Source organism: Schistocerca americana, chromosome 3 (genome assembly GCF_021461395.2).
Source record: "Schistocerca americana isolate TAMUIC-IGC-003095 chromosome 3, iqSchAmer2.1, whole genome shotgun sequence".
Lineage (NCBI taxonomy): Eukaryota > Metazoa > Arthropoda > Insecta > Orthoptera > Acrididae > Schistocerca > Schistocerca americana.
The window spans coordinates 949878502-950022680 of record NC_060121.1 but is presented as its reverse complement, the minus strand read 5'-3'; the positions used below and the strand labels follow the sequence as shown (position 1 = coordinate 950022680).

Here is a 144179-nt window from a genome sequence, read left to right as displayed (position 1 = left end):
ACTACCGTGCAGCGATCTTTTTGAAAGTAAATTAGAGACATATTCAATTGGATTCAATAATTTCTGAAGCAGCTCGTCTCAGGAATGGTTTCACATGGGTGCTGCGATCTCTTTTTAGAGTCTGTGTTCAAGTGTGGTGATGATATACCTCAGAATAAATGTATAATTACATCGCAAATTGTTTAAATATTCTTGCATCATCTGCAAATCTCTCTCTCTCTCTCTCTCTCTTTCTCTCTTTGTGCAGTGGTACATTTAGTTCCTGTGATGTCTTCAAGATATGTATGTGACAATATTCCTCACACTGTTTATTTAACACCAGATTTAATAACTCCTGAAGCAGTTCATGTTCAACAACAAGGGACGTCCATGCACAGGAGATGAGTAGGAGGAAGGCTGCAGGTATTTCCAGTGTTACAGGAAGTGCTTAGCATGTGGCCACCCTGCAGCTGCCGCATGCCAGTGCTTTGGGCCCGACACATGGCTTCTTCTAGTGGCCGGCATGAACGCCAGCATTTCCAAGTCCCTCCAGCGCACTCCGACTGCGGGCAGCCAGTGCAGGTGGCGAGACGCAAGAAAGTTTTCCAGATTCGTTTAAGCAATTGGTGATAGTATAACTACATGGTTTATTGCACGATTGGAATGAAAAAGCGCCACAGTTGTTTCATGTTGTCCAAATTGTGCAAAACACCAGCATCAGTTCGAGGTGTATTGCGAATTCTGAAATAGACAGTATTCTTAAACAAATTGTTTAAACAATGCCTTGCGCCTGCTATATTAGCCTACCATCGTGAGATCCTCCCAGTCCAGCAGCTAGACACAGACTGATCGAATTTCCCGCCATTTTCCCCTGGGCCGCCATTTTGTATTACATTACAGGAGGGGAGAAGGAGGGCCTACAGCGCCCTCTGAATGGGGTGTTGTGTGCTAGGCCAGTTGGACTCCTGACCTCAAGGTGAACACATTGGATGGAGCTACCGTCTATGACAACTCAAATTGTTCAAAGAAAACAATGTACCACAATGCATACAAAATAAAGAGTTATGTCTGTCCTATCCAGCAGCCCAGCACAGACTGATTCCTATTCCCACCAATTTACAGATGGGAGAAGAGAGGAGAGGGGCAGAGAGGGCAGGGGAAGGAGGAGGGAGGGGGTGGAGTTAAGATACTTGAGGCAGCCCAATTGACCGATTATCCTGACAAAATCTGAATTTCTCGCTATGACGTCAGCATGACGTTGCCACGTCTATGGCCGCCATTTGGATCCAGCATCTTGAATAAATTTTGCAACAGTCCAGCATGGGGTGCACAGGCTTTATTCCACTACTAATGGTTAGGTGCTAGGTACCAAATCAAAAGGACCTCGCCGTAATATAAATAATTATAGGAATGAAATTAAGTGTGTGAATGTGATAGTGCGAATGTGTGCTCATGAAAAGGCTACAATATGTCAGACTTTATAGAAGTTAAATTGAGATATCATACTACCAAACCACAAGGGGTCAGACCAGATACTATAAGTTGCCGATAAGAGTGCCAAGCGTGTCTGTACATCTACAAATGATCACAAACTACCCAAACATTGTCTTACAGCTATTCACTGTCACAATCTTTGTAGTGACATAGTTATACACGTAATACACAAAAATGATATCCTGTAATGAAAAAGGTATAATTTACAAACATTGAAGGACAGTCATTGCAGGTATTTTCAAACAGTTGATGTCGATGACTTGTATAACACAGAATTGTATTGTCAGAATTTACCAGTAGGCAGAAAACACTAAATAAGTAAGTTAACACAAAACTAGTAAATATTCATGGAGAATGTACTCAACGGTTTTCATATAGATAAACGAAGGACTGTAGCAACAGAGTAAAATGAATGCTTATTCTGGTTATCACTGTTAGCATTCAACCGCGATTCCTATACATATATTTTAACAACGCGTTTCAAGAGACAATGCTCTCATCATCAGTTTGTAAAGTCTATGTCATGAAATTAAACGGACTAAAAAGACAAAATACCATCACAAATAGTTGGGAAGTCCATAGAGTAAAACAGAATTAAAAGTATATTGGACTGCGGGTCCTCATCTTACACTGAAGTTGTTGACACAAGTCGATGGCCGTCCCATAGCTACCAAGTATGCTGTCGCACTGCGCCAGCTCGGGAGCTGTTGTGGACTGACGTGCCTCGGTGTTGTGGCGTGGTTACAGCCGTGTGCTTGACAGTAACGCCATGCTATTGGGCGCCTTATTTCCTTATTGCATTGGTCTGCCATCGTTAGCCTCTCGCAACTCTGTCAGTGACATTCTACCAGTTTAAAGTCGCATACCTACCCTAAAATAATTCTAAAAACCCGCTAAAAAAATCTCATTTCTTTAAAATTATCTTGTGTATTTAGAATATTGCTTTGTTTCTTTTCATGGATAGCTATCTCGAATTCCTCTAGTAAATCAAGTTTCTTCCCTTTCTTTTCTACATGCAATATTTCTACGTTATCTTCTTTGCTATTAAGAGGATGACCTGTTTCATATATATGGTTCGCAACAGCTGATTTGCCATAACTTCCTAACCTGAACGCATCTTTATGTTCTTTATACCGGATCGCGAATGATCTTCCTGTCTGCCCTATATATTTTGCATCACAAGTTCTGCACTGAATCTTATAAACTCCCGATCTTTCAAACTTATTTCTCTTCTTGGCAATATCGTGCTTAAGGCTATACCTCACTAGGTTATTAGTCTGAAAAGCTATTTTAACATTGTATGGCTTAAAAATATTTGCTATCTTTTGTGAGACTGTTCCGTAGTATGGCATCGTGATAATTTTCTCTTTCTCTCCATCAGGTTTTTTCCTTTTGCGCTTATTACTTTTCTGTAACAGGTTTTTAACCATATCTATTCTGTAACCGTTATTCATCGCTATTCTCTTAACGGTATTAATTTCAGTCTCCCTATCTTTTTCGCTCATAGGTATATTGATTGCCCTATGCACGAGACCACGGAAAGCAGCTTCTTTATAAGCCTGCGGATGGCATGAATCATTCGGGATCACGGCATCAGTCGTAGTTTGTTTTCTATAAACGGAGAACGCATGTTTGTTGCCCTGCTTTTTTATATTCAATTCCAGGAACTGTAAACAATTGCCAGTTTCATACTCCACGGTACATTCTATTTTATTATGTTCGTCGTTGAACTTTTTTACTATTTCCTCAATGTCCTCACGGGAACCATCGACAAGTAACAGAGTGTCGTCAACATAACGTTTGTAATAAACAATTTTATCCATAATGTTATCGTCAGAATTTAGAACTTTATCTTCAAGGTCGTTGATAAAAATGTCCGCCATAGTTCCTGAAATACTGGACCCCATGGCTAACCCATCGTACTGAATATAAAATTTGTTATTAAACGTAAAATAATTAAAACTTGTAATGAGCTGTAGGAGTTCAATAAATTCAATTGTCTCTTGCGTTGAAATTTCACCGTATTTAAGGAAATTTCTCTTAGTGATTTCTATAGTTTCGTTAACCGGAACACTGGAGCATAAGTTCTTAACATCCAACGAAACCAAACGGGAAGTGTCAGTGACTGGCGTATCTTTAATTTCACCTATCATGGTCATACTACCACGCACCGAATAGTTATTTTTATACACGTAAGTCTTTTTCAGAATTTGGTTCAACAATTTCGTTATTTTGTATGCTGGACTATTTCGACCGTTAACAATCGGACGAACCGGATGCAGATCTTTATGTATCTTCACCGGTGATCTTAATTTGGGAGCCGTTGGATTCATGGTAACACATCTTCTTTTTTCGGCTTCTGTCAACAGAAAGTGTGTGCGTTTAAGAACATTTTTTAGTTTAATTTGGAAATTGGCTGTTGTGTCTTTCGGAATTTCCGTAATGCCATTTTCGACAAAAAACGCTAAGGTCTTCGAAACGTACTCCTCCTCTTTTAATATTACGACCGTATTTCCCTTGTCCGCTTTCGTGGCAATAGCTTTCACTTCGTTAAGTTTTTTATTCATAGAATCGACAGTTAGTCGGTCTGCTCTAGTCTTATGATTAACACTATTTCGCTTATTTAGTTCATTTTTCACTATTTTATGTAGCTTATGACCGACATGCCCTGTTTCATTATTATTTAATTTGGCAATTTCTGTTGTCATTTTAGTGAGGGAAATTACTTCTTTCGCGATCTTCTTGTTAAATGACGGCTCAATATTAAACTTTAATGCCTTATTTAACATTTCTACTTCTGTATTATCAAATACAATATCCGTTTTGTTAACCACCCGTGGATAAAAGTCTAGAGACGAAAGGGTTTGTTGTTGATCTTTTCCATCTCCGCGCGTGTTATTACTTAATTTACGAAGTTTTTTATCTTGTTTTTCTTTTTTCTTTATAAACTCCTTCTGTAGTATTTTGTGAAGTCTACATGTAACCTCTTCCCATACGTTCATCGGTAATATTTCCTTGACCTTAGTCTCTGCTTGAACTATTTGTTTTTTAATTAAGTCTTTATTTTTATACAGATATTTCATTTCTGCGCGTATCCAAAACTTTTTTGCTTTTTCAACAGCTAGTCGTCCCGTCCATGACTTACGATCACAAAGTTTCAACTTCACGTAATTCGGGATAACATGATTCTTCACACATTCTTTGTTAAAGTATATGTTTGCGGCAGTTTTTAATAACTTACGTCTTAAATTTTTGTATTTATACACTAATCTCAATGTCTCGCCTGACACTAACGATTTAATATGATCCATTATGCAGTCGAGGTAGCAGTTGTCGTTATACTGGTTATCACTGTTAGCATTCAACCACGATTCTTCTTGGATACGCGCAGAAATTAAATCGTATTACACACAGAAAATAATTGTTTGTTTATTTTTGGTTGCTGTAGTTTTAATAGTATCCATCTTAATTTTTAACTTATACTTTAAATCTGCATCCAAATAATCTAGTTCTTTTCAGACTAGTAATTCGATAAGTAAAAAGAGGGTACATTCTGTCTGCTTATAGGCTGAATTATTTACATGTAAATAATGTGGAAATTGTTAACATAAACTCCAACAAGAACAACACAAATATTATAAACTCCATCTGAACAGGCCTCGGAAGGCCCAAGGGTACTGACCGACTGCCGGATCATCCTCAGCACATAGGCATCACTGAATGCGGATATGGAGGGTCATATGGTCAACACACTGCTCTCCCAGACATTGTTAGTTTTCATAACTGGAGCCGCTACTCCTCGATGAAGTAGCTTCTCAATTGGCTCACAAAGGAGGAGTGCAACCCGCTTGCCAACACGCCTGGCGCACCTGGACAGTCACCCGTCCAACTGCTAACCAAGCCCGACAGCGCTTAACTGACAGGCACCGGTGCTACCACCTTGGCGAGGCCATTGGCAATACAAGTATTAAACAGAAGTATTATATTAAAACTAGAGAAACAGTTTCTTCAATCAAGTACATCGATCTGCACAGTACCACCAAATATAGATAGCGCCAAATTAAATCTGATTTTCAAATGTCTTAAAAGAAGAACAAATATATAAAACAAATTTAAATCATTTTCTCTTGAAGAAATTAATCCTTCAAGTGGATGTTAAAGTCTCATGAAAACTGTAAATGGAAGTAAGGAAAGAAACACATTGCAGATGCGCAAGCAAGACTTAAAAATTACTTTAAACAAAAGTCTGGATATGACAAGGAAATACAAGATATCAGCCACATGTTGGAGTACTCACAGAAACTGATGAATTTGGAGACGTTTTCTAGACCAAAGCCATTGCTGCTTCACAAAGCACTGAACATGTCAAACTTACGAGTGCTTGACTGATGACCCAGAAACGAAGACAGACAGACCATTAGCACAAAGAAAAATAACATACAGTCTCAAAAACAGATAGACTACCAGCAAAGAAGCACAAAAGCACAACTATGGAATCTCAAGTTATATAACTGCAGCTAAACACCACACAGGCCAACAGCCAAGATAACTTGAGGAGAAAAAAGATCAGTATATCCAAAGACTAGTACTGCAGTGATGATCTTTACACTATTTTCTTAGGTTAATACTGTTATATAGCTTAGAGAAATAAAATTTTGTCAGTGGTAAAACAATAACCCATGGACATCGATTCCTTTATTTTGATAACTCATTGTTAACGGCCATTACACCATCAATAAAATTAGTTAATAAACTATACACATTTATGTCTGTATTAGAGTGAGTTTAACTTTGTTTGCGTTTCATTGCCATATATACAATGATCTACATTAACTTCAGCCAGGTTTACCCTTGTGACTGAAGTGACACCACAGCTTGCGGCATTCTTTAGTGGCACTGTGAGCTACTGTTCACACAGGACGACAGAAATTCTTCACAGTTACACAATTTTCAGTTTGACGTCAGTGGAGATGATTCGACGAAATGTTGTTTAATAGTGCGGATTGCGGTATTCGAATAGAACCAAGAGTTTAATACAAAGAGAAGAATTTTAGATATTGGCTTTGAAAATGGATTTCGTGTGGGAATAAAATGGGGGCTACAAATACATCTGTAAAAGAATTAACATTGAAAGATGAAAGCCTGTTCGTAAACCGTTTCCGATTGATAAGAATTTCGAGTACTTATTGAATCACGTATCGCGCTCCATTCAAAGATCTGATACACATAATCAGATGATGCAGTTCCAGTTCGTGTGAAACTGGAAGTAACTCTTACATATCTGGGATGTTATCTCTAAAGTATACCTTCCATGTCCCTAAGAACAGAATTTTAGTATTCTCGTGTGAAATGCTGGATGCTATTTGCAGAAGGAACGCTCAAACGATGGTCCATTTATGAACCACTTTCGAATAACAGAAGCAAATTTCGAGAACTTGTTGAGCTACAAGTTGAACTCTCTAAAAAATCCAATACTCAGATTAAAGTTACATTACTGACTGGAACGACAAGTGACACTTTGATATTTTATATCTGGAGATAAACTGTCATCGCCCCAATATTTATACCACATCCCCAAAGTACTATTTCAATGTTCTTTTGTGATGTGTTAGATGTTATTTAAGATAGGCAGAAGTCTTATTTGAAACCTAATATTTCCATACTTACACCTGGTATTAGTTAAATAAGACAGAACAAATTTATTCTATACTGAGTTTGGAAGTTATACTTTGTGCAAGTGCTTTAAAAGACATTGTAATATAGTTGGTCATTGGATATTCATCTCCCTTCTTAAAAGGTACAGTCAAGTTAAAATTGTATTGCGAAAATAAACCTTGTTACTGCCTTTCTTAAATTAACTCAACATGTGTTTAAATGCATTTATGTTGGCAGCACTGCAATTTGAATATACAGTTTCACGATTTGTCGAATTAAGTGAGCTGCTGTGAAACTGCAAATCATCTTTCACTAATTACTTAAAAATAACTGTGTTGCGCCACTGCTCCAGTTGGTGTGGCCGAGTTAATGAGAGATGCAAGAAGCGTCAGGGAAGCAGAATAGAGGGAGGCCATGAAGGTGTTCTTTTGTATGAGTGGCCAGAGCTGATGCAGCAAAACTCTTCGCCCAGGCCATTCTGTAAGTAAAACTACCACATATCTCGGTCTCACTGGTGCAGGCGAGGCTAGCACCGCTAACACAGCAGAAGTACTAAGCCAGACTGGAGTAACGTTGACTGGGGTTATCGCATGGCCTAGCCCAGCATCAGATTCGTCCCTGTCCTACGTGACAAGAGTGACAGCCTGTCAAACCGTCAGTGGGTCAGGCCCCCATCAATACTACCCATTTTGCTCAATCGGTATCAGTCACCATGCGTAGCCAGCTACAATAGGAAATCTATGCCAGTCATCATCTTGAAATGGGTCATGTAGCTGCCACTGCTAGACGCTAACTTCACTAAGCTGTTGGTCTGCCTGATGGACCTTAGCCTGGATGCCATTGGGAGTCGAACTGGTGCCTTTAGGCTGCAGGACCACCTACTGGCTGACTTCCACCAACTGCAGGTCTCTTACTTTGGGAACTGTTGTTCACAACTGAGCCTGCCAAGCTGCCTTGTGCGTGCATACTCTACTGCTGCTGATTCGCCAGATGTGGTCACATTCTTCCATAGCTACCTGTTATCACTGCAGTCTGTGCAGTTTAACTCTACACGATCTCTGGCGCATCCTGCACTGATTAGTACACCCTCAAACCAGCATGAGCGCCTTCCTTAGACCGTCACAGCTGTATGTCACCTAGGGTGGAACCCTGACTAAGTGTTTGCTCACTGCAGTACTGCTGATGGCTGGTCATAGGCCCACTATGACCTGCTTATGCCGTAAGCTGATTACACCAGCTAAGGCTATGTGCTGAATTCAGTACTCTTCACTGACACCAGGGCCGTCATCCGAACTGTCCACTGTCTGAGAGAACATAATGCTTTATACTGATGAATTAACTACAACATCATTATCGTTTTCATTTATCAGAAGATATCCACCTGGCTCCGGCCCACCGCCTCACTGCAACGCTGCCCACGTAGAGCTGAACACCATCCTGCCCTCCAGAAGAATGATTCTTCCACCTACCTTGAAGATCAAGTCACTATAGACTTCTACATTTGGTGTCAGAGATGTTTCGGCCAGGGAAGCAGCTGGAGTGTGGACCACACTGGCAGCCAGGATGTGCAACGTCAAGAACACGGTAGGGTGAGTGCAGAGACTTTTTTTTGTTTTCTTGATCTGCAAGCGTAATGGCGTGTCAGTCTTCTACCACATTTTCTTTTCGTGTGCAGTTTGCCACAAGCAAGCTCGGACAATGTCCTGGGGATGTGTAAAAACGTATGTTAGTTTACACCTGGTTTTTATGGTGAAACAGTCGTGTTGTGAGCAAGGGGTATGGATTATTGTTTTTGGTGAATAAAGTAATAACATGAGCAGCCACTCAGGTGGAGAATTGGTGTTTGTTTCTTGTGTATTGGGCAGAGCTTCCACAGTGTGAGTTAGGGCCGCAGGGGGTTACCCTTGGGGAAATATTGTAAGCTTTGGCTGTTGAGTTAGCTCCGTTGAGGGCAAATAATGCGGACACGCTTAAGCAGTTGAAGGCTATTAGAGGGGAAAAGGCTTAGTCCAGTTTACCTGCTCCCGCAATAGTTTCAATTACCTATGGCCTATTTAATTCTGTCGAGAGCTTTGTAGAAAAAAACGAAAGATAGTGGAGCGAAGATGGCTAGAAATGCGGACAAGTCTGTTGATCAGTGGGCATAATATTGTGAGCGTGAGGGAATGGAGAAATTAAATAACAGCAGTACTTACGTGAAGCAAACAGCGAGGAGAAAGGAGTTAATTGCTGCAAAAGATAATAAGACTGATGAAATTAAGGAAAATAATGTGGGATTAGCAGCTCCAGTATCGTGTGCGAATTCAGTATGTGAATTAGCTGTAGTCACAGACGAATTAATGGGTGCTGTACTGAGGTGAACGAGTGTGTGAATAGCAACGTGGATGATATCAATTTAGATGCAGTAGTGCCTACGCCAGCGTAAGCTAACTGGTGTTTTACACAGGCTGTGGAGCCTGCGTCAGGTGTATTCCCGAATGGATATGTACAGGGAAGTAAGTGTGCCAGTTACTTTTGTGTCATGCAGAGAGTAGCTGGTATTTTTGTTTCGGATGATGCGATGGAGGCACTGGAAACGTTTGATGATGCCAATAATATTATGTTGCAAATGTTAGGAATAAATGGTAAAGACGCATTTATTTCTAAAGGGTTCGATTGGCACTAGTGTAGGCAGCACTCCCTCAGAAGGTGGGAGGGGGTAAGAGAAACTGTCTGCAGAAATTGATCTTTGGTAAAGCACGGTGGAAGCGGGGCGAACGATATTCCAGCTATGGGGAACTGTTGCCAACGATGTATTGTCACAAAGTTCGTCTGCCATGAAAGACAAACCAATTAAACTGTGGTTTATGTGTCAGTATAGTTTTCGCGATAAATTTACTGGGAAAACGTAAGGAAAACTTTTGTTTCAAAGACGAAGTACCAAGGGATGTACCTAAACAACGGGTGAAGAATCCATTAGATAAACGAGAGGATGATAAATCAGTTGAGTATAACTATTTAAAAGACGATGTGTTATGGGATTTTGTTAAGAAGAATGGGTTTTTCAGCGTTATTTTATTAGTTGGTTTCATAATACCTCTATACATAGGGTGTCCATAAAGTTACTGCTTCAAAACGCTAAAGAAAGAGAACCACTGCTAAGAAAGACGTCAGATTTGAACAGTACATTACTGTGGCAAGGGAAAGGGGGGGGGGGGGGATTTGTCCATGAGATGGTGCTGTAAGCGGCACACGGCTGTCCATAACTTTGCGTCCGACAAGCCCAATGTGACTATCTCTATGGAAGCTTGTGCACTGCTGGTAAGGCTCTTTTACAAGAACGGTGACTGTGCGTCAGGAGCCCTGAAGAAGTTCTACACACTGAAGAGTATGAAAAAAGGCATTGATCTGATGTCTGCTAAGGGTCTGGAGAAAATGATTACAAAATTTGAAAAGACAGGTTCTTCTGAAATGCATTGTGGCAGAGGAGGAAAACAGTTGATCCGACGTCAGATACAGATGCAACCACAGCATTGCAGGAGGGGTCGACCGGTGTTGTCCAAACAGGCAGTACACGATGAACTGCCCAAACGTTGGACATGCAAGCGAGCACGACGCATAGAATCTTACGAAATATCCTCCATTGCTATCCGTATAAAATCACCCACGTTCAAGAGTTTCTTCCTGCTGTCCTGCCATCAAGACAAACGTTCGCTCTGGAATTTATTGCTCGCGTGGAAGTGGACAGTAGGTGTCCATCGAACATTCTGTGGACAGGCGAAGCCCCTTTGCATCACCAAGGACATGTCACTAAGCAGAATAGCAGAAAATGGGCAACGGAACATTCGCACACACATCAGGCAGTAGTATTTCATTCTGCAAAGGTGACTGGGTGATGTGTGTTGACAGCATGATATATCGTAGGGCCGAATTATTTCGAGGAGATGACTCCTGCGTGTCCCGTTACCTGTTCGATCACTGGTAAACGCGATGAGAGTCTTTTCGCGCAGAGTCATTCCAACCCTTCAACATCGTGGATGTGTGGATAGGATCACTGTTATGGAGGGTGGTACTCCTCCGCACATTGCATAGCCAGTGAAGAGCCTGTTGCAGAGACATTACAGAAAAGCTAGATTAACCAGCCGTTACTCCTTACAACCTTGCCGTCCAAATCACCTGATCTTCATCCGTGTGACTTCTGGCTGGGAAGTTACCTGGAAGGTGTGGTGATAGTTCTCCAATTACGAATGTAGCTGAATTGAAGGCATGCATTGCTCAACGTGTTTTGGACGCGGCACCCGAGACACTTAGATCTGATGTGAAACTTGCTGTTTCTCGATTTCAACGTGTACCAGAAAACGGTGGACAACATAATGAACACACCTTGTGCCAGTCTCATGAAAATTAGAAACCGATGCAGTTTTTGGTCTCAGGAAAATTAAAAACCGATGTCATTTTGCTTTTTAAGCGGTATTTTGCGTCAGGACAACTAAAAAACGATTTTCCCTGTCCTATGTGGTAAGATCTTTTCGTGTTGGATGGGCTTACCTAACAGTGCCACAACGTCTGACTGCCGAACTTGTGCAGTCATGCACACTGAACGGTACGGATGGTGTAACGTGCAACTCAAACTATAATCGTCGTATTTCGATTCGTCTGTCATTTGTAGCTGAGATATATGTACATAAATAGACTTAGAGCTCGGTAAAATTTCCGTTTTTTCTTTTTTTTTTTTTTTTGTTCCATGACTTTTGTCCTGCTCAATATGATGCTGTTCAAATTAGACATCATTCTGAGCAGTGGTTCTCTTTCTGCAGAGTTTTGGTTCTGCAACTTCAATTGTAGACACCTTGTAGTATTGTCTATGGGTGAAAAGCAATGTAAGTTCAATGAGCTGAACTGCTCACCCTCCTGAGGTCCCTGTGCACCAGTTATCAGTCGATGGGTTCAACCTTAGAAGTAAGAATATGTTGAGTATCAGCCAGTGAACATTGTCATTTAAGCTGAACTAGTATGGGAGAAACCTGAATATAAGGTACATTAAATGTGAGGTGTTGTCAAGACCTTTTTGAGAAATACCGATGTTCTGAAATCAGTGGACTGGTTTATCTGGAGAGGGTAGGCGTGTTGTGCCTCGAGTCTGGTTGACTTGTCGGAGCTGTGTTAATGACGGAGGTCATCACGAATTGGTGTAAGAAGTGTCAGGGAAGCAGGACAGAGGGAGGCCGTCGAGACATTATTTGCCAAGAACAACCAGAACTGACACGGCAACAGTCACCCCGTAGGCCATACTGTATGCAGAGTTGCCACACATCTAGGTTTCATCACCAACGGCAGGGCCGAGCACGCCTAACAGTAGAAGTATGAAGTCAGGCTAGAGTTATGCGAACTGGGGTTATGTATGGTCTGGCCTGGTAATGGGCACATCTGCATCTACAGGGTTACTCTGCAATTCACACTTAAGTGCCTGCCAGAGGGTTCATCGAACCATTTTCATACTACTTCTCTACCATTCCACTATCGAAGGGCGCGTGGGAAAAAGGAACACCTACATCTTTCCATTCGAGATCTGATTTCTCTTATTTTATGATGATGATCATTTTTCCCTCCGTAGGTGGGCGTCAACAAAATATTTTCCCATTCGGAAGAGAAAGTTGGTGATTGAAATTTCGTAAATAGATCTCACCGCAACGAAAACCGCGTTTGTTTCAGTGACTGCCACCCCAAGTAGCGTATCATATCAGTGATACACTCACCCCTACTGCGCGATAACGTGAAATGAGCTGCCCTTCTTTGCACTTTTTCGATGCCCTCCGCCAATCCTACCTCGTAAGGATCCCATACCGCGCAGCAATTTTCCAGCAGAGGACGGACAAGTGTAATGTAGGCTGTCTCTTTAGCGGGTTTATCGCATCTTCTAAGTACCCATGTGGATCACCGCGCACTTTTCTTTCTTTAGTGCCAATTTCCACTTTTCGCACCATACAGAAATTCTGTCTAGATAATTTTGTAATTAGAATTGATCGTCTCATGATTTTACTAGACGGTAAATTACAGAAAACAATCTAAGGGGGCTGTTCAGATTATCACCTAGATCATTTATGTAAATCAGGAACAGCAAAGGGCCTATGACAATACCTCGCGGAAGGCCAGATATCACTTCTGTTCTACTCGATTTACTGTCTATCACTACGAACTCTCTGAGAGGAAATCACGAATCCAATTACACAACTGAGGCGATACTCCACAAGCACGCAATTTGATTAACAGTCGCTTGTGAGGAACGGTATCAAAAGCCTTCTGGAAATCTAGGAATATGGAATCGATCTGAGATCCCTTGTCGACAGCACTCATTACTTCATGGGAATAAAGAGTGTTGCACAAGAACGGTATTTTATGAATCCGTGTTGGTTGTGTCTCAATAAGTCGTTTTCTTCAAGGTGATTCATAATGTTCGAGTACAGTATATGCTCCAAAATCCTACTGCAAATTGAGGTCAGTGATATGGGTCTGTAATTAAATGGGTTACTCCTATTTCCTTTCTTGAATATTGGTGTGACCTGTGCTACTTTCCAGTCTTTAGGAACGGAGCTTTCGTCAAGTTGTATATGACTGCTAAGAAAGGCGCTATTGTGTCTGCATACTCTGGAAGGAACCTGATTGGTATACCAACTTGACCTTTAGACTTGCCTTTCTTAAGTGATTTGAGTTGTTGGCAACACCTAAGATATCTACTTTTATGTCACTCATGCTAACAGCTGTTCTGGTTTCGAAATTTGGAATATTTACTTCGTCTTCTTTCGTGAAGGAATTACGGAAACTGTATTTAGTAACTCCGCTTTAGTGGCACCATCATCGGTAACATTTCCATCGCTATCGCGCAGTGACGGTATTGACTGTTTTTTGCCAATGATGTACTTCACATATGATCACAATCTCTTTGGGTTTTCTACCATATTTTCAGACAATATTTCATTGTGGAAACTATTAAAAGCATCTCGCATTGACATCGGCACTGAATTTCGAGCTTCCGCGAAACATACCCAGTCTTGGGGATTTTGAGTTCTTCTGAATTTGGCATACTACATGGCAAGGAGTCCTAGCTGTCAAAACATCGGCCTGGCCACTTTACCCAAGCAATATCAGACACTGCCTGCAGCCATCTACAAGAGGAATTCTACGCCAGTCATCGCCCTGAAATGCATCATCTAGTTGCCATTGCTAGATTCTGCCTGCACTAAGCTGTGAGTCTGCCTGCTGCACCTGTCCACATGCTGCTTGGAGTCTAACTGGTGTCTTGCACTGGAAGGCCACTTGTTGGTTGACTTCCATTAACTGCACGTCTTGTACTTGGGGACCATGGTTCACATCTGAGCCAAGGCACCAACCTCGTGTGGGTCACTACTGCTGCTGGATTGCACCACGTGGGCACACTACTGCTGCCAGCCACTGTTGCTGCGGCCTCTGCTGGGGTCCACTGTTCAAAGCGACACATTCTGGATTGTCCTGCACTGATCTGCACGCCAGCAAAAACTGGTGTGGGTTCCTGCCTCGTAAGCTGTCACAGCTGTAAGCCACATGAGCTGGTGCCCTGACTCAGCATACGGCTGATGGCGGGACGCAGCCCCGCTATGGCCTACTTACGTTGTGACATCGCCACACCAACGAGGACATCGTGCTGATTCAGCATGCTCAGTGCACACTTGGACCAAAGTTCACACTGTCCCATGTCTCCAACAACGTAATGCTGTATATATTCGCCTGGTTCCTATCCACTGACTCACTGCGACCACACACAGAATGGGTAGCTGAACGCCGTCTTCACTTCCAGAAGAAAGGCTCTGCCACTCAGCGTAGAGATCAAGTCACCCCAGATCTCTACACTTACTTACCCACAAACAAAGCTATTCTGTATTATAGAAATACTATGGTTTAACCACGTAAATTAACCATTATTTGCTCATAAAAGCAAGAACAAAACTTGTGAATACCACCTACGTTGGATGTAGAAAGTTAATATTATTTTCCTGTTATGAGGGGTGGTCAAATGAAACCTGAACACTCACCACAATGGAACCATGGAATGGTTCGATTCAAAAGTAATCACCACATGTGTTAAGACATTTATTCCACTGGGTGACGAAACAGTTAATTCTTGTTTCATAGAACGCTGTCGTCTGCTGACGGATCCATAATCTAGTCCACTCTTGCACTTCCTCGTCCAACTGAAACAGACGTCCAAGCATGTCTATCTTCAAGTCACTGAAGATGTGCAAATCACGCGGTGAAAAATCCATCCTGTACAGAGGATGTTGCAACCAAATCACCAAATCGTAGCCTTCGTCTGATTGAATGTGGGAGCGGGTGTTATCGTACAACAAGATGATTCTATCCAACAAATTTCCGGGCTCCCGAGGGCAAACGGTAAGGTTAACACTGGAAACATCTAACATCTCCCCCTGCCAAAGAAATCCAAACCTGTTCACACAAGCTCTGATAAGGTCATGATAACCTCCTCTTTTGATTGCAGGGGCCCTCTGCTCGTCGATTTCGTCGAGAGTGGAACCACAATCAACGCGCAGGGCTATGAACACGCTTTGTACAAACTGCTACGTCCCATAAAGTCAAGACACCCATAAATGCTGTCGGATGAAATCACGCTGTTGCACGATAACGCCCGCCTCCACATTGCAAATCGAGTAAAGGCTACACTTCAATGATTTCGTTTGGAAACACTGCAACATCCTCCCTACAAACTGGATCTCTCACCATCCAATTTTGACATCTTTGGCGACCTGAAGAAAGGCGTGTGTGGACGTCGGTTCCAGTCGGGCAAGGGGGCACAAGAATGGGTGCGGTTGTGCATCCGTCAGCGGCCGTCTCTTTTCCCAGTTGGATAAATGTTTTAACACATGTGGTGATTACTTTTGAATGGAACCATTCCAAGGCCCCATTGAGGCGGGTGTTCGGTTTTCACTTGACTGCCCTGTATAAAATAAACACTATGTTATCACGGTTCAGACCAAATAGAATTTAGAATAAAAACACGTGTGTGCTCAGAGTTGCTTGGTACTAAGCCTACAGAGTGAAAACATACTCCATATCATTTTGTTGTCATGATAGCTGCATACGTATTGTAACAGGCAAAATAATATCTTTTTTGTATTTGGCTAACTACGGTAATACATTTTTATCCAACTTTCACAAAGCGTTTCATTTACATTTTGAAGAATATGCAGGATATTTTTCTAAACACCCGTAAAAGAAAGCGACAAGCTTTCTATATGTATAATTTATTTTATGTACACCCATACATTTACTGAAAGCAATCTTTTTGGGTACCAGATGGTCATGCAAACGCATCACTCTTATAAGATTTTAACACTGTGTTGTGTTCGTATATAGACATTGTTTTGTTTTGGGGCGCAAAAACAACAGGGGTCATACGTGCCCCAATCAAAACTATAGAACATGATGACAGAGAGGATTTAGAAAACGACTACACTGAAACGTCCCCTTTGAAAAATTGTGAATGACAGTGCTGGTAAACTTCTACGTTATTTGATACTGAGACAGCTGAACGTACTCCGACAGTTCTCTTTTTACTTATTCTGATCATCACTAAACTGACACACAATATTTTTGTAGCGCAACGCAATCTGACTTTCAATAATCCCTACAAAAGAATGGCCCTGACTAACAATAACCTAATCCTTTCATGAATCGGTTACCTCACAAAAATCTACGTTACTCGAACTACTGCAATACAGCGAGCGCCAATACTGGCAGCTAAATAAAATATTCTAACTACTGAAAGCACTGACTACAGATAGGCGTAGTTAGCAAATGAAAGATTTTGATACAGAACAAAAAATGTATTTATCTTAATAATGTTCAAAAGTCATCCTGTATATATCTATCAATTCATGACATCCATCTTTACAAATTTCCTTTTTCTGGCGGATACACGCCCAGAACGTCCGCTTATAGTAACCTCTCAAAACTCTGGCATCTCTCTCTCTCTCTCTCTCTCTCTCTCTCTCTCTCTCTCTCCACATCCACCATTGCTGGCAGCTCACCTCCAACTGCGCAACGCTATGCGCTGTTCACAACACTACAATAGCAAATTTTCCAACAATGCCATCAAGCCACAGCCTGCACACAGCACAGTCAGTGATTTTCATACAGAGCGTTACGTGGTGTTACCAACATAAAAACCTAAACAGCCTGCTTGAACACGTCAGTCCCAATCGTCAAGCCGGCCGCGGTGGTCTAGCGGTTCTAGGCGCGCAGTCCGGAACCGCGCGACTGCTACGGCCGCAGGTTCGAATCCTGCCTCGGGCATGGATGTGTGTGATGTCCTTAGGTTAGTTAGGTTTAAGTAGTTCTAGGTTCTAGGGGACTGATGACCACAGATGTTAAGTCCCATAGTGCTCAGAACCATTTGAACCAACCCAATCGTCGTAAGAGAAGACAGCTAAAAACAGGGACGTGGAGGAAGGTCTATAAAATACACCATAGAGAAACAGAGATCCAAACCTAAAATTTAAATGGCCTTCGACATATTGCTACGACGAATAAAAAGTAAAACGCTGTTGACACCTCGCGCGTCGTTCGCTAAAACGGCCGATAACTCAAACGGCAAGTCCAAGCGGGGACGTAAACGGTTAAAAAATAGGCTTTCCGTCAGGAAATGGCGGACACTTAAAACTTGGGTGCAATGTGCACAAAGTAGTGGGGCAGCGCCACTTAACAAATGGCGACGGTTAAAAAGGCAGTTCCCAATACGCAACCTAGTTAAAATGACCTCTTCCCGGCAGGAGGGCCGAGAGGAAGTCGTCCAAGACGCTGAGAGAGGCTTAATAATCTGGAGCTCATTCCCATGAAGGGAGGACAAATGGGGATGCCAAAGTGACACCGATTGCTTCTTATTTTAGCTTTTGTGATACATAAACCACAACCTCAGATGTTTTCTTGCATACCATTCACAATATCAAGCACTCCTTAGTCTGTTAGACGTCTGAATTTTTGGAATTCGTTTCTGTGTTTCCACAAACAAGGTATCTCCTTGAACAATTCGAGAAACTGTACGTTTCTTGTTAACGACCGCTTTTTAGAAGTTTTTTGGCCCTACGAAGCACACATGAGAAAATTACAAACACGAAAACCAAAATACAGCGATGAGCTTCGAAATTCAGCCAAAAGGTGGGAGTCGAATGACGCTATTCGGTGCCGGGGTAAGGAAAGTGGCATCACAAAGTACAACCGAGGTGAGCTTTGTATGACATGACAAAAGTTGCTTCAGTTGAGTGACGCCACTGAAAACAGTGTTCACACATGCAGCTACGGTGCCACCGCAGCAAGGCACTAGGTGTGGTGTCAGTTAAATTTCTTAGTTTTGTGGCTTCCCCTGCCATTTGTAATTTTTATATGCCGATACGCGTTACACAGCGGAGCTCGAACTGCAGCGCCTGTGGGATACGACCCCGTTTTGTTACTGCTTGTCAGGAAATTAAGTCTGTTGAAAAACCTTAGGTAGATTGTTTTTAGGATGTCAAAGGAAATCTGTTGTAAATTATTAAAATGCCCAAATGTTATTTTACTGCTGGCCGGAGTGGCCGTGCGGTTCTAGGAGCTGCAGTCTGGAACCGCGAGACCGCTACGGTCGCAAGTTCGAATCCTGCCTCGGACATGGATGTGTGGGATGTTCTTAGGTTAGTGAGGTTTAAGTTAAGTTCTAGGGGACTGATGACCTCAGAAGTTGAGTCCCATAGTGCTCAGAACCATTTTTTTGTTATTTTACTGTTGTCAGACCGCGCGAGGTGGCGCAATGGTTAGCACTCTTGACTCGTATTCGGGAGGACGACGGTTCAAACCTGCGTCCCGTCATACGGTCTGAGGTTTTCCGTGATTTCCCTAAATCGCTTCAGGCAAATACTGGGATGGTTCCTCTGATAGGGCACTGCCGATTTTCTTCCCCACTCTTCCCCAATCCGATGGTACGGTCCCTTCCCCAAATCAACCACCCAACCAACCAACCATTGTCAGTTAACTATTGGCTACTTGTCTAATGACAGTCTTGATTCCTCTGGCATTTTAAGTCTAGCTTGGTGGTTAGTCCCCTTTGACCAGCTTTCCTATCTGTATTGTTTATGCAGTTTTTCTGTACTAGCCTCGTAATTATTCTCATGTAGCATTAAAACTGAGCTGTCACAGCAGCTATCGATTTCTGAGAGATCTGTGCTAGCAGCAAGTAGGAGCCTCTCTGACCCAGAGAAAACTTGAGCAACGCCCGCTAGAGGTAACTGCAGCTGGAGAGACAGATAATGCAAGTGTCCGTAGTGTAGAAAGGAAGTAGCTGCCGAAGTGAGAGGAAGTAAGCAACTCGGTCCAGGGTAGAATCAAATTAGCAGAGCGTGTGCACGGCTTTCAAGCACGTTGTCCAGGTTCCCCCTCGCTGAAGCGACGTCTTTGGACCAAAGAGGGCAAGTGGCTATGGTTGCAGCGAGCTGCCTTCCGTTATACCTGTTATCAAGTGTGGACAGAAGCGAGGAATGCAGATTACAGCCGGCCGTGGTGGTCTAGCGGTTCTAGGCGCTCAGTCCGGAACCGCGGGACTGCTACGGTTGCAGGTTCGAATCCTGCCTCGGGCATGGATGTGTGTGATGTCCTTAGGTTAGTTAGGTTTAAGTAGTTCTAAGTTCTAGGGGACTGATGACCACAGATGTTAAGTCCCATAGTGCTCAGAGCCATTTGAACCATTTTGAACCAATGCAGATTACACACAGGTCGATGGGGTAGCTAGTAGACGGTGGTGAATTTCATTAGCGAGAATCTGATTTCTAACAAATAGGCGGGTATCTGGAGTCTCAAATTGGTTAGGATGTTATGCTAGAGCAATGATGAACGTGATAGACTGCGCTGTAGCACGTAATGGGACTGCCTACAGCATCAAGCTTAAGAGTGTTTTGTTGGAGTAAGGCACTGAACGATAATGAGAGTGATAGAGGACATTGCAATGAATTATTCAATCTGATTCAGCCACTGTGTTTGGCGTTACTGTAAGTCTGAAGTGCTGCCTAAGAGACAGTTGTGCATATAGTTTGTTTCGAACTGCTTCTCTCTAGCAATTCCAGCTGAGCTTAATTGATCCCACTTGGCTGTCACGCGTAACAGGTTCTGCCCTGTTGGATGTATAAGGGGCGTTCAAAAAGAAACGAGCCGGAGGCATAATTACAGAAACCAGTACCTGTTGAGACCCTTGTCCCACTGTGACACAAGGCGGTGAATGGCTGTCTCATAAAATTCCTGGGGCTGCGATGTTAAACAGTTCCGCACCTAGAGCTAGACGTCGCCGTCCACACGAGTGCAGGGAAGGTTACGCTGACGTTCTTCTTTGACCAAGATGGCCCCCTTCTGACTTACCTACTGCAGCACGGGACAACAGTGAAGGCCCAGCGTTACTGGCAACCCTTTCCCACCCTTCGCCAAACGATCAAATGAAAACGACCAGGCAATCTCACCTGAGCATTCTGCTCCACGACAATGCAAAGCCTCATACGGCCAAAACAGTCGCGGCACTCCTGCAGAAGCCGGCCGCGGTGGTCTAGCGGTTCAGGCGCTCAGTCCGGAACCGCGCGACTGCTACGGTCGGAGGTTCGAATCCTGCCTCGGCCATGGATGTGTGTGATGTCCTTAGGTTAGTTAGGTTTAAGTAGTTCTAAGTTCTAGGGGACTGATGACCACAGATGTTGAGTCCCATAGTGCTCAGAGCCATTTGAACCATTTTTGAACTCCTGCAGAAATTCAAAAGGGAAGTTCTCGGCCACCCTCCATACCGTCCGGATCTCTCTCCGTGTGATTACGCCATTTTTGGTCCCCTTAAAAACGCCCTGACGGGCAAACAATTCACCTCGGACGACGACGTCCAGCTGTACGTACAGAACTGGTTAACATCGCAGCCCCGGGAATTTTATGAGACAGCCACTCACCGCCTTGTGTCACAGTGGGACAAGGGTCTCAACAGCCAGGGTCAGTACTAACACACAGCTACTGGTTTCTGTAATTATGCCTCCGGATCGTTTCTTTTTGAACGCCCCTTATAGTGCACTGCTGAGAACCTGTCCTGTGCTACATGAAGATTAAAGGGTTTCTTATGAGTTTGTTGGACGAAGTAAATTATTATTAAACTGTTACGTGACACATTAACGTTAAGACATTATTATGTACTTATAGCTGTCACATGCAACACGTTCATTCCTGTTGGAAGTGCTAATTTACTGTAAGACTGTTGAGTGACGCATTTAGAACCAAACCTTAAAATAATTGATTTTAGTTATTTCTGAATTATGATGACTTACGTAAATAATAGTTGTACAGAACTAGCCACGTGTAGTAACTCTGTAAATGCTGTTATTTTATGTTAATATTGCCTCTCATGTCTGTTGGGTTGAGTTAATAAAAAACTGGTGCAGTTAGTTGTTATTAATTGAACAGATTAAGATATCAGTTCAGATAGAAATTGATTGTGGTACTGCCTGATCTATTTTAGACTATATGTAGAGTTGTTTAATGTGTTTAACATTATCAAGTACGTCTTTTAAGGCTTTTCAGATGCTCAGAAGAGTGGAGCGTAATTTTTAAAGTATCTGTTGTGAATAAATTTTGTAATATACAGTTATTGTTCATGTCGGAACACCCAGGACGCACTGCACACTCACCCTACCACTCATTTCATTTCAGCAATGTGGTTAGCACACCGCGTGTGCGCTTGTGTCAGTGTAGGCTTGCCCTCACAGGTGCTACCCACACGCTTGTGTCCGCACAAATTAGGATTATGCAGTACTTGGATTGTGTGTCGTGGCGCCCCTAGTTACGCGATATGATCCACTGGATTATAAGTTGCAAAACTACCTATGGAATCCGGGGGGAAAAGTGGCTGCACAACAGAATGTGGAGTGGGCCATCTGCCGAATGACATGTGTGCTAACCAATTCTGTCCCCCTGCTCCCACTCATCGCCCTCACGCCATTGCTCCAGAGTAATTTTTTGTAAATAAATAATAATAATAATAATAATAAAAGGACACAGATTCCAGCATGCACTTTCGACACCTTTAACACGTTGACTTTCGCTAGGTCACTGTCAGCCATAGCAGAGCCTGACGCCTGACGCCGTGTGCCCATCAGGGTCCACACACTCCACTCCTTAGTACAGTAAGTCAGTACAGAAAGGACTTGGATGGCGTGTAAAGTCGTTAAAAACAAGGTACAGTACCTGATGTCCTGTACACTGGAGTCAGCTTGTTCAAGCAACGCAGTACTGCACTAGATGCTGTTCCAAATAGAGTGTGGCTGCTGGCACCAGGTACATGGCGTCATGTGTTAACTTCTGCTGTGGCCAGCAGCGATCTCATAGCAGACAACGTGTTAAAGCACAAGTGGTGCGTCCCTCTTCTTGTATCTGGGGGTGGGAGAGGATTTTTATAATAAACAATAAAAGTTGCCAAGCATGTTTCAATGTAATTGTTTAAATAATTAATGAAATGCATCCATATTTAAACACACGTGAGCTAGTTCACCATCTTGGATTGGGGATTGGAGGGGGACAGGAGGAGACAGGGAGGGTGAGGAGAGAAGGATGGGGAAATGTGGGTAGCACAAATGGTAGCAAATGCCAGGACAAATCGCCATCTCGAATTGCACAGACAACTTGGGTGACGGAGGGGATAGGTGGAGGGGTGAGTACAAAGGGGCGGGGCAAGGCCTGACCATGGACCTCATGATACTGACGTTGATGTAAGTCTAATGTCTGCACTAGAACTCTCTTTTCCCCATAGCTTCTATGATTGTTTTTCCTGGCTTGACTTTCATTAATAGCTAGCTGTTAGTGACCATGCATTGCAGTGTTTCATTGGTGTTAAATGGAAAAGAAAGAAAAAAGAGAAAATGCACGTTTGTAATATGTGTTGAAATTGGATATATGGCCTAATCTTCTTCCCCCCCGTCTCTGGCCATCTTCTCCTCCCCTTCTCTTTTTTTCCTCAGCTCCACCTTCCCTCTTTCTGTCCAGCAACTCCTTCCTCTATCCATCTTATCCTCTCCTCTCTCACACATTTCATCCTGCCCCCCCTTTCCCCCTTCTCTGTCCATTACCTCATTTCCCCTTTCCTTGTCCAAGTTCTCCTCCCCCTCCCTCTCCTTTTCCTCCTATACCTCTGTCTCCTCTCTTCGTCCATCATGTTGTCACCCCCTTTCTATGTCCATTTTCTCCTCTTCCTCTCTATGTCCCTTTTCACACACACACACACACACACACACACACACACACACACACACACACACAATATATATATATATTAAAAATTGGTATGTAAAAACCCGAATAATCGAATGCAGTATTGTGTCACAATTTTAAAGGAATTGGTGAAGAACTTTTGGAGATATACGATTTTGAACAAACGAACATTTACATTTTTATTCATATAGATAGATTTACTAGTTGCCATTTGAATACACAATCTTTGAAGCTTACTAATATTTTACAGTGTATAAAAGGTAATTAACAGCTGTCGTGGACATAAGACATAAAATAATGGGAGGACATAGAGCTTCTAATCGAATTTCATTTGATGCTGTCAAGAAACAATAACACGTTATTCCCAACAATAGCAAATTTGACATATATTTTTATAACATTAAATAATAATGATTAATGTTTAACTCTTATGGCGTTCCTAGCTCTCTCTAAGACCTCAAACTAGAACAGACACGTTGTGTTTATTAACTTATGTAAAATAATTTTACGTCAACCAATCTTCCAACAAGGGAAGCCATTAGCAAACTCATTTAAAATAAAATCAGACAATTATGTATTTAACGTTCCACAAATAAATAAATAACTATAAATAATACCTCTGCTCTTAAAAGAGGCCAGGCATTGTCTTGAATGCTCTACGTTATTGACAAAGTAATCAATTCAAAGTTAGTCTTTAGCAGAATGTGGGCTGTAATGGATCAGCCTGACTAACACTACACACATCTTTTTATCACAACCCAAGCCTCTAACCAAATCTCCAGTCTGCCAGGACCCTGCTTGCAACTGAATCAAACCTTATAGGAGTACTTGTCCAACAACATATGCAAGTATATGAATATGAGGGAGAACTGACCGACTAAAGATTTGAATCAGAGCCCAAGACAAGCCAGCATGACTTTATTGGTTTGAGTTTCCTGAAAAAGGGTATAGGTTCCATATCTGGAGCGAATGTTGTCCACCAGGTCAGTGTAAAAAAAGTGGCAAAATTTGCATCTTTCAGCAAACTTTGGCCTCGCTGAACGGGAAACTACATAAGGATGCAAGTTGTGGTGGCTTGTCAACCCTCGTACAAGCAGTCATAGATTTAGTCATCCAATGGTACTATGTTGGACGCACTGGTAGGTTGTTTCGCGGTACACAAGAAACCCTGAGTCCACTGAGGGGCAGTCCAGTGACTGCTAACGCCACTTCTTCCAGCTCTTCTCTGCTGGAGCCAGGTAATATGTGAAACCTTCTCAGCACCGAAGCCAACACAGTCTTTATCTCCAGCTGGGCGAAGCGCGCACCCACACACATGCGGGATCCGGCGCCAAACGGCACGTAGCTGTACGGCAGCCTGGAGTGGGCAGAACCACCCTCCAGGAAGCGGCCCGGGTCGAACTTGTCTGGGTCTGGGAAGAGGTGTGGCTGTCGCTGGAGCAGGCACAGCGCCAGCAGCACGCAGCTGCCGCGAGAGGCCGTGTAGCGACCGCCCGCCAGCTGGATGTCTTCGCTTGCGTAGTGTGGAAGTGTTGGCACAACCGAGAACAGCCTCAGCGTCTCCTGCAACAAGATCAGTTCAGTGCTACCGTCTGCTCGGCGTAATTCAGTTTGTTGTTTTTCATTGTCCGTATGCACAACTACTCATCATAGAAAAAAAAAGTTAGAATCTAATCAGACAAAGCAACAAGATGACTTAAGAAGTCTATACAATAGGACGGTGCTTTTTCAGGCCATGACAAATTTACCAAATGGAGTAACGATTATAAATTATCAATGTGTCTGCAATTCATGAATTTGGAGAAAATATTTGAACCAGAATTAGATTTTCACTCTGCAGCGGGGTGTGCGCTGATATGAAACTTCCTGGCAGATTAAAACTGTGTGCCGGACCGAGACTCGAACTCGGGACCTTTGCCTTTCGCGGGAAAGTGTCTCCGCAATATCCTTTCTTTCAGGAGTGCTAGTTCTGCAAGGTTCGCAGGAGAGCTTCTGCAAAGTTTGGAAGGTAGGAGACGAGGTACTGGCAGAAGTAAAGCTGTGAGGACGGGGCGTGAGTCGTGCTTGGGTAGCTCAGTCGGTAGAGCACTTGCCCGCGAAAGGCAAAGGTTCCGAGTTCGAGTCTCTGTCCGGCACACAGTTTTAATCTGCCACGAAGTTTCATATTTGAACCAGTTTCAACCAAACAGACCGCCTTTGAGGAACAGGGCACTGATCCAACCTACGTTAGTAAGCTGAAGAATATGTATGTCAGTGCTACAGCTTCACTAGCTTTCAACAGGTCGATGAGAAATTTATAATTGAAGGCGGAGGCCCCACGGGGAGATTCCATATCATTAAAACTATCTGCAGCAGTGACACAGGTTTTCACATCATTAAATTGCATAAAAAAGGAATGAGTGCCGTTGAGTGATATTTTAATCACTTATTTTATTGACATTGTAGTGTTTGCCTCTAGTACAGATAAATAAATAAAACGAATGGCAGACTTTCACAGATTAAGTTTAAAAGTTATCCTGCAAAATAAATTACAGCAAGATTAAAATGTACGGTGACTACAAGGAAAAGAAAATTACACAAGGTAACAATGGAGTCATAGCAACAGTTGGGGTTTTGTGTTTAAAGCAGTTGGAGACCATGACTGGATGTTCAGTAAAAGAAATAAATGGAAGAGTATAAACTACTTGGAGTGCTTTTGGTAAACTGTATATAATTTTTAAAACTAACCTTTGATATGTTTGGAAATAAGAGTTTGCGATCAATGTGCAACATCAGTTTTGACTTCCGACAATGGGATAGATTAGATTAGATTAGATTAATACTAGTTCCATGGATCATGAATACGATATTTCGTAATGATGTGGAACGAGTCAAATTTTCCAATACATGACATAATTAAGTTAATTTAACAACATGCTTAAGTTAATATAACAACTTGTTTAATTTTTTGCGTTTTTTTAATTTTTAAAAAAATATTTTTTGTTTTTTTTTATTTTTTTTTCTTAATTTATATCTAAAAATTCCCCTAGAGATCTTCAGTTCAAGAACCATCAAATAAACGAGGATTTTTCCATCTAGAGATGAATGCTGGGAATTTCTAACAGAAGCAGCAAAGCAAAAAAATGGGTTAGCAAACAGACTTTAGTAAAAGATGTAATTACGACTGTAGCGAAAATGAAAGATGTGGCTGACAAGTGTAGTCGGGAGAATCAATGGTACCCTGGACCATGGAAGATGTTTACTGGGTCCCAAGAAATAAGGTACGACTGAGATGATGATCTAATGGAAGATGGTTACATGACACTAGAAATATGCAGAAGTAAATGGGTGTGTGTACTGTAAAGTACTGGAAAGAGCAGATGAGGCCTTTATGAAACAGTGGATGTCTAATAGCGGATTCACTCTAATAGCGGATTGTATATTTATATATATTGTTATATTGTCAATATTTTGTAAAGTGGTAATAACATTTCATATAGTATCTTTTCTGTGTTTCAAAATCACTTAACGTCGAGTCCAATCACAGGATTTAACCTTCATGGCACACTTTCCTATAATTCATAACACATTGGACAGGAAATTTATTTACATTGGCCTTGAATATTGATGAACAGTTTTTATTGTTTCGGGGCGACAAACTGATCTGGCATAAACTTATTCCAGAAACACGAAAATCGATGCGGTTTCTTCAACCCACTGTGCAATGATCACTTTTCGTGCACAGGGACGTTAACATGTTGATACACAACAAGTCTAGCTCTGAATTACTGAAAGATGACGTCAAACCCCTTTTATTTTGACTTCTAGTAAAACTAAGATACAAGCACAGACTGTGAAAAAATAGTCCTCATACGATGATATAGCTTCGAGTTTCACTCTCATTAAAATACAGTGCCGTAAATAACAGCAGCCTTTGGTGAGGTCTTCACGTATCTCATCATTCACAGTTCTTCATAACTGCATGAAACAGCCTCCCACTGCTCGTCAGTTCCACGACGGTGCAGTCTGCAATAAACTAAATAATGTTGGTTATCATTTCAGTGACAATTTGAATTAAGGAAATGAACAATATATTCATTATGTAATGTGCAAATTGTAAGGAAAAGTAATTTTCATGTGGTGTACTACATGAAGCATCGTACTATTTGTTAAGTTTTGACGTCATTAAACTGAACTACCTGTAAACATGTAATAAAATATTACGATGGACCTGCCAAAACTTTTGAATGAGAGTGGCAAGAAAATCTGTAATGCTCTTGTATAAGATTTTGCGAACGGAGACTATGAGTTTTATGAGTTACAAAAAAATTAGCTCTTCTAGAAGAATGTTAGGTGAAACTGCTGCAAATATTTGTTGAAACGAAAAAGGTATGGTATATCTTGAACAATGACGGCAATCTTGCGTACATTTTGCCATCAGGCATCAGTTCCTTTACTCTGATTCCTCTCTACACGGTTAAGGTAAATATGGGTTTGACAGAGAGATAGTGTTGATATCTATTAAATGTGAGTTGTGTGATGTTGCTAAATGTGGGTACACGTTTTACGGGTAACAGCAACGTGTTCACCCAACATAACGTACTGTCGTCTCCCTTATATCTGAACACATGAGCTGTGAAAGATGTCTTCTGCAATAGCTGAATTTCATCTCGAAAGCCAGTGTCTCCATCAGTTAATTCCTTGCACCGACAAGAATGATTACTGAGTCTAGAGCTTTCCTAACGTTTACAGTTCACGATAAAACCACTAAAAACGATCTGAGGACAACATGTAACTACCTGGAAATTTACGCCAGAATGCATGAACCTATGACCAACTACAGTCTCGTTCCATTCTACCTCACTCAGTTTTCTCAGCTACCTCTTTCTGGAAAACAGTATCTACAGTAATGGAGCATTGTACCCTACTCATAGCTTTGTATACATAACTTGAAACAACACAGAGTGTATTCAAAGGGGTGTCAATAAATTTCTGGCCACATAGTATGTAAGAATTAATGAAGTGGCAATTGACTGTAATTTTATTGAAAATGGTGTATAATATTGCATGTTTTCCTGCTGAAGAGGTAGAGAGTTTTATGACAGAGAAATCATTAAGGAAGTTCCACAAGGTCCAGTCTTAGTTGCAACTGGTATATTACGAGAATATGTGTTTTTTCAAGCCAGAAATATGGTAAAGATGTTTTCAAAAGAATGCAAAATCATTTTTTCACGTTGAGTATCTCCCTTAATTTGACAAAAAATAGACTGCTGTACATCCCGTTCTGCATGTAAATGGGCATAGCACCAAAAATAAATTTAATGAATGGTCAAGAGTTGTTCAGTAACGTACAAGCTTCTAAATATTCCGGCTTACATACAGCGGGAATCACCTAACACTTGCACCGCAAATATTTCAGATATGGAAGGCGTTATCAATACGCGATTTGCACGGAACTGAATTGTAGGCAAGGGCACATATTTGCAGCCAATACACAGATTTTGAGACATTTACGAAAGTGCAGTTACTTACAAAAGTTACACATTTTTAAATAGTATCACGCTTATTGACAGTAATATCCTGAAAGTAGCTTAAATGAGAATGTCAGCGGTGTTCGTTGTAGGAAGCTGTGCAAGTAGTTTACTAGTTTTTTGTATTGTATGAACACTGTAAACGCCGGCAGCTGTCTGTTCCTTCCGACCTATTAGATGCTAGGCGACGACGTTATGTTTGTTTAAATTGTGTTGTGTGTACACAGCGACAGTTCTGTCACTGTGTGATAGTGGACGCAGTAGGATGTACTTGGAAGATGGTATTTCCCAATGCGGAAAAAGAGGATATACTCATGGTTTAAGTGAATGTAGGAAGAATGCCGTTCGTTCGTGTAGTGTATACGCTGGAAGATATCCCAATGGACGTTAATGATCGCGACAATTATTTGTGAACCTCTTCAAACAATTACGCGCAGGCAGTAGTGCAACGCCTAAAATATGTAACAGAATGAAATGTGTGACTGGATAGGAGGGTGAAATTAATGTTGTGACTGCTAGATAAGCAAAGTAGTTCCCGTGCAACCCCACGACATGAGTCAGGCGCTCTCCATCGTCGTAAGGTGCACCTCTGCCATATTTCTCTACAGCAAGTGGTGCATGGAAATGCTTTTGCGAATCGTGTGAACTTTTGTACATGGGTATTAAGACATGATATTCCAGGTGTGTCTTATCTTGTTTACAGATGAAGAAACATTTACTTATCGTATACAAGTAAATCTCTGAAACGTACACTACTGGTCTGTTGACAATAATACCTGTCGGTTTCGTCAGGTGGTACGTTAGCGTCCATGAAGGTTAAAGGTGTGGTGTGAAATAGTGCACCACTTCGTCACAGGCTCGTTGTTCGTAGATGGAACACTGAATTCGCGGAAGTATCTCTATCTCCTAGCGGACCATCTTCCAGACATGTTACAAGACGTTCTCTTTCAGTCTCGGAGGAACCTGTAGCATTCATATGATGATTGTCCGACTCATAGTGTACGAATTACGACTTCGTGTTTTGAGGGATCGTTTCCAAATCTATAGATTGGACGAAACGGACCTATACCTTGACCAGCCTGTTCCCAGATTTGATGCCTTTGGATTTTGTTTCTATGGGGGTAGCTGAAAGACACTGTGCAGAAGGACATACCAACCACACTAGATGACATGAAACGGCGTATTACTGCTATCTGCGCCGCAGTTTTCACTGCAATGCTAGAACGTGCTCAGCAATCATTCCATGGCAAACTGCAAGCTCGTATTGCCGCTGGTGGTCATTTCAAGCACAGGCATCGGTTCTTTATTTGTCCGACCCTGCAGAGGCACTGTATTCACCTTTGCTTGTCTTTTGTTTGTCCCAGGCAATGTCCCATTTAACAACAAGACACCTCTTGAGACGTATTAACATCCGTATAGTGCTGCATATACGCATCCACGTCTAATTCACATTCGTTTATGCTGCCACACAGAACAAGCAACGATCGGTTTTTAGAATGGTCAGACTACTGTATCTCGTAAACTTCTTGCACTAGGCTCCTACAACAAACAACACCAAGATTTTAATTTACTCTTCTTTCGTTGTGGTACTGTCAATAGGCATTGTTCCACTGAAATATTTGCACCTATTGTAAATAAACTCACATTCGAAACGGGTAATACTCCGTGTACTGGCTGTAAATACGCGCCCTCTCCTACAGTTCAGTTGCGTGAAAACGGCATATCAATAGCGCCTTGCGCATTTGCGGTGTAAGTGCTAAGTGATTCACTCTGCATACGAGCACATGACAATTTTGAACTGAGTGAAATATTTTGTAGAAATCTTATTAACTGCTTAACATCTGTAGCTTGGACACTCCACGCCAATGAAAATCTCATTAAGATAACATTCTATCTATTTTTATTTGGCATCGTTTGGAATAAAACTCTGCTGAAATTTACTCCACGAAAACAAGCCATAAAATATCTACGGGGTCATGTATTAGCTTTTCGGAAAACGATCTTAGACTAGTAGCGAGCTATCTTAGTAGTTCGACGCCTTACCTCTCAGGGCGCATGATTCATCCTTTCCATCAACGAGAACTGACGGTAGCAAAAACTTGTAATTAGGGATTTTATGACGAATTGAGTGATACTGAAATCATTCTTAACACTTTCTCAGTGCAAGTAACGTCATCAGCTCAGCTGAAGCTGTATATAAATGTTTAAACAGTAAATATGAATAATAAGAGATTCTGTTCTTGGCGTCCAGTGTGGTTGGTGGATCCCCAGTCTCTGCTCTCTTGCTAGCCCGGCCGTTCTCACGCTGTGACCATCTGGTCGGTCGTTTGATAAGTTTGCTTTGTGATCCTGTCTACTTGCAACAAAATGTTCCTATACTGTGTAATAAAACCTGCCAACAAAGAATGTAATAAACGTGTGCAGGGATGTGGCAAAAACGCAACAATATTTCTACGCCCTATTTTGTTTCCCTTCACGGAACGCCATCCTATGCTTACATCACAGCGAGCTAATGCCTGATCGCGCACGGCCGGAATTACCACTACTCGTCTTTGTGCTTGACAAATCCTATCTTGGCCACCAAGTTCACCGGATCTCTCCCCAATTGAGAACGTTTGGAGCATTGTGGGCAGGATACTGCAACTAGATCGAGGTTTTGACGATATGACGCGCCAGTTGGACAGAAATTGGCACGATATCCCTCAGGGGGACGTACAGCAACTCTCTCAATCAATGCCAAGCAAAATAACTGCTTGTACAAGGGTCAGAGGTGGACCAACTCGTTATTGACTAGCTGAGTTTGTGAAGCTTTTTCTCTTGAATAAATCATCAGATTTTCTGAAATTATACCTCACGCCACCGGACTTTTTCTTCAGAATCTTTTTCTTCAGGATCTTCAAGGTTCTAGTTCACCAATCCGGACGGCGAACACTAGAAACGAAGAGGAATTAATGGATCGCATTCAACATGGCGCCAATCACATCAGGGCAATGCCACGAATCTCTGAAAGAGTTCGGCAAAACACCGTTCGACGCTGCCAAGCTTGTGTCGCGCCAGACGGTCGCCAGCTCGAGCACCTGCTTTAAGTAAACAATGCCCTAGCTAAAAAAAAGACCCTTTCAGGGCCCAACCAATTTGTTACAGGTTTTCTGTACGCGAACTAACAGCTGTTGACGGTTTGTTCCCGGTACGTCTTATCATGAAATTACAATGGATGTTTCGGGACCCAGGCGGAAACGCCCACAGGCCGCCAGGGTGGAAGGCTGGCGCGCTACCACCGAGCGTGCGGGCTGGCTCGCATAAACCCGATCTCCGGCAGGCAATGCATTCGCGGCCATGCGTTGTCCACAGCATCCGGCAACAGGGCAATCCCGCGGCCAATCAGAGAGTGTGGCGCTAAGATTCCGTAGTTTAGAAACTGCGCGCTGTCGACCTACAAAACATTACTAATTCTGATTCCTACTGGGATCAGCTATCCAGGTCAACCGAGCGGTTCTAGGCGCTACAGTCTGGAACCGCACGACCGCTACGGTCGCAGGTTCGAATCCTGCATCAGGCATGGATGTGTGTAATGTCCTTAGGTTAGTGCCGGCCGAAGTGGCCGTGCAGTTAAAGGCGCTGCAGTCTGGAACCGCAAGGCCGCTACGGTCGCAGGTTCGAATCCTGCCTCGGGCATGGATGTTTGTGATGTCCTTAGGTTAGTTAGGTTTAACTAGTTCTAAGTTCTAGGGGACTAATGACCTCAGCAGTTGAGTCCCATAGTGCTCAGAGCCATTTTGAACCTTAGGTTAGTTAGGTTTAAGTAGTACTAAGTTCTAGGCGACTGATGACCTCAGCTGTTAAGTCCCATAGTGCTCAGAACCATTTGAACCATATTATCCAGGTTAAAATTTTTCTTTACCCTGTATGTAGGCAGAGGTAGTAATAGTATGACTTGATGGTATCTGTTATGGTTCTCAAAAAAGTTTACCACCGACGCAGAGCACTAGTTTTTTGGGTAAAGACCAAAATTTTCCACTTCAAGTAAATCATTGGATAGCTGAAGTCTCCGGAGAGACCTCATACAATCTGAGATGCACATAGCGAATTGGGAGGGGAACCAGAAGAGGACACATATACGCATCACTAGCTACTACTTTTACATTTTACGAAGCATAGTAGGGTTTGCAACAATTTCATTATCCTTATTTACTAAGAAGTATGGAGTAGCCTTGCACTGCACGAATAAGAACAGCAACTTCAAAGTGCTCCCAGAACGTGAGGACACAAGATGGGCTTTAAGTCACTGTTTTATGACGTTCTGAGTAGTAAAATGTCTACCGTATTCATACTGTCTACAGTGAAAGTCATCAGTCATCCTAAATCCATTTATGCAAGAACACTTGAATGTGGGACGAGCACTACTGGGAACTTTCCTGATAATTTAAAATATGTGTCAGGCAATGTATGATCAAAAAGTCTGAGACTGTGTTTATAATTTTAAGTAGGGAAGGGGGGGTGGGGGAGGGTCAACAATATAGACACAGCTATTACCAATGAAAACAGTAAATTGGACGGTCAACAATAAAGACACAGCTGTTACAAATGAAAACAGTAAATTGGACGTTTGAAATGCAAAGAAGGATTTCTTCGACTCCACTCAGGATAATGTATGATTGCGATACTTTACGTTTAACCAACTTTCGAAAAAACTATAACAAAAATTATCTTAGAAAGCCTCTATAAATTACATCCTTAACTTGTGCAATGTAAAATTATCCTAACATAAAATTATGTCAATTTAGTTACACACCACAGCCTATCACAAGAGTCAATATTACTCAACATTTAACTGAAGGCCATATAAAAAAAATATCAGTTACAACAGGACTTCCCTGCAGTCTCTCAATCGGACCATGTCTTAAAACTGCCCGTACAAGTTAAACTAGCTCTATTAGTCTAGAGTCTAGTGTGCCTACCTTGACGATGCTGTCGATGACAGTCAGCTGTGTGAGATCCTCCAAGGTGCAGGGCCGCAAATAGTCGTCTCCATTCCCAAAGACGGCGTCGAGCTCTTTTTGAGCGACGTCCTGCCACTCGGGGTGAAGTCCCAGTAGCGACAGTGCGAAGCCCAGCGTGGAGGCAGTCGTCTCTGTGCCCGCCATGGCGAACGTACATACCTGTCCAGCAAAGGAACGGTGTCAGAGTGCGTCGCCTCCTAACCGACACTAGGACCCTTAGCGATCCAGCACTGGATACACTGGCAAGGAAGGGGAGTTGGGGGGGGGGGGGGCAGATCGTCCTTGTCCTTCTCCTGAAGCAACGTGAGGAAAGAAATCTCCAGGATGACCAGATTAAATTTTGGACGCAGCGTCTCTCTAAAACGAGTCCACTACTGTTTAGCGCAAGGTCACTTCAGATGGGTTTCAAGCGTCTAGGGCTGTAATTGTACAGATCGTAGACGATGCTTAACTGAGTACTTTAGAATAAAGGATTAATAGATTCAAATGCATATTTGGTTTTTATTAACATTAGAACTTGGGCCTTACAGCACCAAGAAGGCCCACAGCAACTCTTCAAAATGGCAAACATAATCTCAACACACACACTACAATTACACGAAAAATTTTGCCACACTGAGATTTCCTTGTTGTTTATCACACAATTTGTCTTTTCTCTGTGGCTTTTCCCATGTATACTTTCAATGAATATAATGAACACATCTCCTAATCCCTTCCTGTATAAACCTCTTTCTCCCTCAATCCATCGATCGCAGTCCCGCATCTCCATCTGCCTTTCTCCTCCTCCCCCTCTCTGTTCCTTTCTTTCAACCTCTCCCTCCCCTCCCTTTGAACATATCTCTCTCCCCTCTCTTTTTCCATCTTCACCTCACCCACCCTTTTTCCACCTGCCCATTACCCCTCTATTTTCCACCTGCCTAATGCATCTCCCCTTCTTCCCTTCTCTCAGTCCATTTCCTCCTCCCCTCATTCTGTCCAACCCCTCTTCTTTCTATCTCAACTTGCCCTCAGTAATGCTCATTGGCAGGTGTAGCCCCTGGAATACAGTTCAATAAACCAGGGCAGTACTATTTCCACAACATGCCTGCCATACAGGGCAGGTTACACATCAGGGGGCTGAAAATCATTTGCTTGCCCCTGACATGGAGGCAACCATGCAAAGCAGATCCATGAAGCAGGCCAATACTACAACACAGTGTACCTGTCAGGGAAGACAGTCTATAACCCAGGAGTTGGAAAAACAAAATTTTGCCTGTATCTCTCCTGCACAGGAGCTAGGTAGTTATAAATCCCACAGTCCTGATACTTGTGAGACCCATTGTTTCTGAGCCAAATTTGGTTGACGTCGATCCAGGGTTTTGGAGGAGATCCCACACATACATACATTTGGCTTTAGGCTTTATATATAACAATAGAGAGGGACACTTAGGACCCTATTCAGTTTCTTCTAGGATTACATGCACCAACGATTTTGTGGAGCACTACAATCAAAAAATCTCTAAGATGTCCGATGATATGCTGGTTACTGTAAAAAAAGACTTCTTTCAATCCAACAGAAACAGCATCCATTGTTCAGGTTTTTAGACACTAATATCGAAGTCAGATGGTGCTTCATCATGTCGTACCCAGAACCTCTGTCATTACAAGAGATGCAATCTCCAACAACTGTGGCAGAACATTTTCAGTGAACCTCAGATAACGTGCCCCATTCAGACTGTGTGGAAACAAATAAAATCCTATCAGTTGAAATTGTACAATTTCAGGTCATTAGTAGGTAGAGCATCTTTGGCGGTGGTTAGAGAGGAGTGTAGCATATTGGCTTTTCATCACACCATACATGGTTGTTGCGGCATTTGGAAACACCGTCACGCCACATCTATGGGCACTATAAAGATGGACATTTCAGTAATTCAGTGTGCACTGGATTATCCATTGAAAGAATTGAAGAAATCAGTGTTCAAAGTCATTTGGCACCATTAATTGGACAGTGTTCACTATAGGGGTGTAATTGCTGCTCTAGCGATGTACTCTCCACATTCTGTTCTTTTAAGTGTGCATTTCGTGGGCAAGATGATATACAGTTATTGATGAAATTTTTCCCTTTCAAAAAGGTCCAGATGGCTCTGAGCACACGGGACTTAACTTCTGAGATCATCAGACCCCTAGAACTTAGAACTACTTAAACCTAACTAACCTAAGGACATCACACATGTCCATGCCCGAGGCAGGATTCGAACCTGCGACCGTATCGATCTCGCGGTTCCAGACTGTAGCGCCTAGAACCGCTCGGCCACACCGGCCGGCTTTTCCCTTTCGAACAAATCTTTGTCAAAAACGTTGATATGATTACAAGATTGAAGACGCAGTTAATCATATCTTTCTGTCCATGACGATAAATTTGTTCCAATTAAAAAGACACCTGACGAGAAACTTTTCTCTGAACAATCGTTTGATTTTCCGGCCCCTAAATTTTGCTACACCATCTCTGCAAGTTCCTGTAACAAGTTACGTTCTGTCTTCGATACCCAGGGTTTAACTGTAGACAGCGCCGTGCAAAGCATCGCAGGCTATTGTGTGTGTTTGTCAAGATAGCGCCACCAATGCCGAAACAACAGCCAGTTGTTTCTTATGAATCTTTAGTTTACAAACACGTGCCTCACACGCATTGCATATACATGTCCTCGTATCATTCGTTTCCGGACACTGATTCTTCTCCAAATACTCAGTTTAGGATCCTCTACGATCTGTACAGTTTTTGGTCCTAAAGATATGGGATCATCTCTCTATGGTTAAAATTCTGATTCTGCTCATCACTGATAGCAATGTTTTTCACACTCAGGAAGTCGAGGAAAGGAAGGAAGCTACTATCGTTACTGGGAGAGAATGAAGGTAGGATACTGACCATATCTTTCCTGAAGAACTCATCTCTTATTTCGTTTGAAATTATGTACCAACACATTGGACTGTACCATATAAACTGTAGTGGCCAGAAGCGATTTGAACCTCACTACTTCTAAATATGAGCCCCAACTCATTTCACCCAAACTAGGACCTATGAGACCTCAAAGATATTCTAACATCGAGAGCGCTCTACGGATGTACCTGTCACTTAATATTACTTACGGTGGAAAATAAGTATTTTGAGAATTGAGGTTTAACAAAAACATGCTTCGAACCTCCCGTGTTAGAAGACAAGCTCAACGTTTTTGCATCGCTTAGTACTGAAAGTAATGTATTAAGACAACTGAGTCATGAAAATGGTGTAAGTAGTTTCGTTAGTATCAAATGTAGGTGCAAGTCAATTACCGAATAAGATTAAACTTACAATTTAAAGTTGACTACTTGGGAAAGTATTGCTTTTGTATTAATATGGGTAAAATTTGCATGGCTGATGCATTCTTTTTGTTTCCTCGTATTTGACTAAAAAGTCTCTGTGCTTCTACACTCCCTGATAAAAAAAAAAGATGCACCCAGAAGACATGGTAGGAGGCCATGTAAATGATCTAGAGTTTCACTTCTCTATGACAGGTAGAACGGCCACTAGTGCGCACATGTGTTGTTCGTGTTTAGTGTTGTTACCAGTTTTGGTAGGGTATGCAAGGGACGTGTAGAGAGTCAGATGATGAGTGATAGGCCTGAAGAACACTATGGTGCCGCGCAGATTAGAGGATGTCAGAAAAGTGAAGAAAGAGCTTGAGTTTCAAGTGGTACAGGACGAACACAGGAAGGGAGTAGACATAATCAATATTGTATTTGTAAACTGCCGTAGCCGTGTTGGAAAAGAACCAGAGCTGCAAGCGCTAATAGAAAGCACTGAATCCGAAACCGTTATAGGTATGGTATGCTGGCTAAAGCGGGAAATAAATGCAGCCGAAATTTTTACAAAGGACCTAACCCTGTTTAGAAGCGATAGATTACATACAGTTGGCGGTGGAGTGTTTATTGCTGTCAGAAGTAGCTTACCTTGTAGTGAAATTGAAGTTGGTAGTTCCTGTGAGTTAGTGGGGGGTAAAATATTCCGGAGGTAAAATAGTCCCCCATTCGGATCTCCAGGCGGGGACTACTCAAGAGGACCTCGTTATCAGAAGAAAGAAAACTGGCATACTATGGATCGGAGCGTGGAATGTCAGATCCCTTAATCGGGCAGGTAGGTTAGAAAATTTAAAAAGGGAAATGGACAGTTTCAAGTTATGTACAGTGGGAATTAGTGAAGTTCGGTGGCAGGAGGAACAAGACTTTTGGTCAGGTGAATACAGGGTTATAAATTCAAAATCAAATAGGGGTAATGCAGGAGTAGGTTTAATAATGAATAAAAAAATAGGAGTACAGGTAAGCTACTACAAACAGCATAGTGAACGCATTATTGTGGCCAAGATAGACACGAAGCCCACGCCTACTACAATAGTGCAAGTTTATATGCCAACTAGCTCTGCAGATGATCAAGAAATTGATGAAATGTACGATGAGATAAAAGAAATTATTCAGGTAGTGAAGGGAGACGAAAATTTGATAGTCATGGGTGACTGGAATTCAAGAGTAGGAAAGGGGAGAGAAGGAAACATAGTAGGTGAATATGGATTGGGCTAAGAAATGAAAGAGGAAGACGCCTGGTAGAGTTTTGCACAGAGTATAACTTAATCATAACTAACACTTGGTTCAAGAATCATGAAAGGAGGTTGCATACATGGAAGAATCCTGGAGATACTAGAAGGTATCAGATAGATTATATAATGGTAAGACAGAGATTTAGGAACCAGGTTCTAAACTGCAAGACATTTCTAGGGGCAGATGTGGACTCTGACCACAATCTATTGGTTATGAACTGTAGATTAAAACTGAAGAAACTCCAAAAAGGTGGGAATTTAAGGAGATGGGACCTGGATAAACTGAAAGAACCAGAGGTTGTACAGGGTTTCAGGGAGAGCATAAGGGAACAATTGACAGGAATGGGGGAAAGAAATACACTAGAAGAAGAATGGGTAGCTTTGAGGGATGAAATAATGAAGGCAGCAGAGGATCAAATAGGTAAAAAGACGAGGGCTGGTAGAAACCCTTGGGTAACAGAAGAAATATTGAATTTAATTGATGAAAGGAGAAAATATAAAAATGCAGTAAATGAAGCAGGCAAAAAGGAATACAAACGTCTCAAAAATGAGATCGACAGGAAGTGCAAAATGACTAAGCAGGGATGGCTAGAGGACAAATGTAAGGCTGTAGAGGCTTATCTCACTAGGGATAAGATAGATACTGCCTACAGGAAAATTAAAGAGACCTTTCGAGAAAGGAGAACCACTTGCATGATTATCAAGAGCTTTGATGGAAATCCAGTTCAAGCAAAGAAGGGAAAGCAGAAAGGTGGAAGGAGTATATAGAGGGTCTATACAAGAGCGATGTACTTGAAGACAATATTATGGAAATGAAAGAGGATGTAGATGAAGATGAAATGGGAGATATGATGCTGTGTGAAGAGTTCGACAGAGCACTGAAAGACCTGAGTCGAAACAAGGCCCCCGGAGTAGACAACATTCCATTAGAACTACTGACAGCCTTGGGAGAGCAAGTCCTGACAAACTCTACCATCTGGCGAGCAAAATGTATGAGACAGGCGAAATACTCTCAGACGTCAAGAAGAATATAATAATTCCAATCCCAAAGAAAGCAGGTGTTGACAGATGTGAAAATTGCCGAACTATCAGTTTAATAAGTCACAGCTGCAAAATACTAACGCGAATTCTTTACAGACGAATGGAAAAACTGATAGAAGCCGACCTCGGGGAAGATCAGTTTGGATTCCGTAGAAATGTTGGAACACGTGAGGCAATATTGACCCTACGACTTATCTTAGAAGAAAGATTAAGGAAAGGCAAACCTACGTTTCTAGCATTTGTAGACTTAGAGAAAGCTTTTGACAATGTTGATTGGAATACTCTCTTTCAAATTCTGTAGGTGGCAGGGGTAAAATACAGGGAGCGAAAGGCTATTTACAATTTGTATAGAAAGCAGATGGCAGTTATAAGTGTCGAGGGGTGTGAAAAGGTAGCAGTGGTTGGAAAGGGAGTGAGACAGGGCTGTAGCCTATCCCCGATGTTATTCAATCTGTATACTGAGCAAGCAGTAAAGGAAACAAAAGAAAAATTCTGAGTAGGTATTAAAATCCATGGAGAAGAAATAAAAACTTTGAGATTCGCCGATGACATTGTAATTCTGTCAGAGACGGCAAAGGACTTGGAAGAGCAGTTGAACGGAATGGACAGTGTCTTGAAAGGAGGATATAAGATGCACATCAACATAAGCAAAACGAGGATAATGGAATGTAGTCGAATTAAATCGTGTGATGCTGAGGGAATTAGATTAGGAAATGAGACACTTAAAGTAGTAAAGGAGTTTTGCTATTTGGGGATCAAAATAACGGATGATGGTCGAAGTAGAGAGGATACAAAATGTAGACTGGCAATGGCAAGGAAAGCGCTTCTGAAGAAGAAAAATTTGTTAACGTCGAGTATAGAGTTAAAAGTCACGAAGACGTTTCTGAAGGTATTTGTATGGAGTGTGGCCATGTATGGAAGTGAAACGTGGACGATAAATAGTTTAGACAAGAAGAGAATAGAAGCTGTCGAAATGTGGTGCTACAGAAGAATGCTGAAGAGTAGATGGGTAGACCACGTAACTAATGAGGACGTATTGAATAGAATTGGAGAGAAGAGGAGCTTGTGGCACAACTTGACTAGAAGAAGGGATCGGTTGGTAGGACATGTTCTGAGACATCGAGGGATCACCAATTTAGTATTGGAGGGCAGCGTGGAGGGTAAAAGTCGTAGAGGGAGACCAAGAGATGAATACACTAAACAGATTCAGAAGGATGTAGGCTGTAGTACGTATTGGGAGATGAAGAAGCTTGCACAGGCTAGAGTAGCATGGAGTGCTGCTTCAAACCAGTCTCAGGACTGAAGACCACAACAACAACCCCACTCACCCATTGTAGTTGGTGATGGCTTCAATCTACCCTCGATATGTTGGCAAAAATACATGTTTGAAGTGGTAGCTACAAAACGGCGTCCGAAATAGTGCAGAATGTGTTGTCAGAAAATTATTTCGAACAGTTAGTTCAGGAGCCATTCGAAGTGTAAATGAATGCGAAAAAGTACTTGACCTCTTAGCAACAAATAATCCTGACCAAATAGGGAGCATTATGACAGATACTGTGTTTAGTGACCACAAGGTGGTTGTAGCTAGAGTGGATACCGTAAAATCCGAACTCATCAAAATAAACGCAGATTCCATCAATTTAAAAAAAAATCAGATAAAAATCGGTTTGGCATCTTCCTAAGAGACAGTCTCCATTACTTCCAATCCGACTAACCGAGCAGGATAGCGCAGTGGTCAGCACACTGAACTCCCATTCGCAAGGACGACGGTTCATAACTCCATCCTGATTTAGGTTTTCTGTGATTTCCCAAAATCGTTTAAGGCAAATGCCGGAATGGCCAGGGCACGGCCTCTTTCCTTCTCCATCCTTCCCTAATCCGAGCCTGTGCTCCTTCTCTAATGACTTCGTGGTCGACGGAACGTTAAACACTAATCTCGTCCTGCTCCTCCAGTCTGACTACGTAAGCGTTGACCACATGGGTTTAAATCCAGAGAAAAAGTGTCAACGCCAGTTGAGAGATTTATAGCTTAATCAATTCATCATCTCAGATTAAAGAACTGAAATCATTAAAATATTCAACACGATTTATATACATCGCCTTGACAAAGAATTTATTTGACAAGCTAAAATTTTAGTCATGCCCATCAAAGATCTCTATTTCCATTTTAAAAGTCGCCGTGTGTAAGTACGAGGCGTGTTTTTTAAGTAAGTGTCGTTTTGAAATTAAAAAAAGACGTGATAAGATATCTCAATAATTTTATTTTTACATGAAAGCCTGTACCTTACTCTACTTTTCTACATAATTTCCGTCAATATTGAGGCACTTGTCACAACGTTGTACCAGTTTTTGAATACCCTCCCCATAGAAGTCTGCCGCCTGACTTGTTAACCACTGCATCACCACTGTTTTGACTTCGTCATCGTCTTGAAGACCCTGACTGCCCAGGTGTTACTTCCAGTGCAGAAACAGATGGTAGTCACTGGGCGCAAGATCGGGGCTGTACGGAGGATGATCTAGAGTTTCCCATCGAAAATATGTGACGGGATCTTTGGCCTGATTCGCCCCATGCGGACGGGCATTGTCTTGCAGCAAAACGACGCCCTTGCTCAACTTCCATGGACTGTTGCTTTGATTCTGGCGTGATGTAGGCCACCCATCCCCCGTAACAATTTGGTTTAAGAAATCATCACCGTCGTTGTGGTACCGCTGAAGGAAAGTCAATGCACTGTCTAAACGTTTAGTTTTGTGCACATCCGTCAACATTTTCGGTACCCAACGTGCGCACAATTTTCGGTAATTCAAGTGCTCGGTCAAAATGGCATACAAAACACTACGAGAAACATTAGGAAAGTCATGCCGCAAGAAGGAAATCGTAAAGCGTCTGTTTTCTCTCACCATATTGTCCACTTCCTGTACCAAACTTTCATTAACGACCGAAGGACGCCCACTCCGTTGTTCATCATGCACATTTGTGCGGCCGTCTTTAAATGCTCTCACCCACTTCCTTACCATTCCATCACTCATAATATTTTCTCCGTAAACTGCTCAGATCTCACGATGAATATCGATTGCTTTAAGGCCTCTAGCACTAAGAAATCTTATAACAGCCCGTACTTCACAGTCGGCGGGACTCACGATTATCGGAGGCCCCTTAAACACTCAGTACACAACATAAACAAGGAAGAATCAGACTGTAATGGCGTCAGTGCGTATATTAAGGTGTAGGCTTTCATGTAAAAATAAAATTATTGAGATATCTTAGCAAGTCTTTTTTTTAATTTCAAAACGGTACTTACTTAAAAAACACGCCTCGTACAAGTACACCGAACTGTTAGGCAAAAACAAGGCACCACCCACCCAGGCTACGACGGAACGGAATGGAACCTCGCAGGTTGAAAGGGTATGAGATGCTGTTTTGCCAATTAAAAAATGGTGGACTTCACAGAGACCTTGACATTATGAACCCCCTCATCAAAACGACGTCCACGCATTCAACCGAAGGGGGTCATAAAACCGTTGTATTATCTTCTGGCGTAATCTGGTACGCAACTGTTCTAAGTAGTTATTCATATCTTCGTTACTGAAACTGGGATAGAGCAGACGTCTGAGCTGATCCAGCAAAAACTGTCCGAGTGACTTCCTGACCACGGGAGTCTCTCAACATCACATAGAGAACAGGCCAAAACAACCGTCTAGATCGCAATGATATTTTACTAATGACCGGTTTCGACTTCATGCAGAATCCATCTTCAGAAAATGAACACCTTCTGGCTTTTGCTGGCGGCTACTCGCATGATAACGTGGCAACACGATCGCAAACTGACGTATTGCCGCGTGAGAACCCGAGGAGCCGCCAGAAACAGCCAGGTGGTGCTCGTTTTCGGCAGGCGACTTTTACATTAAGTCTAAATCGGTCATTAGTAAAATATTATAGCGATCTAGACTGTTGTTTTAACCCAGTTGTATTACCAGATCACTGTTACTCCTCTGGCCCATGTTGTTCAAATTTACAGGGAGTTCACTGAGATATTTGCCTGTATGGACAAGCATTACCCTGTTGCATGAGAGGTAAGCACGAGGACGCATGATGTCCAGTAGTGCTCAGAGCCATTTGAACCATTTTTGAAGACATTGAAGAAATGGGACTTCTCCTCAGGTCACTACCAAACAAGCCGATACTCATCCGAGGTAGTAGAGAAACGCGATTCATAGCTGAACATGCTATTCCTCAGCAGTCCTTGCTTGCGTGTACAGCATCAGTCCAAATGCAGCCGTTTGTGTTGTGTTTTTAGCGGCAGCCCACGCGTGGGACAGTAAATCACAAGTCCGTCTGCTGCTACTCTCCGACCAACGGTGTGGGATGATACGGAATGTTACGGGGAATTGTCCTCAAAAGGCAGGTGATGATATAAAGGGCTTATGATCTGCCTGATACACAATACGGCGATCTTAATTTGTAGCGGTCAGACGTGTTCAACCGGAACATTGACGATGAGTGTGTCTGCCCTCTTGTTCCCATGCAGACCAAAACATGAGGCCACCGTTACATCCGGATGCCCGCTCGTCTGCATATTGTCCCAATCGATGAGCCGGCCATATGGTCGCCAACGGCGAGGCGCCTATCAGACTCCGTACCTTGCTGATAATCCTGTGTCACACAAACTACACTACTGGCCATTAAAATTGCTACACCAAGAGGAAATGCAGATGATAAACGGGTATTCATTGGACAAATATATTATACTAGAACTGACATGTGATTACATTTTCACGCAATTTGGGTGCATAGATCCCGAGAAATCAGTATCCAGAACAACCACCTCTGGCCGTAATATCGGCCTTGATACGCTTGGGCATTGAGTCAAACAGAGCTTGGATGGCGTGTACAGGTACAGCTGCCCATGCAGCTTCAACACGATACCACAGTTCATCAAGAGTGACTGGCGTATTGTGACGAGCCAGTTGCCCGGCTACCATTGACCAGACGTTTTCAGTTGGTGAGATTTCGAGAATGAGCTGGCCAGGGCAGCAGTCGAACATTTTCTGTATCCAGAAAGGTCCGTACAGGACCTGCAACATGCGGTCGTGCATTATCCTGCTGAAATGTAGGGTTTTGCAGGGATCGAATGAAGGGTAGAGCCACGGGTCGTAACACATCTGAAATGTAACGTCCACTGTTCAAAGTGCTGTCAATGCGAACAAGAGGTGACCGAGACGTGTAAACAATAGCACCCCATACCATCACGCCGGGAGATTCGCCAGTATGGCGATGACTAATACACACCTCCAATGTGCGTTCATCGCGATGTCGCCCAACATGGATGTGACCATCATGATGCTGTAAACAGAACCTGGATTCATCCGATAAAGTGACGTTTTGCCATTCGTGCACTCAGGCTCGTCGTTGAGTACACCATCGCAGGCGCTCCTGTCTGTGATGCAGCGTCAAGGGTAACCGCAGCCATGGTCTCCAAGCTGATAGTCCATAATGCTGCAAACGTCGTCGAACTGTTGGTGCAAATGGTTGTTGTCTTGCAAACGTTCATATCTGTTGACTCAGGGATCGAAACATGGCTGCACAATCCGTTACAGCCATGCGGATAAGATGCCTGTCATCTCGACTGCTAGTGATACGAGGCCGTTGGGATCCAACACGCCGTTCCGTATTACCCTCCTGAACCCACCGATTCCATAATCTGCAGACAGTCATTGGATCTCGACCAACGCGAGCAGCAATGTCGCGATACGATAAACCGCAATCGCGATAGGCTACAATCCGACCTTTATCAAAGTCGGACACGTGATGGTACGCATTTCTCCTCCTTACACGAGGCATCACAACCACTTTTAACCAGGCAACGCCGGTGAACTGCTGTTTGTGTATGAGAAATCGGTTGGAAACTTTCCTCATGTCAGCACGTTGTAGGTGTCGCCACCGGCGCCAACCTTGTGTGAATGCTCTGAAAAGCTAATCATTTGCATATCACAGCATGTTCTTCCTGTCATCTTCGTGGTGTAGCAGTTTTAATGGCCAGTAGTGTATATCTGCACGATTGCTCAGCAATTCACAATCAAGTGCCTGGCAGAGATTTCATTGAACCACCTTTAAGCTACTTCTCTACTGTTCCACTCTCTAACAGCGCGCGGGAAAAACAAACTGTTAAATCTTTCCTTGCGAGCTCTGATTTCTCTTACTTTATTATGATGATCATTTCTCCCTACGTAGGTGGGCGCTAACAAAATATTTTCTCACTCTGAGTGGAAAGTTGGTGACTGAAATTTCGTGAGAAAGGTCCTGCCGCAACAAAAAAGGCCTTTGTTTTAGTGACTGCCGTCCCGGTTCGTGTATGATATCCGTGGCACTCTCTGTTTCTCAATAATACAAAACGAGCAGCCCTTCTTTGAACCTTACCGATGTCGTCTGTGAATACTATCCGATGCTGATCCCACTCCGCACAACAGAACTCCGGAAGAGGGCGGAGAAGCATAGTGTAAGCAGTCCCTTTAGCACACTTTTACCTTTTCTAAGTGTTCTGCCGATGATTCGCAGTCTTTGTTTTGTTTTCACCACAACATCTATGTGATCGTTCCAATTTAAGTTATTCGTAATTGTAATCCCTAATTATTTAGGTGAGTTTCCAGCCTTTAGATTTATGTGATTTATTGCGTAACTGAAGTGTAACGGTTTCTTTGTAGTTGTCATGAGGATGACTTCACACTTTCATAATTTAGAGCCAATTTGCACTTTTTGTACAATACTGATATCTTGTTTGAATCATTTTGCAATTAGTTTTGATCATCTGATGACTTAACATGACGGTAAATGACAGCATCGTCTGCAAACAATCTAAGAGGGCTGCTCAGATTGTCTCCTACATCGTTTACGTTGATCAGGAACTTCGTGGGAATAAAGAAAGACCCAGCTGTGTTTCACAAGAACGATATTTTCTGAATCCGTGTTGGGTATCTGTCAATAGATCATTTTCTTCGGATGTGATTCATAATGTTAGAGCTCGGCATATGCTCCAAAGTCCTACTGTTAATCGACGTTAGTGATATCAGACTGTAATTCAACGAATTACTCCTACTTTATTTCTTGGTTATTGCTGTGACTTGTGCGACTCTCAGCTCTTTGGGTACGGATCTCCCTAGGAGCGAGCGGTTGTATATGACTGCTAAGTATGGAGATATTGTGTCAGCACACTCTGGAAGGAAGCTGACTGCTATACAATCTGGCCGGAAGCCTTGCTTTTCTTAAGTGTTTTAAGCTGCTTCGCTGCACAGCGGATATCTACTTTTAAGCTATTCATGTTGACATTTGTCCTACATTCGAATTCTAGAATATTTACTTCGTCTTGTTTTGTGAAGGAATTTCCACACAGTAAGCTTAGGGACTGGTGACCTTAGCAGTTAAGTCCCATAAGATTTCACACATTTCCACACAGGTCCAGCCTAGGGGGCCAATAGCTCCTAAATACGATTCTGCTGGTGCATTTATTTCTTAAGATACCGTTTGTCCAGCGACCACTTCGTAAAGATCGCGGTCCCTCTCCTACCTGTTTGCTGCACTTGCTCGTATCTGCTCACTCTGCTGAGAGGGGTGGTTCAGCGCAGAGGCAAGCCCTACATTACCTAGCTAGTACCGGCTGGTTATAATTAATGTGCAGCTAACCACAGAGGTACAGTGTGCGCTGCAATTATCGTATGGCAGCGAAGCTCGGTAGATATTCTAATGCGTTAATGCGGTACCGATTTAAGCTGAAAAAATAATTGGTCCAACTTCGGCCACCAGATGCAAATCGGGTACTGTGAATGCAAGAAACACGTACAGAAATGTTTCCGTATGTAATGGATTAGGAAGGGGATGTGGGCAGAAAAGATCAAACAAGTGAGAAACGCATAATATTGATTTTTTATTATGTGCCGCTTACACAATTCGTTCGCTATGAGCACTGGAGATGTCGACGAGATGCTGTACAGCACCAGATTTGTACCTGGTGGCTAAAACTGGAACTAATTTTTATCCAGCGTAAATTGATTCCAAATTAACGCATTAGCATATCTACAACGTTTCGCTGCCATACTACGACGGGCGTTTGGAAAGTCCGCGCAAAGTCCGAGAGATGGCACCACCGGCACGTATTGAGATCACCTGTAGTTAGTAGCATCTTTGGAAAGAACGCACACCAAGTTTGAGCCACATTGGTCTATTTCTTTGTGTCTGGCATTCGTGTGAATCAAGGAAGTCGAATGATTGTCAAATTATGGACGAAAAAGAATTTCTTGTGGTGATGAAATATTACTTTATAAAAGGCAAAACGCCTCAGGAGACTAAAGAGAAGTTTGATAAACATTACGGTAACTCTGCACTTTCGATTAGAACAGTTTATAAGTGGTTTCAAAATTTTCGTAGTGGCCACATGGGCACAAGTGATGCTGAACGTTCTGGAGGTTACGGCTCCAGAAATCATTGATAAAATCCATGATATGGTGATGGATGACAGAAGAGTTAAGGTCGTGAGATTGCTAGTGCTGTGGGTACCTCAAATGAACGGGTACATAATATTTTGCATAAACATTTGTACATGAGAAAGCTATCCACAAGATGGTTTCCGCGATTGCTCACGCTTGACCAAAAACGGAATCGTGTGAAGTGTTGCAAGGATTGTTTGCAGCTGTTCAGGAAGAATCTGCAGGACTTTAACCGTCGTTTCGTCACTGTGGATGAAACATGGGTACATTTGTGGTGTGCGTACTGTAAGACCTTCGGTACACACACCGTCAGATTATTTGACTTGTCGCTCTAACGAAGTAGGCGAGTGTCAGCAATATGTCTCTTGGTCTTATCGTGGCGTGTTTATCTTCTGCCATTAGGTCAGACGATAGAAATGCCACTTGCACACTTAGAGTAGCAGATTGACGGTGACCAATTTTAAACAGAACTCTATTAATTTCCACACACATTTATTAAAATAATAAAAAGCATAGACATTACGTAACTTTATTCTGGATGCTGTTTACAATTGACAATCTGAAGTTCCTTTGGTCTTGGTAAGTTACTCTTATTCTCACATATCTCTGATACTTGACAAAGTGTCTATTCATTTATCTTCATGACTATGTACAGAAATATGGTAATCTTATTAGGCGCAGACTGAAACTTGACTATAGACTGGTACAGACTGATGCAGACTGGCTTACCAGAGGTCTTTACACTCGTTATAATACCTCGCGTGTTCAGGTATCACTGCGCGAGTGTGATCCGCGAGTAGAAAAGGTTTTACGTTAGCAGCAATCTCATTGGCTGCGTTACATATTAACATGCGGATCGGCGGAAGCAGAATTTGGTCCGTCTCTAAGGCAGAGCCATAGTGCGGATACGGGCGAGCGCTGCGCCTGCGCTGTTGTGCTCAGCGGGGCGCGCTCTAGTGGGAAAGTTGTGTACACGCTGACTACGCGGAACTACGTACACAACAACATTACTATACTCCTGAGACCAAACAACAATCTAAACATTGGGTTATCAAGGGAGAATCTGGACCAAAAAAGGCGAACACCATTCCTTCAGCTGGAAAGGTTATGGCGACTGTCTTTTGGGATTCCCAAGGAATAATCCTCATCGACTATCTGAAAAAGGGTAAAACTATTACAGGGGCATATTATTCATCGTTATTGGACCGTTTGAAAACCGAGCTGCAAGAAAAACGCCGGCGATTGGATCGCAAAAAAGTTCTTTTCCATCACGACAATGCAGCAGCACACACCTCAGTAGTTGTGGTCGCAAAATTAATGGTAATAGGATTCCAACTCGTTTCACATCCCCCCCTATTCTCTAGACTTGTCTACTTTGGACTACTCTTTGTTCACCAATTTGGAGAAACGACTGGTGGGACAAAGATTTTATTCAAACGATGAGGTGATTGCAGCAACTAATAGCTATTTTGCAGACTTGGACAATTCCTATTATTCGGAAGGGATCAACAAATTGGAACAGCGTTGTATGAAGTGTATAAGTCTAGAAGGAGACTATGTCGAAAAATGAAAAAAGGTTTACCCAAAACACGTAAGAAGTTTATATTTTTGCACGGACTTTTCAAACGGCCCTCGTATAATTTCAGCCCACATTAGACCTTCCTGACAAGGGAACCTCCCCATCGCACCCCCCTCAGATTTAGTTATAAGTTGGCACAGTGGATAGGCCTTGAAAAACGAACACAGATCAATCGAAAAAACAGGAAGAAGTTGTGTGGAACTATGAAAAAATAAGCAAAATATACAAACTGAGTAGTCCACGTGCAAGATAGGCTACGTTTAGGATAATGTGAGCTCGGATGCGCCGTGGTCCTGTGTTTAGCGTGAGCAGCTCCGGAGCGAAAGGTCCTTGGTTCAAGCCTTCCCTCGAGTGAAAAATTTTAATTTTTTATTTTCAGACAATTATCAGAGTTCAGGCACCCACACATAATCGACTTCGCTCTCCAAAATTCCAGGACATGTTCAGATTTGCTTGGACATAAACAGGATTTGACGGTCTACACACAGAAAAATTTGAAAACGTTAAAAACTTATGTTTTGACAGAGCACAGAGAAAAATGTGCGACTGTGAAACTGTTGCATTCATTTGTTGCAGTTTATGTGACACATTCTTATGTTTTCATCACTTTTTTGGGAGTGATTATCACATTCACAAGAAAACCTAAATCGGGCAAGGTAGAAGAATCTTTTTACCCATTCGCCAAGTGTGCAAGTTAGGTGGGTCGACAACATATTCCTGTCATGTGACGCACATGCCGTCACCAGTGTCGTATAGAATATATCAGACGTGTTTTCCTGTGGAGGAATCGGTTGACCTAAGATCTTGCGATCAAATGTTTTCGGTTCCATTGGAGAGGCACGTCCTTTCGTCTACTAATAGGGGGGTTTTGCGGTGCGGTAGCAAAACACAGACACTGAACTTATTACAGTGAACAGAGACGTCAATGAACGAACGGACAGATCATAACTTTGCGAAAAAAAGAAAAGAAAGTAAACTTACACTCGAGGGAAGACTTGAACCAAGGACCTCTCCCTCCGCAGCCGCTCACGCTAACCACGGAACCACGGCGCTCTTGTGTCGATAGTATCCTTGATGTTGCCTATGTTGCCCGTGGACTACTCAGTTTGTATATTTTGCTGATTTTTTTCATAGTTCCACACAACTTCTCATGTTTTGTCGATTGATCTGTGTTCAGTTTTCCAAGGCCTATCCACTGTGCCAACTTATAACTAAATCTGAGGGGGGTGTGATGGGGAGGTTCCCTTGTGAGTAGCTGCAATTTAATTACCGTATAAGCACCCAGTACTAATCGCGACTGTGCAGTGGCTGAGCGCCGAAATGCTAACACTGCACTGGCACTGTCGCCCTGTAACTGGTGCGCCGAAGCTAGCGGACGCAGTTGGCAGTCCTGTGACGTACACACCTCGTCGTGGACCTCCTGCGGTGACAGCAGCAGCTGGCCGTGCGGCGCGATGAGCACCTCGGCCAGCGGCCGCCTATTGGCCGGCTCGCGGTCGCCGCCGGGGTGCTGCCTCTTGTAGGCGATGCCGCGCGCCACCAGCCGGTGGATCTGGCCCTCGCGCTCCCGCAGCCAGCGCGCGCCCAGCGCAGTCGACACCATGCAGACCACCTGCAGCCACGGCCGGAACACTATGCGCTGCAACACCGAAGGTACATCTTGAGCGCCTTCAAAACAATTAATTATTGCACAGGATTCATTAATACAGAGATCAGTTAAAACAGCATTTTATTGTCTTCCTGTCATCTTCTGCCAAACGTCTCCATTCAGGGCGCCGACCTTGAACACGTCACGATGCTCCATCATTTCGTTCATACAATCGTTATAACAATATCGTGATCTGCGGCGTTTTCGTCTGCCAGATGGTTTCCGTTTGTTACATGGCTGTTTTTTCCAAAACTGTCCCGTAATCTGTTTACTAATCCAATATGCAGATGTTATTAGTAAATCAACACTAACGCTGTATGGAAAATGATAGCAATTATCACAAACGCCAGTGACTACAATTTTAATTAGGTCTATCGCTTTTCCTTTTGGTATGTGAAGTAGTCTTGTAATGTGCTGCCTGGGGCTTTAAGCTGTCGATCTAAAGGTGAGCGTCACTAGGGGAATCACAAGGTTCGTAAAAATGTTTCTGTTGAAATCCAAAGTCTCAGCCAGGTAAATGCAGGGAAGAGCACTCCGCCAACCAAGCACTGCAGGCGAGATTAGCGAAGGTAGCACAACTCATTACAAAGCTTCATTGTGCATAAAGCGGAAATAATTCACTTTGCAAATAAGATCTGAAGGATAGGAAAAAACATGAAGCTGCTAGTGTGGGATCTAGCCATTAGGCGCAGAGGAGATCAGCTAGAATTTTTGTTCAGAATTTAATATCGAGATCCCCGATTGGCTCATAGTAATTATTTTGGTAGAGGGGGAGAGTCCCCATGTGTGTGTTTGTGGACACCATCTCACTGGCCATAACTAGAAATTTGTTACGTAGTTGAGATTTTCTGATTGTCTGCCTTCCACCCACGTCAACGGAGAAACATACTTCATTGGTTACCATGGCAAAATTCTTAAGAGTAGGGAGTTTGTTAGCATGTTTATTAAAATATCATTGGTCAGAACTTCGAAGTCTGACAGAATCTGACAGAACGAGCTAAGTTTTCTAAAGGAGACTAAGAATTCACTTTCCTTAGGGTGTCATGGAGTGGCCTTGCTTGTAAAGTAAGTGTAGCATCATAGGGTGTGGTGTCCATCTTAGAGCTGCAGAGCGAGATGTCTCCTACTTGGAGCGGAACTCAGATGCCAGGACTGAACTTAGAATTCTCAGCCATTACTGCAGCCATCTTCTGCTCTCTTACATCGTTAGACAGGGTGTATACGCGGATAAGGAAAAAAAATTCCTGATTTTTCCCGGATTTCCCGGTTAAAAATACACTTTCTCCCGGATGAAAGCACACTTTTTCCGTGTTATTAAGTGACAGTATATTTTCCCTCGGAACTGTGAAACTTACAATCCCTTGAATGGTTATGTTTTTATACACGGCCGTAGAATTTCCCGGCGCTTTAGAAAACGAAACTCGGGGAAGAAAACTCCTTTTGGAAAAATTTTTGATGTGCACCAACATGTACACTGCATATTTTCGTGTTACGAAAGTATAAATTCGAATTCCACCAAACACCGCATGCACTACTGTAACCGAGATTGCGATGCGCTTTTGTAAGCCATCATGTCACATGATCCCGCCATCTGATGACAGTGGATATTCAGACCACAGAACACGTGATGTAGTCAGCTAATAGCAACATCCCTGTTAAGTAGCGCGGATACACAAACAGGAAAAGTTAATGAAACTTCCTGGCAGATTAAAACTGTATGCCGGACCGAGACTCGAATTCGGGACCTTTGCCTTTCGCGGGCAAGTGCTCTACCAACTGAGCTACCCAAGCACGACTCACGCACCGTCCTCACAGCTTTACTTCCGCCAGTACCTCGTCTCCTACCTTCCAAACTTCACAGAAGCTCTCCTGCGAACCTTGCAGAAATAGCACACCTGAAAGAAAGGATATTGCGGAGACATGGCTTAGCCACAGCCTGGGGGATGTTTCCAGAATGAGATTTTCACTCTGCAGCGGAGTGTGCGCTGATTTGAAACTTCCTGGCAGATTAAAACTGCCCGCGAAAGGCAAAGGTCCCGAGCTCGGGTCTCGGTCCGGCAGACAGTTTTAATCTGCCAGGAAGTTTCATATCAGCGCACACTCCGCTGCAGAGTGAAAATCTCATTCAGGAAAGTTAATGTTTTAAATTAATATACGTAGTGTTGCCACAAGAAAAGCTAAGCTTTCACACATAATATTGGCCTAAGCTTTCACATATAATGTTGATATTTCTTGCGCGTGTTACACTTTAAGATATATCACACAAATGTGCCAGTAAAAATTTTAGGCGAGTCCAGTGACTTGTCCTCACAGTTTTCCACAAATAAATTAGCTACCGCAGAGGAGAGAGAGCTTCTCGTAGCACTACATGAATTTGCGCGTAGTAACGACGAATGTCTGATCTTCGGGGCTTGAAATACTTCTAAATGGCTCGTCATCAAACGCTCTGTGATTTAAGAAATTCATCGTACATTCTCGCACATAGTTCAGCCTGCGTAAAAGGAAATTTACTTTGAAAGTAACGCGTTTCAAACCACCATTCGCAATATTTTCCCGCGACCTGTTAGAAATAGGTTCGCTTCAGTAGTCGTCAGAGTGCGCCAGGTAACAGGCGCCACAGCGCTTTGGCAGCTGCTATGACGCAGGAAGTCCATATGTTCGTACGTGTAAAACATTAAAAGATCTTATATTATGTCATAAAAGAAAAAAGATATCAGAGGATACTCCAAGAGCACGGCACATTTAAAGTGCGCACTTAAAGCGCACATTCGTATGTCCAGATTACAAATAAAGTAAGCCTCGACCTGATATTAAGATTTTCAGTGTGGGTTTCGGGATGTAAATTTTCTTGGAGTACCAGTACTGTATTAACTCATTTTTGATTCTTTATTATGGCATAATGCCATACGTGCTAGAAGGTGAAAATATGCACTCGAAATGCAGCGAGCAGTTGAAATTAGCCGTTAGTGTGGAACGAACATTGACTGTCTCAGCGTAAAAGACTAATAAAAACCAAATTTCTTTAGCAAATCGACAAAAATAACTTCATTGTTCAACAAGGCGATTAATGCATGGCTGTCAGAAGAGTGGAAATAAAATAAAATCTGAAACTAATAACGTATATTAGCCTTCTGTAATAATGTGAATGTATTTCAATTCACTTTATAGCTCCCGGCTACAGAAATTCATTTTGTTGTCATTTGACGTGAGAGCAGTAAAGGAAGAGGAAACAGCAAAATCACGAAATATACACACTTACCCACTACAACTCATCTTGCTCTGCGCATCAGCCACGGATTTACGATATTTCCGAACCGGGACTATACTAAGAAGATAGTGGCGCCTCCCCCCTCCCCCCACTCTCTCTCTCTCTCTCTCTCTCTCTCTCTCTCACTCCAGCGTTTGAGATACGACGTCAACAATTAAAAAAATCGAATTTTCAAAAAATATGTTTATCCTTCTGAAGAGAGTGATACAACCTATTAGCTAATAATTTGCTATTTTGTGTGGCATGAAATTAAATATAGGATACATAAAACCAGTAAAGACAAGAGACAAGCAATACAGTACACATTTCTTCAGTCCTTAGCTTCTAGCATTGTTTGCTCTCTAATCTTGCTACAGCTTTACATGGCGTGCTTTCCTTTCTGCGACAGAATGTATTACATCATCAAAGTTCGTCAAACGTTTTGCTACATGAAAAATCGAAATATCGTTGCCTAATACTGCGTAAGCTGTTAATACAAATAGTACCCAAGACTGGTGTGGGTCCTCGATCTGATTACGTCGCCCTAGACCGCACGGCTACCCCGTGCGGCTTATGATTCATTCAGAAATCAACTTACAGAACGTGTTCAAAAAACAACAGGGATGTGCATCAAAATCATATGAGTAATCGATAGACCAACGTGCTCTGGATGCTAGGCGCTTTGCGAAACAAGGTTTTTTCTCCTCAAGAATATGAATTTGCCCCCCCCCCCCTCCCCCCTCATAGATCCAGGCTCGCTGCGCATGCGTAAATCTGGCAGTTTGGGCGCGGTAGTAAAATTTTTTCCCGGCTGGGCAGCTGCTTGCTGCGACTGCTTACACAGCCAACAGCCACATTTCTTTAGCCAGAAACGGGAGAAGGTACTACTCATATGCCACTCAACTGCGCATGCGCATGAGCCCGCTCGTAACTGCTAAAACGAATCTGTAAACAGTTGTGACGTCACGTTCATCGGAGGCAATTTGTTGTTATGAAGCATTGCATAGTCTTCCTAAAGCCTTTGACACATTTTGCAGTTGGCAAACGCTTGTATGAGCACTGTGTTTTGTTGTTGTATATGGCACATTTCCTTTGCAATTTATGTTTTATTTTCTTTTTTTTCTCGTTCACGTTTTATTGTTGCAGTATTATTCTGCAGTAGCGGGTTACAGTAATATCCTTTGTTAGAGTATAGATTCTTACCAGTCAAAATTACAAAAATTTAACTGAAAACTAAAACAACGAAAAATTCTCTGGTTTTTCCCGGTTTTCTCCCGGGTGATAAAATTCCCAGGTTTTTCCCGGATCTCCCGGTTGTCCCGGGTCGTATACACCCTGTTAGAGTGGTAAGCGTGGACCATATTTGCGTCCACAGAGATGTGGCCAGCACGAAGCCATTTATCTTCCATAATGTTTTCGTTTTTCTGATATAATTTTCACTACCACCTAGCTACACTGTGTAATATCCACGCATATATTTTATTCAGAAAAATATTTACGACATCATTGTGCGTGGATTCTGAATGAACATTCTCGTGATATTAATAAAAAGGACTTCATCGTTACTAAAATAATAACGATGTAATTCTCAACGATGTAATTTAATATTCTGTAAAAACCTGCATCTCAGATAATACCTATAGAATAAGATAATGAAAATCTCCATCTTTTGTTATCTATGATTCTTCTAGAATAATGCTTCATCTTGTTCGAACTGTTGTACTGATTGGATGTTGTGGCGACGTCATTTATCCACTGCGCCAAAAACAGCGGGTGAAAGCTGCAGCTGATAGATATTTATCTTTGCCGTAGTCGGCTTGGTTACGAGTTGTTTATTCTTGTTAGTTTTTGATCTGTGCTTGGAAAATAAAATATTTTCTCATCTCATGAAAAAGCTGTTACTTCATAAAATATAAAGGCTCCCATTGTGGTGACCCCGAAAAATCGTAGCAGAAGCATAAAGAAAATATATATACCGACGAGAATAGTGAATTCAGAGACAAAAGCATGGGGCAGTGGAATCAAGATTGAAGACTACAGTCTGTTCGACCAAGGATCGCGGTCCACGCCCTTTGATTCGCCACAAAACGGAACGACAGATGTTAACGCAAAAGATGGGAGTACAGCAGTTGTCACACCATTCGGTTTGTTTGAGTACAATTTTATGCCATTTGGCCTCAGACACGCTGCCCAAACATGGCAAAGATTCATGCATGAGGTGCTTCGAGAATTACCATTCGTATTTTGTTATATGGACGACATTTTAGTATTCTCTGGTTCTGTATATCAGCATGTCGAACATCTGCGGCAGCTTTACCGCCGTCTGAGAGTATGGCATAATTATTAACGAAACAAAGTGCACGTTTGGAAAACGCGAGGTTAAGTTCCTGGGATGTTTGGTTTCAGCAGCAGGCCTGTCACCTTTGCCTGAGCGGGTTGAAGCAGTAAAACAGATGCCCCTTCCCACAACTTACAAAGGACTTCGCAGATTTTTAGGCATGCTCGACTATTACAGACGTCACTTACCTAAGTTAGCTGCCGCCCAAGAGCCACTCACAACGTTACTTGCAGGTAAAAATACAACAGGAAATCGTAAAATTCCATGGAGTCCAGATGCTGAAGCAGCTTTCCATGACTTAAAGAAATGTCTTTCTCGGTCAACACTACTGGGACATCCAAGATTGAGCGCTCCTTTAGCGCTCATGGTTGATGCGAGTCAAACAGCAGTGGGTGCAGCTCTACAGCAAGAAGTTGATGGCAGATGGCAGCCGCTCGCATTTTTCTCTAAAACCTGACTCGACAGCAGAAAAAATGGAGCGCTATTGACCGTGAGTTGCTTGCTATTTACTTAGCCATAAAGCATTTTCGCACGTCTGTCGAAGGGAGGCACTTTGCAATTTTTACCGATCACAAGCCGTTAGTAGCTAAATTTCAACGAGACACAGAGCTCAATTCACCACGTCAGTGCAGGCAAGTCGAGTACATTGCACAGTTCACAACTGACGTGCGTCACATTTCAGGAAAAGACAACCTGGTCGCAGATTGCCTGTCTAGGAATTGTGCCAGTTTAAATTCAGTTCGTTGGACCGAGTTAGCGAGCGTCTAAACAACAAGAAGATCCTTTCTTGCGCCGTCTAACAGAGGAACAGAGAACTGCGCTGCAGCTCAGACGTGTGTCTGTCCCAAATGTTCCAGACGGAATTTGGTATGATGTAGCAAAAGGAAAGGAGCGACCTTAGATACCAGAACAATATCGTCGCGAGATTTATAGTGCACTACATAAACTATCACATCCAGGAGTACGAGCTACAGCCAAGTTAGTTTCCTCCAAACTAGTGTGGCCTGGAATACAAAAAGATTGTCGTGCATGGGCGCGTGCATGCCTAACATGCCACCGTAATAAAATCAGCAGACATGTCTTTGCACCTATTGCTGACTTCCCGACGCCATCTGCAAGATTTTCACCTATACATGTGGACATTGTGGGCCCGCTATCATGCTCTTCAGAACAACGCTATTTGCTCACAATCATTGATCGTTTTACCAGGTGGCCAGAAGTAGTTGTAATACAAGACATTTCTGCGGAGTCGGTTGCACAAGCACTGTTGCATTCATGGTTCAAATGGTTCAAATGGCTCTGAGCACTATGGGACTCAACTGCTGAGGTCATTAGTCCCCTAGAACTTAGAACTAGTTAAACCTAACTAACCTAAGGACATCACACACATCCATGCCCGAGGCAGGATTCGAACCTGCGACCGTAGCGGTCTTGCGGTTCCAGACTGCAGCGCCTTTAACCGCACGGCCACTTCGGCCGGCTGCATTCATGGTTCTCCAGGTTTGGCGTTCCTCAAAACATAACAACAGATCGCGGAAGGCAGTTTGAAAGCCAACTTTTCAATGAACTTTTACTACTGTGCGAGTGCAACCACCTACGCACCACAAGCTGTCATCCATCTAGTAATGGAATGGTGGAACGACTACACCGCACGCTCAAAGCTGCATTAATGTGTAGTTCCACTTCATGGCCTGAAGCACTACCGCTGGTCCTACTCGGATTGAGAACGGCCGTGAAGGAGGACTTACAATGCTCTTCCGCAGAATTGGTTTATGGCGAGCAATTGAGGGTTCCTGGAGAACTTATCGTTCCAGCATCTACACAGCCGTTCGCCCCTGAGCTATGCACGCAATTCGCGAGACAACTCAGCGTTAGAATGAGAAACATCAAACCCACTAACCCTGTCAGACATGGAGACCGGAGAGTGTTTGTACATAAAGACCTGCAAGCAACGTCCCTCGTGTGGCTTAGGGATGATACGGTGCGCCCGCCGCTTGTTTCGCCTTACTCTGGACCATACAGGGTAATCACAAGAGGAAGCCACAGCTTCAAAATCGATAAGGATGGTAAAGAAGAGACAGTCTCAATTGAGCGGCTTAAACCTGCTTACACCGAAGAGGGTACACTCCTTCCTCGGTCTGCACAATCACCCTCCAACGTGGAGGCCAAAGAAACAGCAGATAGTCTCGCCGAGCCCTCGGTTTCAGAAGAGGACAACGAAGCAGCAAGTGCAGAACAGGAGCAGCCATTGCCTGCACCAGATGTTTTCACGAGAGCTGGTGGAAAAATCAAGTGCAAGTTTCCCCACATACCTGGTGCACCCGGTTTCAAAAGGAGGGGGGCTGATGTGGCGACGTCATTTATCCACTGCGCCAAAAACAGCGGGTGAAAGCTGCAGCTGATATTTATCTTTGCCGTAGTCGGCTTGGTTACGAGTTGTTTATTCTTGTTAGTTTTTTATCTGTGCTTGGAAAATAAAATGTTTTCTCATCTCATGAAAAAGTTGTTACTTCATAAAATATAAAGGCTCCCATAATGTGATTGATGTCTCGTATCACAGAGGTCTGTAAACAACTGTATTATGTTGTTAATTAATAATTGAAAAATAGAGTTTCTGTGTTATTGAAATCAACCCTTTTGTTTGAACTTTTATTTCCTTATGTTTCTCGTCCTAAATGAATGTTAAGTTTTCTTATCAGCTACAATGGAGCGCATCCATTAGCGCTATTGATCTACGGTGCGATTTATTGGTAAATGCTGAATAATAAGTGATTAACATTGAGAATTGCTTTTAAATGTTAATGCGCATACTAAAGCTGCAGAAAAGATTTAATAAACAGTTATTTGTTAGTAGTGAAACAATGCCTGAAGGGGATTCGATAAGTGATTGTGTTATGTTAGCCATCTTAGTGAAATATTGCAGTGGCAGTTTCAAATTGAATTTTTAAACAGACATAAATCTTGATGGTCATTATTGCGATTATAATTGTGTATTGGTGGCCCAGAACCAACTCAGAGGTAATAAAGTCCACTAAGATTGTGAATAATCTTTAACTATAGGGCAAACAGCATTTTACGTGATAAAAATTGTTCTTTGCTGATGTAAGAAGCTTGGTTATTTCGTAATATTTTTAACACGAAACAATAAATTAGTGTTGTGTGCGTGTGTGGTATTATGTGTCAATACTGTTAATTTTGCTTAAAGAAAAGTGTCGCCACCTCGAATAAGAGCAGTGGTAAATTGGATAGACGATCTGCAACTAGTAATGACACTATTATGCAACAGCACTGAAGATTGCTAAAAATCCTTACTGTTGTACAATTGAGATTACTTAACATGCATTTATTTTGTTTGCTGGTTGTATAATATCACATCTGTGCAAGAACTTAGTGCCATTTACACTGCTTGACAGACAACATTGCTACACGTTCCCAGGTGGAGATTTCTTTAGCAAAATAACGATCATTAGCCGGGAGAAGCAGTGATTTAATAGAACCTCATGTTACGCTAATAATAAATAACTAGTTTTGTTGTACTCCTGCTCAAAATTGTACAACACCACAATCTACCACAGCACGCCACAACTGACTACGCATTTAGGCGGAGAACAGGTGTCCGTACTTTTCTGGGACTTTTCTGCATCTCGTAATGTATTCTGCAATCCATGTCACATTAGTGAACACTGTTTTATATCGCTTCTATCATGTGCAGAGTTGTTTTCAATTTCTGGTTCAAATGGCTCTGAGCACTATGGGACTTAACTCCTTAGGTCATCAGTCCCCTAGAACTTAGAACTACTTAAACCTAACTAACCTACGGACATCACACACACCCATGCCCGAGGCAGGATTCGAACCTGCGACCGCAGCGGTCGCGCGGTTCCAGACTGTAGCGCCTAGAACCGCTCGGCCACTCCGGCCGGCTTCAATTTCTGGTTCCCTCGATACTTGATTATATTCTTGATTCAGTAGACATGACATTTTTGATGTTTTGTAGCAAAAAAAAAAAAAAAAAAAAAAAAAAAAAAAAAAAAAAAAAAAAAAAAAAAAAAAAGAGAGATTGTAGTGATCCATTGTTTCTTTTCGTAGTTTGATGGATCTCGTTATCCATTTGTCTGTGGGAGGTGCGGTGCCCATATTTTCAGGCTTAACTGTATCTCCCCAGGTAATTTAATTAGACAAGCCGCTATCAGTTGTGCAACCTTGTCTTCTTTTAATTCGCATTATCTTATGTGGAATTATCTACCACTGTAGGTCACTGTAGATACGAGGGTTGGAACTTTAATAGTGGCAACTATTTATTTACAGATAGTACAAAATAGATACGTGTTTCAAAGTGTTACTGACCATCAAAGTAGTCAACAGCATTGTGTATAACCCGTTGCCAGCGATGTGGAAGTCGTAGGATACTCTTAGCAGCGCCAGTTGTGTTGACAGTTCGAGCGGCGCGGTCTATTGCCCGACGAATTTGTAGTAGTTCTGAAGCGAATGCCGTGAAGTGTTTCCTTCAGTTGAGAAAACGAGTTGAACTTTGCGAGGGCTTACGTCATGGGAGTGCAGTAGGTGGTATAGCACTTAGCAGCCCCATCACTCAAACAAATCAGGAACAGTTTGCACTGTACGAGCTTGAGCATTGGTCATGTCCTACAGAAAATGTCATCACTTCTGTCTCTATGCTGTTCATTTTTGGAACAACCTACGACCAGCTCTTCAAGTGACTCATTTTTGCTACACTCGTCGATGGTCGTATCCACAAACGCCGTCATCGGGGTGAACTGCGGTCGAAACGTGCAGCGCACCACAGACGCAGCAGGTTGGTGGGAGCGGTATTATACAGTGGGACACATGATCCTGCTCTTGCACGAGATCTGTGGTAGTAATTGAAGACACGCCGCCAACTGCGAACCACCTGCATGCCTTCATGCTTGATGAATTCCCTGACGGCGATGTCATATTTCAGCAGTGAAATTGTCCGAGTCTCGGAGCTAGGAAGAGCATTTTAGTGAAGTCACGTTGACGACTCGGCGACCAAATTCGCCTGATGTAAATCCTGTGGAACCCATCTGTGCCACTATCGGGCGCTAACAACCGTGTACGCAAATCAGCGGCCCGTTTTTTTAAGTGAACCATATAACCTGTGCGTAGACATCTAATGCCACATTCCTCCACAAACCTACGAACAAACTGTCGGATCCCTGATACTCAGAAGCAGTGACTTATTTCGGTCCAAAGATGGACAAACAAGTTGTTAAGCAGGTGGTCATTGTGTTTTGGCCTTACAGTGCATGAACTTCACACATACTTATTAGACTTGCGTCGTCGCTCAAATGTAGCGCTGAAATACAAATTAGCGCAGCTGTGTGCAATTAGAGGCTCTCCATTTTTTATGCTTTTTGTCCAAAGATCTGGACCTCTTGCTGTATTATTTGTGTGCCCGTAATATGTCAAATTTATTACAGTATATTCAAATCCCGTGTCACTTATTTTGAAATCTGTCATTTTGACGTTAATGTGACGAGGTAAAGGAGAAACTGCAGTGTGGGCTTCCTCAGTGGAACAGTTTTGGGCATTTAGTATTCTGGCCTTCTTTATGCCATCCTTCGTTTCGAAACCATTATGATAAGGCAGTGTGTGTACAGACGGATCTGATCCATTTACTTATTTAACGTAGGACCAAAACATAGCATTTTCTGTCAAGTCGGTTGACAGAATTTTAATTTCTAATTTGTTCGACGCTACAAGTACGTCTCTCCTTACGCTAATATTGCTTCGTTTGGTTTTTGTTTGCCTGTGTGATTCTGGCTACGTTTAAATTTACAGTGAAGCTTTCTTTGCTCTTGTAGCAGCTTTCAAATACGGCTCTCCAACCACGGCCGGTCTTTCTCAACCGTAACCACTTCGCTCGGACCATACCGGTGCAAAGCGTGTTGGACATTACTGTTGAAATTTGTCCGTTTATGCTAACATATCCAGTGATGGAAATGAAATTTTCACGTTAAACACTCGGGTAACCTGAAATCTGCTTCTGGTAGCGGCCCTTTAACATTCCCTTGGGGTGCGTGAGTACTATGTGAAAGGAAGTCCTTTCCCTTACTCCCCCTCCCCTCCACAATCTAGTGCTTCGGAAGCGATTGCCTTACTCCCTAACTGTTAGGCTTGCAATGACAAGATCTTAATCATTTAACCGATTGGGCTCTGAGGGTGATCCACATTACACTCAAAATAAAAACATAGGACTCATCTTTTCAATATATAAAAGGCAATGTCCTGACTGACTAACTAACTGACTGACACATCATCACCCAGCCCAAACCTCTGAGGTTAAAAACTTGAAATCTGGAGAAGATGTCGATATTATAATGTAGGCATCGTTTTAGAAGGGATTTTTCGAAATTCCAACCCTAAGGGGGTGAAATAGCACATGAAAGATTTTTTTTTGAAAGTATATCGTTATTAAGGGCATTTTGAAGCTAGAAGTAGGCAAAACTGGTATTTGATATCTCAGTCAGGAAATAAAAAATACATGTTTTAGCATTTTTGGAAATTCAACCACTAAGGGGGTAAAATAGTGGGTGAAAGTGTTTTTTGAAGATAATAATTACTAAAGAAGGTGAAAGGGTCCTGTAGCCACCTTTCATTAGTCCGGTAGCCCATTTTCACTAGCATTTCTCTTTCTTTTCCTTGTTTCTCTTTTCTCATAATTATCATAGTGGCGTGATTGAATGAATGTGGTTGTGTGTCACGTTGCTAGACGGTGGCGTAATCTGCTGCAGAAAGTCTGCGATAGTCGTACAGATTCAGCAACAGTTGTACAGAATAGCCAACTCTCGTAGTGGTCAAGTAGGCAAAGAGGTTTGCGCTACTTGTGAGAAATCCACCTGCGTTAGGTTGGTGGCGGAAATGGCATCTTTGGGTTTTCCGGGCCACGCGGAGTGTGGAAGAGGCTGGAGAAGCGGGAGGCAGTCTGCCGCCGGTACGGGAAGCGTCCACAGCTGTGCTCCAGTCGAAGAAGTGTGAGTTAGACTGACCGCGTGGCGCGCTGTTATTTGGCGAGGGGAGAGCTGTTAGCTTTTGGTCTCGCTTTTCATATCTGGAACATTGCTTTGCCTTGTCGCAGCAAGGAATGCAAAACTTTGGCAGATTTTTCTTTTAGCACATTTCTGTAGCAGACTTGGATCCGCCGGAAGAGCGCCACACAAAGGTGTCGATAAGAAGTGAGCACTCGCTTCTGTATGAATGACTGTTTGCCTTCAGCTGTGCCTGCATAATCTTTCACCTTTCTAAACATTTAGAGCTCTGCCTTCTCGTAAATTTTTCTTGCTTTATGTGTCTTTTGTCCGTGGGGAGCCAACCACGTGGTAGAACATTATAGTTGTTGGGCTACCGGCATCAGTAACTGTCCGATCGCATGTTTGTTTTAGATAATGTTAACATGATTGTGTGATGTGATATTGTTGGAATTTGGGCACTATACCTAGAAATTGTGTCTCCACAAACCACGTGTTATCAGGAATCGTGTACATGCCTCACATCCTTTTCTTAGGAATAAATGATTTTATCTACAATTTTCTCTTGTGTTCAGAGATTACGTTTTTGCACCTAAGCCACTCACCTCGTAGCTTTCCCGTTAGCACATCCAATGCGTTTCCTTATGCACAGTTCCAGTGATTAGTCTCCCCTTGTATTTTACAACAAATGCTTTAGATTAAGTCTTATTTTCAGGTGTGTTGCTGGGAGCTGATCCTCTGCACAGTGTTCTTGCATGTGCTATTTTATTTTAAATGTTTGATTGTCGTGAACAGGGCACGGGGAACACTATTAATTACATCGTATACCCTATGAGCGACATCACAACGTATGCATTTTTGTGAGTTTTTGGTCTGTGATCTAATTAATTTATTTTCCGACTCGACCAAATCTTTGATTAGTTGTATGGTTAGAGTCGGTGGCGACCCTAATCTTCTCACGTTAATTTCATAAGCAATAAGTATTTCCATTCCCAATAATAACATAATAATCCGTAGTAACAGGTTAGTTACACATGGCTTACCCTGCTCACGGATTTCGGTAAACCAGAGATCTTCTGATGCGCAGTGAGGATTAGTTATTTTCGGTTAGATGTGCTAATTGGTATATTGTCTTTCTGCAAGACAGAATTTATTTGAATTTAGGAGATAGGTGTGCATTTTCTTCCATGTTTTATTTTGTTTATGTATTACTGTATAGACATTGTGATTTAGTATTCCATTGTGTTACAAGTGTGGGTTGATTCTTGTCCTGTGTCGCCTTCTGAGAAGCCATTCCCGAGTATTTTCGGATTCACCGGGGGCAATTGATGGATTTCTGTACCGCTTTACGGTGCGCGAGCATCTTCCTTTCTTTGTTAAGCCCTACCCCATCCCACTGGTGCACAAGAGCAGTGTGGAAGCCGAAATAAGTAGGATGCTGGAGCAGGGTATAATAGAGCGAGCTAGGAGTTCATATAACTCGCCATTACTCGTTGTGCCAAAGCGGGACAAGTCCGTGCGTTTGGTGTTGGACTCGCGGCAAATAAATACGGTCATCATGTCTGAGACAGATAGACCAGAAGGATTGGAGGAACTGCTGCAAAGGTTTCATGGCCTGAAAGTTTTGTCATCCGTTGACCTCCGAGACAGCTATTGGCAAACTATGCTCGATTCGTCTTGCAGGCAATACACTGCCTTCCTCTGCTATGGGAGCTGCTACCAGTTTAAACGCCTCCCTTTCGGGTTGAATGTTTCTTCAGCCGCCTTCATAAGAGGCCTGAATAGCATACTACCTGACGACCTAAAAGCGCGCGTAACTGTGTATGTGGACGACATTCTCATTGCAGAGAAGTCACGGGAGGAACACAACCGGGTTCTAAATCGATTGCTCGAAGTATTCGAGAAAGCGGGGGTGACCGTGAATCTGGATAAATCCCAGTTCGGGCGCGAAAGCATAAAGTTTCTGGGTCATATTGTGTCGGCAATTGCAATTTCTACAAGAGATTTATAGATCTCAATGTTTTGTCCACCCCTCGTTTATGTGCACTGACTGGTAAGAACACCGTTTGGATGTGGGACGAACAAGCACAGAGCGAATTTGACGAATTAAAAAATGCATTGGTTAACGCTCCATTGCTCGCCCATCCGGATTTGAATCAGGAGTTTTGCCTGATGACAGATAGTTCACTGACGGGGCTGGGAGCGGTGTTGTTCCAGGCGGATGGCGGAAAGGATCCGTCCACCTGGAAAACTATCTCGTTCGCCAGCACGCCGGCCGCGGTGGCCGAGCGGTTCTAGGCGCTGCAGTCCGGAACCGCGGGACTGCTACGGTCGCAGGTTCGAATCCTGCCTCGGGCATGGGTGTGTGTGATGTCCTTAGGTTAGTTAGGTTTAAGTAGTTCTAAGTTCTAGGGGACTTATGACCACAGATGTTGAGTCCCATAGTGCTCAGAGCCATTTGAACCATTTTTTTCGTTCGCCAGCCGTGTGCTCTCGCGGAGTGAACGGAACTACTCTGTCACGGAGCTTGAAGCCCTGGCGATTGTCTGGGCGTTCAAGAAATCCCGTTACTATTTGTTCGGGCGCACGACCAGGGTGTACAGTGACCAACGAGCACTACAATTCCTAATGAGCGCCAAAATCAATCACGGTAGACTCGGACGGTGGACGGTGTTCCTCCAGGAATACCACTTCACGATAGAGTACATCCCGGGGCACAAGAACATCATTGCTGATGCTCTATCTCGTATGCCTATCGGGCTCACCCAAGCTGAGGATAGCGCTATTGATGAAAACAATTTCAGTGTGTTATACCTTCAAAATGTGGCATTCGAGAATTATGTCACTACGTCACTAGGCCATATCGGGCGGAACAAGAAAAGGATGAAGTCTTGCGTGACAAAGAGAAATGGCATGATAAATCCCACGCGGCCACCAGGCAGTATTATATTATCCGGAATGGCATCCTATTTAAGAGGCGAGCTCTGGATGACTCCAGGTGGCTGTTAGTGATTTCGGAGGAACTGGTGAACAAGTTCGTGTGGTAGGTGCATTTGAGCTACGGTCACTTTGGTGCGAGGAAATGCTTGGAGAAGCTGCGGGAAACCTGTTACTTTAATAATATGCTTCGGCGTATACGTAAAGTACTTAGGGTATGCAAGCCCTGTCAGCAAGCCAAGCCGCCCACTGTGTCGTTTGCGACACCAATACACCCGATCGTTCCCAATAAACTCAGGGATCTCGCAGCAGTAGATCTATTCGGTCCACTAGTGCGTTCTAGGAACGGATTTGCGTACATATTTGTGGCAGTAGAGCTGACGTCAAAATTCGTCTGCCTCACCCCGCTGCGTAGGGCCACCGGGAAGGCAGTAGCTGCCGCGTTCGCAAATCACTTCTTACGGGAGGTTGGCACTGTGAAGCGTGTGATTTCGCACAACGGGCCACAATTCAGGTCACGTCACTGGGAGCATATGCTTCGGAGAAAGCGAGTGAAACCGATCTTTGTCTCCCTTTTCTGCCCTTCAGCAAATCCTTGTGAAAGGTGGATGAAGGAGATTGGAAAATTGTGTAGGTTATACTGCCACCGTGACCACCGGACGTGGGACACGAAACTAGCCGGTTTCCAGAACATATTTAATGAGTTGCCAAATGCCTCGACGATATTGCCACCGATTCTTGTCCTGAAAAACAAGGAGCCTCCGAGTAAAATAAAAGAGGTGGTTCCCTGGCCAGCAGAACCCAGGTTACGAAGATCTGCAATTGTGGAGCTTGCCCTGAAAAATATAAAGAGTGCCGCCGAGGCTCGGATAAGAGCCTACAAAAAGAAGGTGCGGAACATAACTTTTCATGTAGGCCAGAAAGTACTTGTACGCTCGCACAAGCTCTCTAATAAACGGGCTGGGTTGTCAAAGAAGTTCTTCTTATTCAACGGGCCATACAGAATCAAGCGGATTCCACATCCGAATGCGCTTGAAGTAGAAACACTCCGCTCTCGAAAGTCGAAGGGCCTGCACCACATCTCCAACGTAAAACCTTACATTGAATAAGAAGCACAAGATCTTGCCCCTCGGAGGTCGGAATGACGTATTGCCCATATGCTTTTATTGCATTCATTCTTTCGTGAGTAAAATAACAGTGCATATTTTCCAATGTTTTGATTCACTCTGGTGTGATTAAAATAAAAATGTATATTTTCTATTAATTGTAAAGGGTCCCCAAATATGTGTGTAGTTATTTCTTCTTCTGAGCAGAAAAGAGTAGTGTTGTGCAGCTTTATAACGTCTAAATGTAAATTATTATGAGTCTCAGATCAAGCTTTTGCCGTTACAGTAAGATGGCTTTTGTTTTTTGATGACTAAAAAGGTATCGGGTGTGTTGGCGTGGCGAGTCAATAGTCTTAAGGTAGCTCTTGATGAGATATACAATTGCAGTGTGCTTATTCCCCATAGGTGAGCATGATTCAGTGAGATTTTGCAACCGTAGTGCGATGTTGATGAAGCGACTTGGTGACTTGTAAGTGAAGGATTTGTGTATGAAGGGAGATTAATAGCGTTTGAATTTCAGAGTTGACACCTTATAAGATGTTTGGAAAGTGTAACTTGCCGCCACATACTACTAGGTACGGTTGAGGGTACCAGGATGTGAAACCCCGGAAGAAGCATATGGAAGCAACTAATAAACTCAAGCAGCTTGATATTTAATAGAGAATCAATGCGACTACCTCCAAGCTGAAATAACATGACGGTAGGTGAGGACCCCTGGGGACATGTGGTGAGTAATTGTCTAATCATTATGAGTATATTATGACAGCAGTAAGTTGGGTACTCGTGGCTCTGGAAAATGGATTTCTTTTGACAGTCTTTTGTTTTTACTTATAGGACGAAGTGTTTATGTGTTTGCTAATAGGATAGAATGATTTTTATTTCCATTGTTATGCCCACTGACCTTTTGCATTAGTCTGATGAACCGATGTTGAAACATTTACCATTTCAGATGTGACTTGAATGAACCTTCTATGTCTCATTAATCATAACTTATATTATGCAATGTCCATAGAAAAGAAGTCTCGGAAATGTTTCACAGATCAGCAAACGTGTGCTGCAAACCTTGGAGCAGTAGTCAATGAACAACGATATGGGTATCGGTGTTGAAAGGAATATTTTGTTTATGTGGTGTCACCGCCAGACACCACACTTGCTAGGTGGTAGCTTTAAATCGGCCGCGGTCCATTAGTACATGTCGGACCCGCGTGTCGCCACTTTCAGTGATAGCAGACCGAGCGCCACCACACGGCAGGTCTAGAGAGACGTACTAGCACTCGCCCCAGTTGTACGGACGACGTAGCTAGCGATACGCACTGACGAAGCCTCGCTCATTTGCAGAGCAGATAGTTAGAATAGCCTTCAGCTAAGTCAATGGCTACGACCTAGCAAGGCGCCATTAGCAGTATATTGTCTGAAACTATAGAGTCTCACTTGTATCGTATGAAGCATGTCTCATCAAGAACGATGTATACAAAGGATGGATTAAAGTTAAGTATTCCAGAAGCTACGTACTTTTCTTTATAGCATTCATTACGTATCCTGTTTCAGACCTCACTCCATCCTTCGTGAGTTAGCGCGTGCATGTTGGCTGCCTCTTTCAATTAGTGTGCGTAGTGTTGGCAAGTCTGCCGACACTACAGTTTATATGTGGGAATCGAAGTCGGGCTATATGGTGATGGTGACTAGTACGAGCTGTGTAGATTGTGTGTGAGAGCGTAGTTAGTAGGTGCGCCAAATCCTATCCAAACCCTAACCAAATCTTGTACAAGATCTACACTAAATGATAAGACAGCAGATGTAATGCTGGAACTATATTTTATAAAAAGGATTTTTTGTTTGTTTGAATATTGGTTATGTAATTTTCCTTATTGTTTTTTTTATTAGTAATGTTAAGAAGACCCTTTCTGTCAAGTTAATTTTGGGCACTATTCCATGTATTGATCAGGAGTAAGAAACTCCGGTGATTTTGTGGTAATCTGTACACATGATATTTTGTAACGATCCCTGTGAGCGCAGTTCTCAAGTGGGTGCAAGGCCGCCTAGGGAGCCTCCGCGTCAGAAAGCACAGGGCTTGGTCCACCGGCAGGCGTCGCAGGACCCTGCAGTGGTCCTGCGAGCGGTCACAGCTGTTTCCCCATCAGAGGAGAGGGGATGCTGGTCTTCCCCCAAGCCCAGGCTCACACCGGGGCCCGCAGGCGTGTCACCACGGCAGCGCCAGCTGATGGCCGGCGTTCCACTCCATGCGCTAGTCATCTGACAAGCGAAAGGGAAAGTATGACGCACACCAGGCGAGGCCGCCGATCCCTGAACGCCGCCAGTCCAGACGGCCGCTGCGGTGAGGTAACGCCCACTGCCCGGAGGGACGAGGGTCCCACCACTGACGCATCAGCTGAGACGGTGCAAAGAGGCGATAAGCGGGTCTCAAGCCCGACACCCGCACGAGTTTACGTCGACCTCGATGCGACGGAGAAGAGCGCGTGTCTCTCCACTGACACGACAGGGGCGTGTGTCGTAAAACACATTCCTCCGCAACACACGGACGACGACCGCCAAGCCGCCTTCTCGATGATGAGGCAGGACCCACAGGCGACGATGTCCTGCAAATCTGCAACGTCGAACCATCCCACAGTATGGACGCAGAGGGTGGAAACGGGCACGAGGCAACGTCGCGGGGTGCTGTCTAGGATGAACAACCTGGGTTACAACGGACGTTACAATCAACGCCGCTGCGAACTCCCCAGTTCAGTGTTCTGGTCCCCTAGTAGCTTACCCTCCAAGTCGCCTTTAGAAAAGACGCCCACCCCAGCACCTAAAGAGAATACCCAGTGAAAATACCATGTGACGAAACTGCAAAATGACAGCGTGTCAACGAGCTGGTTTCTGGATGTGTTTTTGTACTCATGTCTTATTTTCCATAGTTGGTTATTTACCAGCTGTCATTCCATTGGTTCATTGGTTTCATTAATGATTTTGTGTCACTGTATTTGTTATGCACATTGAGTTATGCACTTTCACGTAGAAGTTTTTATATATGTCAGCACCAGCTGACACTCCTTTGGCTCTTGGTAATGATTTTGCATCATTGTATTTGTTTATATATGCACATAAAAAATTCAAATGGCTCTGAGCACTATGGGACTTAACATCTGTGGCTATCATTCCCCTAGAACTTAGAACTACTGAAACCTAACTAACCTAAGGACATCACACACATCCATGCCCGAGGCAGTCGCGCGGTTCCGGACTGAGCGCCTAGATATGTATATATTTTGTGTACCTGTTCATCTATGACTCTATGTTAACTTTTGATAAAGCAATTTTAAAATAATATCTCATGTTTGTTGTTGTAGTAGGTCAGATGACATGACGTTAGCGTAAAATATTACGCTTAATTGAATTTGTTCTGTTTGCCTTGCGGACCGCATGAGGTCACAATTATTGACTAAGGTCAGATAAAACTCATTTGGATATAAGAGATTAATCAAATCTTTTGTACTGCTGTTTGCCTGTCGCAATTGTTACTCGTTAGGATATGTCTGCTTCGAATACTGTTGGCGAATCTCCTAGCATGGCGACAAAATTCGCGGCACAGTCTTCTCCGGGACGTTTGGGGTGATGAAAGGGTCCTGTAGCCACCTTTCATTAGTCCGGTAGCCCATTTTCACTAGCATTTCTCTTTCTTTTCCTTGTTTCTCTTTTCTCATAATTATCATAGTGGCGTGATTGAATGAATGTGGTTGTGTGTCACGTTGCTAGACGGTGGCGTAGTCTGCTGCAGAAAGTCTGCGATAGTCGTACAGATTCAGCAACAGTTGTACAGAATAGCCAACTCTCGTAGTGGTCAAGTAGGCAAAGAGGTTTGCGCTACTTGTGAGAAATCCACCTGCGTTAGGTTGGTGGCGGAAATGGCATCTTTGGGTTTTCCGGGCCACGCGGAGCGTGGAAGAGGCTGGAGAAGCGGGAGGCAGTCTGCCGCCGGTACGGGAAGCGTCCACAGCTGTGCTCCAGTCGAAGAAGGGTGAGTTAGACTGACCGCGTGGCGCGCTGTTACTTGGCGAGGGGAGAGCTGTTAGCTTTTGGTCTCGCTTTTCATATCTGGAACATTGCTTTGCCTTGTCGCAGCAAGGAATGCAAAACTTTGGCAGATTTTTCTCTTAGCAAATTTCTGTAGCAGACTTGGATCCGCCGGAAGAGCGTCACACAAAGGTGTCGATAAGAAGTGAGCACTCGCTTCTGTATGAATGACTGTTTGCCTTCAGCTGTGCCTGCATAAGCTTTCATCTTTCTAAATATTTAGAGCTCTGCCTTCTCGTAAATTTTTCTTGCTTTATATGTCTTTTGTCCGTGGGGAGCCAACCACGTGGTAGAACATTATAGTCGTTGGGCTACAGGAATCACTAACTGTCCGATCGCATGTTTGTTTTAGATAATGTTAACATGATTGTGTGATGTGATATTGTTGGAATTTGGGCACTATACCTAGAAATTGTGTCTCCACAAACCACGTGTTATCAGGAATCGTGTACATGCCTCACATCCTTATCTTACGAATAAATGATTTTATCTACAATTTTCTCTTGTGTTCAGAGATTACGTTTTTGCACCTAAGCCACTCACCTCGTAGCTTTCCCGTTAGCACATCCAATGCGTTTCCTTATGCACAGGTCCAGTGATTAGTCTCCCCTTGTATTTTACAACAAGTGCTTTAGATTAAGTCTTATTTTCAGGTGTGTTGCTGTGAGCTGATCTTCTGCACAGTGTTCTTGCATGTGCTACTTTATTTTAAATGTTTGATTGTCGTGAACAGGGCACGGGGAACACTATTAATTACATCGTATACCCTATGAGCGACATCACAACGTATGCATTTTTGTGAGTTTTTTGGTCTGTGATCTAATTAATTTATTTTCCGACTCGACCAAATCTTTGATTAGTTGTATGGTTAGAGTCGGTGGCGACCCTAATCTTCTCACGTTAATTTCATAAGCAATAAGTATTTCCATTCCCAATTACAACGTAATAACCCGAAGTAACAGGTTAGTTACAAAGTACTAACGGGTTTTTAAGGCTACATCAATGGCATGTGGTATTTGGCTTGTCGGTAGGAAATGAAAAAAATGCGTGTTTCAGTGTTTCTGCAAATTCAGCCCCTAAGGAAGTACAATAGGTGATGAAAATTTGTATGAAAATATTGCATTACATTACAAAAATTTAAAGCTAAATTTACGAAAATCGGTATTTCACTTCGCGGTTAGATATAAAGAAATATTTGTTAAGGCGTGAAAGTTTCTGTGGAAATATCTCCACAAGACCGAAGAAGCACGAGTAACTAAACTTTGGACTCCAGCTACCAAAACCGCTTTTTGGTCAGAAGTTCGGAAAAGACCGTTCTTACATGGCCATAACTACTTGAAAAGCTTAGGTGTTGCAGTTTTTAAACAACTTACTAATTTGAGTAAATAAAAACACAAAGAATCTCTGCAGGCCATACAGTTTACGCGAGTGAAGCAGCGGCCACTAACAAGGATACGGCACGACCGTGGGGTCGGGGATTCGTCCGAAATTGTGTGTGGTGAAAGAGGACCCGTAACATCTCACGTGGTTAAAATATTAGGACGCACTACTCGGAAAATCCCGAGAAAAATCGATCCAAAGTTTCTTAGGTGGCTTATAAGTATAAAATTTAGTTCATTGCCGAGCTGCCGTCTGGCCTACATGGTTAGCGCTCGGACTCTTACGGCAGAGGTCTCGGGCTCGATTCCTCCTTCGGCACTTTTTTTTCTTCTGTTGCTTGCAAAATTGCAGCGCATTGTTACAGGAGAATCGTGAAATTAATTCCCGGGAACATTGTATAAATATTCATTCTATAATTCACCATCAATTATCGTCACCAATATCCCGAGACATGATTCAATATGTCTGGTTTGCCTCAAAATTATCAGAAACTCAAAACATTTTCGTAAATGTTAATGGGGCATGTTTTTGTACAGATTTTTTGCAATCGCCCTGTGATTGTAAGAAATCCTCTTTTATATTCTGAGCAAGATGTCGCAAAAATTATTGCTTTGTTTTTACGATAATTACCACTGCGGTTCTTGTTTATAATAATTATATGTATAAAAATAATTGAATGTTTCCCAATCGACAATGTTATTCTGATCAAAAACCCAATGTTTCTCCTCATATACTTTACAATGAACAATGGAAAACCCACCGCCATTAATTGTGTTGTTGGACAAAAAGAAAATACTTTTTATTCAATAATGTAACTAATTTGTTAAAGATAATGTAGGTTTCGGAATCTTTCTGAATATTTGGTGGAATAACCAAAGAAAATGAAACAGAAGAGAAAAAAGTGCTGGAGGAGGAATCGAACCCGAGACCTCTGGCGTAAAAGTCCGCGCCCTAAACATCCAGGCCAGACGGCGGCTCGGCAATGGGCTAACATTTTATAGTCATAAGGCACCTAAGAAACTTTCTTTGGTTCGATTTTTCCCAGGATTTTCCGGGTAGTGCGTCCTAATATCTTAACCACGTGAGGTGTTAGGGGTCCTCTTTCATCACACAAAATTTCGGACAAATCCTCGATCCCACGGTCGTGCCGTCTCCTTGTAAGTTAGTTGTTAATAGTGGTCAGACGGCGTAAGCTTACCTGGATTGCTTTCATGGATTTGTAAAACTCCGTAGCGAAGTGCACCTGCTTGCTGTGGTCTGGTTCCAGCTGGTCCAGGCCTACGCCGAACAGGGTGGAGGTGAGGGTCCGGAGAGCGGACTGGAAGAACGTGGGGTACACGTTGAGCTCGGTGCCCTCCTCCGCAGACAGCCGCTCGCACACGAAGCGGCCCGCCTCGTTGAACACTCCCATGAACCGGCCCAGCACCTGCAGTTCCACACCCACCAGCAGATCAGTCACTCCACTAAACTTGTACTAAACTACCTAACGTCTTAACTTACCTATCAGGCTGGTAACAGTAAATAAAACTAGCCTAGCTTCAGAAGATTATTCCCTGCTCTTCACACATTTGATGAAGATAACAGGTTTAGGGCGCTCAACAGCTTGATCACCAGCGCCCTGACTGGACATCAATATACACATCTTTTGTGTCTGAATTCTGCCTGTTCTCATAAATAAAATTACTATGACGATTCCCCAGGGACACATATTAGCAGTTCTCTTCATATGGACGGCTATGTTGACACAAATATACAGTTTACAATAAATGTATCTGTTATCTTGTTATGTATTAATATCTAATAATTGTTAGGAAAAAGGTTTTTATGTCAAGTACAGCTCAATGGTTCAACGGCGGCTGATTAATTAATGTCTCCATTGACAATGCCATCTCCGTAGTTAAAGAAGAGTCATCTTGGATATTAATAAACCTGTGCAGCTGTATTTAATCCTTTATTTTTAGATCAATACCGGCTTTCAAGACACTAGGAGACACATATTCAGGTGAACATCAGCATAGCAATAAATCAAGAAAGAATAATAACCCTGAGACATTCACTGAAATGGTAATTTTTTAAAATTTTAAGATTTTCATTTTTTTAATAAAAGCTTTTAAAAACTCTTGCATAAGAATATTAAAGAACACGCGTCAGAAAAAGTTTTGCATCACCCCGGTTCCCAGAACTCTGGAAGATAGACATTGACCGTGGATATTGTATCACAGACAGTCCCTTTGACTGTTCAGTGACGTCACTAAACTCGCCAAAAGATGTGAACAACCATGCATGAGCAGCGCCTATTAGGCGGAAGGGTCCGACAGCCGATCAATTCCAGTCATTCCACCAGAAAGGAGGTACACGGCTCGTGTTGTCTGTAGTTCAACCATGCGCGTTTAGAGCGCGTCCGCATTGTCACTTTGTGCCAGGCAGGGCTCCTAACAAGGGAAGTGTCTAGGCGTCTCGGAGTGAACCAAAGCGATCTTGTTCGGACACGGATAAGATACAGAGACAGGGACTGTCGATGATATGCCTCGCTCAGGCCGCCCAAGGGCTACTGCTGGAGTGGATGACCGCTACTTTCGTAGTTCAACCATGCGCGTTTAGAGCGCGTCCGCATTGTCACTTTGTGCCAGGCAGGGCTCCTAACAAGGGAAGTGTCTAGGCGTCTCGGAGTGAACCAAAGCGATCTTGTTCGGACACGGATAAGATACAGAGACAGGAACTGTCAATGATATGCCTCACTCAGGCCGCCCAAGGGCTACTACTGCAGTGGATGACCGCTGCCTATGGATTATGGCTCGGAGGAACCCTGACAGCAACGCCACCATGTTGAATAATGCTTTTCGTGCAGACACAGGACGTCGTGTTACGACACAAACTGTGAGAAATAGGCTGCATGATGCGCAGTTTCACTCCCGACGTACATGGTGAGGTCCATCGTTGGAACCACGACACCATGCAGAGCGATACAGATGGACTCAACAACACGCCGAATGGACCGCTCAGGATTGGCATCACGTTCTCTTCGCCGATGAGTGTCGCATATACTTTCAACCAGACAATCGTCGGAGACGTGTTTGGAGGCAACCAGGTCAGGCTGAACGCCTTAGACACACTGTTCAACGAGTGCAGGAAGATGGAGGTTCCCTGCTGTTTTGGGGTGGCATTATGTGGGGCCGACGTACGCCGCTGGTGGTCATGGAAGGCGCCGTAACGGCTGTACGATACGTGAATGCCCTCCTCTGACCGATAGTGCAACCATATCGGCAGCACACTGGCGAGGCATTCGTCTTCATGGAAGACAATTCGCGCCCCCATCGTGCACATCTTGTGAATGGCTTCTTTCAGGGTAACGACATCGCTCGACTAGACCGGCCAGCATCTTCTCCAGACATGACCCCTATCGAACATGCCTGGAATAGATTGAAAAGGGCTGTTTATGGACGACATGGCCGACCAACCACTCTAAGGGATCTACGCTGAATCGCCGATAAGAAGTGGGACGATCTGGGCCTTGATGAACTTCTGGATAGTATCGACGACGTATACAGGCGTGCATCAATGCAAGAGGACGTGCTACTTGGTATCAGAGGTACCGGTGTGAACAGCATTCTGGACCTCCATCTCTGAAGGTCTCGCTGTATGGTGGTACAAAATGCATTGTGTTGATTTCATGAGAAATAAAAAGGGCGGAAATGATGTTTAAATTGATCTCTACTTCAATTTTCTACACAGGTTCAGCAAATCTCGGAACGGAGGTGATGCAAAATTTTTTTGATGTGTTGATGTGTGTAGTTATACATACACAACGAAAACATTACAGCTTGAAAGTTCGGCTCTTAGAACCCAAGATTTGTTGTCCGCCAGAATATAACACGGCTAACAGGTGGTATGTCATTGAATAAAAAAGTCGGAGACATAGATTCCAATCCATTATGGTGGATGGGGTCTAAACGAATTACACCATAGCGATCCACTGTTAAGGTGAAAATGTATGAAAAACACAAAAAAAACTAAAATATACGCAGTGTTTCTATTACATTTCGGCTTCTGCCAACGAAGTCTTTCATCTTAATTTTGATTGTAATTTACAAAAATTGGTTCAACACAAAAAGGCATTCTGGGGGGAGCATCTTTTAAAACTGTAATCTTATTGATACACGGTGGAACCTGGATGTCAGCTAACAATTACGTTAGTGAAAATGCCTTTTCACACTAAATGACGAAGTGGAAATGTTTTTAAGTAAAACCGGTTCAGACGGAAGGGAGGACTTCGTGCTGAGCTCTCTTACGAACCCAGTTTGTGTCTGTTGTAGCCGTCTACAAGATGCCGTTTTGTTTTTAGTGATGTTACGATGTCAACAAGTTACCTACGTTGGTTTATGTTGTCGTGTGATGGTTGATTGTTTATAAAATAAATATGTAATAAGTTGACGGTCTCTTTGTATTAATGTATTGACAAGGAACCCGTAATATTGACACAATGAACATGTGGCGTTCCAAAATTCGGCTACATAACCGAGAACAAAGATAAATGATTTCAACTATAGGGCATTTAAGCAATTCCTGTACTTGTGGCGTCTAACATATAGGCCTATATCTAATCTTTAATGGATTTCTCATTCTGCAGCATAGTGTACACTGTTTCTAAACTGGGGCAGTAACAATGTGTACTACACTACAGGCCATTAAAATTGCTACACAAAGAAGAATCGCAGATGATAAACGGGTATTCATTTGACAGATATATTATACTAGAACTGACATGTGATTACATTTTCACGCAATTTGGGTGCATAGATCCTGAGAAATCAGTACCCAGAACAACCACCTCTGGCCGTAATAACGGCCTTGATACGCCTGGGCATTGAGTCAAACAGAGCTTGGATGGAGTGTACAGGTACAGCTGCCCATGCAGCTTTTTTTCAACACGATACCACAGTTCATCAAGAGTAGTGACTGGCTTATTGTGACGAGCTAGTTGCTCGGCCACCATTGACCAGACGTTTCAATTGGTGAGAGATCTGGAGAATGTGCTGGCCACGGCAGCAGTCGAACATTTTCTGTTTGCAGAAAGGCCCGTACAGCACCTTCAACATGCGGTCGTGCATTATACTCGCAGGGAACGAATTAAGGGTCGAGCCACGGGTCGTAACACATCTTAAATGTAACGTCCACTGTTCAAAGTGCCGTCAATGTGAACAAGAGGTGACCGAGACGTGTAACCAATGGCACCCCATACCATCACGCCGGATGTTACGCCAGTATGGCGATGACGAATACACGCTTCCAATGTGCGTTCACCGCGATGTCGACAAACACGGATGCGACCATCATGATGCTGTACACAGAACCTGGATTCATCCGAAAAAATTACGTTTTGCCATTCGTGCACCCAGGTTCGTCGTTGAGTACACCATCACAGGCTTTCCTGTCTGTGATGCAGCGTCAAAAGTAACCGCAGCCATGGTCTCCGAGCTGATAGTCCATGCTGCTGCATACGTCATCGAACTGTTCGTGCAGATGGTTGTTGTCTTGCAAACGTCCCCATCTGTTGACTCAGGGATCGAGACGTGGCTGCACGATCCGTTACAGCCATGCGGATAAGATGACTACTAGTCATACGAAGCTGTTGGGATCCAGCACGGCGTTCCGTATTACCCTCCTGAATCCACCGATTCCATATTCTGCTAACAGTCATTGGATCTCGACCAACCCGAGCATCAATGTCGCGATACGATAAACCGCAATCGCGATAGGCTACAATCCGACCTTTATCAAAGTCGGAAACGTGATGGTACGCATTTCTCCTCCTTACACGAGGCATCACAACAACGTTTCACCAGGCAACTCCGGTCAACTGCTGTTTGTGTATGAGAAATCGGGCCGGCCGTGGTGGACAAGCGGTTAAAGGCGCTACAGTCTGGAACCGCGCGGCCGCTACGGTCGCAGGTTCGAATCCTGCCTCGGGCATGGATATGTGTGATGTCCTTAGGTTAGTTAGGTTTAAGTAGTTCTAAGTACTAGGGGACTGATGACCTTATTAGTTAAGTCCCATAGTGCTCAGAGCCATTTGAACCATTTTTTTTTTTTTTTTTTTTTTTGAGAAATCGGTTGGAAACTTTCCTCATGTCAGCACGTTGTAGGTGTCGCCACCGGCGCCAACCTTGTGTGAATGCTCTGAAAAGCTAATCATTTGCATATCACAGCATGTTCTTCCTGTTGGTTAAATTTCGCGTCTGTAGCACCTCATCTTCGTGGTGTAGCAATTTTAATGGCCAGTAGTGTAGAATGGGATTCCAACACTAAATCATGACTTTCTTGGAAAAAACTACCGACAGTTACCCAGTTTCCAGAATGAGATTTTCACTCTGCAGCGGAGTGTGCGCTGATATGAAACTTCCTGGCAGATTAAAACTGTGTGCCCGACCGAGACTCGAACTCGGGACCTTTGCCTTTCGCGGGCAAGTGCTCTATCAACTGAGCTGAGTTACCCAGTTATCTCCACCCTCCATCACAACTTTATTGCCACCAGTAACTCACTCCTAAGGTCGCAACTTCACCGAAACACTTTTTATCTTGCGATGCTAACACCCGCTGGAAGAAAGGATGTTACCGAAGAAAAGGCTTATCCGCAACGTAGGAGATTTTTTTAGAGTTTATCTTTCACTGCGAGCCGGCAGCTGTGGCCGAGCGGTTGTAGGCGCATCAGTCTGGAACCACGCTGCTGCCACGGTCGCAGGTTAGAAACCTGCCTCGGGGATGGATGTGTGTGACCTCCTTAGGTCAGTTAGGTTTAAGTAGTTCTAGGGGACTGATGACCTCAGATGTTAAGTCCCATAGTGCTCAGAGCCATTTGAACCATTTTCACTGCGGAGAGTGCGCTGTTTTCAAATTTCCTGGAAAATTAAAGCCCTGGGCCGGGAGTTAGAGAAACGATGATGGCACTGAAGCTCAGAGCGGGTCGTGAGCCATGCATGATTGGTTCAGTCGATGATGACACGGTAGCCGAGCGTGTTCTGTCTATGGAAAAAAAACCACGAAGTTTTAATCTGACAGGAAGTTCCATAATAGTCCACAATTCGCTGCAGCGTGTAGGATTTATTCTGTAAACGAACACCTAGGCTGTGGCTACGCCGTTCCTCCGCAATATCTTTTTTTGCAGGAGTGCTAGTCTTGGAAATTACGAAGAAGAGTTTCTAGGAAGTTTGGAATATAGGAAGGAGGCACTGTCGTAAATAAAGCTGTGAGGGCCAGTCATAAGTCGCGCCTATACTGCTCAGTCAGTAGCATTAATGCCTTTGAAAGACAATGTTTTCGGTGTGAATCCCAGGGCTGCTAACAACATTAAAGTACCAGCAACTTTCAGAACAACTATACTTGCGCACTCTGATGTCTCTCACAGCTGAGTTAATTGTGTGGCGACTGACCTCAGTGTGGAACGTCGGCAGGACTATCTTGCGGTGTGCCTTCCAGACGTCATCCTTGTTTGTGACGAGACCGTCTCCGATGAAGAATCGCGTGGGCCGCATGAAGTAGGGGTCCCTCTGACGCTGACTGCAGCCCACCAGCACCGCCTTCACGTCCTCGGGCTGTGTCACCACCACGAACAGCTTGGGCCCCACGTAGAACCTAGAGCCAGCAGACATTTCATGACCGTCCGCAGCTTCTACAACACATCACTTATATCTCACAATTTACTAGACTCTCAACCACTGATGCAAGTACTGCAAAGCCATTATGTCGCAACGGAAAGGTTCGGCGTGACTACCTCTTTTTCTTTTAGAAACCAGTTACTGCACTGAATTACTTGCTCAGATTGTCATAACCACCTTCAGATCAAATTATTGCCATAGCAGTAATACGATCTGAAAGTGACAACTGAAATGAGCAGTTCAGTATAATAATGTGATTTAGTCGGTGAAACAAAAATTCCTAAAAAACAAAAAAAAGCACTTGCGTTGTACGGTGCTTCAGACCTGCCATATAGATAACTGTTGTCGGCAACAGGGAACCTGATCTTTATCGTCTTAAAAGAGTGCCAGCCAAACCGATAAGAGCCAATAGAATGGTAAACCATACAACGACATCACTGGAAAATAGATACTTTACGTGATAGACGTGGTTAGTGAGAGTCTGATGGTTCAAATGGCTCTGAGCGCTATGGGACATAACATCTGAGGTCATCAGTCCCCTAGAACTTAGAACTACTTAAACCTAACTAACCTGAGGACATCACACACATCCATGCCCGAGGCAGGAGTCGCACCTGCGACCGTCGCAGTCGCGCGGTTACGGACTGAAGCTCCTAGAACCGTTCGGCCACCGCGGCCGGCCTGTGTGAGTCTGAATCAACGGGTAGAAATTAGTACGCTCCAATGAGGCAAAATTGCAGAAATCTACGAATTTTAACACTCTATCACAGATTTTTCATCTACATAAGACCACGTGCACTTTTGACTATATTATGCATAATAAAAAGGATGAAGAGCAAAAGGAGACGTATGTACGGTCGACACTACATTTTATTTATTAACATGGAAAACGGCGCAGTAACTAAAAACAGCGATAAAACTAAATGAGCATTCCATCTCGTCTTTTTGTAGTTAAAGGAATGGATCAAACACGGATGGTGAATAACGAAAGCAGTAACATTCGGGAAGTAATACGCCACACGTTGTGTATAACGCCGTTGCAATTTTAAAAGTGGAGTAGGTGCTTGAAAATGTTCCAGTAACAATGATTGACAGCAGAGGAAAATTAACACAAAAGCAATTTTTATAAATATTTACAGCATCTGTGTCGAGGAACACAAGTCTCCAAAACAAGTATAATGCAGTACCTTTCTGTTTCAGGAGGGAGGAGACAGACAAGATATCAAAGACTGTAAATCTATCAACCAACATCTCTGTGACGTACAAAACATTCATTAATCAGGCGAAGGAACAAACATTGACAGCCAGTTCCCAAACGCTTGTAGTGGTGACCGATAGGCACAAAACTAAACCAAATGCGCAACCAAGAACCGATAACTATTACAAGCACTGTATCGCCAACAATAGTTCTCATTCTGGTCTGGAATGCTGTTGGCGCGAGGCGACCCGCAACGGGAAATACACACACACTCTCTCTCTCTCTCTCTCTCTCTCTCTCTCTCTCTCTCTCTCTCTCTCTGTTATGTTATTAGAATACATCTGTATAATAAAGTTCCTAGAATTCGATCGAACGAATGACTTCTGGTTTCTTTGTTTGCCCACAACAGAGTTGCAGAATAGTTTTGTTCTGCTACATCTACATCTACATACATACTCCGCAATCCACTATACGGTGCGTGGCGGAGGGTACCTCGTACCACTACAATCTTCTCTCCCTGTTCCACTCCCAAACAGAACGAGGGAAAAATGACTGCCTATATGACTCTGTACGAGCCCTAATCTCTCTTATCTTTGTGGTCTTTCCGCGAAATATAAGTTGGAGACAGTAAAACTGTACTGCAGTCAGCCTCAAATGCTGGTTCTCTAAATTTCCTCAGTAGCGATTCACGAAAAGAACGCCTCCTTTCCTCCAGAGACTCCCACCCGAGTTCCTGAAGCATTTCCGTAACACTCGCGTGATGATCAAACCTACCAGTAACAAATCTAGCAGCCCGCCTCTGAATTGCTTCTATGTCCTCCCTCAATCCGACCTGATAGGGATCCCAAACGCACGAGCAGAACTCAAGAATAGGTCGTATTAGTGTTTTATAAGCGGCCTCCTTTACAGATAAACCACGTCCTCCCAAAATTCTACCAATGAACCGAAGACGACTATGCGCCTTCCCCACAACTGCCATTACATGCTTGTCCCACTTCATATCAGTCTGCAATGTTACGCCCAAATATTTAATCGACGTGACTGTGTCAAGCGCTACACTACTAATGGAGTATTCAAACATTACAGGATTCTCTTTCCTGTTCATCTGCAATAATTTACATTTATCTATATTTTGAGTTAGCTGCCATTCTTTACACCAATCACAAATCTTGTCCAAGTCATCTTTTATCCTCCTACAGTCACTCAACGACGACACCTTCCCGTACACCACAGCATCATCAGCAAACAGCCACACATTGCTATCCACCCTATCCAAAAGATCATCTATGTAGATAGAAAACAACAGCGGACCTACCACACTTCCCTGGGGCACTCCAGATGATACCCTCACCTCCGATGAACATTCACCATCGGGGACAATGTACTGGGTTCTATTACTTAAGAAGTCTTCGAGCCAGTCACATATTTGGGAACCAATCCCATATGCTCGTACCTTATTTAGGAGTCTGCAGTGGGGCACCGAGTCAAACGCTTTCCGGAAGTCAAGGAATATGGCATCCGTCTGATACCCTTCACCCATGGTTCGCAAGATATCTGGCGCACCAGAACGACGATTGCATATTTTACCGATCTGATATTTCCAGTTCGAGAACAGCTTCTAATGAGGAACTCTCATTTCCATTCTATAGCGTATAATTATGAACTTTATTTTCACTCATTCTGTTGGCACTAAATTTTGGTTATGGTCAACAACTATAAAGCAAAAGTTCCCGACTACCTTGTAACTGTGTGCATGCCGGTATGATTCCTTCAATAATGCCATGACCTATTTCCTGTGTCAACATTGCCCAGTCCTAGTTCGTCTTCGCTATTGATAATGCAGCCAGGATGCTAAAACCTAATCTCTTCTTTTTTTGTCGAGAAGTTATTTGCAAGATTCGTTCCGGAAAATGAGATTCTGGTTAACACTTTATGAGCCACACATAGAGCGTAGGAAGGTCAGAGGAAAACAACGGCCATCCTCAAGGCCTTAAGCTGAAATCTAGCATTATCGTTAATTGGTGAAGCAATACATCAAGCCCTTGAAATTTCATATTCTACTGCTTGTTTACAGACTTAATCCATGGCGCGCTCCGTTGGACCTAAGTAGAAATCCTTGGAGCCCCAGAACTGGTCATTATCGGCCTTTGAAGGACCTGCATCTAGATTATATCCAAGAACAGGGCCACGCTAAATTTCACGTGTGCAGCGTGTGCGGGCCACGTGCTGGCCACGGCTGTGCTCCTTCCCGGAAGTATCCAGTACTGCGCGACATTTCATTTCGTATTGCGTTTTTGCATTTTTCATTCTGCACAACTCTCTCCATTTCGGCAGAATCGTGGTGTCAGTGCTTTTTCCTTGTGGTATGAAGGACGTTCGTAGGTATCGCAGCTATTTGCAGAAAAAGAGGCAGTCTAACGATCTATGAAGCCTTTAAAATGAACGGGACTGACAGAAGAGAGGGATGAGCATTCTCAGTACCTATTAGCTGTCTCATAAGTAATGGGAACTGCAGATTTGCTATGAAACGATATTACAATACCACGCAAAAAGAATACAAAGATTTAGTTAACAATCGAAAATAAAAACAAAATTGCAGCGATCGACAGACGGGATTCATTGCTCAGTGCAGCAGGAAGAACTTTCTGCTAAATCTGTAGGCATGCAACACGTGGGGAAGCTGATGGTATAAATAGCGAAATTTTTGAAGTGGCATACATTATTCCACTGTCAGCTGCAACTGTTATTGGTGCAAGTGAGTGAAGAGTATGGAGACTTTAGTTATTACTGCAAAGTAGGTTGGTTAAGTAAAAGGGTATGCTTGGAAGGGCTTTTCGATTTAAAACTCGCTATTGTTGAATTTATGAAGAAAAAAGTAGTGCAGGAACGAAAATTAGAACATCCAGAACTTATTGCACACCTCGCATTTTAAGTGGACTTGACTGCACAGTGCCCACAGCAAGACATGTAAGATAAGAGGCAACTACTTTCTGGTTTGATGGGGATGCGTTTGAAAAGAAAATACCGTTATAGAAGGGACACATTCTGACAAAAACAGTCCAATTCCCTAAGCTCACTGCAGTTAAAGAAACGTCAGGTTTGAAAAATTTACTGTGTCCTTGAATGAGTTACAAGGATAGTCTCCTAAAGGTTTTGAGGACACTTTCAATCTTATATCTGCTTTTCGAGCTGTTTGCGAGAGCGTTTACCGTTCCAGTCGAAAGCGCCCCTGCGCATGAGCAGAGGTAACTGAATGACATCCAAGGTAATTCCCATTTTAATACCAAATTCTTTTAGGTCGGAACTGTCCAGAATCTCTAAATAGCTTTTCTCAGGCAGAGTTTCCACATATCCTTAATGAGGGTGCAAAAGTGTTCCAATATTTCGCTCGATTTCTTTGTGTGAAAGATTTTTGTTCGTTTATGCAAATACATAATCACGATTAGATGGTAACTTGAGGGCGGAAATCTGTGAAATTTTCGGCGTTTGTACGTATGCCTAAAGTTTGTACCAGATAAATACCATGTCACGTTTTCAGAGTGTCAAACTAATCAAATACTGAAAATTAGTTTTGTTTGTGATCTATGTTGTCGAGAAATGAGAAATACAAAACCAGGTCATAAGCAGTGTGATAGCGTTGCCATAGAGCTGTAGCTTCTACATTTAGCTGGTAATGCACCAATAACGGTGGCGACGCTTTCGTAGCAAGTTTACAAGTTTATATCTATGCTTTGATAATTTTATGTTCACAGGCTTCCCTGACCAGAGACAGATTCAGTATTTTGTCTAAATTATTTAGGATTTCATCGTCTGCACTGGACGGTAAATGTAAATACCAGTTGTAAAAAATTTAAGTGGGTTGCTCAGATAGTCTCCTAAAGTGTTTATACAGACTGAGGAGAGCAAAAGGCCTGTTACAAGTCCTTGAGGAACACCAGATATAACTTCTGTTTCACTAGATGAGTTCCCATAATTCACTTGGTACTGCGATCTTTATGGGAGGAAAACACAAACCCACTTGCATAGTTGACGCTATCCCATACACACATTTGATCAAAGACCAATTTTGATGAATGGTGTTTAAAGCCCCTGGTTAGTAACTAGCATAGTTATACTAGTTCCTAACCACCTTCCATACGGAGCACGTCCGTATGTCACCACTGATTTCTAGTATCAGCCACACGCAGTTGACGTCAACAAGTGTATGGGCCTGAAGATGACGTTGTTACAACGTTGAAACTAGTTGCCAAAATAAAATCACCGCCTTAAATACAGTTGGAGGAATTTCTTCATTTTTAATATAAAGGAATAGTAGGTGTCGTCCACTAGCCAACTGATGACGTGAAAGCAGAAACGCACACGTGGCCACCCGTTAACGCTTTATTATTTTAGCTTAGAGCATGCGACACCCGTAAACCCAATTTTTGAACCTTACTCACTGCTTGCGAATAACGCATGATGGCGTAATGATCACATTTCATCACGTTTGCCAGTTCTCGAGTACACTGACATGGATCATTGTGGAGTAATGCGTTTAAACGATCTTCATCAAATTCCGGAGGTCTTCCTGAACGTGGAGAGTCACTAATGTAAACACGACCCTCCCGAAAACGAGAAAACAATTATCTTGCCGTGCTGTGTACAATGACATTATCCCCACACACGGTGAAAATGTCTCTGGCTGCCTCCGATGACATCGGAAATGTCCAAAGAAGGGCTGCTCGTTTTGTATTATAGCGAAATAGGGGAGATAGTGCAACACACGTGATACGTGAATTGGAGTGGCAATCATTAAAACAGTGCCAGTGTCATCGTAATTGCCGTCTGCTTCACATCTCCTGTGCAGCAAGCTACTTAAATTTAAGTATTAACTGTGTATTTATTACTTGTCACTTCTTTTTCCGTGTGTTTTTGCTTTTAGGAAGCTTTAATTTTCGAGTACTAGTAATAGTGTTCCATAGATTTCGTGTTTGTTTTGAATACAGTCCAGAGACAGTTAGTGCTTATTTTCATTGTTTCCAACAAGAAGTGTCTAGTAACCAAAGTTTAGTCAGCTGTCAGCCGCCTTTAGTGTATTGGCAGTCTAGTTAAAAGTTCATTACTTAACTCTCTACAGAAAGCTGTTGATTTCTTAGGATGGATAGGATGTGTGACTGCTGTGTTCGGACGCAGGAGCAGCTGGCCACTGTGCTGATGGTCACGGTCAGCCGTCTTCAGGCTGCTGCCTCGGAGTGTAGCGGTAGTGGGGAGTCTGGTGCGACGCATGGTACACCCCAGGTGTTACATGCTTCGCTCACGGTCCCTGCTGTCGAGACATCTCCGCGGGTACCGGGCGCGGTTGGGCCACCCTCTCCCAAAGGGGAGTGGCGGTCTCAACGGCGTTCGCGTCGCACGAGGCGGAGGGTCAATGTGGAAGCTGGCCGTGTGGCATCGCCCGCTCTGCCTGTGAGTGGACATGTGGCCGCTCCTTCAGCAAGGTCCGAACAGGCACACGGGGGGAGGGGTTTATTAGTTATTGGGAGCTCCAACGTTAGGCGGGTGATGGAGCCCCTTAGGGAAATAGCGGAAAGGTCGGGGAAGAAGGCCAGTGTTCACACTGTCTGCTTGCCGTGGAGTCTCATCCGAGATGTGGAGGAGGCCCTGCCGGCGGCGATAGAGAGCACTGGGTGCACCCGACTGCAAATTGTTGCCCATGTCGGCACCAATGACTCCTGCCGTCTGGGTTCAGAGGTCATCCTCAGTTCGTACAGGCGATTGGCGGAGTTGGTGAAGGCGGAAAGCCTCACTCGCGGGGTGGAATCTAACTATTTGTAGTATCGTTCCCAGAACCGATCGCGGTCCTCTGGTTTGGAGCCGAGTGGAAGGCTTAAACCAGAGGCTCAGACGATTCTGCGGAGATCTGGGGTGCAAATTTCTCGACCTCCGCTATCGGGTGGAGAAATGTAGAGTCCCCCTGAGTAGGTCAGGCGTGCACTACATACAGGAAGCGGCTACAAGGGTAGCGGAGTACGTGTGGAGTGCACATGTGGGTTTTTTAGGTTAGAGAATTCCCTCCCTAGGCCCGACAAGACGCCTCCTGAGACGCGACAAGGTAGTAGTAGGCAAAACGCAACAGGGAATGACAATATTAATGTGGTAATAGCAAACTGCAGGAGCGTCTATAGTAAGTTCCCAGAACTGCTCTCATTAATAAACGGTCACAATGCCCACACAGTACTAGGGACGGAAAGTTGGCTGAAACCAGATGTAAACAGTAATGAAATTCTAAACTCAGATTGGTATGTATACCGCAGAGACCGGCTGGACAGTGAAGGGGGAGCCGTGTTTATAACGATAAAATGTGCAATAGTATCGAAGGAAATTGACGGAGATCTGAAATGTGAAATAATTTGGGTGAAGGTCACGGTTAAAGCAGGCTCAAACATGGTAACTGCATGATTCTATAGGCCCCCTGGCTCAGCAGCCGTTGTGGCAGAACACCTGAAGGAAAATTTGGAAAATATTTCTAGTAGATTTCCCGACCATGTTATAGTTTTGGGTGGAGATTTTAATTTACTAGATATAGACTCGGAGACTCAAATGTTTATAACGAGTGGCAGGGAAAAAAGGAACCAGCGAAACTTTTTTAAGTGCATTATCTGAAAACTGCCTTGAGCAGTTAAACAGAGAACCGACTCGTGGCGATAACATATTAAACCTTCTGGTGACAAACAGACCCAAACTATTTGCAAAATTTAACGCAGAACAGGGAATCAGCTATCATAAAGCGGTTACAGCATCGGTGATTTCAGCCGTAAATAGAAATATTAAAAAAGGTTGGAAGATTTTTCTGTTTAGCAAAAGTGACAAAAAGCAGACTTCAGAGCACTTGACGGCTCAACACAAAAGTTTTATCTCAAGTGCCTGGCAGAGGGTTCAATGAATCACCTTCAAGCTGTCTCTACCATTCCACTCTCGAAAAGCGCGCGAAAAAAAACTAGCACTTAAATTTTCCGATGCGAGCCCTGATTTCTCTTATAGTGATAGTGATCAGATAGTGTTGAGGATCAGTGGACAAAGTTCAAAAACATCGTACAATATCCATTAGCTGAGTATGTGCCAAGCAAGATCGTAAGAGATGGAAAAGAGCCACAGTGGTACAACAAACATAAACATAGCCAAAGCCTTGCAGACAAACACAAATCACACGAAGCGAAATGTAGTGTGAGGAGCACTATGCGAGAGGCGTCCAACGAAATCGAAAGTAAAGTTCTGTGTATAGACTTGACAGAAAATCCTAAGAAATTTTGGTCTTATGTCAAAGCGGTAGATGGATCAAAATGTCCAGACACTCTGTGATCGAAATGGTACTGAAACAGAGGATGACAGACTAAAGGCCGAAATACTAAATGTCTTTTTTTCAAAGCTGTTTCACAGAGGAAGACTGCACTGTCGTTCCTTCACTGTCGCACACGTGACAAAATGGTAGGTATCGAAATAGATGTCGGAGGGATAGACAAACAATTAAAGTCACTCAAAAGGGGAAAGGCCGCTGGACCTGATGGGATACCAGTTCGATTTTAACAGAGTACGCGAAGAAACTTACCCGAATTCTTGCAGCGGTGTACCGTAGGTCTCTAGAAGAGCGTAGTGTTCCAAAAGATCGGAAAAGGGCACAGGTCATCCCCGTTTTCAAGAAGTAACGTCGAACGGATGTGCAGAACTATAGATCTATATCTCTAACGTCGATCAGTTGTAGAATTTTGGAACATGTATTATGTTCGAGTATAATGACTTTTCTGGAGCCTAGAAATCTACTCTGTAGGAATCAGCATGTGTGTCGAAAAAGACGATCGTGTGAAACCCAGCTCGCGCTATTCGTCCACGAGACTCAGAGGGCCATAGACGCGGGTTCCCAGGTGGATGCTGTGTTTCTTGACTTCCGCAAGGCGGTTGATACAGTTCCCCACAGTCGTTTAATGAACAAAGTAAGAGTATATGGACTATCAGACCAATTGTGTGATTGGATAACAGAACGCAGCATGTCACTCTAAATGGAGATACGTCTTCCGAAGTAAGAGTGATTTCAGGTGTGTCGCAGGGGAGTGTCGTAGGACCGTTGCTATTCACAATATATATAAATGACCTTGTGGCTAACATCGGAAGATCACTGAGGCTTTTTGTGGATGATGCTGTAGTATATCGAGAGGTTGTAACAATGGAAAATTGTACTGAAATGCAGGAGGATCTGCAACGAATTGACGCATGGTGCATGGAATGGCAATTGAATCTCAATATAGACAAGTGTAATTTGCTGCGAATACATAGAAAGAAAGATCCTTCATCATTTAGTTACAATATAGAAGGTCAGCAACTAGAAGCAGTTAATTCCATAATTATCTAGGAACAGGCATTAGAAGTGATTTAAAATGGAATGACCGTATAAAATTAATCTTCGGTAAAGCAGATGCCAGACTGAGATTCATTGGAAGAATCCTAAGGAAATGCAGTTCGAAAGCAAAGGAAGTAGGTTACAGTACACTTGATTGCCCACTGCTTGAATACTGATCACCAGTGTGGGATCCGTACAAGATAAGGTTGATAGAAGAGATAGAGAAGAGCCAACAGAGAGCAGCGCTCTTCGTTACAGAATCATTTAGTAATGGTGAAAGCGTCACGGAGATGTTAGATAAACCCCAGTGGAAGACTGCATGAGAGACGCTCAGTAGCTCGGTACGGGTTTTTGTTGAAGTTTCGAGTACATACCTTCACCGAGGAGTCAAGCAGCATGCTGCTCCCTCCTACGTATATCTCGCGAAGAGACCAAGAGGATAAAATAAGAGAGATTAGAGCCTACACAGAGGCATACCGACAATCTTTCTTTCCACGAACAATACAAGACTGGAATAGAAGGGAGAACCGATAGAGGTACTCAAGGTACCCTCCGCCACACACCGTCAGGTGGCTTGCGGAGTGTGGATGTAGATGTAGATTTTCGTTGCGACGGGATCTTCTCGTGAAATTTCAATCACCAGTTTTCTCCTCCGATTGCGAAAACATTCTGTTGGCACCCACCTACATAGGGAGAAATGATCATCACGATAAAATAAGAGAAATCAGGGCTCGCACCGGAAAATTTAAGTGCTCGTTTTTTTCGCGCGCTTTTCGAGAGTGGAATGGTAGAGACAGCTTGAAGGTGGTTCATTGAACCCTCTGCCAGGCACTTTATTGTGAATAGCAGAGTAAACACTAGACGTGGACGATGCTGTCACTCCTCTATTGAATTCAAACAGAAGAACATGTCGGAAATGTTCAGATTTCTCCACTTGTCACTATTTCCTAGCGTCCAGAGCTCCACTCACTGTCTCCAAATGACACCTTGTGAACTCAGACAGCCACAGTGAAGTACAAATAAAAAATGAAAATCTTAAATAAAACCACAGCAACCGGAATACCAACATGAAAAACAAAAACGCTTCGAAGTTATGCGCCAACTTAATTTTACTTACATGCCATGTATCTATATTTCTTAAATGGTTCAAATGGCTCTGAGCACTATCGGACTTAAGATCTGAGGTCATCAGTACCCTAGAACTTAGAACTACTTAAACCTAACTAACCTAAAGACATCACACACATCCATGCCCGAGGCAGTATTCGAACCTGCGACGGTAGCGGTCACGTGGTTCCAGACTGTAGGGCCTAGAACCGCACGGCCACCCCGGCCGGCTTTTCTTAAATGATTTCTTGGATAACGAAGATGGTTCTTTGTACTTAATGTAAATGTGGCGTCATATAATATGTGTAACATCCCTGCGTAATGTTAGAGTGTAACACTTCATGTGCAGAAAAGAGAGCATACAACGAATATCAGTATGGATCATCGTTTTGTTCTTGCAGAATTCGTGTTGATTGATTTAGCAGTACTGCTTCTGAAATAAAAATTATCACCAGCGAAGAACGAGATATAGTCTGTTTTGTACCTTGCCTGATACTGTGAGAAAGGCTTCTAGTCTCTGCACTAATCCAATAATGTAACTACACAATTCTTCCCCTGAAGATGGTATGAACCTTCGAAATGCGTAGTGGTGGAATAAATAAGTGATTAATGCAGAAATTGTGTGTTATGAATACAAAATTGTTAATTATCAGTTGAAGTCCTTATGATGTTATCCTTCATGAAGAAATAATTATGACAGTCCTTGACAAACAGTGCTTAATGGGCGAAATATTTTTTTTACTATGTATGTATTCCAAGATCATATTACAAATCATTGTTAATAATAAGAATCTGTTGGGAGTACGGGTTTAAAACAAAAACTTTGAGGTTACCTGACTGCATTATAAATTAAGTCAGACGTCAAAGGACTTGAAAGATCAGTCGAATAGGATGCTTAGCGTCTTGAGATGATGATAAGTCGAACATCAAGAAAAGTAAAAGGAGGTTAACGGAATGTAATCAAGTCAAATAAGGAGATGCTGAGGGATCAGATTAAGAAATGAGACACTAAAAGTAGTAGATGAGTGTTTTGAGCAATAAAATGACTATAGCCGAAGTAGAGGACACAAAATGCAGACGGAATAGCAAGAAACTCGATTCTGAAAATTTTGTTAACATCAATTATACATTTATGTGCTTGGAGGTATTTTCTGAAGATGTGTTTACAGAAATTTAGAGCTCTTTACTAAGTACTGGAACTTGTGGTTGCCGCATCGCGGTCGCGAAGTGGGACCGAGGCAGTTTCAGATGAGTTTTTACAGTCTGACGATAATTTATGGATTTGTAGTTTTAGCTTGACGATGTCCACTATGGACAAACGGTAGTTACTTTTATTCTGAAGAAGGTTGGGTTATCCCGACTGAAACCAAGGTAAATTCTAGGTAAACGGTGCAACTGAGGCTGTTCCTTATTAAAATTAAAATTAATATTTATACAGTTGCTGACAGGGCCGCGAAATGTTGAAAATATTTAAGTTACTGTATGATGGTCTGGATAGATGTCTGTCTATTATACATTACGATCCTCTTCAACTGTCGGCGGTCTCTGTCAGTCAACAGACGAGGTCGGCCTGTACGCTTTTGTTCTGTACGTGTCCCTTCACGTTTCCACTTCACTACCACATCGGAAACAGTGGACCTAGGGATGTTTAGGACTGTGGAAATCTCGCTTACAGACGTATGATCACCTAACCACGTTCGATGTCCTTGAATTCCGCGGAGCGTCAAATTCTGCTCTCTCACGATGAGTAATGACTGCTGAGGTCGCTGATCTGGAGTACCTGGCAGTAGGTGGCAGCACAATGCACCTAATACGAAAAAAGTATTTTTTGGGGGGTGTCCGGATACTGTGTTCGAACGTTATGAAATCCGTCGACCAGTACGGTCTCAGGAAGTATTTTTGTGAAACACAACTGACTCTTTATTCATACGAAGTAATCAGTTATATTGAGAGGCGATCTCAAATTCTAGTTCTAGATTTCCAGAATGTTTTTGATAACGTTCCTCCCAAGCGGCGCCTAAACAAGTTGCGCTACTATCGAATACCATCGCAGTTACGCGACTCGATTCGTGATTTCCTGTCAAACTTCACGGTTCGTAATAACTGACCGGGAGTAATGGAGTGAAACGGAAGTGATATCTGGGGTTCCACGAGGAAGCGTTGTAGGCTCTCTGCTGTTCCCAATCTGTACAGCATCAACGACTTTGGAGATATGAACAGCCCTCATCAGAAAACCAAGACTAATTGCAAAACGATGTAAAAATTGAAATTTGTGGTAAGGACTATGGGACCAAACTGCCGAGGTCGTCGGTCCCTAGGCTTACGCACTACTTAATCCAACTTAAACTAAGGACAACACACACACAACCATGCCCGAAGGACGACTCGAACCTCCGACGGGGGGAGCCGCGCGAACCGTGAAAAGACGCCCTAGACCGCACGGCTACGCCGCGCGGCCAAAAATGTGATATAGACAAGATATTTATATAGTGCAAAAAGAGGCAGTTGAGCTTAAACAAAAAGTGTAAGGTCCTCCCCGTGAGTACTGAAAAACCGTTAAATTTCGTTTACACGATAAATCACTCAAATTGAGAAGTTGTTGATTTAACTAAATACCTAGGGATTACAATTACGAACAACTTAAACTGAACCAGCAGGAGAAAGCGTTTTGTGGAAAGCGAACCAGAGACTGCGTTTTATTGACAGAACACTTAGAATATGCTACAGATTCACTAAAGATACTGCCAATACTCCGCTGGTCCGTCCTCTTCTGATCTATTGGCGGTGGACATCAAACAATTTCAAATAGAAACAGTGGCATCTCTAGTTGCGGTGAGATCTTGCGAGTGAGAAAGTATTTCGTTGACTTCCACCTACACCGGGAGAAAAGACCGCCACGATAAAAGCGAGATCAGAGCTTGTAGGGAAAGATTTAAGTGTTCACTTTTTCCACGCTATGACTGAGGATGAGGCTATAGGGAAACAGCCTGAGAGTAGTTCCACGATTTCCCTGCCAAAAACTTAAAGAGTGAATTGCAGAATAATCATGTAGATATAGATTTGCCTGTAGTACAGTTCCGTATGGAAGTGATATGTGAAGGATATACAGTTCAGACAAGAAAGGAAAAGAAGGTTTTGAAATCTATATCTACATCTGCATCCATACTCCGCAAATCATTGTGTAGAATACCTCCCATTGCACCTGTTAGGGCTGCTTCTCATTCCATTCACGCATGGAGCGCGGGAAAATGACTGTTTAAAAGCCCCTGTGCGCTCTGTAATTAATCAAATCTCCCTCAAGATCCCTGTGAGACCGATACGTAAGGAGTCTTAGTATATTTTGACAGTTATCATTTAAAGTCGGTTCTAGGTGGGTCGCACGAGTGATTTTTAAACTTTTTGGAAGAAATAAGTTTCTTGGAGAGACTTATTTATTTCTATTAAATATTTATTTGCGTACCACTGTGAGCAGACAGAACTCATGGCGCCGAGGTGTCGCTGCACACAGTTGAGTGCTACCTGATAATAGCAAATTGCGTAAATTACAATGAAATGAGCGCCCTTAGCTGCATGCAGGCGTTGATACAAGTCAGCGGGGACAGGTGAAAATGTGTGCACCGACCGGGACTCGAACCCGGGATCTCCTGCTTACACGGCAGACGCTCTGTCCATCTGAGTCACCGAGGACACAGAGGATAGTGCGACTGCAGGGACTTATCTCTGGCACGCTTCCTGTGAGACCCACATTCGCAACTTATTGTCCCGCATTATATTCACAGTGCCCCTGCCCATCATACTCATACTCATTACTCGCGGCTTTACCGCCGATTTCCGTATGAGTTAGGGCACCGTTTGTGCATCCGCACAGAAGATGGTCAAATGGCTGTTCTTTCGGACATGTCCGAAGGAAACCGTCTTCATATACCGGGTGATCAAAAAGTCAGTATAAATTTGAAAACTTAATAAACCACGGAATAATGTAGATAGAGAGGTAAAAATTGACACACATGTTTGGAATGACATGGGGTTTTATTAGAACAAAAAAGAACACCCAATATTGCTAGACGCTTGAAAGATCTCTTGCGCGTGTCGTTTGGTGATGATCGTGTGCTCAGCCGCCACTTTCGTCATGCTTGGCCACCCAGGTCCCCAGACCTCAGTCCGTGCGATTATTGGCTTTGGGGTTGCCTGAAGTCGCAAGTGTATCGTGATCGACCGACATCCCTAGGGATGCTGAAAGACAACATCCGACGCCAATGCCTCACCATAACTCCGGACATGCTTTACAGTGCTTTTCACGACATTATTCCTCGACTACAGCTATTGTTGAGGAATGATGGCGGACATATTCAGCATTTCCTGTAAAGAACATCATCTTTGCTTTTTCTTACTTTGGTATGCTAATTATTGCTATTCTGATCAGATGAAGCGCCATCTGGCGGACTTTTTTGAACTTTTATCGTTTTTTGGTTCTAATAAAACCCCATGTCATTCCAAGCATGTGGGTCAATTTGTACCCCTCTATCTACATTATTCCGTCATTTATTCAGTTTTCAAATTCATACTGACTTTTTGATCACCCGGTATATATATATATATATATGAGATTATAATGTTTGTATATGTGTGGATGGATATATGTGTGTGTGTGCGAGTGTATACCCGTCCTTTTTCCCCCCTAAGGTAAGTCTTTCCGCTCCCGGGATTGGAATGACTCCTTGCCCTCTCCCTTAAAACCCACATCCTTTCGTCTTTCGCTCTCCTTCCCTCTTTCCTGATGAGGCAACAGTTTGTTGCGAAAGCTTGAATTCTGTGTGTATGTTTGTGTTTGTTTGTGTGTCTGTCGACCTGCCAACACTTTCATTTGGTAAGTCACATCACGTTTCTGAGCCTTGTCTACATCTACATCTACGTGATTACTCTGCTGTTCACAATAAAGTGCCTGGCAGAGGGTTCAACGAACCACCTTCAAGCTGTCTCTCTACCGTTCCACTCTCGAACAGCACGCGGAAAAACGAGCACTAAAATTTTTTCTGTGCGAGGCCCGATTTCTCTTATTTTATCGTGATGATCATTTCTCTCTATGTAGGTGGGTGCAAACAGAATGTTTTCGCAATCGGAGGAGAAAACTGGTGATTGAAATTTCGTGAGAAGATCCCGTCGCAACGAAAAACGCCTTTGTTTTAATGATTGGCACTCCAATTCACGTATCATGACTGACACTATCTCCCCTATTTCGCGATAATACAAAACGAGCTGCCCTTCTTTGTACTTTTTCGATGTCATCCGCCAGTCCCATCTGATGCGAATCCCACACCGCACAGCAATACTCCAGAATACAAGCGTGGTGTAAGCAGTCTCTTTAGTAGACCTGTTGCACCTTCTAAGTGTTATGCCAATGAATCGCAGTCTTTGGTTTGCTCTATCCACAATATTATCTATGTGATCGTTCCAATTTAGGTAATTTGTATTGTTATTCCTAAGTATTTAGTTGACTTTACAGCCTTCAGATTTGTATGACTTATCGCGTAATCGAAATTTAGCTGGTTTCTTTTAGTACTCATGTGCATAACTTCACACTTTTCCTTATTCATTGTCAATTGCCACTTTTCGCGCCATACAGGTATCTTATCTAAATCATTTTGCAATTCGTTCTGGTCATCTGATGACTTTACAAGACGGTAAATGACAGCATCATCTGCAAACAATCAAAGACTGCTACTCACATCGTCTCCCATGTCGTTAATACAGATCAGGAACAATAGAGGGCCTATAACACTTCCTTGGGGAACGCCGGATATTACTTCTGTTTTACTCGATGACTTTCCGTCTATTACTACGAACTGTGACCTTTCTGACAGGAAAACACGAAGCCAGTCGCACAACTGAGGCGATACTCCGTAGGCACGCAGTTTGGTTGGAAGACGTTTGTGAGGAAAGCCTTCTGGAAATCTAAGAATATGGAATCATTTGACATCTCCTGTCGATAGCACTTATTACTTCATAAATATCTAGTTGTGTTTCACAAGAACGATATTTTCTGAAACCGTGCTGACTAAGTGTCAATAAATCGTTTTCTTCGAGGTACTTCATAATGTTGGAATACAGTATATGTTCCAAAACCCTACTGCAAATCGACGTTAGTGACATAGGCCTGTAATTCAGCGGATTACTCCTACTTCCCTTTTTGGGTATTGGTGTGACTTGTGCAATTTTCCAGTCTTTGGGTACGGATCTTTCTGTGAGCGAGTGGTTGTATATAACTGCTAAATATGGAGCATGATGGCTGGGTGTTGTGTGCTGTCCTTAGGTTAGTTAGGTTTAAGTAGTTCTAAGTTCTAGGGGACTTATGACCACAGCAGTTGAGTCCCATAATGCTCAGAGCCATTTGAACCATTTTTTTTTTTTGAGCTATTTTATCAGCGTACTCTGAGACGAACCTGACTGGTACACAAATTGGACCGGAGGCCTTGCCTTTATTAAGTGATTTAAGCTGCTTCGTTACTCCGAGGATATCTACTTCTATGTTTCTCATCTTGGCAGTTGTTCTAAATTGGAATTCAGGAATATTTCGTCTTCTTTGGTGAAGGAGTTTCCGAAAACCGTGTTTAATACGTCTGCTTTAGTGGCACTGTCATCAGTGGCCGGCCGAAGTGGCCGTGCGGTTCTAGGCGCTGCAGTCTGGAACCGCGAGAACGCTACGGTCGCAGGTTCGAATCCTGCCTCGGGCATGGATGTGTGTGATGTTCTTAGGTTAGTTAGCTTTAACTAGTTCTAAGTTCTAGGGGACTAATGACCTCAGAAGTTGAGTCCCATAGTGCTCAGAGCCATTTGAACCATTTTAGCCAACAGTGACTTCACCGTTGTTATCGCGCAGTGAATGTATTGATTGCGTCTTGCCACTGGTGTGCTTTATGTATGACCAGAATCTCTTTGGGTTTTCTGCCACATTTCGAGACAGAATTTCGTTGTGGAAATTATTAAAAGCGTCTCGCATTGAAGTTCGCGGCATATTTCGAACTTCTGTAAAACTTTAAAACATTGCCAATCTTGAGTGTGTTGCGTTCTTTTAAATATGGCATGCTTTTTTCGTTGCTTCATTCCAACTTAAGTTATTCGTAATTATAATCCCTAAGTATTTAGTTGAATTTACAGTCTTCAGATTTGTGTCTTTTATCGTGTAACCGAAACTTATCGGATTTAGTTTAGTACTCATAGGGATGACTTCACACTTTGATTATTTAGAGTCAGTTATCACTTTTCGAACCATACAGATATCTTGTTTAAATCATTTTGTAATTCGTTCTGATCATCTGATGACTTTACAAGACGGTAAATGACAGCATCATCTGCAAACAATCAAAGACGGCTACTCAGATTGTCTCCTATGTCGTTAATATATATCAGGAACAATAGAGGACCTACAACACTTCATTAGGGAACGCCGGATATTACTTCTGTTTTGCTCGATGACTTTCCGTCTATTACTATTTTGTCACAACAAAATGATAAGTAAGCAACTATCTTTGTAGACTGATCGTATTTTCCTCGTATTTCACCCATAAAACGAAATCTGCTACGTGCCTTAACTACGACTGAGCCTATGTGATCATCCCATTTCATATCCCTACAAAGTATTACACCCATGTACTTGTCTGAGTTGATAGATTCCAACCGTTACTCGTCGATTCGGCTGCTACAGCAAATGTGTGCTTTTAGATGGCGTGATCGAATAACTAATGAAGAGGTACTGAATCGAACTGAAGAAGAAATAAATTTATGGAAGAGCTTGACTAACAGAAGAGATCGGTTGATAGGATATATTCTGAGGCACCAATAAATGAGGAAATGTGTGCTGAGGTGACAAAGGTCATGGTTAGCGATATGCACATATACAGACGGTGGTAGTGTCGCGTACACAAGTATGAAAATGCATTTCATTAGAGGAGCTGCCGTCTGTACTCAGGTGATACATGTGAAAAGGTTCCAGACGTGATTATTGCCGTACGACGGAAATCTACAGAATGTGGAGTGGTAGTTGGGCGCATGCCACATTCCGTTTCGGATATCATTTGGAAATTCAATATTCTGAGATACACAGTGTCAAGAGTGTGCGGAGAAAACCAAATTTCTGGTATTACCTCTCACCACGGACAACTCAGAGGCCGACAGCCTTCACTTAGCGACCGAGAGCAGCAGCGTTTGCATAGATTTATCACTGGTAACAGAGAAGCAACACTGCGTGAAATAAACGCAGAAATCAATGTGGGACGTACGACGAACGTATCCGTTAGGACATTGCTGCGAATTTAGCGTTAATGGGCTACGGCGGCAGACGACCGATGCGAGTGCCTTTGCTGACAGCACGACATGGCCTGCAGCGGCTCTCCTGGGCTCGTGACCGTATCGGTTGTACCCTAGACGACTGTAATACCGTGGCCTAGTAAGATGAGTGATGATTTTGTTTGGTGAGAACTAATGGTAGGGTTCGAGTTGTAGCGGACCCCACGAAGCCATGGACCTACGAGGTGCATTCAAGTTCTAAGGCCTCCGATTTTTTTTTCTCCGGACTGGAAAGAGATAGAAACATGTGCATTGTTTTAAAATGAGGCCGCGTTCATTGTCAATACATCCCAGAGATGGCAGCACCGTACGGCAGATGGAATTTTACCGCCAGTGGCGAGAATGAGAACTGTTTTAAATACTTAAAATGGCAACGTTTTCCTTACTTGAACAGCGTGCAATCATTCGTTTTCAGAATTTGCGTGGTGTGAAACCAATTTAAATTCATCGACAGTTGAAGGAGACATGTGGTGATGGAGTTATGGATGTGTCGAAAGTGCATTCGTGGGTGCGACAGTTTTATGAAGGCAGAACATCATGTGACAACAAACCGAAACAACCTCGGGCTCGCACAATCCGGTCTGATGACATGATCGAGAAAGTGGAGAGAGTTGTTTTGGGGGATCGCCGAATGACTGTTGAACGGATCGCCTCCAGAGTTGGCATTTCTGTGGGTTCTGTGCACATAATCCTGCATGACGACCTGAAAATGTGAAAAGTGTCATCCAGGTGGGTGCCACGAATGCTGACGGACGACCACATGGCTGCCCGTGTGGCATGTTGCCAAGCAATGTTGACACGCAACGACAGCATGGATGGGACTTTCTTTTCGTCGGTTGTGACAATGGATGAGACGTGGATGCCATTTTACAATCCAGAAACAAAGCGCCAGTCAGCTCAATAGAAGCACACAAATTCACCGCCACCAAAAAAATTTTGGGTAACCGCCAGTGCTGAAAAAATGATGGTGTCCATATTCTGGGACAGGGCGTAATCCTTACCCATTGCGTTCCAAAGGGCACTACGGTAACAGGTGCATCCTACGAAAATGTTTTGAAGAACAAATTCCTTCCTGCACTGCAACAAAAACGTCCGAGAAGGGCTGCGCGTGTGCTGTTTCACCAAGACAATGCACCCGCACATCGAGCTAACGTTATGTAACAGTTTCTTCGTGATAACAACTTTGAAGTGATTCCTCATGCTCCCTACTCACCTGACCTGGCTCCTAGTGACTTTTGGCTTTTTCCAACAATGAAAGACACTCTCCGTGGCCGCACATTTACCAGCCGTGCTGCTATTGCCTCAGCGATTTTCCAGTGGTCAAAACAGACTCCTAAAGAAGCCTTCACCGCTGCCATGGAATCATGGCGTCAGCGTTGCGAAAAATGTGTACGTCTGCAGGGCGATTACGTCGAGAAGTAACGCTAACTTCATCAATTTCGGGTGAGTAGTTAATTAGAAAAAAAATCGGAGGCCTTAGAACTTGAATGCACCTCGTAAGTTGTCAATAAGCACTGTGCGAGCTGGTGGTGACTTCATAATGGTATGGACTGCGTTTGCATGAAATGGGCTGTGTACTCTGGTCCAACTGAACCGATCATTGACTGGAAATGCATTATATTCGGAAACTTGGAGGTCATTTGCAGCCATTTATGGACTTCATGAGCCGAACGGCGATGTAATTTTTGTGTACGATAACGCCCCGTGTCAACAGGCCACAATTCTTCACTATTTGTTTGAATCGCCCGACGGGAATACCATCGAACACTTATTTGACGTAATCGTGAGGTCAGTTCGTGTACAAAATCCTGCATCGACAACACTTTCACAATTGTGGACGGTTGTAGAGGTAGCATGGCTCAATATTTCTGCAGGGGACTTGGATAAATTCTAGTGTGCGATACCACCCGTCGGCTTTGAACAATGACGTCATATGTAAGGCAAAGATGCTGCAATGGACAATCTATGAATCGAACGGATCGTACTCTTAAACAAACGAATGTAGCATGCCGTAAAATAACACATTTAACGTGACTATTATTTACGCTCGAATTTCATTTAAACGAGTTGAAGATGAGTGAAATAAAAAAGAAATGTGAGCAATTACGAGTGCATATATTATATTTTTCACACGTACTGCTAAAACCATCTAAATAATGACCGTCTAACAGTTCGAATCGGTAACTAGAACCAAACTATCTAGGAGGTCATTGATAGTTACCGCTTTCAATATTTGTTTGTTGCGCAAAAATCTGATAACATATCAGAAACGTGCTTAAAAATGATCTTGTTAGTGAACAACAGAATACGACTAGACTTTCAAAAAATGAAAATCTTTAGACACATTACTGCACACGCAAAGGAATAAAACGTAAAATTGACCAAACCTTGCAACCGATAACTATACTACATGAAAGTCACACCAGCTACAGTAGCTCCATATAACACTCAGTAAAATCGATACACCAGAACGTAAAAAGAAATAATAATGTTAGAAGTTCAAACTGTAACGAAAGAAACAAAATCCAGAATAACTAATGAAAAAAATGATAAGAAACTCAAACTGACAGGCACGAATGAGGTACCACACAAATCAGTTCTTCCCTACCACCCGCCCTCAATCAGACGCAAAATTAAAAATGAAACCACGAGTCAATAACATAAACTCTCCGGCAAACCCACAGCAATACCCCTCAGCACACCATTTTAATCAGAAAATATTAAAACGACAGCAAACCCTCCCCCCAGAGAAACCAAAAAGGTAGCACTGGCACAATATAGTAACATAAAAAAACGCAACGTAAAACAAGAAAAAAGTATCAGACCCACCAACACCTAACTAACAAAACGAGGTTTCTCCATTTTGCTGACTGCTTTCATAAATGCAAGAAATAATCAATAACTTTTAGGAATACTCTTCCTCTAACAGTATTCATCTAAATCGCCTTGCAACACAGAAATCCTTCTCTTTCCTCGCCCGATAACAGATTTTACAGCCCCCACAATACCTCTGAATAGTATTATTTCATGTCCCCGTCTTATAATCCTTAAACTGAATGTTGTGATACACGACCAAATGATAATAACCCATTTCACCCAACCCCTTGTACGAAGCAAACCCATCCGACATGACTACAGAACCTTCTTGAACATATTCTTCTATTAAAGATGTGAAGACTTCCATTGTTCGATTTGGCACAACCCTAAATACAACATCAGCACAATCTCCTCCAGAAACTAGTACTCCAAAAACCCAAAGCCCAACAACCTGGTGCCCCCTTTCGTACTTTCTCTCTCCAAAATGTGACTCATCTACTTCAACTATAGCCCCTGCCCCCCCCCCCCCCCAATGACCCCCTATACTTTATAAATTCCCCGCAGACTTCTCCACACAACGAGAACCAGTCGACTACAGTGCCATACGAAACCCTGCGTCGTGCATGACAGATTTGCAAGAATATTCACAGCAAAAATAGTAGGTTAGCATGACAATTACTTCTAAATTCAGCCTCGATCTTTCGAACCAGGTCCCCTTGCGTATGGATCTCCATATGTTACTTTTTCTGCACCTCCACTTGAATTCTTCGGAAGTTCGTGATGACGCAACCTTCGTCAAAACCATATAATTTCCACAGACCTCTACTTGCAAAATTCAGCAATTACACCCAATGATTGCAAAAATTTTATAGTTGATTTACAGTCACTCATTTTCTGAAGCAGAATTTTTACAGTAAAAAGTAACTGACTCGTCCCTAACTAACAGCGGAAGAAATCAAGACCTTACAAATCACGACTACTTTCATTAACAAAAGATGCCGAAAACAAATTACGAGATGAAAACAAAAGAAGCTACGTCGAATTTTAAATAAACACGCGTAACGAGGAAATCCAGAGAAATAATTTAACGTTCATCGACAGCAAGCTGCGGTACAAACAAAATAACATCACACATTACGTCATTGGTCAAAGCCGGCGGGTGGTATCGGACACTAGAATTGACCCGGGTACTTGATGACATGTTGAGATCATGCCGTGTAGAGCTGGTGCACTACACCGGGCGAAGGTGGTCCGACAAGATATTAGGAGGTATCCCATGAATTTTGTCACCTCATGGTACAATGAGACCAGTAACTCACCTGAAGACGTCTCCGTACTGCGCGTGCATGTCCTTCAGCTGTTGCACGAGCACAGGAAGTTTGCGGAAGAGCATGAGGTTGCCTAGCAACGGCAGCGTGGCTGGACCCGGCGCCGAGGTGCGAGCGCGCGTCACCCACAAGCACCACAGCACGCCCGCCAGCCAAACCGCCGCCCACGCCGCGCCCGTCATCAGCTGCGTCCACATCTCCGTGCGCGAAGTCAGTCACCGCGTGTGAGCGGGGTCCGCGCCGGTGCCCCAATATATGCGTTACCCGGCGTCCACAGCCAGACACGGCGGCGCCAGTCCGGAAACTCTTCCTCTGGCCTTCGTTTCCGTGTACACGAAAACACGGCCAGAGGTCAGCAGGCTGTGAGTGAATGTTGATCTGGTGAAGCGAAGGAAGGAAGGCAGCGGTGATTACCGTCCCGCTGTGTTTACAGCGATAAGCTGCTTCGCAACTCAGGGAATCACCGTCTACTTCTACGTCTATATCGAAACTCTGCAAATCACATTTAAGTGCCTGGCAGAGAGTTGATCGAACCACCTTCACAATTCTCTATTATTCCAATCTCGTATAGCTAGCGGAAAGAGTGAACACCTATATCTTTCCGTACGAGCTCTGATTTCCCTTATTTTATCGTGGTGATCGTTCCTCCCTATGTAGGTCTGTGTCAACAAAATATTTCCTCATTCGGAGGAGAAAGTTGGTGATTGGAATTTCGTGAGAAGATTCCGTCGCAACGAAAAACGTCTTTCTTTTAATGATTTCCAGGCCAAATCCTGTATCGTTTCTGTGACTCTCTCTCCCATATTTCGCGATAATACAAAACGTGCTGCCTTTCTTTGAACTTTTTCGATGTACTCCGTCAGTCCTGTCGGGTAAGGATCCCAAACCGTGCAGCAGTATTCTAAAAGAGGACGGACAAGCGTAGTGTAGGCAGTCTCCTTAGTAGGTCTGTTACATTTTCTAAGTGTCCTGCCAATAAAACGCTGTCTTTGGTTAGCCTTCCCCACAACATTTTCTATGTGTTCCTTCCAATTTAAGTTGTTCGTAATTGTAATACCTAGGTATTTAGTTGAATTTACGGCTTTCAGATTAGATTGATTTATCGCGTAACCGAAGTTTAACGAGTTTCTTTTAGCACTCATGTGGATGACCTCACACTTTTCGTTATTTAAGGTCAACTGCCACTTTTCGCACCATTCAGATATTTTTTCTAAATCGTTTTTCAGTTTGTTTCGATCTTTTGATGACTTTATTAGTCGATAAACGACAGTGTCATCTGCAAACAACCGAAAACGGCTGCTCATATTGTCTCCCAAATCGTTTGTATAGATAAGGAACAGCAAAGGGCCTATAACATTAGCTTGGGGAACGCCACAAATCACTTCTGTTTTATTCGACGACTTTCCGTCAGTCACTACGAACTGTGACCTCTCTGACAGAAAATCGCAAATCCAGTCACGTAACTGAGACGATATTCCATAAGCACGCAATTTCACTACGAGCTGCTTGTGTGGTACATTGTCAAAAGCCTTCCGGAAATCCAGGATTAAGGAATCGATCTGAAATCCCTTGTCAATAGCACTCAGCACTACATGTGAATAAAGAGTCAGTTGTGTTTCACAGGAACGATGTTTTCTAAACCCATGTTGACTGTGTGTCAATAGACAGTTTCCTTCGAGGTAATTTATAATGTTCGAACACAATATATGTTCTAAAATCCTGCTGCATATCGACGTTAAAGATATGGGCCTGTAATTTAGTGCATTACTCCTACTACCTTTCTGGAATATTGGTGTGACTTGCAACTTTCCATTCTTTGGGTACGGATCTTTCGTCGAGCGAACGGTTGTATATGACTGTTAAGTGTGAAGCTAATGCATCAGTTGAAAGGTGGCTACACTGAGCCACAGCGCCAGAGATTGCGCCAAAGAGTTTTATTCCGCCGCCTCCACTGGCAGTGCTTCTCGAGATGTGGCAGTAGTCAGTGCTTGTTGAGAAGCAGTAGGAGTCAAGTCGTTGTTGAGATGTCGTCGTAGTGAGTGCTTGTGCAGATCTTGCTGAGAGGATATTGATAGCTGTGCTATTTGTGGCCATGTTGTATGCAGTTGTTTGATGGGCTAGACAGCAGATGTTGTTCGAATGGAGATATTGTAATGATCAGAGTGCTTTTCGTCAATATATATGAAGGTAAAAAGAAATTCCTTTTTTTTTCATTATGTCTTAAACAATGCGTCGTCACAGGTTCAGTCAACAAAGCATCTGGCTCGTGTTCTTGTATTAGAGTGTAATTCTGGTTTTCTTGCGCAATTATAGTATTTCTATTTTTTTTAATTACTTCAGTATAAATGGTATTTAAAATTTCTTGTCTTATTGAAGAAGAACCGTGCCAGATGTGTACGTTGAATCACACTTCCACACACAGAACAGTTACACTTGTGCTTTGGTTTCGTACGTTTTATAGTTGCTGGGGACTTAATTAATTAATTGTGTAACGGAAATTTTCTTTCATTCTTTGTTGTTTTCTATGCAGTCAGATTGCGTACTAAAACTAGTCAGGGCCAACCGTTTACGAGACTCCGTAACCGGACAGTTAGCTACTAAAAAATTAAAAACTATTTGCATTCTATATAATTAAGCTCCCATGCACAGTATACACCGAAAGGACCCTAATTGGTATACAGTCCTGCGGAACACCCTTCAATCTGGTGGGGGTTCATAGAACTAGGTAATTTCCAAAGCTCTGTAATTTCCGAGAAGCGTTGCCTATCGAACACCCGGGCTCCGGACGAAATAAAAGGTGAGTCACTTAAAACCTGTCAGCAAATACTGCGGAAATGGGAAGTGCTATTTGATGTGCGGTTTTCATAAAATGGATTGGTAGCCAGAGATCCTTACTGTTGCCAATCAATACATTGTAAGAATTTTTAAAAAGCGTATTTTTGTGTAAAGTTACAGTTTCTTAAATGGATTAATTTCTATTGACATTAACAAACTACAAGTAGGGTAAATTAGAATGTCAGTGCAGTTTGTTACGGGAGTCTAGTGCGAGTCTTTTACAAGATATGGAACTGTGAAAGGTTTCCACACCAACACTTCCTTGCGCCTTTCAAGCTGCGTAGTTGCTACATACCATGTTGTTGTGTTTGCTTGCAATGTGCTTGTGTATATCTTGAGTGCATTACAACTTGCTATTTAGTTAGCTTGTGCCAGTCCAAGCAGCGGGTCCTGAGTGGACGGCCGGATTTAGCAATGCAGAAAAAGCCGACATGCACATGGTGTATGGAGAGTGTAGGAAGACTGCAGTTCGTTCCAGTACGGTGTATGCAGCAAGGTATCCCATAGACATCAACATTTTCGTCAATTATCTATCAGCCTCTTTTACCACTTACGTGAAAGTGGCACTGTAACTCTCAGACAACGTTTACAGAAGGAAGTGACGACAGAAGAGGGTGAAATTAATGTTCTTGCTGCTGTTGCAGTAAATCCGCACGTTAGCTCCCGCGCAATCGCACGAGGAAGTGGCATGAGTCAGGAAAGTGTCCCACGCATTCTCCATCGACATATATTTCAACCGTCCATCAACAGCTGCGTGGAAACGATTACGAGAATGGTGTTAACTTCCGTACCTGGAAATTAAGTAAGGATACGCCAGGTGTATCTTGTTTAGTGATGAAGCCACATTTACCAATTATGGCCAGGTAAACCGCCGAAACCTACGTTATTGGGTGTTGACAATTCCTCTTGGCTTCATCAGGTAGAACGTCAGTGTCCATGGAATGCAAACGTGTGATGTGAGATAGTGAACCATAAGTTCACAGGCCCGTTTTTCATAGACAGAGCACGCACCCTTCTGACAGACCGTCTTTCACGGATGCTAGAAGACGTTCCTCTGCAGATTAGGAGGAACCTGTGGTACCATGATGGCTGTCCAGCCCATAGTGCACCAAGTACTACAGCATGTTGCATGTGGTATGTGTTCAACACGTTGTTCTTCCTTTTTCCTCTCAAAATTATAGCGACGCCAATTCTTCCTGTTCGAGCACTACCACTGTGAATGATCCTGAAATCCCTTGACATAAAATCACCGTTACCGCCCCATCTAGTTTCACAGATTCCTAATATGTCCAGCTGTGACTTTTCCATTAGCATCTTAACCTCTTCTAGTTTCCCAGCTTTTAATAGGCTTCTGACATTCCATGTTCCAATTCCCATCTGTTTTTAATTCCTTTACTCCTTACAGCCTTGCCCAACACATCCTCGCTCCCCCCCCCCCCCCCCGGAGATCCGCATGGGGGAATTGAAACTCCGGAAAATTTTGAGTTGGACGTAGCCATATTTCTATTTGGGAATCCTGTATGGGATATTTAATGCAGTGGTTTCCCGTTGCCTTCTGCATCCTCCTGCCGTTGACCATGTTAATGGTTCCTCCGCCTTTAGGGACAGTTTCTCATCCCTGGGACAAGGGGGTGCCCCTTCCTTACCCGCTCATCCGCCCCTTACAGGCCGTAGGCACTTAGTAAGGTTCGTATCCTTATACCGGGAGCCATTCAGTTAACAGCCATGTGTTAGAAAAGACAATGAAAATGAAAGAAACCCTCGGGCCTCGCAACGTAATACCGTCGGGGTCGAAGCAGCAAGAGTTGACTAAGAGAGGCCGACAGGAAGGAAGAAAGCACAAGTCTGACACAAGTAAGTGGAAGCAATGGCAGACTTCGCTAAGGGCCCGTGTGGTTGCCACCCACATAATCCCAAGAAGGGAGCCGCCTGCGGGTCAACTTTTCCCGGCATAGTAAAATTACTGAAAGTATTTATGATCCGTAGACACCTCCAAATGTCTAAGTGGAAAAAGGCAACTTTTGTTAGGAAATATTTAATAATAATAATTACTTGATTCGCGCCAGAATAAACGTCCTTTTCCTAAATACCTCTTTGCTGACGTCACGTGCGATTTCTGCATCGGCACCTCATCCCATTGACTCTGAAAGCACCAGATGACCCCACCTCCGCTAGCCAGCGAGGGAACATACCTCTCGCTCCTTACTCCATAAGTACTACAGCGCCGATAATTCACTTCACGTATGTGAAATATCAAAACTGGAAACAATGTAAAATTCGCTCTTATCTGCAAATAAGGGTTACCTTACAATGTCTTCACGAATTGTTTCCAAATCGTTAGACTGGACGCAGAGGATCTATACCTTGGCCGGCCCGTTCCTCGGATTTGACGGCTGTAGACTTTTTCTGCGGAGAAAGCTGAAAGACACTGCCTACAAGGACATAGCAACTGCATCCGATGATATGCAATGACGTATTACCTCAGCCTGCTCGGAAATCTCCACGGAAATGCTACCACGTGTGCAGCAATCATTCCACACCAGACTGGAAGGGTGTAATGCCGCCGCCGGTGGTCTTTTGAACACAACCTGTGATGGTCAGTTGACTCGGTCAGAATCCACATAACTAGTGTATACGCTTGTGTTGTTCTTTAATCTGTGGTCCACAGGTATTGTGTACAAGAGTCGGTGGGTGACCTTTTCAAAATACGACATCTCGTAAATGACTTTCTCTAGAAGGGCTTTCTAATTTACCCTACTTTTAGTTTGTTAATGCCAATAGGCATTCTATTCAAAAAGTGTATGTTTGCACAAAAATACACTTTAAGTATTATGACAGTCTGTTTATTGGCTAACAGTACGAGCATCTGACTACTAATCCATTCTGTGAAAACCGCATATCAATAGCAAATTCCATTTCCGAAATATTTGCGCTGCACTTTTTAGGTAATTCACCTTCCTGGTGGCAAATATGGATACTGTTAATTTTGTTGACTACAGATACGACAAAATTCGGACGTTTAAGTTAACATTAATTACAAATAATTTCACTTGTTTTACTCGTCAACCAAGTCTTCTTCATGGACTATTCCGCCGGTTGTATACGTCGCCGAAAGTAAGCCTTGTTTCTCGTGATCCTGGTACACTCTAGATATATCTCTGAAGAAAATTGGGAGAGTCTCAGAAGATTGAATTTTCCCAAGAGAATCTCAAATTGTAGTACAGGTACAGTTCGTCCCTGTCTCCCAATCGGCATTGTCTTTTAATCGACGTTTTGACAGATTTCCAGAAGCGCTTTTTATTTTGTATGTGAACAGATGGGACATCTGAAGAGAGAAATTACACAGAATAATTTACAAATTCATGTTTGAAGCTTTTTTTCTTGAAGGTATTGTAGGGCTTAAAGTCGTCAGCTATAAATTTGGTCGCTGGGAAGACGAAGAGGCACTAAAATTTTCTTGCACCTCGAATATACTCTATGAAGCACCTCCGGGATTCCCTTTCAAAGCCTCCGAAGATCCATACGTGTCAATTTCGTTTCCTAGGGATCGTCCTTTCTTGCATTTGTGATAGGTTCATGGCATTCGTCTATTTCAACGGTCTTGTTTTGTCCACCGATAGGAACACTGGCATTTCTGACTATCGCATAGCAGTCTTCACAAAACCCACAGCAGTCACACACGGTGTTTGTCGATATCTCAGTCTCGGAAGCGGTCACTTGTAGGGTATAGTCTCTTACCTAACAAGAAACTGAAATAATGCTCTCTTCGATGGTTAACTTACAACTTTCGATCCATGTGTTTTCCCTTATCAATATTCTTTTCTGACGCTGCGCACAGTACAATTGAAACAGGAAAACAGCATCGGCGACTTTCTTACGAAGTTTGTCATTGCTGTCTCCAGGACAACTCGGAGAACTCTTGAAATTGTCATTTGGTAGCAATATATGTTCCCAACAGAAATCGAAACAAGATTACATACTACCCAATCGGGGAATTACGTTTCACCAGGTAGAAGTATCCGGACTTGAGACTACAACGGCTTCACTCATTCCTGTTCCCAACGCTAAACGTTTCACGATTTTCCCTCGGCAATGCATTAAACGCTTTCCATATCTCCTGCGACGATAGCTTCGCGTTCGATGCATTTCGTCGTTCGATGTACATAGTTCGGAGTCCGCTCGTTGGATAGACAACGCGTCTTGGAAATTGCCCCGAACTCGACTGGATGTGGTGCCGTGTAATGCCATTTAAATGAGTAAGTGCATAACTGCAAACAAATATTTCTATTTCTTTAAAGTCACTACCGCCATTAGACTGCTGTTTTTTACAGTGTTACATTTACACTTACACAATCATGATTTCGGCTTCCAAGTGCCATTATCAAGTGTTTTAAGTGTTATAAATTCCCTAAGATGGCATACTGTCGTATTAAAATACACTATTAGACACATTGTCTCAGAGTCGATATTTTTGGTAGAGTCTACTGCTTTGTTTCATTATTGAGTACACCACCTTGACTGTGGCCCCGCATTATGAAAAAATTATTAAATATTTTTATACCAAAAACACCGAAACAAGATAAGATCCAATGAGGAGCGGATTGTATTATCGCAGGATGGTTTAGCCTGCTCTAGAGTGTTACGGAGAAGTTCATCAAAAACCAGCGCAGATGATAAAAGTCAGCCGTTGTTCACAGAATTTATTGTAGAAATCCCGAGAGTGCACGTTCCTAGAAGAGCCAGTCAGTATTTTGCTTCCTAACACATATTGGTTGAGCTAAGACCGCGATGGTGAAACTGGAGAGATTCGAGCTCACAAAGAGGCTTCCCAGTCTCGCTTCCCACCGCACCATTCGCGATTGGGACGGGGCGAGGAGGGGGGCTAGGGGTATCATATGTATTCTCCGCCACACACCTTAAGTAGGCATGCGTAGTAACGATGAAGATCAAGAGATCGAACGTAATGTTATGTGACATCTACAGTGCGATCGAAAAGTCGTTCATATGTAAAATAAGTGTGCCTCCAAGGCTGCATTCACAGTGGCGCCGACAACGGCCTTCAGACGCCGTCACCAGAGGTCGCCCAATAACACCGACCGATATCTTGGCCACGGTGCGTGCGATCTCCGTCAGCGTTTGGCGCGGTGAAGGTGGTTGATTAGAATCTGTTCCATGTATGAGGTGGGTTAGATTTTAACCTCTTAGGGTGGTATGGATACCACGACACCTCTGTGCTTTGAGACTAGTGCTGCAATGCGGCATTTGCTATTTACCCTCATATAGCACCAGGTGGTGTCGGCACGACCGCATGCGCCACAGCCTTTTCCCTAGCTCAAATGGCTCAAATGGCTCTGAGCTCTATGGAACTTAACATCTGAGGTCATCAGCCCCCTAGAACTTAGAACTACTTAGACCTAACCAACCTAAGGACATCACACACATCCATGCCCGAGGCAGGATTCGAACCTGCAACCGTAGCAGTCACTCGGTTCCGGAGTGAAGCGCCTAGAACTGCTCGGCCACCACGGCCGGCTCTTTCCTAGCGCTTTCGTGAAATACAGGGAAGCCATTTCTCTGCAGCTAACCTTTCTTCCTGTACCGTTACAGCCATTCTTCAGGCGACGTCGTGGAGGTAAGTGAAGATTGCCTCTTATCTTTCATTTAAACAACGCGTGTCAGTTTAGGGGTCACGTGATCCCACGTGCTCTTTTATGTTACATTTTTTCGCCTAAACGCATCGTCTTGATGATGTGTAATTTTACTATCAGAATTCAGTAATAAGTCATCTTATTTTTGTGTTACTATCTCCTACCGGATGGGATATCTCGAAACATACTTTTTCACACCTCACTTTTTTATTTGTGTTTTTAGTGTACAATTATTATCTTTTATTTTCGTTTATAGCACCCTGAAAAATGTACAAAATGTTTTTGTACAGAAGAAGGAATTCAACAGGAGTTGAACCGGCAAATGTGTTAAGTTGGATGCAGAAAGTATGGAAGAGCTCGATCTAGATTTTTAAGACACCGAAGACCGTACGTTGTCTAGTGATAACATCGAGGATATATTTGATGCAGAAGACATCGACATTACTCTCCAGGAAAACGAATCGGATAGAAATTTCTGATTTACCAAGGACAATTAAACCTACTGGACTAATAAGCCACTGATTTCTCGATTTACGAAGGTACCAGCAAAAAAATTGATTTCCCATCTTCCAGATCCTAAGGGAGAAGAAGTTGGTGTAAAAAAAAGTATCACATAATTTTCTCTTTTCATTATAGAAGAAGTGATTCAGCCTATTGTGAGATTTACTAGCAGTGAAACAGATGTACATCAAAGCAGTATAAATCTACAGAGGGATATGTGTCTCATACTGATGCATTAGAAATAAAATCAATGTTGGATACATTTTACGTAAGTGGAATATCGAAATATTAAGGCTAGCGAACGACGGACACGTTTCCTTGTATTTTCGGCCTACATTTGTTTCGCTGCGGAATGTGAAAAACAGATTCAGTGTAGGCTTTCACGTCCGGTGTTGTCTTCACTTGAAACTTACGGGCTGAGAGGCCGTGGTCGATGTATAAAATTTCCACCTGACGTTTCGTCTCCATCTGCGGGAGACATCGTCTGAGGTCGTCCGGGTCCTTAGAAGTCTTTATGACGAGGTAACAAGAAGTCAGCGTCAATTTATCCCTTTTCGTCATATGTGGAACCAGTTTGTAGACAATTTTGGCAAATACTACACTCCTTCAGGATATGTCACTTTAAACAAGACCCTTCTTAGCTTTCGCGGAAACTGTCCATTTAGGATGTATATCCTCTCAAAGCCTGACATGTACGGCCTCAAGATTATTTCACTGAGTGACGTGAGGACCGTCGACTTCCCGAACGGAATATCGTATGTGGGTGCTTGCACAATACGTGTTCGTCATTACTGATTCACTTACTGGCATCAACAAGAATGTAACCTGTGGTAAATGGTTTTCGTCTACTGAGTTGGCAGAAGAGTTAGCGACGGCAGTTATCATTCTCAGTAAAAGCAAACCTCAAATGCCACCATCTATGTTCGCTTCTAGAGCACCTGTTTCATCTTGCAGATACCAATACTAACCTGACAAAATGATTATCTTCTGCACCCCAAAGAACAATAAAAAATGGTACTGATTTCCTCATTGCATTATGCTGGTCAAATGGGCGAATTAAAACCTAAAAAAACAGAATTGTATAACCTAACAAAGTGTGAAGCTGACGTCTTGGACAAGTTAAGCCACGAAAGACCACCAAGCAGACAACCAGGCCCTGGCCACTAAGATATTTATTTGTACTTCGTGACATGGCTAACGTGAACTGCTTCGCGTTGCATACCTTTAACCTCAACTTGGAGAACTACTCCCATGGAGAGAGAACGGGTTTCGTAAAAACCTTTGCTCTTGAACTCACTCAAACCTGGATGACGAGAAGTATGCGCCTCCCAGGAAAGCTTCGATAAACAGTACAAGCATTAGTTGTTCAGTTGTGTGTGAGTTCCCAAGGGACCAAACTGCTGAGGTGATCGGTCCCTAGACTTACACACTACTTAAGCTAACTCAAAATAACTTACGCTGAGAACAACACACACACACCCATACCCGAGGGAGGACTCGAACCTCCGGCGGGAGGGACCGCCCAATCACGACATGGTGCCTCAAACCACGCGGCTACTCCTCGCGGCTGTAAAAGCATTACTGGGGATATAAGAAGACGAAGCGGAAGCTCTTGTATCGGGACCATCACAATTCAGAAAAAGGTGTGATTTCTGTGACAGAAAGACAGGAAAGTTTCTTCGACGTGTAAATTGTCAACGTTCCTTGTGTGGGGAGCAAAAGAAAATAGACTTTGAGGAGCCGAGAGACGGGGTGTCAGACACGGAAATTACAGACTCTGAGGAGCCGAATGGTGCAATGACAGTAAAACGTCAACGTATACATACCTACTTTTACCCTTTTCATCTCATACACTTATGTAAAACAATGTAATTACGAAATATAATAACCACTACTTAATTTCAAGGAGTGTCTCTCTCTTCCTGCCTCCTTCATATCAAAAATGGTTCAAATGGCTCTGAGCACTATGGGACTCACCTGCTGAGGTCATTAGTCCCCTAGAACTTAGAACTAGTTAAACCTAACTAACCTAAGGACATCACACACATCCATGCCCGAGGCAGGATTCGAACCTGCGACCGTAGCGGTCTCGCGGTTCCAGACTGCAGCGCCTAGAACCGCACGGCCACTTCGGCCGGCCCTTCATATCAGTTGAATAGGTATCACTATAATATATCGACGGTTAAGAACGGAGACCACGTACCTGACAAAAGACAAATTTTACAGGAAATCTAAAAAACGTAACCTTTAATAAAAATTTTGATTGCTTTGATTTTTTTATTTAGAGCATAATCGCTCTCCTATATTCGATATTGTGAGTCTTTCACAAGATATAATCACAAAACCGAAAAAATACCCATTTTTCTGGTACATTTTTGCCCCCCGCCACTTTCCCACAACTCCGCCGAGGGGGAAAACCTAGGATAGCCATACTGGGACACAAACGAAGCCATTAAAGCAATAAAACTCTCAGGTTGTGCGTTGTTTTTTTTGCATCATTTTGTTATAACATATATTTTTTTCACTTACAAGTTTTTTTGAGCCAGGACTTTTTCTGACATTTGTCAGATACAAGGTCTGAGTTTTTCACCCTCGATGTATGAAAAACGTTTTTAATATTAAATTTCAAATTTTACAAAATTTTAATATTTTATTCTATTACTATATTAAATAAGTACAAGACAATGGGTTGCTATAGTTCTGTATTTAAAAGAGTGTACATAAGAATTACTGAAGAACTACATTTGAAGTTGTCTTCATTCATGATGCGAAATAGTCCACCTTTAATGAGGAGCTGTACACAAATGGGTGGTCCAATAAATTCACTTTTGATTTCATCGATTGCAGAATTTATCTCTCCATATCTTTTTTATGAACGACATTATTGATAGGTGGGTTAGATTCAACGATATTACCAAAAAAACAGAGGTTAAAACGAAAATTTTTGATGAACATGTAAAATTGGTCCAACTTTGAAGAGCACTAGTATGGAAACAGGTGATCCAAAAAATATGCGGATGGTCTCATTCGATGCAGAATTTCATGCCCTACAATTTTTAATTCTACTATGTTTACGATATTGTGAGTCTTTCACGAGATATAATCACAAAACTGAAAAATACCCCTTTTTCAGTTACATTTTTGCCCCCCACCACTTTTCCACAACTCCGCCGAGGGGGAAAACCTAAGATAGTCACACTGGGACACAAACGAAGCCATTAAAGCAATAAAACCTTCTGTAGCAATTGTTTCCGATTTTAATGCTAATTCTTCTGGACTAAAGAGCGAAGGCCACCACAGGTGGTTGAAGACACCACTGAAGTCCACAATGATGCCAACTGCATACTTGTACGGGGCTGAGTCACAGACCACGGCAGCCAGGGCGATTGCGTCAGTTGCCGACTGCCCAGGCCTAAAGCCGAGCTGCCTGTTACTCATCCCACACAGCACACGGTGTGCAGCCAGTCTGTCAGCCAACAATTTCTCAAGTAATTTCCCAAACAAGTCCAATAAACAATTTGGTCTGTATGATTTAGTTTCAACCGGGTCTTTGCCGGGTCCTTTCTTTATAATCACAACGTTTGCAAATTTCCAGATTTTCGGGAATTTTTGCTGCCTAAGGCACTCGTTGAATAGTTGGGTGGGTGGTGTTACCAGCTGAGGGGCTAAGAATTGCACCTCCTCCGCCACAATGCCGTCTGTACCAGGGGCTTTCCCTCTCTTTAGCGATTTTATGTGGACAGTCACCTCCTCTTCAGAAAAGGGGTATACTGCCCTATCATTGGTGTATCTAACGCGATCATCATTTCTCAATTGGCGCCGGCTTTCGGTTTCCCCGTACGCACTGTCGTCAGGCAGCAGGAACCGGAGGAGGACCTCAGCAATTTCCTGCCAGGATTCCGTCATCCCGTCCCCATTCCTGACTGTTGATAACGCCATTGGAGGGCGGAACTTTCCTCTTACTAGCTTGTAGGGTCCTCCCCATGGGTCTATAGCTAACTGATTTATTACGTAGCTTTCCCAGCTCCGTACACTTAATGCCCGAAGTTCATTTTGGAATCTCTTCTTTGCCTCCCGGTATTGCTGCAACCATCGTTGCCCTTCCCACCAGACGACATTGCGCTGGCAGTGCCGCCTCACCCTTCTGATAGACCGACCCATATCCTCTAGTTCGGCTGACCATGGTGACGGGGAGGCCTCCACGGCCATCCTCCTACACTCATGCTCATAAATTAAGGATAATTGCGGAATGTGATGCCACACAACGTGGCACTACACAAAACTGGCGTTAATAGCATAGGTAAATAGGGAACACACACGACACAGATCTTTAAGTCCACGGTATTGGTGACAATTTGAGAAAACCGTCCCGAAACACATGTGCTACAAAACGCCACTGTTTCCTGCACATGTACACCGACATCAATATGGGATATAATCACCATGCACACGTACACAGGCCGCACAACGGGTTGGCATAATCTGGATCTGGTGGTCGAGCAGTTGCTGGGATATAGCCTCCCATTCTTACACCAGTAACTGTCGGAGCTCCTGAAGTGTCGTAGGGGCTTGAAGAAGTGCAGCATTACGCCGACCGAGAGTATCCCAGACGTGCTCGATGGGGTTTAGGTCTGGAGAACAGGCAGGCCACTCCATTCACCTAATATCTTCCGTTTCAAAGTACTCCACTACGATGGCAGCTCGGTGGGGCCGTGCATTATCATCCATGAGGAGGAAGGTGGGACCCACTGCACCCCTAAACAGGCGGACATACTGGTGCAAAATGACGTCCCGAAACACATGACCTGCTACAGTTCCTCCGTCAAAGAAATGCAGGGGTGTGCGTGCACCAATCATGATCCCACCCCACGCCATCAAACCACGACCTCCATATAGGTCCCTTTCAAAGACATTAAGGGGTTGGCATCTGGTTCCTGGTTCACGCCAGATGAAAACCCGGCGAGAATCACTGTTCAGACTATACCTGGACTCGTCCGTGAACATAACCTGGGACCACTGTTCCAATGACCATGTACTGTGTTCTTGACACCAGGCTCTACAGGCTCTTCTGCGACCAGGTGTCAGTGGAATAAACCTTGAAGGTCTCCAGGCGAATAAACTATGTCTGTTCAGTCGTCTGTGGACTGTCTGTCTGGAGACAACTGTTCCAGTGGCTGCACTAAGGTCCAGAGCAAGGCTACCTGCAGTACCCCGTGACCGTCTGCGGTCACTGATGGTGAGATATCGGTCTTCTTGTGGTGTTGTACACTCTGGAGATCCCGTACTGTAGCGCCTGGACACCATTCGTGTCTGCTGGAATCGTTGTCATAGTCTTGAGATCACACTTTGTGGTACACGGAGTGCCCGTGCTACGACCTGCTGTGTTTGACCAGCCTCCAATCGCCCTAGTCCTCTACCCCTCATAACGTCATCAATATGTGTTCTTTGAGTCATTTTCAACACACAGTCGCCATTAGCACGTCTGAAAACGTCTGGACACTTACTCGCTGCACCGTACTCTGACATGCACTAACACGCCTCTGCGTCTGTGAACTGCTGCCAGCGCCACCATGCGACGACCGCAGGTCAAATGCACAGCATGGTCATACCCCGAGGTGATTTAAACCCACAAACCACCCACCAGAGCGTTGTTTCACCACGTATCAGCATTATCCTTAATTTATGAGCATGAGTGTAGGACACTTTTACTGTAAATACACATTATGCGTTTTTAATGCCACGGTCTTCATTGGTTTTTGCATCGACATATCGGCGATTTCTACTAATTATTTTCCCTCTTAGAGATAGTTTTCCACCCCAAGAACGAAAGGGTTTTCCGAAACTCTTTCACTCAGCCCTCTTTGACAAGGATATTCGCAGAATGATGACGACTTCTTGTGCCACAAATCTAGCTTCGTAACATATAGTCAAAATTAAGAGAGATAAAGCTTAGAATTTAAGGTTTCCCTGCCAGCAAACTCACAAAAAACTATTGCCAAGCCAGGAAAGGCATGAAGGTTGCCGAGCGGAGTGGCCGCCCAGTTACAGGCACCATGTCACGGATTGCGCGGCCCTCCTGCCGGAGGTTCGAGTCCTCGCTCGGACATGGGTGTATGTGCGTTGTTTATAGCATAAGTTAGTTAAGTAGTGCTTAAGTCTAGGGACCGATGACCACAGCAGTTTGGTCCCTTAGGAATTCACACACACACAGACACATGAGGGTTTTTCGACTGTGAAAAGAGACCACGGAACGAAAAGATACAGAAGACTACCGGGAGAGTTGAACCTAGTATCATCCGAATGCCACTCTGGTGCCTAAAGAATTGTTCGACCTGTGTCACTAATATTAAAAGTGCAAAATATTGTGCATGGCGCTTGCACGAACCCTTGTTAAAAGCGAGAAACACGCTGGTACAGTTCTAGATAGCATAAGGCGATTAAATACGGGGTTTAGATGAGTTATGTACGCTACTGGCCATTAAAATTGCTACACCAAGAAGAAATGCAGATGATAAACGGGTATTCATTGGACAAATATATTATACTAGAACTGACATGTGATTACATTTTCACGCAATTTGAGTGCATAGATCCTGAGAAATCAGTACCCAGAACATCCACCTCTGGCCGTAATAACGACCTTGATACGCCTGGGCATTGAGTCAAACAGATCTTGGATGGCGTGTACATGTACAGCTGCTCATACAGCTTCAACACGATACCACAGTTCAAGAGTAGTGACTGGCGTATTGTGACGAGCCAGTTGCTCACCCACCATTGCAGACGTTTTCAATTGGTGAGAGATCTGGAGAATGGGCTGGCCAGGGCAGCAGTCGAACATTTTCTGTATCCAGAAAAGCTCGTACAGGACCTGCAACATGCGGTCGTGCATTATCCTGCTGAAATGTAGGGTTTCTCAGGGATCGAATGAAGGGTAGAGCCACGGGTCGTAACACATCTGAAATGTAGCGTCCACTGTTCAAAGCACCGTCAATGCGAACAAGAGGTGACCGAGACGTGTAACCAATGGCACCCCATATACCATCACGCCAGGTGATACGCCAGTATGGTGATGACGGATACACGCTTCCAATGTGCGTTCACCGCGATGTCGCCAGACACGGATGCGACCATCATGATGCTGTACACAGAACCTGGATTCATCCGAAAAAATGACGTTTTGCTCTTCATGCACCCAGGTTCGTCGGTGAGTACACTATCGCAGGCGCTCCTGTCAGTGATGCAGCGTCAAGGGTAACCGCAGCCATGGTCTCCGAGCCGATAGTCTATGCTGCTGCAAACGTCGTCGAAATGTTCGTGCAGATGGTTGTTGTCTTGCAAACGTCCTAATCTGTTGACTCAGGGATCGAGACGTGGCTGCACGATCCGTTACAGCCATGAAGCTAAGATGCCTGTCATCTCGACTGCTAGTGATACGAGGCCGTTGGGATCCAGCACGGCGTTCCGTATTACCATCCTGAACCCACCGATTCCATAATCTGCAAACAGTCATTGGATCTCGACCAAAGCGAGCAGCAATGTCGCGATACGATAAACCGCAATCGCGATAGGCTACAATCCGACCTTTATCAAAGTCGGAAACGTGATGGTACGCATTTCTCCTCCTTACACAAGGCATCACAACAACGTTTCACCAGGCAACGACGGTCAACTGTTGTTTGTGTATGAGAAATCGGTTGGAAACATTCCTCATGTCACCTCGTTGTAGGTGTCGCCCCCGACGCCAACCTTGTGTGAATGCTCTGAAGAGCTAATCATTTGCATATCACAGCATGTTCTTCCTGTCGGTTAAATTTCGCGTCTGTAGCACGTCATCTTCGTGGTGTAGCAGTTTTAATGGCGAGTAGTGTAATAACTAAGTGGGACTTAAAATCTCCAAGTTTTCAATCTAGATAACCAGCGTAGACACCGTGGGTCGACATTGTATATTTTCTCGCTTCATCTTTCAAGAATTGTTTGTAGTATCGATACATGCATGTGGTATTGTAATGGACAATGGTTCAAGAAATGACGTCAGAGCACATTTCCACGGAAACCACGCTTTGCATTGTCATATTTCTATATAACGGCAGACGCAGGGAAGTTTAGGCAGTGCTTTGGAGACGGGTCACTACAAGCAGACAGAATGAAGCAGAAGCGTACATACGTGGACTACGCCGTCACCGCGTAGAAGTCACTGGAAGTGCAAAAGCTTTGCGGGTGGCGGCGTCGATGCTGTTTGCGAACTATACGAAGGTACGCCCTGGTATCTGATTGCGTACGAGCTCCTACGACTTGTGGTAAATTTCTGTTCACGCAGTCTCTTTTTTTTTTTCAGAGTTTTGGATTTACTGGAGTGCAACGACGATGCCGCCGCCGTATACAAGTCGCTGGAAGCGCGAAAGCTGGAGAGGTGGCGGTGTCGAAGCTGCCTACGAACGATACGGAGGTATGTCGCCGTGTCTGAGCTCATACGAGCTCCCGCGACTCGCAGTAAACTCTTGCTCACGTACACACTTTTCTTTCAGAGTTTTGGATTTATTTGAGTACAACGACGATGCCGCCGCCGTGTACGAATCTCTGGAAGCTCAAAAGCTGGGGAGGCGGCCGCGGCGTCGAAGCTCTTTGCTAACGATATATTGTCGTGGTGTCTGAGCACATTCGAACTCCCGCGACTCGCACTAAAGCCTTGCTCACATAGGCCTACTCTCCTTTTCATTCAGAGCCTTGCCTTGTATTAGTTTGTGTTTGTGTACGACGACGACGTACAATTTGATGGAAGCGCAATAGTTGAGAGGAGGTGGCGGCGTCGGAAGCTGTCTGCGAAAACGACGAAGGTATGCCATTACATCTGAGCACATACGAACTCTCACGACTTCTGCTAAATTTTTTGCTCATGTTCTCTTTTGTTTTCAGAGTTGTGGGTTTGAGTACAACGACGATACCGCCGCTGTGTACAAATCGGTGGAATCGCAATTGCTGCGAAGGTGGCGGCGTCGGAGCTGTTTACAAACGATATGAAGATTTGTCGCGGTGCCTGAGCACACGGGTCCCCGGGACTCGCAGTAAACTATTGCTATTGTACTCTCGTTTTTGTTTCAGATTCTTGCATTTGTGTGTGACGAAGACGCCGCTGCCATCACCACCGCCGCCGCCGTGTGCAAGTCGCTGAAAGCACAAAGCTGAGGAGGGGGCGGCATCGAAGCTATTTGCAAACGACGCGAAAGTACGCCGTGGTGGCTGACATCTTAGACCATTACAACACTCAAGTCGCGCTGGGATGGTGGGAGACCAATCTTAACAGCTGTACCTGAGCAGCGTACAAGACGACGCGTCCGCGCTAAATTTCTGGACTCAATACTAATGCACTTGTAAATGAAACAAAACAAAATTAAACTGAAATAAGTAACCGATTTTGTTGTAACTGCTGTACTGGTAGACATACAGAAACATACACATATAGAAATACACACCAGAGCTGCAAAAAAATTTTCTCAGATTTTGTACATATTATGTGTTAAGTTCAAATATGAAATTTGAGTTTGATGGAAAATGCACTAGTTTGAGGCTAATAATTTCTACTGGAATAACAAAAGTAGTCCCCCACCCCCCACCCCCGCCGTAAACTAAAAAATACCTGATGCTCATAATTTCTACTAGACTAACAAAAGTAATCTCCCTTAACCTCCAGCCCATACAGGTAGAAGCGGAGCAAACGTGTCGCTTCCATCCTTAAGGCTCACATAATTCATATGGCTCACATAATGGCGTTGACAGCGGATGCGACGACGAAAAAACGCACTACGCTAGGCAACTCTGACATCCACAGCAAGGGGTTTTTTTTCCATAGTGTGGAGCTCAGTCTCATTCGCGGCCAGTATTCCTGGAGACACAGAATTGCACACAGAATTCTGCAGTCAGTAGCACCAGCCAGCAGAACGGGTTGCAGAATTACACCGCCATGAGACGAGAGTTATCATGTTATGGGTGATGAGACACTACGGTATCAGAGCAAATGAAAAGGTCGACTTTCGCTAAGAGGACGATTCAGCATGGCACGAACGTATGTCGAAGTTCCGTAAACTGCTATAACCACTAGAAGAAGCGGCTATGCAGACATAATGCAGAACATTCGTGCACCGCAGTGGTACACCTTCAGGATGCATCACAGGAAAATCTTCGGATGCATCACAGGAAAATCTTAGTCATAGTCATTTTCGTCTCCTCCTCAATCACGGGACAGAATGCAGCACCTCATGCAGTACCACTGTCGTGTATGCATGCATGCGCGTGTAGCTTGAGAGTAACTTAGATTTACACCCAGCTTAGAAGAATATGTTGCTTATTTACAGGCACTCACGGCTTTAAATTACGTCTAGCTGACGCATAACAGTGTACTATTCCCTCAAAATGACCGAAGTTATTTCCTGAACATAGCGTGTCTGTAAATTATACGAGCTTGTGTCATATAATGACATCTGCAGCTCATATTATACCGGGAGCAACCACACAACTGGATCTCAGCATTATCAGCAGTTAGTAGCCTTACATAACAAACTTTTTTCCAAATACAGCTAAATATGATTTACTACACCGTCGACCACCATTTGAATTCGATAGTTACCGGAAACTTTCCCCTTGAGATCACACAAATCTGTGAAATACACAGTTGATTTTAGTTGGCTAAACGCAGACCCTTATGTTTTTTCCTTTCCGACCCTTCGTGAGAAGAACTTTGGCCTCCCTCTTTCCCGCCACTCACCCGGGCACACTCTCTTTCTCTTGGTTATGACATTAAGAAGCGGAATGCGAAAGGATGGAAGCTTCCGTTAAAGAGCTCTAACTTAAATCAGCGATTTATGGAAAAACCTTTAAAAGCGCCGTAATATTATTAGATTTCTTTATCACATCATCGTTACAATTAACCACGATAGGCAATAGTTCTAAAGCATACAGAAATTTTATTTCAGTACTTGTGTTTGGATGATTTAATCTTTTTAAAATAAGAGCCATTATTCTGTGAAAAATCCTGACGTGATACAACAAAAGGAAAGTATATTTCGAAATCTATACTGATTGTAGAACATCTGCATTTGAGAAGTCATTTGCCAAAAATTTCCAAATGTAAGCTTGCCTAATCTTCGTCTCTAACAAGGGAACCTCCCCATCGCACCCCCCTCAGATTTAGTTATAAGTTGGCACAGGGATAGGTCATGAAAAACTGAACACAGATCAGTCGAGAAAACAGGAAGAAGTTGTATGGAACTATGAAAAAAATAAGCAAAATATACAAACTGAGTAGTCTGTGTGCAAGATAAGCCACAGCAAGGTACGTGTACACTGAGGAACACCGTGGTCCCCTGGTTACCGTGAGCAGCAACGGAACGGAAGCTCCCCTGTTCAATCCTCCCTCGTGTGAAAAGTTTTAATTTTTTATTTTCAGACAATTATCAAAGTCCATGCACTCAGACATGATTAACTTCGCTCTCCAAAATTCCAGGACATGTTCAGATTTGCTTGGGCACATGCAGGATTTGACGGTCTACACACGGAAAAACTTGAAAACGTTAAAAACGTATGTTTTGACAGAGCACAGGGAAAACCGTGCGACTATGAAACTGTTGCATTCATTTGTTGCCATTTATGTGACAAACTCTTATGTTTTCATCACTTTTTTGGGAGTGGTTATCACATCCACAAGAAAACCTAAATCGGGCAAGGTAGAAGAATCTTTTTACCCATTCGCCAAGTGTGCAAGTTAGGTGGGTCGACAACATATTCCTGTAATGTGACGCACGTGCCGTCACCAGTGTCGTATAGAATATTTCAGACGTGTTTTCCTGTGGAGGAATCGGTTGACCTATGAATTTGCGATCAAATGTTTTCGGTTCCTATTGGAGAGGCACGTCCTTTCGTCTAATAATCGCACGGTTTTGCGGTGCGGTCGAAAAACACAGACACTAAACTTATTACAGTGAACAGAGACGTCAATGAATGAACGGTCAGATCGTAACTTTGCGAAAATAAAGTAAGTAAAATTTTTATTCGAAGGAGGACTCGAACCAAGGACCTCTCCTTCGGCAGTTAATCACTCTAACCACGGGACCACAGCGCTCTTCAGCTTACAGCTTCCTTGATGTTGCATATCTTTCACTTGGACTACTCAGTTTGTATATTTTGCTTATTTTTTCATAGTTCCACACAACTTCTTCCTGTTTTCTCGATTGATCTGTGTTCAGTTTTTCAAGGCCTATCCACTGTGTCAATTTATAACTAAATCTGAAGGGGGTGCGATGGGGAGGTTCCCTTGTAAGAAGTCTGTAGCCCTACCCCGTATCGGTACAAAAGTGTGGTGCCCTGCAACGTCACCATGGAGCTCGAGGACGCTTCAAACAGCGAGGTATGAGACGTGTGATAAAAAGGCCAAAGGTCAGGAGCTTACCTGCCGTGTAAGGTAGGGTAATGACGTCACATTGGCATCAAATTTCACCAGAATGCTGCTCAGCGCCACAGTGGACGTGTCACACGATGGGAGGGTCGTCACACCCCCTCATCCCCTCTCTTGACGCCTCTCCGATGGAGATCAAAATGTTGACATTTGGTGTTGAAATCACGCAGTTTATTTACGAGTGGCCATATAAAAATGACTATTTTAAAAATAATATCAATATTTATATATGTGTTTGGAGAGAGAGACAGAGAGAGAGACATTGATTTTTGATTGAGATTTTTACTTTTAGTCGTATCTGGTAACTGAAGTTTGGTTGCTGCCTCCTTGAATGATCAGCTTCTGCAGCAGTTGGTGACGTATTACAATTTGGAGGAAGTTATTGTTCTTTAAGGTTTAAAATACGACTCTGTTAGTTACTTGGCCGTATTGCGGATAGCTTGTGAGCCCAAGTTTTCGTAGCTTTTCATACCTAAGGGACCATTGTTGTAAGTAAGTAATATCAAACAGCAATCTGCTTTTCGTGAGAAAAGGAGATTGCTTGGCACACAAACTTCCTTCAAACTACACGTCCTGCTACATCAAAATTGGTCAGTGGAGTTCAGCGCCATACTATTGTACAAGAACATAATCAAATTACTGTAATTAAGAAATTATGAGAGGTTGTTACTTATTGAATGAAAACTATAGAGAATGCATTTCTTTTCCCGTATTTTAGTGAACTTTGTACACTTACAATTCTCCGATTGATAGACGGCAACGACAATGAAGTTCACCTCCTTTTCCAAAAACAAGATTTTTCTATTCTGCACTTCCAGAAAATGTATGCACATATGTTTGGCAACTATTACACATACTTCACTCGGTTTTATCACTAGAATATCAATTTTCATTAAATGTAACAATACGTTCTGAGCGAAGGCCTAGCAACACGTCTTCTTTCCACAAGATACAGATTAACAGTCTTTTTTTTTAAACAAAATCAATTTTTTTTGAGTCTCTAATACTATCGTTGCGGGGATTGCGCGCTAAAGAGTTTCTTGTTGTCCAGCTGCGCTTCACTTCACTTCAAGTACTTTTTGAATCACATTTACATTTTCGGTATTTACATACATCACTGAGCTTCTCAGAATAAAATCAGGCACAAATTAGTTAAAGAAAGAAAAGCAGTGAGGCACACATAACATTACAACACCCCCTCATCACCTCTCTTGACGCCTCTCCGATAGAGATCAAAATGGTGACACTTGGCGTTGAAATCACGCGGTTTATTTACGAGTGGCCAGGGAAAAGATTTAAGATACACTGCTACTCAGAACAGACTGAAAAAGGCCTCAGAGGATGACGTAAAGGGGCTCAATGCTACCAGGTCTTTCCTTGGGGGCGCTCAGTCCCGCACATTTTGCGGTAGAAAACGACAGTTCTCAGTTTGATGAGCACCAGGGCCGAGTCCTTGACAACCTCTTGACTGTGCTACACCCCAGGACGTTTCAATTCCTCTCCTAGGACACTGTGGGGTTTCATCCTCATTGAACGCGATAGCTCATATTTGGAGCGCAGCCTGATCGCAATTTTTGCTCTCGTGTACAGTGTAATATTAGTATCTGTTTCGATAGCTTAAATAAACTTACATTCGATAATGTAACCATGCAGGTTCATAAAACACATCTGTGTAAAAATTTCTTAGATCGTCGCTGAGCAGCGACCACTTGATATTTCAAAGAATACCTTACGCGCCACGGCGCGGAATGCGAATTGTTCATAAATTGTATCGATAGAGTTATTTTGTGTTTCTTATTTTTTGACAGCTGAAGAATTGTAATCCTCTTCTGATAACACAGTCGTGATATTTTTAAAGACGGCGGACGCGTATATGGCGTGGTCCGCAATCACTAATTAGTTATTATGAAGTATTACTATTGTTCAGTACTATGTAAGAATTTATGTGTGCATCTAAGATGAAATATCGAAGATGTTGAAGGACTTTATTTAAGGAAACAGCCAGAAAGATAGAAAATTGAAATTGTATGGGGCCTATTGTTAGCAATACTGACTAAGGTAATTAAATAAGTTATTGTGCTCTCAAATGCAGTAGTGCCTGCTTATTACTTAAAGTATTTCTATGCTATACATCTCCTTTTAATAGCAACAGCAATAACGGTGTTTTTATAGTTTTCATACAGCTACCAGGGACCGGCAAACGTCGTAGTTAAGGCAGAAGGCGCATTGCTATTTACCTTGTTTGTGATTTAAATCCAACTTCTTTTAATGTATGGTGTAGACAGCAAAGAAAATTTCCAGCTCTGTCTGGTCCCTTAGGTTTCTCTGCACGTAGTTGCTATGTCTCATATCCGGTCGTGATCGAAAATCATCACGACACAAATAAAATAAGTGTCAATGCGAACTCTGTTCTTGATCTTGAGAACGCTACACCTTCTGCAAACGATTTCAGGTGACATATAAAATATGACATACAGTACGTAAGTTTTTTGAAAAGGCTTTGCTCTTCACGCCAAGAAGTGGTGCAAAACTCACAACAGATTTCTGAATCTGAATCTGCACAAGAGAATAAAAATCTAATCAAAATATAATTAAAAAAAAAAAACAAAACACCACAACAGATTGGAATCATTAGCGACCATCGGAAACTATTCGACGGCATTTGAGCTTGATCCGAAACAGTAAAGGGTCCTTATACATTTTCATCTCCGGTTTCGCATCCTCCTGTGGTGTGATCACGGAGCATTGCGACATTAACATATGCATGAAAACAATGGGAGAGGGTCCCTCTAAGACCTGCCTCTAAGACCTAAGACCTTCCAGTTTGCCAATACTCTTGGTCGCATCCGATCACATTTATTGAGAAAACCTAGAAAACCTGCATTTTTAAGGAGAAAATTTGTGAAGTAACCCTAAATGCGTGCAGGCTGGCAGCTGACATCGGACGGTTTGTCAAGCGATTCCTTGCGTGCAGGCACCCAGGGCTGCTTCACAGGTTTTGTTTGCAGAGGCACATTTTTAAAATTCTCAATACATGTGTGTGGGTGCCCTGTCGAGCCACAGGATGACACGTGTCAGAGTATGGTGCAGCGAGTAAGTGTGGTCAGAGTACGGTGTAGCTGTAACGCCGGAAATGCATATACTCCTATATCCATCTATTGTACTATTAATTTTTCCTTATTTTGTTACCTGAAGATACGAATTTCTGGGTCTTTATATATTGTAATTGTTTTACTATTTGTATGTATATATTTATGAATTATGAACAATTGGTTTGTCTTGTAAATATTATTTGTATTTTTACACTGGGTCTTGCCTAGGGAAAACTATGCTATCGAACTATTACATCGATAGGTTGTGTGGAGAACCAAAGTGTTTAGGATCTTTGGTAGTGTTAACTCTGCCGCATGGAGCGCGGGCAGAGGAAGTCGGGCTGGAGTAGGGCAGTGGAGCAGTTGTGTTGAGTGACGCTCCCGCGGGTTGCCGCGCTTTCGGGGTTTGGCAGCATGTAATTGCGCTCGACTTGCTATGATAGTTTCTGAAACAGTGTCGTGGACGGGAAGCATTAGCTATCGCACATCAAGAGCCCGTTTCGCCTGGTGACAGTGTAGAGAAGAAGGCGCGCCAACATCCAGCTTCTGCAACAGTGACGGCCGACAATGAGTGACTGTTGCCACCTCCTCGACCGACGACTTCAAACCTTCAATCAACCAACAAGGAAGACTGGAAGCACGTAAAGTTTTAGAACTGTATGGCAGACCTCAGCTTTTAAAATTGTTCCATTCACAAAATTACAGCAACTTAGCATGAACCTTTGTTGCTCAATGTCCCAATTGCATTACCAAGCAGGGTCCCTTCCTTTTCCGGAATGAACCCGAGTGTCGTTGAAATTCAAACGCCAACATTAAAGTAATATCATTCCATTTCACTGCTTTAATTTCAAAGTTCTGTTAAGGTATTCATAGCTGGCTACAATATTTAGATTACACAAGCACAAATTAAGAGTGCGAGTTTTGTTAGCATATTTTAGCTTACCTGTGACTGCAGCTCAGCTTGGTACGTACTAAATGTTACTATTGTTAATTGTCCAGAATCATTTAATTCAAGCTCAAAGTTAAATCTCTTATTTCTAAATTGCGTAGATTCAAGTAGCTTTTGAAATGATTGTTGAGGTAGCCAAAGACTAACCTTATTTTACTGAATTTCGTAGTGCTTCAGAAACAAATCTCACTATTAATTTCAGTCACTAAATTAAGTTTCAATTTTCTGGTTTTATTAATTCTTTTGCTAAATCAAGTCAGAGTGTAGCGAAATTTATTACTTCTGACAAACATTCAGTTTTCACACAACACGTGTCAACCTTCAGTTGCCACGCTTTTAGTGCTAAATATATGTGCATTAATATTTCATTTTCAGTTATTATAATAGTTGTCCATGGGACTGGCGACCGTAATTTTCAACAAATCTCAAATATCTAAATAACGCCAATTAATTGTTAACGTAACGCCCGCACATTTACTTTCTTTATTAATTTTACCCTTTTCTCAAAATTAATTTCCACCAATTTCATTTGCATTTTTCCTTTCGTTTAGATGTAACCCTTTCCTCCCTCTTTATCGTCAAATTAACTTCGGTGACGATTGCTTTTCACAAATTTCCATTAGGTACACGCGGTTTAATTTTTCACTGTCATGAAGGTCGATAATGAGGGGGAGGTTACATCGCGAGTAAGTGTGCAACGTTTTCAGACGTGCTAATGGTGACTGTGTGCTGAAAATGACTCAAAGAACACATATTGATGTTGTTATGAGGGGTAGAATTCTAGGGCGACTAGAGGCTGGTCAAACACAGCAGGTCGTAGTATGGGCATTCCGTGTGCCACAAAGTGTCATCTCAAGATTATGGCACCAATTCCAGCAGACAGGAAACGTCTCCAGGCGTTACAGCGCGGAACGTCCACAGTGTACAACACCACAAGAAGTCCGATATCTCACCATCAGTGCCCGCAGACGGCCACGGAGTACTGCAGGTAGGCTTGCTCGGGACCTTACCGCAGCCACTGGAACAGTTGTCGCCAGACACACAGTCTTCAGACAACTGAACAGACATGGTTTATTCTCCCGGAGACCTGCAAGGTGCATTCCACTGACCACAGGTCACAGGAGAGCCCGTAAAGCCTGGTGTCAAGAACACAGTACATGATAATTGCAACAGTGGTCCCATGTCCACAGATGAGACTAGCTATAGTCTTAACAGTGATTCTCGCCGGGTTTTCATCTAGCGTGAACCAGGATCCAGATACCAATCCCTTAATGTCCTTGAAAGGGACCTGTATGGAGGTTATAGTTTGATGGTGAGGGATGAGATTATGACTGGGGCACGTTCACACCTGCATGTGTTTGACAGCGGAACTGTAACAGGTAAGGTGTATCGGGACGTCATTTTGCACCAGTGTGTCCACCTTTTCAGGGGTGCAATGGGTCGCACCGTCTTCGTGATGGATGATAACGCGCAGCCTCACGGAGCTGCTATTGTGGAGGAGTACCTTGAAACAGAAGATATCAGGCGATTAGAGTGGCCTGCCTGTTCTCCAGACCTAAACCCCATCGAGCACGTCTGGGATGCTCTAGGTCGACGTAACGCTGCAAGTCTTCAGAACCCTAGGACACTTCAGGAGTTCCGACAGGCACTGGTGCAAGAATGGGAGGCTATACCACAGCAGCTGCTCAACCACCTGATCCAGAGCATGCCAACCCGTTGTGCGGCCTGTGTACGTGTGCATGGTGATCGTATCCCATATTGATGTAGGGGTACATGCGCAGGAAACAGTGGCGTTTTGTAGCACATGAGTTTCGGGACGGTTTTCTCAACTCATCACCAATACCGTGGACTTACAGATCTGTGTCGTGTGTGTTCCCTATGTGCCTATGTTATTAGCGCCAGTTGCACATTCTGCAATTATCCTTAATTTATGAGCATGAGTGTAGTCGGTACGGCTGCTTTCAATGCTCTGGCAATCGCACTCACCAGGTCTTCGGCATACTTGTTCACGTGTATGTCCTGGTGTGGGTCACCTTCAGGTAATGCAGGAATATCGCACTCCCTCGCTAGGCGGTCCCAATCTGCTCTGTTGTAGTTCATCTGAACCTCCCATCCCATGGCCCAGTGGCACTCTCTGTCGCCCAAAGTGAAAGTGATGAGACTGTGATCAGTTGGTGGCATTGTCTTCAACCTTTCAATTTTTTATAATGTTAACGACGTTTGGTGTGGTTAGCGTCACGTCAATACTCGCGCCTTGTCCCTCTCCCACTGTGTAGGTGGGAGGGTTACCAGACTTGTTGGCCACCACAAGTTGAAGGCCATGATCGACTCTTACGCTTTTCTCCATTTGCATCTCTTGTGCCACTGTACCATGCAGGGGATTTTGCATTAAAATCAACAGTTACAGTCACTTTTCGTCCCCGCAACGCCGCGATTACTCTTGTAAGATGGTCCAAGTGTTGCTTAATATTATATCCGTACTGGAAGCTGTAACATCCACGAGATAAATTTTAGCTACAGTGCGACGAGAGGAAATTATGCCTCTAACAGTTATAAACGTTATCTATCCGACATATGAAAAAGAGTGAAAACGATGATACATATTAATTATTTATATAATATTTTATGATGTAATTGGACATATCGATATGTATCTTACAAAGACAATGATAATTGTAAATTCCTTTTATGATCTGCGTTTGTCATCTTTTGTTTTTACCTTTTGTTGGATGGCTTTTGTATTTTGCGGACGCATATCAAACTGAGGTCTGTTAAGAAATCGTAATTATTTGTTAATTATTAATGGAGATTAGAGTTCATTATTATTATAAATTTGAGTGAGTAATTATTTGTAACTTTCATTCCTCACTCAATAAGCATTATCTGTTTTAATTATTTCTTTCCGCTGCAAGGAGCCCAGCCATTGATGATAGCGATTTGTATCGCGTTTTTTGTCTGTGTTTTCCTTAGGAAAAAAATCAAATGTTTGCTTGATGAAGTCTAAATAGTGCACAATACGAAAGTAAAGTTTAATAAGCATTTCAAATACTTATCCTATTTACTCTAACAATAGAAAGTCTCTATCAAATATCTGCCGCCATCTTAACAATTATCTCAGCGGCAAATTCAAATTACGCAACTCTGCAGACATAAATGCCGAAGATAATATAAATGTGTAAAAACAAATGTGCACCGGTGGTCCCGAACTCATTTTAATGAAAATAATTCCACGATCCTTATAACAAACTTTTCTAGCTGATGTACGGAGCCGAAATTAATTAAGCACGAGTTGCGAAGAATATTGTTTCAGGTAACATACGTCAGTGTTGTGCGCGGCTGATATTCGGTGGTTTTAATGCTCATTTTGCTGAAGATAACTGCTTCCATCATAATCAATCGTTGTATAGAATCTGTTGTATGAACTGTGGTTTAGTTACACACACAACTTACAGACAACACTTTAACACGCAGTTAACTTGGAGTTCTTTAGCAACTTGACCAAATCTTTAGCCGGGAGAAAAATTATTTAGTAATTACTCAATGTAATGAAATAAGATTATCATTTTCATTTACAAATTAGTTAAATACCAAACCACTGAATAAACCAGCGAATGCCACAAAGTACATATTTACGACAGTTAATACTCCCGCGGGAGATTGCATTTCCACGACGTTGCAGTGACAGTGTACTGCGAGAGAGTTGTTACCCGCAATGATTATTACTGCAGGTCTCGGGTTATCCCCACTGCTTACAATTTGCGATGTTGCGGCTGCAAAAGCTATTTTCCCAGCTTGGGAGTTCGGCTCCTGCAAGCACAGCACGTCTAGTCTCTTCCCCTCCACCACCCTGCGCAGCTCTTGCATCACAAGTCTGCTATTAAGATGTTTAGTTGACCAATAGCTATTTTTGTCACTACAGGAAGTATGTGTGTATTCGATCATCTGGCCAGTTCTTTCTCCAATCGAAAGCGATGCGTCCATTTGCCAACATTGATTGTGTATAGATGTCATCAAGATCGAATTTTTCGTCTCGTCTTTCAAAAACTTGCTTATGCAGATCCCGCAGGGCTCCGGAGTCGGTGGGGAGATTCATCGATATGAGCTGTATCCTGTCTAAAGCCTCCATCACCGAGAAGGTGACTTTTCTGCCATATTTATGCCCTACCTGGACCACATGTCGCAATGCAGTGATCAGGGTAGTCGGTTGCTCCAGCCTTGCCAATTGAATGGCGTCTTCTATATTCGGGTACACTCTAACGGAGTGAGTAGGTGATGTTCTGACCAGAGTGGTGTCTTGTGTAGCTAGAAGCACACTGGTGCTTGTTTCAGTATTTTCTTGAACTGGATGTTGTTCCGCTCTGCGCAGATCATTTTTCTGCATGGCCACAGGTGGGACCACAACCACAGCGTGCCCTTGCCGCTTTAGGTCTTTCATCGGCTTAAATCGCCGACTTTGGGAGGAGGGAGCTACAACCATCATGGGAAGCTCCGTCTGTATCCCGATGTCAACCATTTCGATTTTGTGGGTTCCCGAGAGCGACCTCAAGAATTCTCTGAATCTGCTTGTCCTCATAGCATCCCTACTCCTTTTACTCGGTGATTTTCTCTTTGGCATCCCGTTCCCATTACTGTTTTCAGCCATAATCTATTCTCGAAATGAGCCTTCGTTCAAGCATCCTGTAAGTAGAGCAATTCAGACCAGTGGCTCCACATGATCTTTTACCTCGTTTCTTGCATGGGTTACATACCCCTGCTGCCTTGCAATCTTTGCGTGTGTGTCTTTCCTCACCGCACTTGCAGCAAGCCGACCCCCCAGGTGCAGTGCTTGAGAATGTGGTCCAGGTAACCACAGTTATGGCAACGAGGTACCATGAGATAATCCCTGACACTGACTGCATGAAAACCGATATAGAGTTTGACCGTTGTCATTACTTTTTTCCACATTTCTCCGGTGACCTCAGCAACGTGATGGACGACATCACGGTCCCGATTCCCTGTTTTAAATCTCAACTTAATACTCCTTTTAAACTCTTCGTCTTCCATATCTTCAAAATTTTGTCTCTTTATTGTATCATACAATTCCTCGTCTTTCATTACTGTAGGTACATCATACAGGATAACTAAAGGATTTCTATTCTTGTGTGGCTCGCATTTGACCACCTTGCATAACTTTTGGTTATTCAGAAGTTTTTCTTTGTCCTCCTCACTAGCTACATCTATGATTGCAACATTTTTACCAGCTTTGACTTTGTTAATCTTAATTTTATCTTTAACAGCATTAACAATTGTTGTAAAAAGTTCCTGTACTTTTTCGATGTCCTAGCCAGGCAGGGGCCTAAGGAAGACTGCCGTGACTGTCCGTTTGGTCACTTACATGATCGTGTCTTTAGTGGTCTGCAGCTTGAGTGGTGTTTGCGCGACCACTCCCATCCAGGTCTTTGTCGGTTGTTTCCTTAAAAAATCTCATTTGCTTTCTCCATTTCTTCGAGTCTGGCATTGGCAATAGTCCATGCAGCCAACTCGTTTTTTATGGTTAGTAGAGCTACTTGACTAATTTTTGCCATTTTTAATGTTCTGCTCCAAGAGCAGCGTGATTCTAGCGTGCCTCTGTGAAACATTCTCATCAGTCGCCTGTCCCGCCTCGTCCTGTGGAGAAAGACCAGACATCGAAGATGCACGTGAAGGTTCACTCACATCACTCGTTTCTATTTCAGCCATCATGAGTTAACGAGTGATAAAAGGTGGGAGCCCGTCTCTTACCCCGGACCGACTCCTCTGGCATGGGGGGGAACAAATGCAGCTCGTCCACCGGCCCCGCCCCCAGCCCAGGCTGCTGCGTTGAGCACGCCGTCGCCAACGTACTGGTCCCCCTCGGTGGCGATTTCACTCGGCGCTCCTCGGTAAGTACACTACTGGCCATCAAAATTGCTGCACCAGGTGAAATGCAGATGATAAACGGGTATTCATTGGAGAAATATATTATACTAGAACTGACATGTGATTACATTTTCACGCAATTTGGGTGCATAGATCCTGAGAAATCAGTACCCAGAACAACCACCTCTGGCCGTAATAACGGCCTTGATACGCCTGGGCATTGAGTCAAACAGAGCTTGGATGGCGTGTACAGGTATAGCTGCCCATGCAGCTGTTTTTCAAGACGATACCACACTTCATCAAGAGTAGTGACTGGCTTATTGTGACGAGCTAGTTGCTCGGCCACCATAGACCAGACGTTTTCAATTGGTGAGAGATCTGGAGAATGTGCTGGCCACGGCAGCAGTCGAACATTTTCTGTATCCAGAAAGGCCCGTACAGGACCTGCAACATGCGGTCGTGCATTATCCTGCTGAAATGTAGGGTTTTGCAGGGATCGAATGAAGGGTAGAGCCACGGATCGTAACACATCTGAAATGTAGCGTCCACTGTTCAAACTACCGTCAATGCGAACAAGAGGTGACCGAGACGTGTAACCAATGGCACCCCATACCATCACGCCGGATGATACGCCAGTATGGCGATGACGAATACACGCTTCCAATGTGCGTTCGCCGCGGTGTCGCCAAACACGGATGCAACCATCATGATGCTGTACACAGAACCTGCATTCATCAGAAAAAACGATGTTTTGCCATTCGTGCACCCAGGTTCGTCGTTGAGTACACCATCGCAGGCGCTGCTGTCTGTGATGCGACGTCAAGGGTAAGCGCAGCCATGGTCCATGTTGTTGCAAACGTCGTCGAACTGTTCGTGCAGATGGTTTTTGTCTCGCAAACGTCCCCATCTGTTAATTCACGGATCGAGACGTGGCTGCACGATCCGTTACAGCCATGCGGATAAGATGCCTGTCATCTTGACTGCTAGTGATACGAGGTCATTGGGATCCAGGACGGCGTTCCGTATTACCCTTCTGAACCCACCGATTCCGTATTCTGCTAACAGTCATTGGATCTCGACCAACGCGAGCAGCAATGTCGCGATACGATAAACCGCAATCCCGATAGGCAACAATCCGACCTTTATCAAAGTCGGAAACGTGATGGTACGCATTTCTCCTCCTTACACGAGGCATCACAACAACGTTTCACCAGCCAACACCGGTCAACTGCTGTTTGTGTATGAGAAATCGGTTGGAAACTTTCCTCATGTCAGCACGTTGTAGGTGTCGCCACCGGCGCCAACCCTGTGTGAATGCTCTGAAAAGCTAATCATTTGCATATCGCAGCATCTTCTTCCTGTCGATTAAACTTCACGTCTGTAGCACGTCATCTTCGTGGTGTAGCAGTTTTAATGGCCAGTTGTGTATATTTTACAGTTGAACTAGAACTGTAACTATCGTTGCAGATAGCAAATAATTAGCTATCGATTAGACAGGTCATGAAAATCTTTTGTTCCCGTGAGATTACTTTCCTTAAAATAGCTCCCTTTTCCTCCAGTTAATTTCGGATGATCTCCACTGACTCATTAAATGAAGGTACTGACATCCTCATAAAAGTGAAAAATTTAATACTGTAATTTGTTATCTCATTATAAGCGTGTGAAATAACCCGTTTACGTCACATTCAGCAATGAAGGAATACACCCAGAACTTCTTTTTCTGTATTATCTTTTTATTTCCAACTTGCACACAAAGCTACTAGCTCTTCTGCTGAGCGCAGATTGAACGCATTCCTCTCGTTGCTCTGCTGGCGTCTGGTACTGCCATACCTGAGCGCTACCAGGTCAGTGCCAGCAGACCTGCCGTTGCGTCCCATTCCGGAAGGGAACTAAGCCGTTACATAAACGCGTAATTAAGTATTCTGTGAACTGGCGTTAGGAACAGGTTGCCTTTTTAAATCTGATATGTGCAGAATAATTCCAGCACGTGAGCGCAGCAAATTCTTGATCCCGATTCATGAGAATCCCTGACTGTTCCGTATATTTCTGTAACAATCAGTAAAAATGCACGCCGAGATGTGTTGCAGACAGACTGCATGTACAGGGTCTCCCGAAATGTTTTTGGTGTTATCTACATTAAGGCGTAACTTACGGGGCCTGCTTAAAGCTACCATCTTCTACCGTAAAGCATCGTCGACAACGACTTGGAACACAGCGATATACCAATTGTATAGTTTCTCATTGACTAGCCTCACAGGCTTGCTAAATTTTCTCTCTTTGACCATACAATGTTTGTAGTTCTGTGGTGCGCACTGTGTTGTTGACACTACCCCAAAGATAGAAGTCAAAAGGGGTCAAATGCTGTGATGGAGATCGATACTCCGTAACACTTCCTCTTCGTCCTATCTCGAAGAGAAAACGCGACTGATGTGATTCCGCCCATCATGAGAAAGTAATAATCTTCACGTCAAAAATGTCGGTGAGGCCTGGAGTTGTCAGGAGCAATATTTCTAGTACGAATCACCTGTAACAGTACCTTCGAAGAAGTACAACATCATCAGCTCTCAAGGCGACAGAGTACACCAGACAGATACTTCTGGTAGATTAACATGTGTTTCTCCGGTTACGTATGGATTTTCACTAGCCCAGAACACACAATTACGGCTGGTAATTGTTCCGTTAAGTTTAAAAGTCGCCTCATCAAACCTGAGAAATATATTATGAAAACACTCGCTTCTTCAAGCATGTTGATTAACCAATTACAAAAATCAGTTCGCCTATCGGGATCATCTTAGTTCAGGGCAAGGAGAAGTATATGAATTTAATACTTCCATCTCTCATTCCTCGAAATCCTGTGGTTTTCTCAGAGCAGTCTCATGCGAGCATGCCTCACGTCCTTTCCGGGAAATGTCTGTACGCCTGAACACTGCACCAATCCTTCTGCTGTCTGTTGAACGACTCTTCCTTCCGCTACACCTCTTCGCTGCATCATGCATCAAAGCATCGACTACAAAAACGTCTCGGAGTCTTTTAATTGTTAATTGTGAAGGTGGAGATGTTCTTAATTCGCCCCTTCAACGTCGTCGAATGTCATCGACATTCTCTGTTTTCCCGCAACGCTTTAGTACTCGCTCCCGTTCTTTAAACGATAACGCCATATTTATTTCCAATTCTGCAGCAAATGGAAGCATTGCCAAGTTTTTCGACCTCTTCTGAATTATTACCTTCAAACAGTTATTTCTATCTGCTCTAATTAAAGAAAAATTCAGTTTCGAACAGTGTGTACATTATCTTGGGACACCCTGTAGAAATATATAATAAAATGTAAAAATATTTTAATTACCTAGATCGCGCACATATATAAAAATTGAAATACGACAATTAGACTAGTTTCAGTTATCAGTGAACCATTTTCGGATCATGCTCGTATTAGATGCAGGTTGTACTAAAACTGGACGTATCCGTAACAGCCATATCACGCAATAACTTGCACTTTTATCAGAGGCAAGTTAAATAAGAAATTTAATGGATACAGCAACAACAAAAGGAGCCTGGTTCTATACCATGCTCGTATGAGGCACAGGTTGAACAAAAACTAGTTGTACCAGTAAAAACCATATCATACAATAACTTGTTTTTGTATAAGAGGCAAGCTCACCGAAAAAATTTTTAGTGAAACAGCACAATAAAAATGGGACTTATTTACACCATTGGTAATAAACTCGGAGTCAAACGTAAAATACAAAAACGTCTATCGTTACACCACATAACTCGTCGACAGGAAATAAAATATTTGTGTGTCCAATCGGACTAACTTGACTAATATCCATTCAAAGTTATAGCATAACTCAGTCTCATTTTTATTGTGCGGGTACAACAAAAATTTTTTTTCACCTATCTCGCTTTATACAAGTACAAGTTACTGAATGGTATGATTTTACTTGTACATCTAATTTTTTGTTCAATCTATGTCTCATACGAGTTTGGTACAGAAGCAGGCTCATTTTTGTTGTTGTTGTTACAACTAAATTTGTTCTTTTACAGGCCTCTGATGAAAGTGCAAGTTATTGTGTGATAAGGTTAGTACTGGTATACCCAGTTTTTGTTCAACCAGCGTCTAATACGAGCATGTTCTGAAGGTGGTTGCATTAACAACAGAAACTAATGAAGTTATCATGTTTTAATTTTTGTATATACACTCCTGGAAATGGAAAAAAGAACACATTGACACCGGTGTGTCAGACCCACCATACTTTCTCCGGACACTGCGAGAGGGCTGTACAAGCAATGATCACACGCACGGCACAGCGGACACACCAGGAACCGCGCTGTTGGCCGTCGAATGGCGCTAGCTGCGCAGCATTTGTGCACCGCCGCCATCAGTGTCAGCCAGTTTGCCGTGGCATACGGAGCTCCATCGCAGTCTTTAACACTGGTAGCATGCCGCGACAGCGTGGACGTGAACCGTATGTGCAGTTGACGGACTTTGAGCGAGGGCGTATAGTGGGCATGCGGGAGGCCGGGTGGACGTACCGCCGAATTGCTCAACACGTGGGGCGTGAGGTCTCCACAGTACATCGATGTTGTCGCCAGTGGTCGGCGGAAGGTGCACGTGCCCGTCGACCTGGGACCGGACCTCAGCGACACACGGATGCACGCCAAGACCGTAGGATCCTACGCAGTGCAGTAGGGGACCGCACCGCCACTTCCCAGCAAATTAGGGACACTGTTGCTCCTGGGGTATCGGCGAGGACCATTCGCAACCGTCTCCATGAAGCTGGGCTACGGTCCCGCACACCGTTAGGCCGTCTTCCGCTCACGCCCCAACATCGTGCAGCCCGCCTCCAGTGGTGTCGCGACAGGCGTGAATGGAGGGACGAATGGAGACGTGTCGTCTTCAGCGATGAGAGTCGCTTCTGCCTTGGTGCCAATGATGGTCGTATGCGTGTTTGGCGCCGTGCAGGTGAGCGCCACAATCAGGACTGCATACGACCGAGGCACACAGGGCCAACACCCGGCATCATGGTGTGGGGAGCGATCTCCTACACTGGCCGTACACCACTGGTGATCGTCGAGGGGACACTGAATAGTGCACGGTACATCCAAACCGTCATCGAACCCATCGTTCTACCATTCCTAGACCGGCAAGGGAACTTGCTGTTCCAACAGGACAATGCACGTCCGCATGTATCCCGTGCCACCCAACGTGCTCTAGAAGGTGTAAGTCAACTACCCTGGCCAGCAAGAACTCCGGATCTGTCCCCCATTGAGCATGTTTGGGACTGGATGAAGCGTCGTCTCACGCGGTCTGCACGTCCAGCACGAACGCTGGTCCAACTGAGGCGCCAGGTGGAAATGGCATGGCAAGCTATTCCACAGGACTACATCCAGCATCTCTACGATCGTCTCCATGGGAGAATAGCAGCCTGCATTGCTGCGAAAGGTGGATATACACTGTACTAGTGCCGACATTGTGCATGCTCTGTTGCCTGTGTCTATGTGCCTGTGGTTCTGTCAGTGTGATCATGTGATGTATCTGACCCCAGGAATGTGTCAATAAAGTTTCCCCTTCCTGGGACAATGAATTCACGGTGTTCTTATTTCAATTTCCAGGAGTGTATGTTCGATCTAGGCAATTAACAGATTTTAGAAAAAAGATTCTTTACGTTTTAGCAAATTACGTAAGACGGTTTTCTCCTATCCCGAAAATGTCACACATAACTATCAGAAAAATAGGTTAAAACTCTCAACATGGGAATGAGAGAATATGAAAACTAGCAGTTATCATCAGAGTTTGCAGAGAATGCATTAATTTTTGTACCATCCAAATTTTGCGTCACGTCTAGGAAAGCGTTCAGTTACCATCGTGTTGTTGTGATCCATTTTGTAAACTGAGCTTAAGTGAACTATTTGGATCTCACACATTGCTGTCTTTTTTTTAAGTGAGATTGTTTTTTTCTGCTCTTGACCGTGATATAACCAGTACTGAGCATGTGCGATGACCGATATCCAGCAATGACAGGATATTTATACGACATGGTGCAGCGATTTTCTTCCCTTCAGACCACATCAGGACGACAGCCAGAATTTCTGTTTTACAGAAACATTTCTTTGCAATAGGAAACAAGCCGAAGTGGTGTTGCTCTGCTCAATTAATTTGTTTGGTAAGTTTTGGTTTTCTTTTCTTGTACAAATGGTATTGCAGACATGGTTCGTAATGAGGAGTTCACTGGTTCATCAAAATGCATCTCTTACGAGCCGGCCGAAGTGGCCGTGCGGTTAAAGGCGCTGCAGTCTGGAACCGCAAGACCGCTACGGTCGCAGGTTCGAATCCTGCCTCGGGCATGGATGTGTGTGATGTCCTTAGGTTAGTTAGGTTTAACTAGTTCTAAGTTCTAGGGGACTAATGACCTCAGCAGTTGAGTCCCATAGTGCTCAGAGCCATTTGAACCATTTGAACCATCTCTTACGACCCGAGAGACACGTCTTAACACATGAACATCAAGTCAGTCAGTAGCCAGATGCTGGAGGCTACCGGGTCTTTGCACCAGACAGCGTCAACAACCATTGAAAATTCTTTGAAAGCGCTCGTATCCGGCTTGTAGGACTGAAAGAGTAGCTTATTGGAAATCTGAGTTTCCAGCATCGGGAGAGTTTTTCCCCTTGTTGTAATCCTTGTTTACGTTCCTTCATCATTCACGAAAGAACTTGTTATCGGCGCTGACCTAAGTTAGCTGTGACGTAGCTGAAGTATTCATCACAACAACATCACGTCTATCTATCCTAATCATCCCTACTCTCTGTTTTATCATCTCCGGTCTCTCTGTTTCTCCCCTCCACCTCCAAAATCTGTTGCTTTAAGCTCGTCGGCTTTATCGGTTAAGTGAGCAAAGAGTGATTCTTTTAAATGATACTAACGAATACGTAGTACTGGGCTGTAGTAATCAAGTTGTCTCTGGTAGTGTTAACGACAGGAAGAGTGGAGGACGAATAACGTTGCACCATATGGGGTCCAAATATGAGACACATTATACACAGGCAGGAGTTTCTTGGTGCTTGAAAGGCTTTTGGGCTTTGTTCATTATATAGCGGTTCATGCCAGATACCTTCCAGTCTATTCATTTAGTAGAGTCTCTTAAATTGTACAATTGTATTTTAGTTCCTAGACAACTGCCGTAGGAGTAAACACTATCAGAAAACTTTTAACAATGCAACGTTTGTAGTAATGAGACTTGTTGGCGGATTAAAACAGTCTGCCGAACTGAGACTTGAATTCTTGATCTTTGCATTTCGCAGTCAAGTATTCTACGGACTAAAATAGCCAAGCACGGCTCGCGACCCCCTCCACAAGCATTACTTGCCCCTACGAAGTCCCGAGTTCGAGTCTCCGTTGGGCACACAGTTTTAATTTGTCCGGAAGTTTCAGATCAGCGCACACTCCGCTGCCGAGTGAAAATTTTATTCTGGTTGTAGTACTGCTTTGCATACATGGCAGTACTATATTACCATGGAACAACCACTTCAAGAAGTACCGATCATACAAACGTACATGTAGCTGCTTAAATGCGAAAAAGGAAAGCGCTCGCTCGGTAGGTAGGCAACAAACTGTTGATGACCACCTGTAAATAAAGAGCCCAAGCACCATCCAAACCTACAATCGGAATGTTTTACCAGATGTGACAGTAAGGATATAAAAGAACCTGATGATGATGCTCCGACCGTACCGACCCGTGGTGTGGTCTTCAGTCGGAAGACTGACGCAGCTCTCCACGAGTCTGCCTGAGCAGTTCTCTCCATCTTTGCATAACTACTGCTACCTGCAACCATTTGAAGCTGATTACCGCAGTCAGTCTTAGTTCCTGTCTACAATTTTATCCCATCACCAAACACACACACTACACACACACACACACACACTTACGCACTCAGGCACTTCCCACTATTACCACATTAACCATTCCTTGATCTTCAGAATGTGTCCTATAAAGCGCTCTTTACTTGTGCCAGAATCATTCATATCTGTAATCGAATCGTGTACCTCCTCGCTAGTAATCTGATCTTCAGAATTCTGCAGCACTACGTTTCAAAATCTTCTGTTTTGTTCTTGCCATGACTGTTCCACTTTTCCGTATGTCAGTAAGAGTCAAATGAAAAACAAAACAGAAGCTGTGTGTTACTCAAGACATAACTTCGAAATGTTTCTTTCCATATCTTAATTTCACATATAACGTAATAAAATTTTGTATTATGGTCTTCTTTTGAAAACCAATTCATTTGCCAAGACCGCTATGTTAACACAAGTACTGGCCTACGTGTTTCGGCAATGTGTGTTGCCGCGCTGAGAGCCATAAAACCGGGTAGTGGCTGTTATGTCATACAATGTTTACACCGCTTTGTCACATAAGGACTATAAAATGCGTATTTAAAAAATTGAAGCATTACAATGACATGCCAGGTGTTCTATGACAGAACACTTGGCATGGCATTGTAATTCTTCTGTTTTATGGATATCAGTGCAGCAATACACGTTGCCGAAACAAGTAGTCCAGTAGTCATTTTAACAAGGCGATCTTGGCAAATAAATTGGTTTTCAGAAGAAGACCACAATACAAAATTATAGATCGCCTCCTGCACTGAATGATCATATTAGGTAACCTTTACTGA

General features: G+C 43.3%; 1 protein-coding gene across 1 annotated transcript; it reads right to left on the bottom strand.

The window, feature by feature from the left end:
- Positions 1-24525: 24525 nt before the first annotated feature.
- Positions 24526-104230, bottom strand: LOC124606571 (cytochrome P450 4g15-like). Its single transcript, XM_047138556.1, has 6 exons — positions 104157-104230; positions 80777-80978; positions 74548-74775; positions 51018-51251; positions 33872-34072; positions 24526-24966 (listed from the first exon to the last, which is right to left on the bottom strand). The coding sequence occupies exons 1-6, from the start codon at positions 104228-104230 to the stop codon at positions 24526-24528; spliced, it is 1380 nt and encodes a 459-aa protein (XP_046994512.1).
- Between the last annotated feature and the right edge of the window lie 39949 nt (positions 104231-144179).

Coding starts and splice junctions, on each gene's coding strand:
- LOC124606571 (XM_047138556.1), bottom strand. CDS start 104,230: ATGCTCTTCCGCAAACTTCCTGTGCTCGTGCAACAGCTGAAGGACATG. Junction 80,979..104,156: donor CAGTACGGAGACGTCTTCAG/GTGAGTTACTGG, acceptor TGCTGGCTCTAG/GTTCTACGTGGGGCCCAAGC. Junction 34,073..51,017: donor CGCAGGAGGTCCACGACGAG/GTGTGTACGTCA, acceptor TTTGCTGGACAG/GTATGTACGTTCGCCATGGC.